Source organism: Stegodyphus dumicola, chromosome X2 (assembly GCF_044657685.1).
Source record: "Stegodyphus dumicola isolate Sdum_Otavi_A_Nest chromosome X2, ASM4465768v1".
NCBI lineage: Eukaryota > Metazoa > Arthropoda > Arachnida > Araneae > Eresidae > Stegodyphus > Stegodyphus dumicola.
The window spans coordinates 54300584-54422479 of NC_140781.1; the positions used below are offsets into that span (position 1 = coordinate 54300584).

Here is a 121896-nt window from a genome sequence, read left to right on the forward strand (position 1 = left end):
AAGGGGCAGTTAAATTAAGTTTTTAAAGACAATTATTTCTTTTCCAAAACTATTAACTATATTAATGTTTATTGCTTATTATTAATTCAAATATTTAAAGAAGTTTCCTACTATTTTAGGTGTATCCTATGCATGTACCGATTATTAATCTCTAGGCTTATTGACGCGCCCTTATTTTAAAACACATTGCCCTATGTGTAGCGTGAGTATAAGACCGTTTTCCTTAGAAATTCCTCCACGGAAATATCTCTTTCGTTAGGAAGCGCTATAACTCCAAACATCAATTTGCAGGATTTTATTATTTATTAATCACCTGAAATAATTCAGACTATGACATTATTCGTAACAGAGAAGTGCTAGCCAAGATACTATTCAGAGCAGAACTAAGAGCACCAGTAGTAGAATAATATAAAACCTAACTCACATGTTCGGAATTTCTTAGCTGCACTTCTACGATTTCAATTAATCTGAACACATGGCAATTCAGTAGCATCTAATCAACGCACTATAGACAATTTAATGATGATGAATTCAGTGAAAAGTGTTCCAATATAGTAGGAAATAAATAAATGTTTAGCTTGTCCGGATATCGATACTATTCCACAGACTGGTGTAGTGCATTTTCATTTTTAAAGATAACTATACGGAACTGAAAACCGAATTTATATGCAAATGGGTATTAACTTTATAAGTGCATTTCAAGTAGGTTAATGTTAATTCTTGTTAATTCTTGTTTATACATATATATGTGCACATTGTTAATTGAATTGTGTTAATGCGTTTTCTTTTTAAATTTCTCTTGCATTCCAAAATTTGTATTAGTATACTTCTATTTTCAAAATTTAGATTAACAAATATTTTTTGAATATAATGAAGTGCCGATTCATCTCTACTTAGAGTTTGGCAGTTAGTAGATATAACTGGAAGATAGCTGGAAATCATATGTGGTTCATACCCTTGATCAGAAGCTAGCTCCATGGCGCACTGCTTCTGCTACAACTGTAGAAATTGGAACACAACGTTAATTAGTGCTAAATTTAATTTATAATATTAAAATATTTAGTAATGCAGAAAAACTGATCTCTGGGAAATAAATAATATTTCATCTCTGTGTCTATATATTCATACTACTGTTTCCCTCAGATCTATGTTTATGACCTGAAGAAGGAAAAAGTGTTTTTATAAATATTTAGGAAAACTGAACAAAGTACTTCAATGTTTGACATTTACGAACGACTTTGCTATATTAAACTCTTAATTGCTACACAGACCAGCAGGCAGTTATCTTCACATTTTTGCTAGATTTCAAAGGGAAATGCAAAACGTAGGTCTTTTAAGCGAAAAAAAAAAGCATGGAGATATTTTCTCATTTGAATAGCATTTATGTAGTAATTTAAGAAACTAATTTGCTAAAACTTCTGAAACATTTCTCGAAATTAATTCCATTTGGATTTGTAAGCTATTTTACGCTAAAATTAGACTTCCCAGACCGTATTTTACTCAGTCGGGATAGAGGATTTTTGGAGCCTGTGGATTCTGTTCGTCCTTTGCCGGCACTGACCCCTAATCGTTCATTGAAAGGGCCAACCTGCGGGCGACAAAAACCCTCAATGTAAATGGTTAGTAATGGGCGATAGCTTTGAATGAGGGAGAGAGTAAGTTTCTTTTTTTCCCCCTTTTTATGGTGGAAACATCTTGTCATTCTGTTTTTGCGAAAATTCAAACGTTAAAAAGATACATTCACTGATATACTAAATTTTATTACTCTTATTTATACATGTCATAATAAAAGCAAAGGAAAAGACGGAACACTGTAGATGCGTGATTGGACCCATATTCAAGAAGATTTTGATTGCGTAGTATGCTAGTAACGCCAACTTGGTAATATCTAAAGAACTTCGCAGTTGAGGCAGTTTTAATTCCATTTTTATTTGCAACTGATATTTGTGGCCACAATCACTTGGCACTCTAGTCGTGCCTTTCCACAGAAGATTTACATTTTTGATATTGTTGAGATAGAAAGCAAGCCAGCGAAATTACATCTTAGCACGGTAGAGAGCAAAAGCTGAAGTGCGTAGTTATGAAGGATGGAAGCACGGCGAAGAGAAAAGTTTTGGTTTATAAAGGCAGTTTCAGTTCCCAATTATTACGTCATCAGAGCTGCGCGGGCCATAGAGTGATCTAGAAATGACGCAATGCAGAGAAGTTATTACGAATTTTAGAATATAAAGAGGAAGAATTAATGTTTATAGTTTAAACTATAATTTTGATTCATATATTTTTATCTTACATATTCCCCCCTTCAAAAAGGAAAAGGCGTAGCGACAGAGAAGCCTTTTTAAAGAGAAAGAGTTAAAACACTAGCAAATGTAAAAAAAAAAAAAAAAAAAAAAAAAAAAAAAAAATCATAAAATTTTGTCCTGTAAAGTATAATTTATAAATATCATTTTTTTAGAATAAATTTTTAATTTTTAGAGTTATATTGAATTTTTCAGCATTTCAGTCCAAAAGTCTTTTTGTTTGAGAGTTCACATAATCATAATTCTTCAGGGAAGGTTCTTATTATTACAGAATATCACAAAATAAACTTTACATAATCATTACTTATAATTAAATGTAATGCACATAAATATTTATGATGCTAATTTCCATACTGATAAATTATATTTTAACATCATAAATAATAGTATTAAGATTTTCAGAATTTATGGTTTCACAGTTATTATCTTTCATTTACGATTCCTGTATTATACCAACTGGAAGGCCTCGCAATACTTCTAAACAAACCATATCCATCAATAGGGCTGTCCTCTTGTTCTATGCACTGGTGGCCCAGGGTGCCTAGGCAGTTACTTGAAAAGGCCTCCGTTCCTTGCATTAAGGTAACTGGCCTTTGAGAACTGCACTAATACATTCCATAATAAAAAATATAATAATAATAATAATAATATAAAAAAATTACACACTCATAAAATGAGAACCTCCAACATTATCTTACTTGAAGAGGGTGAAGAGAACAACTGTACAGAGGTAATTATAGGCCTCTGCTTAGGAACCCAGTACTCCCTCGACATACACTATACTTAACAACCCATAAATTTAACATGCATTTACCATAATTTCATATTACGTATCTGTAATAATTTCACTTATTTTTTACACCTACTTCATTTTTAGAATAATTATAAAATTCGTATTCAAAATTCTCAACAAAATTTCAAAAACATAAAAATTTATCTTAATATCCTTCTCTATGAATAATTTAAATAGCTTAAAATTCGTTACTTAATTTGCTCACACATAATTATGAAAAATTAGAAAAATTAATGAACAAGAATTTCAGATTTTCTCAAAACGAATTGCAGAAATTTTAACCAAAGTTGAAATGAAAACGATAGAATCCGCAGCGCATTAAATAATTTAGTTCCTGACCTAGATTCACACGAATGTAATAATTTTTGAGCTGTTGAAAAAGCGGAAAGTGCAAATAATTTTCTGTCGCACATACTTGCAAACACTAACTCAGATCGACCTTGAACTCGCTGTAATGCTTAATTCCTAAACGGTAATTCACTGATGATTTCCTTTTCACTAGGCATTCGAACTTCTCATTTTATCGAGAGATTACTTTTAATCTGTAAACACAACGCGTGATTATTTTTTTGAAGTTCTTGCAAAACACCACAGCAGAAGAATGATCTGTTATTTTTTAAACACTAAAAAAACAAATTTGATGATTCACTTCTTTCACATTATCTTGAATTTATCACAAAACGATGACTTGAAGAGCTGAACTAAATTTTCCATTCAGGTTTCAGGCTGCAGGAAACAATCCTACCGGCTTAATTGTCATAATAAAAGCAAAGGAAAAGACGGAACACTGTAGATGCGTGATTAGACCCATACTGAAGAAGATTTTGATTGCGTATAATATTTAAAGGAGTTGGCAGTCGAGGCAGTTTTAATTCCATTTTTATTTGCAACCGATATTTGTGGCCACAATCACTTGGCACTCTAGTCGTGCCTTTCCACAGAAGATTTACATTTTTTTTTTTAGAAAATTAATTAAAGGTTGCTGGTTCGCAAAGAGCAAAGCCATCGTATTTTTTTTTTCTATTTTACATACATATGTAATAAGAGAGTAATTAAAACCTAGCAGCAAAAGGATGAAAGAATTCGAATTATAATGCAAATATCCCATTTATTTCGAAAAAACGAATTTCCTCTTTATCTCTTCTGTATTTGAAAGATTATTAGATTACAAGATAATAAGTATATAAATAAATGGAATAAAAACTATTTAAGAAAGTAAAAGAAAAGAATAGTAGTAAATAGATTAGAGAAAAGATCAGTATAAAAGCAAATTTTAAATGTGACATTACTTTTTCCTGCTAATTCCTAAGCTTAAGAAGGTAAACAGATATATGCATATTGTCACGAAATGTGCAGGAGCGGTAAGATAACTTCCCCGCAAAGCAGTTTTAGGGTTGCCATAAAATGGCAAGGAGAGATAAGGTTGCCATATTTGGCGAGAGATCGCCCATTTGGCGACAAAATAGGCGATATGCCATGAACAAATTCTTACCGGTTTAGCGCAGAATGTTCTCGAACACAAGCCGAAAGCTATATAAACCCCGCTGGTTCGCAGTCAGTGAGTGTGCTTCGTCCAGAGGGCGAGAGTGTGTGCCTCGCATAGAGTGCGAGATAGTTCGTATCGAGTTGGTGTCTCGTCTAACGAGTCAATCCCTGCGGAATCGATCGAGTTGACAGCCGGGTAGCGAGTGCCGAGTGGGTCGTTTAGTGCACCGAAAGAGTCTCGTAGTGCATCGCGGTTAGTGCATCGTCAAGAGAGAGAGTGTTGAGCTCCGGGAACGACTGAACCGAAAAGTCAGGAGCTGTGCTCTGTATATCGTCGAGTGCATCGCGATTGTAGCGTGGAGAGTCTCGAGAGTACGTGGAGTTCCGAGAACGACCAAGCAGAGACGGGAGCTGTACTCTAGTGCTTTGTAGTGAAGCTGTCTGCATCGTGATAGCCTGATAACCTGGAGGCTGTGTTGCTGATCGTGTCAGCGTGTTTAAAGTATTTCGTCGACGACTGTAAAGACTTGTTTTGGAGCTGTCCTGACAATACTGGCTAATAAAGTGTGTTTCGATACTTCATCAAGTAGTATTGTCATTATTCACTCCAAATCCTTACGAACCCCGTACGAACGTGAAGGACGAAAATAACGCAACAACTGGTATCAGAAAAGAAAAACGCAACAATATTATTTCATCTCTCATCATGCAGTAAGAAAAAAGTAATGCCAGAAAAAGTAAGATTTAAAAATTTGCGAGAATAGGAATAATTTTGAAAGCTGCATAAATAGGAAGATACCATGCAGAAACATTATTCCCCCCCCCGGAAGCATAAAATGCGAACATTCAGAGATACCCTCACTGTGATTCGAACCACTGGATCTTCCAAATGCTAGATGGATAGGCTTCCATTTATACCAATAGAACATAATGAGGGAGTATCATAATTCCTTTTATTTTCGTCCATTTTCAGGGCGATTGAGAAAAGGTGTGATACCCAGGTGGCCTAGTTCACGTGAATTATGGACTACCACGCTTTAGCTCGTGTTCACTGTAAACATTTAAGAATTTTTGGAGCAGGAAATATAAAAAATAAGTTCTTCATGGGACTCAAACTCCTGATTTCCGGTTGCAACCATTAGTGTTACTAGAGCACTCAAGTAGGAATTTGATAATTCGCTGCTATTAAAATGTATATTGAATGGATAATTCTAAACTTTCAATAGCTTAAAAGCGATGTATATACTGGGAAGACGGATCCGAGTTTCTCTCACCCCTCTTCCCCTACCACTATAACCTCTCGAGAGGACTTTCGGCTTGCTGCATATTAAGACGCACACTATAAATTTACAAACAGACAGATTCATCACATACCCCTCTAGGCAATGGCCCATCTTAACAGCGTTTTGTGAAAGCGAAACAGACCTTTTTGGAGGGAGTTATTAGACAAAAACACAACCGTTTTCAAAGCATTTTGTTCTGAAGAATCAACTAGTGAATGGGTTAAAATGCATTTACTTCTTGTTTACAATAGTTGCTTTTTATTCACAACGTTTATTAGCAGTTTCGAACTTTTTTTTTTGGGGGGGTTCAAAATTTATTTAAATCAGCGGAAGGGGAAATTACTCAGAGAAAGCATATTGTACTTCCTGCGGTGTTTCTGTTGCTAGTTAAAGAGTTGTTAATAAGTTAAAATGAGATACTTCTTAGATGCTTAAATGGTAAGACGCGTTGAAGCGCTTGAGGAGATTCCCCCCCCCCTCCTTAACATTATACTGTGAAGTTGTTCCTTTGAACATTAATTCTGACTTTGAGATGAAATTTAATTGTTAAATTTTATTAAAAAGTCTAAAAGACAATTTTTTCTTCCACCCAGGAAGTACGGCAACCTCACAGCTATTCAAAAAGTTGGCTTGAATTCAAAAACCATTTTTGATTGGCACTAATTAGATTAATCACCTCTTATATAAAATCACAGAGTAATTTTTGTGATATTGAGTGATTCAAAACTTGAGTTTCTAGAAATATGCTTGACTGAATTTTTCATAATTTATAGTTAGCATTAAATGTTTCCTGCCGTTCAGCAACATACGTATATTACTTATAGCTAGGTAATGACTTTTCAGCTTTAAAACTTATACAGTTGCTCCCAAAAGTGTTCGTACACTTATGGTTTTCATTGAAATAGGGCTCTATCCATTAATTAAAAGTAAACTTTCTGAATGAGATTTTAATAATAAGATCTATAATCTATTCGTAACAAAATTACATGAAATATTTTTTAAATATAGCGAAACTTTATTTTTAAGAAATTAATAATCAAAAATGATAAACATTTTATCTCACAAAAGTCTTCGTACACTGAAATATTTTTGGATAAAATCAAAATTAGAGTTATCGTTTGCCGCTTTTTTTAATTTTTGCATAGTGGTGGCATTTAAAAAATCATTGCTTTAATTTTTTATTGTTTACTTCATAATATTCTACTTCTTATTGAAAAATGGGTCGCAGTCCTAAAGAAATTACAAACAGCATTAGAAAATTGATAATTTTTTACCATAGTAGTGGTAAGTCAATTCGAAATATCGCTAAATTAGTTAATTTATCCCATTCTACAGTGCAGTATGTGATAAAACGCTTTAAAGAAGAAAATCGGATTGAAAACAAGGTAAGAAAAGGTCGACCGAGAAAGTTAACTAAACGTGATGAGAGACTTATTACTAGAAAATTTATGAAAAACCCACGTTTGAGTGCTGTAAAAGTTTCTGCAGAATTTAATGCAGAGTTTTCTACTTCAATTTCACCTTAAACTGTTCGACGAGTTTTCAGAGAAGCTGGATTACATGGGCGTTCTGCCCGTAAAAAATGTTTTCTTAATGAGAAAAACAGAAAGCTTAGGCTTTCATTCGCAAAAATCAATGATAAATACACCTGAAATGATGTCCTATTTGCTGACGAAAGCAAATTTAACATTTTGAGCTCCGATGGTCGTATAACTGTATGGAGAAAAAAATGAGGAACTTCATTCTAAGAACTTAGTTGCAACAGCTAAGCATAGCGGTGGAGGTGTTCTTGTGTGTGGGGGAGGGGCATGACAGCATCAGAACTAGGTAATTTGTTATTTATTGATGGCATAATGAATCATTCTCTTTATTTAAATATTTTAAGAGACAATTTAAAATCATCAGCCCAAAATTTGGGTATTGGAAACAACTTTATTTTTAATCATGATAATGATCCTAAGTATACAGCTCTCAACGTTCGCCTGTAGTGTCTGTATAATTGTCCACAGGTTTTGAAAACACCACATCAGTCGCCAGATTTAAACCCCATAGAACACATTTGGAAAGAGCTGGAGGTTAAAGTACGAAAACACGACATCAAAACGAAAAGCGAACTCAAAACAGCCATGATGGAAGAATGGATAAACATTGATACAGAAATTACTCGAAAAATGAAAATATTTACTAATATGTCAAGATTTTTTTGAAGTGTACGAAGACTTTTGTGAGATAAAATATTTGTCATTTTTTGATTATTAATTTCTTAAAAATAAAGTTTCGCTATATTTTAAAAATATTTTATGTAATTTTGTTACGAATAGATTATAGATCTTATTATTAAAATCTCATTCAGAAAGTTTATTTTTTTAATTAATGGATAGAGCCCTATTTCAATGAAAATAAGTGTACGAACACTTTTGGGAGCCACTGTATGCGTAGAGCGATGTCTAAAACGCAGAAACGTTAAATATTGCACCGAGATTTAATTTGTTATGCAACAAAAAATAAGCACACCCATATTAAAATAAGCACATTAAAACATGATTTCCTTTCGTTAAATTTTGTATACCTAAAACAAATTCCAAAACTATTGCTTTTCATAAAAGGATTTACTTATTTACGGGAAAATTTTGTTATATCTTTGTTTTATATTTAATACGTAGAGTAACGAAAAAATTTCGACGATAAATAGGGCCATGAAGGAAAAAGTTTAAGAAGCACTGGTGTATAGGATTATATGAGGAAAGTTTCAATTATTTCATGAAATACTTCCTTGAATTCTTTAGGAGCAAATCCTATTTATATTTTTTGTGCATTTTTAATGCGTGAACGTTGCTAATTAGAGATAGTTAGTTCATAATGTAATAATTAGACTAAGCGATGCAACTTTTTGTGACATACTGCTCTCTTCCAAAAAGATTTTGGATTATTTGGATACAATACCATGCAACATTTCTCTACACCTACAGCATACATTTTATGACTTATTTTCCTGAATATTATTGTACTGTAAGTATAAAAAATTGTTGGGTTTCCTACAGGCTAGAATGAAAAAATCTAGAGATTCTAGATTCTAAATGAATAATTCTAGAGATGGATTTTAGAAAAAATATGTGGATTTAAGAAAGCGTTTGTTTGCTTTACATAAAATGCATGTTTGGATTTAGAAGTTAAGAGCAAATCATTTGAAAAAAAAATGTTTTAAAATATAATTCAAAATTCAAGTAACTCAGATTTCTGAAATAAATAAATTTTATAGGATGTCCCAAAGCTGCCCGGAGCCATCTTATTCTGCGTTTCTTTGGAGAATTGTGTGTGTGTATGCTTTTTCCTCGCTTCAAGTGGAGAGAACCTTTTGATAAATGCGCTGCTCCTATTAACTGTTGACCAATCGCGAGTCAAGTCCGCGAAATGAAAGAAATCTCTGTTAGCGAATTTCAAAAAATGAGGGGAAGGTGAGGGGAGAGAAACCGCATCAAAACAAACTGAAACGGTTGCGCTATGCTACACTGAATGAAGGGGCCGTAACCCAATAATATTGAGATTTCGGAATGCATTCCATGCTTTTAATCTTTCAGTGTTCAGATGATATTTGAAAACGTTCCCACTTGGAAACCGTGGGTAGCTGACGATAAGCATATTTCATGTTCTTTTGATATAAATTTTCTCACTTTCCTGTTTCTTGTTATCTCTTCTTTTTCGAATAAAGAAGCGAAGTCTCAAGCAAACTGTAAAAAATATTCCGTCTTCGATGGGCACTGGTTCAAATTTGTGAAGAAATTTACGATACTGAAGACATTGCTATTGTTTACGGGTTAATGGTATTTAGTAAAAAGGCATCAACTCTGTGCCATTTCTGTTTTACTAATTTCAGGAATTAAAAATACTTATCAATATAATTATTGCTTTACATACGGAGAGAATAAAAGGGAAACTTAAAATTATTTTTTTAAAATTAAAGCAAGTTTTCATTAAAAAAAGAACTCTTAAAAACAATTTTGCCTTAGACTCGGAATTTGTAATGAAAAAGAAAGAAAACGAGTATTATTTTTATTGTTGTAGTGTTTTCTTTTATGTACCTGTTTTATTATTTTCTGCTTATGTTTGTCTCTGTCTCTCCCCCCCCCTCCAATAAAATTTTCCACTGAAGTGGCATTCAATTCCGCATGGCTCGACGTAGGACGGATGCTATCTTGGCGGTATACTGTTATATTGCTTATCCCGCATCAAAGAAACGAAATTTAACGATGTTAATAAAATATTCTCAACAGATGATTTAACAACCTGGTTCAGCAGACAATCCTTTTTTGAAGCAAAGACTGTTAATAAAAATTTGTTTTGGTACATTAGGTTTGTCTAATGTACCAAAACAAATATTTGGTTTTCAAAAAAAAAAAAAAAAAAAAATCGAAAATCAGTAAAACAAACAAACAAACAAACAAAAAACACTTAGAAAAACTATTGTAATTAAAATAAAAAAGTGTTAATATGCATTAATAACACAAATGGCAGAAACAGTGTTTAAATTGTGCCGGAACCCTAAATAAGAGGAGCTCCGGTACTTCTTTTTATAAAACTGAGCCATAATTTCAAGAAAAAAAATTAGAATTCCTAACGTTTTAGTTTAACAATAAGCAGATCTTGCAATACTCTATTTCCCTAGAAATACGTGCTCATGAGAACATGAGACGTTGAAGTAAAGTCCCCTCACTCACATGCGGGAACCTTTCACTTTAAGAAGGGCAATAAATTTGGGGGAGTTTGTCTAGGAACGCCGAAATTTTTCACCATGCCATCGTATGTAGTGTATTGTTATCTATGGTTACAATTAGTTATCCTCGCTGGAAGGAAAATTTGTGTGCTTAAATGTGCGCTAAGTGAGAGAGAGTACAATAAGAGTGAAATACTGAGATAAACTGCTCAAGCACGTCCTATATATACTCTTCCTACAGTATCCACTAATGTAACCAAATACGGGGGGGGGCGAAAAGCGCAACCAGCAACTTTACATTCATCCTTAGGAGTTAGATTCAGGACTCATTTTACCCCTGACACACATCCGCTTAATTGCTATAATTATGTCAGCAAAGAGCCGCGGTCAAAGAGAACATTCTCTCTCACCACGACTCCCCTCATTTTTTGTTTCCACCCACTCATACCCTCACGCCTCTATTTAGCATTATCTGAATTTTCATCAGTTATATTTTAAGTATATTTAATTTTTGTGATGATAAAAGAACTCCCCCCCCCTACGATCAGAGTTTAAATTGCGTCGGAGCTCACCAGATGCCTGCTCCGATGCTTCTTAGTTTTAGCAATAAATCATAATTCTAGCCGGAGCGCAATGGAGTCCTAAAATAAGAAGGTTACGGCACTTCTTTTATGTTACTGAATGACAATTTCAGTAGAAATTTTATCTCGAAAATTTTATTTTTAGCAATAAAATTATATTAAAAATCGCTTATTAAATTTTAATTTATCTCTTTACATTCAATTTAAATTTAATTATTTAATTATATAATAATTATTGATTAAATAACAATTTATAAACATTAATTAAATAGCTATTAATTAATTTAATAGTAATTAACTATTTAATTTAAAAATTATTAATGAGTTTAATAGTCATTTTATTTATTTATTTACTCTTGTTCCCCTTTGCTGACGGCCTTCCATAGGGCTCCGGCACTTCTAATTTTAGAAATTAAGCCCTGGGCAGAAATGAGTTTTTGAATTCGTATGATTTTACAGAAATCTGTAGTGATTTTCGGATCAGTATGTGTAAAACTTCGGTACAAAAAACATCATATTTGACTTTCTTGGGCATGCTTTTCAACTTAAAGTAGATAGAAAAAGCCAGTCAGCAGCTGAGCTAATCAGGGTTCAAATCTTGGTGAATGGTCTGGCTGTATCGAAGTTTCCGTGTTTTTTCCCATGGAAAACGTGAATACGAATCATTATATCTTAAACAGTCCTCCATTAAGGCATCTTTTCTATTAACAGGCTAACCATGATTCGCTTTAACATAATCTAAACAATGTAGCCTTGATAAGAAAATGAAAATTTCATCAGAATGTTCTTTGAATGCATGAAATCATTGTCTTAATAATGGTTTTGGATACATCTAAGTGCTTTTCAAATATATTGATTTTGATAAGATTTTGATTTTCAAATATATTGATAAGTTTTCTGCAATTCTGATATTTGCAAATATGTTTTGACTAATCCGGGGGAAAAGGTCCTGGGATATAATAATGGTTTTATGAATTATACAGCTATTCAAAAACACGAAAGAAAATTATTTTTCAGTGAGACAAAGAAATATTTATGAGAAGGAACTTGTGGATCTGTATTCGAACACATCGAAAAAGCTGGCTGCTGTCTTTGACAACACACCTGTCCACTCTCGGGAAGGTCTCCTTTTTGAACATTAATCGAAGGCAGACATTACATTAATTCTTCTTCTTATTATAGTTTTTACACACTATTATTATATTTATTTAACTCAGGATGTACATTAACTTGAGACTTTCCCTCATAACGTGAATTTTTTATTAGCTTGTAAGTACTGACTTTTTAATATTTGTTTAACTAAGCGTCATCATGTCAATCATTCGGAACAAAAATGAAAAAGGTAATTTTGTTGTTTTTGACAACACAAACCTTCAAAATTCTAGAAACTTCCCCAAAATTATTTCTTTATTCTTGAATTTATATAAGAAATAAATGGTATTACAATTTTCTTTTTACAAAAAAAAAAAAAAAAAAAAAAAATAAGAAAATAAATCAATATTTCAGTTACCTAATGATTTAAGTTTTCGTTTGAGTGAAGAGGTCTTGAATTTTATTTATGGCGAGATAAATTTCAAGTTATATTTCTGGAAAAGCCCTGAGCGATAACATTTTTTGGGTGCGCAGTCATTAAAACGCTTTAAAAGAGGATAGAAGACAAAGCCAGACTGATGATGTCTGGCTTGACATAAATATAAGATTTTAAGAGGAGGATGAAGGACTTTTAGTTTGATTGTTAATATTGCAGGAAAGATATTTATCACGGTATAAGAAATTTCGTAACATCATCCAAACTATGACTAACTTTTATGCCATTAATCTTACTAGTGAAATTGTTTTTGAGAGTGATATATATTTCTCATTCCATAACTCAACTAGCAAAGAATAATCACATCCCCTGAGTGCCCTTTTGCCTTCAAATGGTTAACAAGCGCTAGCGAATCCATGGATGGAATCCTAGCAAAGGCAATTTAGTTTTCACGTTTCCTGCTCCAAAAAGCCTAATCTTTCCAAAAAACTTTATAAAAAATGTTATTTGATATCTTGTTAATATATTTTCAGATATTTGAATTCGAAATAGATTTTTAAAAGTTTTATTTAGAGTATCAAAGCTAGGTTTTCAGGTGGAGCGCATTCTAGAATCTACATGTGCGTATGTATTTACCGGAATTCAAAAATAATTTCATGTGTAATGATTCGAATTGATTAGATATAGCTGAGAATCAAGCAAAATTACTTAATAAAAAACTATCCTACCTTCTTTCCCTGTTGAAAAGAATGCAAATTTCAGTGTTATTTTTATGAAATGTTACTATCCTGAATATTTTTACTAACTTGAAAGTTAATGCATTTCATGTTATTAAATAAAATGTCTGTTGTGTTCTTAATCTTAAATTCATTAATACAGAGCTAAAAAAATGTTACTCCTGTAACAGATAGGTGCTTATTGATTTGTGGAAGATGGTCGAAATCTACTAATTATTTTGTAGAGTTTTTACTAATTATTTCGTTTCACTCGGCTAGCACAGTGCCCATTATACTTCATATTAAGTTAGACTTCTTTTGCAGATGCAAAGAACGGGAAAAACAGCTGAAATATCAAAGCATATTATATAGAGATCGAGCCCTTATCTTTGTTATCGGTATACTGCTCGGTTAGCACCACAGTGTCCGAGAAATCTAACGTAGAATACTAAAAATGGTTTTTTTTAATAATTAAAAGTGGGAGGGGGCAGTAGGTGAAGAAATTTAGAGATATCTCTCGAGTTAAGGGGCTGATAACATTCTTCCTTGTTTAGATCTTCGGTTCATTTAACTGCCTTCGAAGAGCTTTTTAGCAATTTTTAATCAAAATGTGTTAAAAAGACCCACTGTGAAATCGTAAATTTTACCTTCCGTTAAGCAAGCGTTAATCTTTTTCTCCAGAATACAATGGTCCCTGTTTGATTACAGAAACCAAAAAACATATCAGCTCGTGCTGTAGAGGTAAAAGGCTTTTCCAATACACGGAAAATCACAAGACTCATGAAATATGTTTTATTTAGACACGAATGTGTCAACTCTGAAAGCAGTTTTGATGCGAATTAGAATGTAATTAAAATCTATATCCTATATGTATGTTTTTTCTTGCGCATTGTTATTTGAAAGTTCCCGAGGAGACATTTTCGATTTTTGTACTTTAAAATTTGCAGAGGTTTTATGCTATATTTCTTACATTTTCATAAAATCGTTTCACTTTATAATTTTTCATTTAATGTCGAAAATTATTATAAAACAATAAAGAAACAGCATACTCTTAATTTACCGAAATAACATCTCATGTACTGTAAGAACGTATACGTAATTAGTCTGGAAACAAGTTCATTACAGCACATTGCTGTAAAATCAAATAAAAGACAATTACAATGGGCAATTTCGCTGATTTGGACTTTAAAGCGAAATTGCAGCATTAGATTTTTTACGTAGCAATATTGTTTGTAAAAGAAGACCAAAGAGTATAAGCACAGAATGAAAGAATGTGCTTTTTCTTACACACGATTCTGAAATTTGAGGTAGAATTAATTTTTCTTAATCTAAAAAAAAACCATTAATAAATATAATGCCACTGTTTTAAAAAAGTGTAAAGTAAAAATTTATTTAATTATTATTAGTAGATTAAAAGGGATACTTTTATTTGAATAACTTACATTTACAAATGTAATAGTAAAAATTTTTTTGATTTGATTTTTTATTTTTGGTAGTCACATCTAAGTAAGGATTCTGTAGCAGTTGCTCAGACTCTTTGTTAGTAAATAGAAGATGCGATCTACAACTTTTAGCGTGTAAATTTTTCTCTCTCCATCTTGAAACCCGAGATGGGCACTCTTTGAATTCTTTATTTAGTCTTGAGACGTAACTTATCACGTGACGTCACTTGTGAGTGACCAACTACGAGATGTGATGATATGATCCGTTTTTCTCTCTTTACCAGGAACTTGCTTCTTCTTTCAATAACTGCTTTATCTAAAGACTATGAAGGAATGCGCTTCAATCGATGAAAAAGAACCTTACTGTTCAGGTTAAGGTAAGTGCTATTTCATATTTTAAAATTTCTTTTATACATACTAAATGTTAGTTAATGGCAAAACAAATATTACATGCATCATACAGCAAAACAGGATTTTTAGGAGGAAACAAAAGTTTCCGGTGAAAAATAGATCATTACTTTTTCTACACGATCTACGCGAAATTGGGAATTTTCTAAGTAATACTGTTAATTTAGCATATTTACCGTCACGCCTATTTTGAATGATTTTTATCTTCTCTCCAAATGAATAATTTTCTCTTTTAAAGAATTAATGAAATATGTTGCCGAATTGTTTTAAAATACTATGTCAGACGTTTTTATAGATCCTTGCTTGAAGGTGATAGCGGCGGAATGAAGATGAGAGACATGCACTGAAACTTACCTTCACGCCGCAACAATCACCAGTAGGTAATAGTGAAACAAATGGTGTCTCAGATGCGGTCAAGAAGGGAAGAATGACGTTAATTACGAGGAGGAAAAAAGGATGTGCTAGAGGTCTTAAAGGGAGATTTATTTTGAAAAGAAAGTTGTATTTAGGTCTCTCTGAATATCAATGCTTCAGGAAAGAAATGAAAAATATCTTTCTTAATTTCACAGGAGGTTTAACACCAGAAGTGCTTTCAATAAATACTAGAATAGAGCTACAGAGAGAGCTGTCATTTGCTCTTTAATGCTAGCCAGTGGTTACCAAAATATGAACACGGATGTACCAGAATGAAGACAAATTATATAGGACGCGAAAAATTTTGAAGAACTCTTTCTCTTTTATATATTATTAAATAGTTTAACAATATTAGTACGCATTTTTCATTATTGTTCTATTTAGATTTATGAGACGATTTTATAGATTATATCTGTTTGTTTATTAACATTTCATTATTACATGATTTTCGTTCAGGAATTTACTTTTTTTTTCATTGAGCAATATGTACATGTACATTACGAGGCTAAAAAGCTTGAGGAACACTGCTATAAAAAACCCAATTCGAATTGAGCACTAATAAGCACGTATTTGTTTATGAAATGTATCCTAATTTTTAAAAGGCTTCGTACCATCTAATGTGAAACTAATTACTAAATCATATTAAGAATAAGGAGGGTTTGTGTGTTTATTTAGTAGGAGATGGCAAAACATATGAGGAGAACTGATAAAGGCATGCTTTCGCGGAGAATTTTCTGAGCAAAATGCGCTCATATTTACATTACTTTGTTAAATTTGCTTCTAATTTCCAATGTTCTTTTGTTTACTAGTTAATTTATTCAAAACATATGTTACTCATTGAACTTCAGATGTTAGTCTGAAGGAGCTTTAAACTCAATGAACAATATTTATGTGGCAAGAGGAGCTTCTTGACTGTAGAACCTATTTTAGATTTAGCGACGCTATCCTTAAACGGAAAAGTGTTAAGAAAATTTAATCCTAAAACTTTTGTAAACATGTTTTTGAAAAATTATCGCTCGACCTCGCAGAAGATCAACTGATGTGAAAGAAAATGTAATGTGAGGCAACTTTCGCTCCATAAGTTTATTCTGTGTTTTATGTAATTTCTGAAATATTTTGTAATGCTTATATTTCTGTAAATTTAAATTTTATTAGTCTAAATGGGCTTTGTGCCTGAAGGACTATTGTTTTCGTTTCGCGATTTTGCGTTGAATCACTACACATGTCCGTTTCAGTTTTCAAACTGTTGCCACCAAATGTTAGAGCCCTGCATTATATTTGACGAAATTAAATAATGAAAAATCTGCATAAATGTATGTATATTTCTCGCATTGCGATAAAACTACGGTACATAGAGCCATCGAATTTTGAATGACGTAATCCTACGAATATGGGCATGTGGAAGACCAAATTTGAAATTTGGAATTTGTTTTATTATCGATTTCATATTTTGTAAAACTGTAGCGAATTTTTGATTAATAAACACAAGGATTTCAAAGCGAGCAATGGCAGCACTCTACGGGGAGGGGAAACCTTTTTATCTCTAGCCTGCGGAACTGTGTATCAGAAATTCTAAAGATATGCTCATTTTAAAATTATTTTGCGACATTGCTATTGAACTGAATTTTATGGTTTTAGTGCAAAGAACATGATATTATTTAATAAATAAAGGTAACGCACAAAGCGTTAAAAACGCCCTTTAGACGTAATTTAAAAATCTGAAACCTTTCAATTTTTTTTTAAATTTAATTTTTTTATAGATACTTGTTTATTCACAACTGTTTCTATTTCCCTGTCTTTCTAAGAAGTGAAATATGTAATTAGATGTTGATGCTTTGTTTCCATAATATAAAGTACGAGCCCTTTGTTAACATTTTCTTAGCTCACTACAGCTCACAGCCAGCCCATCACTTGGTCTGAAACTGGAAATGAATTATCAGGTCGATCATTCTATTTATTGGTTTTACCGACTTGAATAGAGTAAAAAGCTGGAGTAAAGTGGGAAATATCTTTTGTAAATAAAAAGGCTATGATAAGTGCATTTTTAAATCATAGGTGTAAAATATAGTTTTGATGCTTGTTTGAAGTTCACTTTAAAAGATTTATTAATTATAAATTTACATATATATTGCAAACCACAAAGGGAATAACATATATGTACTCTTGTATGTAATTACGAGGATATATGTTTCTTATGTATGCAACAGGGCTTGAAAAAATATTTAAATAAGATACTTAAATATTTTTCCTTCAAAAAAATACAAAAACAGAACTCATCAACTTCTCATCGGTGAGTGCAGTATTCCTCGGATGCCATGGTTAGTCATTAAGAAGGGTTGGGCTGTTTCTTTGTGAATAAGTGAATCTTCGCCTCGGTACTTAAAAGATCGAAGACGTATCTGAGTTTAGTCTGTTTATCGAAATCTTTAATTTCAATCTATATGTAATTTTGTTGCAATATTAGCTGTTATTTTCATTTCTTATCTTAATGAATATGTTTAATTTTAAAAATATCTGAGACTAAACGGGAAAAAAATCATTACCCTTTATAAAAGTTATCAGTATCGAATTCGGGATAGAAATAAGAAAAATGTAGTTTGTTGGAATTACATAAACGAAGGAACTAAAAACTTCAAGGGTGCACTTAAAACCACAGATGAAATCATTTCAGAAGAAACATTTCGTTCATGTCAACATGATGCAGTAAATTCTTTAGTAAAACAAGCAAATATTTGCGGAGCAAGAGAAGAAAATATTCCAGTCTCCCAAATTTACAATTAAGAAGTAGGAAAATTATACAATTAAAGCTTTGACGTATTAACTAACATTCTCCAAGAGAGACGAGAAACATACTAAAACTTAAAATTAAGCAAAAGGGGGGGACAACTTGTGCTTGGTTAAATTTAATTGAGACGCTATCGATTTCGTGGGCGATCAGATACAGGTTCCTCTTCGCCAGGAGCAAAAAAAAGCCTGCTGCTGAAAAGAAAAACTTACGAACATCCGAAAATGAAGGAATTCAGTAATAATGTGAAATGGCGATTTTTCCACCCCCTTCCAAAAAAAAAAAAAAAAAAAAAAAAAAAAAAAAAAATGGCTCAAGTGGGCAAACGAACGAATCTGGAAGAACTTTCTAGAAAATGCCGGTTACAGCAAAAGATCAAGAAAGAAGCGGGAATTTTCTTTGCTTCCGACGAAGAGGGACCTCTACCTATTCGACCTCGAAACAGACAGAGTTCCAGTTAAATCTCTGCCAAACACAAGGTTGCTTTTTTGTCTAATTTTCCTCATTTTCCAAAACTAAGCAAAGTATGGACAAATTCTAAGCAAAGTATGGACGAATACTCCCGAGAAGATACTTATTTAGAAATTTCAAATTAATTATTGTATATGGTAGATATATTATTAAATTCTTGATAGTTGATGATTTAAAAGATAGCCGAAGTTCAGCTTTTTCGAATAAGAAGGGAAGAAAAGCAATGAAAAGCGGCCAAACTAGCTTCATAGATGGATCTCTTAAAAGTTGTTCAAATCATTTTTTCAAATTTAATACTATCTGTTTTGATACTGAGAGCACCTCCAAAGAGATAAATGCTATTCCTGTGCTGTTTTGCTTAACATCCATAAACTAAGGCAAACTTATGAGACATTATTTTATTTAATTAAAAATTATATTATTGACTGGGATCGTAAAAGAATTCTGATGGACTTTGGAGTTGCACTTATAAAAAATTAAACTAAAAGAACTTTTTTCATTCGTGAAAAGAAAATGTTGCAATTTCCAGTTAAATCAATGTCGCTAGATAAAGAAACAAGACTTGGGATTTGTTAAAGAGTACAGGAATAAAGAAGAAATTAGAACTCGTTTCAGAATGTGAGCGTTCCTCGCATGCATACTCACAGAATATGGCGATAGTTGTTGCATTCCTATACAAGAAAATTCAGCATGTAATGAATACAGGAATTGTATGATTACTTTATTGACCAATGGCTTGAAAATGACGTCGTAACGATACATATGTGAATTACTGTGGAAAATATATTGTAGAATAATTGCATCATAAAATAATTTACCTTGCCAAAAAAATCCATCTTGTAACTCTAGAGCTGATAAAATTTGAAAACTGAAGTTACACAAAGCTATTTTTTTATTGTTCGTTGTTATGTATCTGTAGACAGGGAAAGAAATGTGCTTAAAATTATGAAAGAATCCAACATATTATGTAAAATTTAAGATAAAGTTTATTTCTCCCTTATCTACATTTTTTAAAAAATAACGTGAGAAAAAGAAAAGTAATTGACATCACACATTTTTTAAACACGTTAGTATATTTTACTTCCAGTCTAAAGTCTAGAAAAGTGTGAAGGATAGATTGGTTACTTTCTCTTTGTCTAGGTTAGTAATCAAATTTATTCAGTTGCATAATCGTTGCACAAATTTTGAGGAATTTTTCAGAGATTTCGCAAATATAGCAATTTTTTTTGTGAAAGTTGAATTTACTACTCTTTAAATTATCCATTATCACAGAAGAACAACATCACTTGGTAGTCGCCTTAGAGAATTTCACTGTCATTTCATTTGTTGAACCAGTATTTCCTTTTACTATCGAGAACGCAAGCATTAATTTCAATAAACTGCGACCGGCAATTATAATTCCAAGTGATCCGCAGCTCTTATACATACATACATATATATCAACTCTTATACGTGTATATATGTATATCTAATAAAAACAAATTTAGAAGTACTGATGTAGGAACACTGAGACGTAGAAACGCAGAAATCCTGATGACGCAACTTAATAATTTAATTCAAGCTTTATAATTAATACTGATAGCGCAGCATAACATTAGATAACATAGAACAGCAGCATAACATTAGATAACATAGAACGTAGATCCATATTCAACAGGATGAATTCTGATTGTGTAGAATACTAAAATGTTGAATTTTCGGAGGTATTAAAAACATTTATTTATTTATTTATTTGGTTAATTTAAAGTGTACAAAAGCAACAACAAAAAAGGTTCTGCAGGAAAAGAGGTGTTGTCACTCACTGGCCGACCTCCTCTTGACAAAGTTACAGAATGATAATACAGCTTTCTTCATGTGTATTTTTATTTCCACCTCCTTTATTCTTTATTGAAAGTTTGCTTTGCCATTTTATTCAATGTCATTAGGTCTTTATTTCAGAAGTTCCTCAAAGCATTGTAATGGTTTTGGAAATGTTCTTTGTTTGAACTGCTTCTCATTACATCGCATTTGTGATAAGACGACTCCACAATATGTTTATTCGATCTCATTGCTTAATATTCTACTTTTTAAAGCATATAGATTTGAATTAAAAATTCATTTTCTAATTTTCAACTTCTATTAAAAGAATAGCCTTCATTGTTAATATATGATGTGCTTGAATAAAGAAATGATCAGGTTTACTGATACGCAAAGAATATTAGTCGACCAGTAGCCGAGCTGTCAAACCACTGGTCTCGGCGAACGGTTTAACAGTGGGAATTTTCACTCCCTTATGTGTAATATGAGAACTATTCTCTATGAAGTAAGTAAAATATACTAACGTGTTTAAAAAATGTGTGATGTCAATTACTTTTCTTTTTCTCACGTTATTTTTTAAAAAATATTCTCTATGACGCCCATACATGGTTCCAGATGATATGGTTTTCTGCGAAGGTGGTCGCTTTAGAATATATAATATAACAGGGGTGGTCAAAGTGCGGCTCGCGAGCCTGATGCGGCTCTCACAGGCAATTTGTGCGGCTCATGCATATAAAAATATATGTATGAAATATGGTAAACTAAAACTATTCAAGGTCCAAAAGGAAGTAATTAATTAGTTTAGACTCATTTTACAAAGTCATCAGGGATTTCTTTCTATTTAAAACCTCCTCCACTACTTCTATAATGATGTAAATATGAAATTGTGGCTTTTAGAAAATCTAGATGCGGCTCTCGAGCATTCCTGAATTCAAGTGTGCGGCTCTTACTGACATGAAGTTTGGCCAACTCTGTAATATAATATCGGTGAGGTTCAAATTATTTAATTATTTAATTATATTTTCAAGAAACTGGTCATTTTCAGAATAGGTTGTCTTAAGGAGATAATCTTCATAAAAGGTTTCAATATATCTTCATTTCTAAGATTCAAAGAATATTTATACGTCATTAAATTAAACAACATTGAGTTAGACTCTAAACATCAAAACGATTTAATGATCTGTCTTTCCTTTAAGTATGGGTAAAACAAATGCCTGTGTGCCTCGGCCTATGGGATGGCTTAAGTCTGCCTAATCGTGAAATCGGTCCTGATATATTGAATAAACCAATGAAATGTTCGGTTAAGTGGAAGGAAATTTATTTCGTTACTTTTTAAAAACTCACCCAACTTTAAAAGATGAGTTTTTGTGGCTGAATGTGTGCGTGTTCATGGATTATAATTATCATGACAGCAGTTTTTTAAATATTTTTTAGTTAGTGCCAGCATTTACCCTACATTTCATAATCTTAAATGTCAGTTTTCTTTCTTTGATTTCGCCACTTCAAGTTATAACGTTGTGTATATTTAGCTAACATAAAGTTATTCTCACCGAATCTTTTAAAGTATACTACAAAGTCAGGAAAAGGGTGTAAAGAACCCTTTATTAACTCAAATAAAGTTTAAAAGATGGCACCAACTCGTGCTTACAGAAAACAACACTTTTGGCATATATCAAAAGGTAATGAATAACTTAAAAATTAACGAAGTTAAATACAGCCTAACGGCCTCTGACTAGAAAGTCGGCGTTAACAAGCCTAATAGCAAGAATAACTCAACGCCTCCGAATTCTAATAGCTAGAGAATCAAAGATAGCAAGGCGTCCTTCAGGCAGGCAGAACACGCTCTGATTTCACCCTCCAAAACTTTCCTTTCAGTACTTCATTCCTTTTACTTAATTTAACGTCGCATGTGCTGAAAATTTGGATTCTGGCTAGCAATTAATTGAGAATTGAACGGAAATATACTTTAAGTTAAAATAACGCTTTAGAAAATTAAACAATACTCTACAAATTTTGCAAGGCAACAGTTTGCTTCTTAATTATGATATAAAGTAACAATTTTTTTAAAAGCAGGATTTTCAAAGAAAACGTAATCGCTGATCACTTGAGTACCATCTGCAGACAGCTAATGTTACAAAGTATCACGTGATATTTTTACATGTTTTTTTTCCCTTCTTTCCCGCTGCATTCTGTTGATGGGAGGAGACGGTTTACGACCCAGGACGGGAAGTGACGCAGATTTTTTTTACAGGCAGCTTTCGACACTGCCGTGTAAATATGTTGAGCATTTAAAATATAATGATAGAAAGCGTTAAAAATTAACCTTGAAAATAGTTATATCGATTGCTATTTTGCCAATAAAACATTATTAGTCCAAATACAGTGAATTGTTATAAACTGTTAGAAATCAAGTTTTAACATTGTGGGATCTAGTTTAAACACTGTGGATCTATCGCTATCATAATCTGGCAACTAGATCACCTTAAGTGCAGTACAATGCGAATTCTCGCACAGGCGTTAAGATGAACACAACAAGGGAAAAGGTTGTAAAAGACCCTTTTATTCACCACACCCTCTGAGCGTTACGTGTTTAGCCCTGAAATTTCAAAATTCCTCAAAATGTCATGAATAAATGGTAGCTACTTGATTATAATTAAAAACGACTCTCTCACTTTGTACCTTGATTCCTTTTCTTTCAATATACATCCAGTCTGAAATCTAACGCATTTAAAGCTGGCAGAATTTTTTTTTGTGTAATCAATACGAAAGCCACCCTTCTATACGGAATTTTCTGTCCGTAACGCTGAGAACAGAAGGCACGAACTTACGTGCTTACAAAACAGCACCGACCACTTGCGGTGATAACTTAAAAGCTAATTTAACAATAAATTTAAAGGAAAAGATGTGGTGCTATATTACGCAATTCAATTTAAACTAGCAGGTAAAGCCTACACCGGCCGGATACTATCTCGGTGGCCAAATGGCGTAGCCGCTACTAAGATTTACAGCTGGAGAACAAACTAGTAAACGTGCGCTTTGACTAGCGAAATCACTCTCTGTCTAGTTTTAAATACTCTAAATCACCTACTTCATTTACATCCTGGCGAAGAAATGCTAGGAGAAACAACAGAAATTAAGAAAGGCTCACAAATTAAAATAACTATTAGTAAAATTAAATAGGACCCTACAACACATCCCTTTAATTTTTACAAGAAGTGCTTTAGAACTGCAAAAATCTAACAATAAACCGAAAATATACCGTGCAGACGCTAACACAGCTTCTGGCTGCCAGCTGAAGACTAAGAATTTTAGTTTCAAAGTAAAACAATGTGGATACTATTTATTTTTCAGAAGTCACATATATTGTATAGCGATGCTCATTTAATAATCAGAGCTACATAACAATACAAAATCCAATAACGAAGTAAAATAATAGTATAGCCATATGTTGTAATAGGCAAAAAGTGCCCATTTTCAAAGATTTCAGAATTTTGATAATTTTATTACGCCTTTTATTTGTAGGGATTTATATTTATTTTAACTAATAATTTAAATTTTAGTTCAGACTTTCCTATAAGCCTTCATTCCCCTAATTGTCAGTGCCAGAATAGTTAAATTTGGTAGCGCGCGTGGAAGTATGCAAATTCTGCCTTGAGGAGGAAATGTTTAAATGCCGAGGTTTTAGAAGGGAAGTTAGAGAGTTAGGCACTAGCTATCGTCTCTGCTGTAAGATACTTTTGATTATTGCTGGTTCAAGTGGCTTAATTGCATTTATATCTGCTGCCACTAGTTTTAGAAGGTGGTTGAAGTTCGGAATCTCGCTGAGCCTTGTAGTTTAGTTTAGCACTTGTTAAACATTTCAACTTTTAATTTCCAATTACTTGACTTTCAGTTTCCACCCAAGTACAGGCGAAGTTTGTTAACGTCGAGCTGACGCATTGTACATTTTAAACAGTTAATTAAAGGGTTTGAACCCTTTCTTCTGTGTAGTTTCCTGTTATTACACTTTCAGCTAGAAGTTAACCCATGTGAACTCTACAGATTTTCAAATATCAAGGCGTAGGAAATTAAGATCTAAATTTGTTTCGATGAGTGCATTTTATTTTAAAATGCAGATTTATTTAATTGCGTTCACTTATTTTCATAGCTTTTATCGGTCGTCGCTTGTGTTACACCCTGGCAACGTTTTCGGGAAACCTTCTCGAAAATGAAACGGTTAAATGGCTAATGAGTTCGGTTGTTTTGAATGATGTTTAAAGAGCGAAGTGACAGTTCATTAGGACGACATAAGAAGATTTGCAGTTTTTTTCAAATAAAGATTATGTTTGCATAGCGAATACGCTGAATTCTATCGCTGGAATGGACTGTTAGTATTTTTTCAGTGGAACGCTAAATGCAATAAAAAAATTCAGTTTAATTATCAGAGCCCCTGCTCTCATTTTAAGCAGGAAAACTGTCCCTTTCAAGTACAATCTGTGTTCCATTACATGTCAAGCTCTGTTTCTTTTCAACTGAATTTTAACTGTTAATCATAAAATGGCGACCTTCTTGATAAAAAGTTAAACTTATTATAACATTTTCAATTACAGCATAACTATCATTGACGCTTTGGCCTTTCACATATGGGAAACATGGGAAGATCTAGCTAAAAGTATAGAAAACTCTGAACTCCCCTCCACTCCTTTATAAAATTGACGACATTAACAACGAATGATAAAATGCTTTTATAAGACCATCTAGTTACGAAAGTCATTTTTTGTCTTTAAAATTAAAATGTTTCTCCAACGTTTCAACGTTTGTTTGCTTTTGTAGACAGCAAACTCTCATTTATAGCTACATATAGTGAACAATGATGTGAAATTTTTAATGAAATGTGCGAGGATAATATCTCATGTGCTCATTATTACATGCTTGCATGATATGCTTAATTATGCTGCAAGTAAAGAAGGTTTGAAATGGTGACGGTCGTATTTTTATTGAAAAAAAATCTTCTGAGCATCAACATAAATCCTGTAAGCATAATACTTTTTCGAAGGATGGGAAGGAACTTTTAAGTTAGGCAAAGTAATTTGAGTACACAGTCACAATGGTTGCACAATTACTATGACAATGAACAGTTTAAGAGAGTTATCTAAGTCACGGCGTAGGGTTTTGATGGTCACTGATGTATGCACTAGTTGGGGTTGGTACACGATGTAATACGAACTTATAAGCTATACGAACTAATAAGCAATTGAACTGTAATACGAACATATACAGGGAGTTTCGAAAAGACTTCACGACTACTGAGCAAGAGGTCGCAAACATTGATTCCAGTTTAGCGACAAAATAAAGTAAACTTTCAAATTACTGCAGTTTTCGTCGCATGATAACTTTTGGGGACTTACCCTCTTAAATTTGTTTATATATGTAACATTTTTGTTGGTACGAATGAACTTAGTAGAGAGTTGACTAGAGAATGTGAAACCGATCACTTTTGTAGTCATGACCGAGATCTGTCGACAAAATTATGATGATAATTTATATGCAGCTGATTTGATATTAGATGAGTGCTTGATTAGGGAAGAGACCTATTATTTTTCAAGCATGACCAGAAAGACGAGGGGAGAAAACAAGATGTAGCTCACGATAGAAGATTTCGTAGTAGAAGATGGTTTGATTTATGTGATTACGGCAAAGCCTCGAGGGCTATCTGTCTAAGGGAAAGGATGCCTTCGGGAAGGACTCTCCAAGAGAAACTGGTTCGTATACACGTTACACATGGGGAAAAACACGAAAACGCCCACGCAGCCAGCCCTTTCGCGGGATTCGAACCTCGACCAAACTTCCAGTGTTCAGTGACTTTACCGCTCCGTCAGTGGTGGGCCGTAGTAGAACATCATGGGAAATTTTGAAGAATTACAAATTCTCTTGATAATTCGAGCATATCTTTGTAACTTGTTGCTTACTCTGTTCAGACACATCGACCATCACCTTCCATGTCCAACCATGAACAGAGATGCATTCACCCACAAGCCAGCCATAATCAAAATCTACAAAGCTGCCACTCAAATCGGGCAACGGGCCAAGATATCTGCTCACCGCAATAGACCAAGACCCATCCAGCAACTCTTTCAACATGATCATCTTTCCGTCCCACCTACCGACTATCCAACCTTATCAAAAGCTTTTCACTCAGGAGCCACCCTCGCAAGTTTTTAAGCAAAAGCTCCCTACCACCAAGCCTTCAATTTATTGTGCACGCATCAATCTTTTTTAGTACTTACCTTACCGTGTGCTAGCAGAGTACCAACTGTGTCAACACAACGTGCCTTCGAATGCCTACATCACCTTCCAACCTACTGCAGTCACGGTACACCGCACGTATACATCGTGTACCAACCCCAACTAGTGCATACATCAGTGACCATCAAAACCCTACGCCGTGACTTAGATAACTCTCTTAAACTGTTCATTGTCATAGTAATTGTGCAACCATTGTGACTGTGTACTCAAATTACTGTGCCTAACATAGTGTCTGCGCTGTAGCGACTGTACCAACCTAGAGCAATTGTGTTAAAACATAGTGAGTGCCAAACTCCAAATTTAGTGCTATTAGTACCACAGTGTACAATAAACTTTAGTGTAGCCTGAACTATAGTGCAGACTGTACTTTCAGCGAACTCTAACACTAACTCCTGGCGCCATAACTCTACATCCGGTACTTTTATCTTTGTGTTTAAGTACTCACAGCAGACTTACAACCACAAGGATACCAGCAATACACATATGACTCCCTTTACCCCATTCTGTATTTTAGCATTTTTTAGTATCTTAGCATTTTACTTTTGTATTACTATCTTACATATGTGTCTCTCTTCATATTTTTCTTAATATCAATGCATCTTTATGTTCGTATCTGTTAGTATTTGTTTGTTTTTGTCTGTACATGTATCTAATCTTGTACTTGTTTTGTATATTTTCATGTATCTGTGTTATTCTAACGGCCATGCACACACACAAAGCTATTGTCACGTAACAATTGTCAAACAATAATCCTCAGCCCCTGTTTGGCCATGTATTGATCTTTAGTTCTCTATTATAAACACCCGAGGCAGCCTCACGGGGCCCAGGGAGTTATTGTTCCTAGATAGGAGAGGGCGTGGGACACACGCCTGTTTAACACCAGGCGTCCCCGTCCTCCGTCACCTGTCACCTGTTCAGACACATCTTATGGCATGGTATAACGCAATGGGGACAATCTTCTCTCCACAGTTTTAATTATGGCGTATTACATTTTTGATAATGAATAGAAGCTGACAAGCGAAGAGACCTTTTTTTTAAAAGGAAGCTGAGGCGGCAAAAGAGAGTGCGCATATCGTGCCTGGAGTATTTGTAATCTCAGAGCGTTTTGTTTTAATAGCGTTTTGTTTTTAATTAATCCTATTTCTGCACTTACGGAGTAGTGATGACGCAAAATAGTACAATACGTATCGTTGAAAAGGGAATGGATTTAAATGAAAGCAGAAATTTAAAGTGCTATTTCTAGTTAGGTTAGACATTTTGTTAGTGATTGTCTTTCATGTTTAATATTTCACATATTCCTCCCCTTCTAGGAGTAAAAAGCTTGGCGATAGAAAAGTCTTTTGAGAAAAAAGCATTAGTTTAGCAAAGGAAGGGAAATTTTATACAGTTCTTACAACGAAGAGAATACAAATAAAACTGAAAAAACAAATAATTGGCTTCAAGATGTAATTTAGAAATACCAGAAAAAAATAAATTTACAGACCAATTTGAAAGTCTCTGAAATGTAGTCCTATGGATGCTAACATTTACATGCACCATTTTGAGGTAAAATTATTTGAGAGAATATCTTTTCGTCTCTGGATTCGCTGTGTAGACGACACTATCGCGCTTTTTGATGTAGTAAAGAAGATTTATCTCAAATTTTATCTATCATAAGCTAAACTTCTCTAGCAGTCTAGCTCACTTTTGAAACTGAATGTGAAAATGCCTATGCTTTCCTTGATATTCTTATAATTAGCAATGAGCCGTACATCCTTTTACCATTATGTAATTCGCGCTCTCAAAGTTTGTTCCTCAGACCCTTTGCTTGCTCGGCTGAGATCAGTTGCTAATCACCTAGGATTTTCTTCCATGGTCATCGGTAAAGCCTTTAAAAAATTTTCAGCTTGCCATAAAAGAAGACATTCTGCTGTTAGAAATAACAATAATAATCTTGTCGAACTTCTTTTTCATCCTTCTGTCAGTTTTAACATTGAACGGATTCTCCAGAAGTTCAATTTCAAAGTCATTTGCTCGCCTATCAATAAAATTGCTGGGCAATTCTTAAAGATTCCATTTCTGATTTTAATTCTTGGGGAATTTAATAGCCAGTGTGGTTAAAGAGTGTTGAAGTATTGTATCAAGAAACGATAATCTTATGTCTGAAAAGGCGAAATTAAGAAATTTTCGATAGCTAACTATAGTTGGAATTTCAATCATAATTTTGACTTTGGGTCTGCAAAAATTATCCAAAAAGCTTCTTCCATTGATGAATTGGATTCTTTTGAAGCTTTTCACATTCACAAAAATTTATCTTGTTTAGTTAAGGACCCTAACTCCAATCTAGTCCTTTCAAACGCTTTTAAAATTCTATTAACTTAATTTTTCAAATTTCGTTACTACACTGGTTAAATAAATTAAGATAATTTGCATATTTAATCGAATTGCATGAAAAGAACTGAACTGATGGAAAAAACCACTGCTTCTAGATAAAAATGCAAATCTTGTACTGCAAATACGTAAGCGTACACGTGTGTGTAGGCGGAGCCAGCAGAAAAACGGGCTTTATAAGCGCGTGGAGGGTAAGACGAATTGCTTTCGCCAGCATACCTCGGCGAATTTCTTGGTGTTATTTTGCAGCAATTGGCTAAATTCACATCGGAACAGTAAAAATGAGTAACAACCAATGTTTAGATGATGGAATGAGGTGGCGACTTGTGGGAAGGCTAGAGGCAGGCCAATCGCAAGTCCAGATATGCAGAGAGTTTAATTTAACGCCCAGCGTCGTGTGTAACCTATGGAAGCAGTTCCAGGATACTGGATCCATCGACAGAAAGCCTGGGCAAGGTCTTCCAAGAGCCACGACAGCCAGAGAAGATCGTTATTTGTCCATTTTAGCGAGGCATAACAGAGGGGCTAAAACTTCTCAGCTCTCTCGGGACCTATATGCAGCCACAGGAACCCGTGTAACAAGGGTGACTGTTTTCAAAAGACTGAGTGAGAGAGGGTTGTTTGCCAGAAGACCGGCTATTTGCGTCCCGCTCACGTCTACGGACAGGAGAGTCCGATTAGCATGGTGGAGGCAGCATAGTGATTGGAATACGGAACAATGGGCGACCGTTCTGTTCACCGACGAGTCCCGTTTTAGCCTAAACACCGATTCTCGCCGTACTATCATACGGAGAGAGCCAGGGACCCGCTACCTACCCTTAAATGTCCGCGAAATCAACAATTATGGCGGTGGCGGTGTAATGGTCTGGGCAAGCATCATGTTGGATGGCCGCACACCTCTCCACGTCTTTAACAGGCTCTGTGACTGGTGTGAGGTATAGGGATGAGGTCTTGGAGCCCTATGTTCGCCTTTTCTAGGGTGCAGTGGGCCCCGAGTTCATCTTAGAGGACAATAACGCGAGGCCACATAGAGCTCTTATGTTCGACGAATTTCTCGAGAGTGAGGATATTCGCCGGATGGATTGGACAGCCAGGTCTCCAGACCTCAACCCTATAAAGCATGGCGGGGACGCTCTGGGGAGGGCAATTTCAACTCATAACCTCCTCCGAGAACCATCCAGGAACTGAAAACGGTGTTGCTGAATAAGTGGGACCAATTGCCGCAGGCACTAATAAACTGCCTTATTTCCAGTATGACATCACGCTGCGAGGCCTGTATGGCTGTAAGAGGGGACCATACTTCCTATTAACCCATTTCTTTTGTGTCTTCTGCAACCGCTGTTTCAGACCTCCGTACTCCCACGTGTGTCTATAATAACTGTTGAATGTTTATTTTCTTTGTATTATATCAACTTATGTTCACACCAAATTTTATTAAAATGTGTCCAGTAGTTCTGGAGATGGTAGATCAAATATGAAAATTCTCTTAATTTATTTCACCAGTGTATTTCTACCGAGAGATGACACTACATTCTCGTTCGCTGACTGCTGTAGGTTATAGATACGACGCTGCACCCGTTCTAAGGTTTCCAAGAAAATATTTCTGCTACTAAACAATTAGTAAGACTTGTTGAGTTTGCTGGTGCAGCTCTTCGTAATCGTCAAAATTTTGCCTTACTCATGTTGGACGTGGTGAAAGCATTCGATCGCGTCTAGTCTGAAGAGCTAATTTACAAAGGAATAAACTTGAATTTCCATCGAGAAATCATATTTCCAAGTCTGTCCTTCCTTATAAAGAAGACATTGATATTTATTGTTGGTAAAGCACATTCAGATTTACGAGAAATCAACGCTGGAGTTCCACAAAGATCTGTCTTAAGCCTTATTCTCTACCTCTTCTACGAGATGGACTTTCCCAAACCAGTAAATCATATAAATTATTTTATGGGCTGTTTTGCTGATGATACCGCCTCGGCAGTCAAATCAGCAAACGCAAACCCTGTGATCCGAAAGCTCCAAGAGTTGATGCCAATAATTCAAGACTGGTGCACAATATGGAGAATATTTATCAATACCCATAAATATCAGCTGTTAATTATTCGTAAAAAGCACACGAATATTTTTACCTAAGAAAAACTTGACTCTTTTTTTGAAATTGTTCCAAAAGTTTGGGAAGACAAATATCTAGGTATCACTTTCAGTCGCAAACTTATTTGGAAGGAACGCATCGAAAATGTTAAGAATAAAGCAGCAAAAGTCATCAACTGCCTTTTTCCAATTATTGTCAATTATTCCAAATTAGCCTTCAGGAAGAAACGTCTCATTTCTACCTCTGCGTCTAGTCCTTACCTATACTTCACCGGCTTGGACTACTCTTACAAAAAATAACCTGCTCGTACTCTAACAAGGGCAAAGTACACTGGTGTGCAAAACTTAAGCAACAATGTAAATTTTAACCAGATAGTCATTAAATTGTAGAAAAGGAGTTCTTGCGTTCAGTACAATGAGCACGCAATTCAGTAGAACGGTCATGTGTCATGTGTATGCAAATGTCAAGAATAAAACGTCACAGGCTACGTGAGCGTACGCAAAACGCGTACGGTCGGCGCGCTCAACTCGAGACTAAAAGGAAGGGTGACATAAAAGGAAGACATAAAAGGAAGGCTGGAGACGCAATTAAAGACATTCGATGCAAGTACAGGGAGTTCTTTCGTGAAATATTGGCTAGAAGAAATGATCTGGATGACTTCACACGTGGAAGAATGATCGAAAATCTGGAGTAGGGGCGAAGTGTTACCAGTATAGCTGAAGAGTTCGGAATCAACAAAAGTGTCATTTCGCGCGTTTGGAAAGCCTTACAAATCATAGGTACGGCTGTTAGAAAGGTTGGTTGCGGCCGCCCAAGGAACAAAAACTGCAGTGGATGACCGATATATTGTCCTGCCGGCGAAAAGAGCCCGAAACCAGTCACCACACTCCATTTTCCATATTTTGCAGCAATTAGTTCAACAAATACAACTTCAAAATATTATCCACAAGATCTCCATAGTTCTCCATAGTTCAACAACTGTGTACAGCAACGGGGCGACAAGTGTCGCGGTTTACTGTGTCCAAACACTTTCACAAGGTGGCTTATTCGACTGCCGTCCTGAACGCTGCATCCCTTTGAAAATTGGCTATCGGCGTCACCGTTTACAGTTGTTCAAGAAGCACAAAAACTGGGCATCTCATCAATGGAGTCGTATCCTCCTTACGGATGAGAGTCATTTTAGTGCCACAAGCGATTCTTAATACAAATTGATTTGGAGAGAGGTCGGGATACGGTTTAATCTCAGTAACATCACGGAAAGAGACCGTTACGGTGTCCTGAAGATCTCGTCTAGAGGGGACAGAGCTCCACGTTATCGACAGAAGTTCTGTAAGCGGAGATCGCTATTATCAGGAGGTGATCCTTCCCCATGTGCGTCTGTTCCGAGGTGCCATTGGAGCAGATTTCGTTTTTATGGATAACAGTGCACGGCCACACCAGACATCTGCTGTTCAGAAGCTACTGAAAAATGAGGATATTACTCGAATGGATTGGCCAGCGTGCTTCCCTGATTTAAACCCCGTAGAACATGTGTTGGATGCTTTGAGGAGATGCCTTGTGGGACGATTACATCCTCCGGGGAACACCCAGCAACTGAAACACATACTGATTGAGGAATGGGCACTCTTACCTCAAGATCTGTTGGACAATCTGGTGCTGAGTATGGAGAGACCGTTCGAAGCAACCATTGCAGTAAGGGGAGGGCATATCCCATAGTAAGGAACATCTGCTTATTGTTCTTCCTCTTGTACAGACAATCATGTATAACGATACTATGAGTTCAATAAAGCCTATTTTTGTTTGATTTCATGCTGTATGCATTGTATTCCTTTTTAGCGCAATTATGCTTTCGTCATCGTTTAGATACAAAATGCTGTCTCTTAAATCTGAATTTCATGTCTCTCAGATGATTTCTAATGGAGTTATGCAAAAAAGAACACCTGTTGCTTAAGTTTTGCACACTAGTGTAAATATCTACGCATCATTACTAACGCACACTTCTGCTTGCGCAACCAAAAATTGCACGAGGAACTCAATATGGAGACTGTTGAAAAGTTTCTTAACAAAATTGATAGAAATTTCAACAAAACAGTCACTACTTGTAAACATCTCACGAATGTTAACTTGTTTCAATATGAAATTTTACAAGAGGACAAAATAGAATTACGTCCTTATGCTGCACATTCCCTAAGAGATTTAAAATTTCCAACGTTAAGTCTATATATGTACTCCTGTATTTGTATATCTTGTAAATAGTTTTATTCTGTCTCTATCTGAATTTTTTGTTTGTATTTTGTGTACCCATTTCTATCTCTAATCTCATATTCCAGTCCATTAGGACTGTAGTTCGATATCTCAAACTTAGGAGAAAATATTCTCTTCTCCTTAACATTTGTTAAATTCTCTCTTCTGGGACTCTCACTTGTATTTTTTACTTGAAGTGCCTTTAGGGCAACAGTTTTATTACAGCGGACGCAATGCGAAATTCGTAAAATCGCAGTATAACGTTACCGATATATTTGAGGTGCTGGTATTAGCGTGAAAAAAGTCATGCTGATACCAACCTAAAGTCTAGTATCTGAGTATCATGCTTTCCAAGGCTTGCATATTTCTTTGCTCGTGACGAAGACGGACCTATACCTGTTTGCCCTCTAAATCAATGGTTACAGCCGAAAACATCGCGGCAAAAACATCGCGGACGAAAACGTCGCGGAGAAAACAACGCAAGGCGAAAACGTCGTGCTACAAAACATCGTGGGAGGAAACATCGCAAAGAGAAGACATCGCAGTTCTAAAACATCGTGGTACAAATCATCGTCGTCGAAAATAAAGCGGTTCAAAAACCTCGCAGTTTAAAAACATCGTCGTCGAAAATATCGTGGTACAAAATAAAGTATCTACAAATCATCGCATGACGATAACATCGCAGACATGCTTTATTCAGGCTTTAGCATGGCATTTTTACTTTCATATTTTTTTATTAACTAATAAATTTTTTTCTGAGAAAATAAGAAGGAAACTTAAGCATAGAAAATTAATGCAACTTATAGCACTTAATGGAATTTTAAACTGACATAGTTAACTAACTAAGACCATTAGCAAATCATTTTTTATAAAGTTTTTACTGGTAATGTTTCATGAGAAGTATAATCTATAAGTGCATTTAATTTTCTATGCTTAAGTTTCCTTCTTACTTTTTCAGCAAAAATTTATTAGTCAATAACAAAATGCGAAGGTAAAAATTATCCTTCTTTACATCTTGCGCTCCCAAATCATTATGGGAATACCCATTTATAATTATTAAAATTTGAGAAAAGCATGTCTGCGATGTTATCGTCATGCAATGATTTGTAGATACTTTATTTTTTACCACGATATTTTCGACGACGATGTTTTTAAACTGCGAAGTTTTTGAACCGCTTTATTTTCAACGACGATGTTTTGTGCCACGATGTTTTAGAACTGCGATGTTTTCTCTTTGCGATGTTTCCTCCCACGATGTTTTGTAGCACGACGTTTTCGCCTTGCATTGTTTTCTCCGCGACGTTTTCGTCCGCGATGTTTCGTCCGCGATGTTATCGGCGGACACCAAATCAATTGCGTTCTTGACTAAATATATTCCAAACATAAGGTTGTGGTCGCTTTTCTAATTTCAGAAGACTTATTTGTTTTCGTTATAAAACAAAATGAGATTTTTTTTATTGTAATTCAATGTAATAACTACTACATAGAAATGAACAAATAGAATACGATATAATAATAAAATAAAGTTTGATGAAAAATAGCCAGGTACTGGACAAGCAAATCAGCGTAACTACTTGCTGATGGCTGTAGGTAGCTTAACTACCATTACGCATTAAAACCTCCGTTCTACATACAGTGTAGCTCGCCTTTAAAATTGTATAAAAAATCAGCACACCAGGTGTCTGGTGTGGCCGTGCATTGTAAGTTTCGAGTTACGTTTTATGGCCATAAAAATTCTTTACATTAAATGTTTGAAATAAAAAATTAATATAAAAAATTAAACTTAAGACGAATAATTAAGACACAATAACACGCCGAATAAATACTAATTCAGAAGTCAAACAACAAAAATCAGCGTTACTCTGTTTGAAGGTAATAAAGATGATTTAAATAAAGTTCTTTCAACAATGAATTCTATTGATCCTGCTATTCAGTTCACTTTTGAACTTGAGACTTGCAATTCCCTTCCGTTTCTCGACATTCTGGTCACACGTAACACATCCAACTTCAGTACTACGGTTTACCGTAAACCTTCATCGGTTTGCCTTCCACCACACTTTAAAGCATGTCATCCGACTAAACAAAAGTTAGCTTCATTTTATTCCTATGTTTTCCGTGCTCTTCAAGTTTGCTCCTTTAAACTAGCCCTTGATGAAGAACTAAATTATTTAAAAGCAATAGCTATTGACAGGGGCTTTCCACCCAACATTACTAATCAAGCAGTTAAAAAATTCTCATCTCAACACACTAAAAGGCACACTCTTGTTTTAGGAGATTATAAAAATTCTGTTGTCATTCCCTTCTTTCCATCAATTAGCTATAATGTTGCACATATTTTGCAGAAATTTAACTTTCGGGTTGTTTATTCTCCCATCAATAAAATTCCGAGTTCCATACTCAAGGACCCCACTCCGGATATGAATTCCTGGGGTATTTATAGGATTCCTTGCCAGTGTGGTTTAATTTACATTGGCCAAACTAAGAGAGCCTTAAAATTTCGCGTCAAGGAACATGAGGCATATGTTAGAAAAAAGGAAACACAGAAGTCTTCTGTTGCTCAACATTGTTGGTCCGAAAACCACACTTTCAGTTTTTCTGCTGCCAAAATTATTCAAAAAACATCTTCCATTGGAGAACTGGATTTTCTAGAGGCATTTCAGATTCATAAAAATCTTTCTGTTCTAGTTAACGATCCTAATTCCAATCCAAATTTGCCTTCGGCTTTTAAAGAAATTATGTTTTAGTTCTGGTTTCACCAACAGATGGCGTCACTTGCTTATTCTTGTCCAGGCTTTCTTATCTAATCATTATTTCCTATCTTGTTCATTTGCGGTTTTGCAGCTGAATATGGTGGTTCGGTAAAACCATCGAAAGTAGTCCTGTGAAAATTTTGTAAATATAACGCTGATTTTTGTTGTTTGACTTCTGAATTAGTAAGACGAATAACTTATATACTCAAGTTATGTCTTAGAAATTTAGTAAATAGAATTTTAAATTATCCTACAATAAAAATTTAAAGAAAAACTTTTGAGATAAAAATAAGCCAGATTGAGAGGAAGAATCAAATTTGGAAGTAAGCTGTCATAATTAAATTTGGAATCTTCGTAATCATATCTGTTTAGGGAAGGCCTTTCAAAATTTTCACAGTATTGCCTTTTCCGCTGCTACTGCTGAAAAATCTACGTGTTTCGCTTAGGTGTACTTCTACTGCTCAAAATTGTAAATGCATTTTTTATAAATTCTGGGGTTTTTGGCAGTTACTTCTAAAATGCCTCCGTGCCTTAAGGGTTCCTGGACGTTTTTAACTGTGATGAAACAATCCATTACATATACAAAAAAAATTACACTCTTTATTATATAAAAAATAACAATAATTCTATTAAAAACTTTGCCTTATTTTATAAGTTGGGAGCTTTCAAAGTTCACATTCACTTTATTCTCGAAATAATTAGAAAATTTTTAGAATTCAAATTTTTAAATAAGTCGTAAATTAATTCAAAAATTCTTAAAAAAGTAATTCCGAATTTTTAAACAATAATTAGAAAATTTAATTATTAATACAATAAATTTTACTAACCTTTCCCAAATAAAATAATCATAAATCTTTATATTCATTACTTAGTTTTATCAAACATAATTATGAAAAGTTAAATGTTTCAGTACCATAAACTTTTAATCATTTTCATAAATAGTGCTAATTTTTTCAAAATTCAGTATAATAAGGAAACAGTCTTACATATTTAAATTTTCAATATGATATATAGTATGTTTAGCAATTTTTATATGATATTTACAGCTGCACTTGAAACATATTATCTTTCAATTTTTGGTGAAATCACTTTATGATAAAGAAATCGGGATATTTAATTTGCTTTCATGCCGTGATCAGATAGTCATAAACATTGTGGATATTTTCAACAATTTCACTATGTTGCGACACTGATAAAGTGACTTTCGCTTGATTCGAAACACTTTTGATGACGCACTAACTGTTTGTATTTTGTGTATTCATTTTTATCTCTATTCTGACTTAAATCTCATATTCCACTCCATTAGGACTGTAGTTTGATCTCTCAAACCTAGGAGAAAATATTCTCCTCTCTTTAACATTTATTAAATTGTCTCTTCTGGGGCTCTCACATGATGTATTTTTTACTTGAAGTCTTTTTAGGGCAACATTTTTATTGAGCCGGACACATTGTGAAATCCGCAGTATCCCAGAATAACGCTACCGATACCGATATAACAGAGATACTGGTAATAGCGTGATAAAATTAATGTTGAAACCAAACTAAAGGTCTAGTACAGGGGTTCTCAACCGGTGGTACGCAAGAAAAAATAGGTGGTACGCAAAGAAGCAAAGCATTTTTAATTATTAAATTCAAAAATTTAAACTCCAACATCCTGACTGAAATGTTTCTCTAACAATCGTAAATTTAGGCGATTTGAGCTTTTGGTCAAGAGTGGTGGTGGTAGTAGTACTTTGTAGTGGTGGTACTACAGGGTTTCATTTTTTGCTTAGAGGGTACGCGTTAGTCAAAGGTTGAAAATCGCTGGTCTAGTATCATAGTATCATGCTTTCCCGTCTCGTACGTGGGGGTATACCAATGGAAGATGCATCTATGGCATTACAATGTGCATTAACGGCAAGGATTGAATTTCGCTGTGACGTTAATTTTATTTTATTCTGCTTCCTTATGAAACATCGGTCTTGATTTTACCAGAAGTCAATTACCAGAAGTAAAAAAAGATTCTATTATCGTCCTATTGCGGTTTTTATCCTGCGTCAATTGACCTACTAGTGCTTCGAAAATTAATTCAACATAGTATTTATATTAAAAGTGATTTAATGAGTGTTTTCAAAGATTCAGGGTACTAACATTTCAAATTATTTCAACTACAGCATTGACTGCCCTTTGAAGGTCGTTAATCTTTGTTTAGAGAAAATGCTTCAAGTCTGTGCTTGATAAATTTATTAGCTTTAACAGATGTAACTTGTAAGAAATATAATCCACATGTTTTATAATTATCTAATTTATATAGGGGAGCACCGCTTATACGTTTTTTGTTTAATACGTCTATTTCCACGTCGCTTCATCTTGGTCTCGATTAAGTCCTCTTTATTTTGATCGTAAAATGTTTCTTTTATACGTCGCATAACTTCGGTTGCTCGTTGCTTTTGCCTGACCTACTGCACTGATTTTACATTTCGTTGTTCCATCTTTCAAGTATTTTTCCCAGAAGTGGGGATATGAGAAGGAAGTAAAGGCACGAGACATCAGAATCTGGTACGTGAGTTGAAAATCAGTTCATGAAAAGAGGGGATACTTAGAAGGAAAAACATATACGCAAAAACTTTTCTTCTGAACACGGCGCTGCGTTAAGTAAACTAGATGGAGTAGAATTAACTGATACAAAATGTCACGGAAACAAAAAGAATTTTCGTTAAAAGATAAAATTCAAATATACAAAGAATTTGATGATAATACTGATTTGATGAAATCTGAGTTAGCAAAGAAATTGGATATTCCTGTGACAACACTAAAAGTGGTTGTTTATGATAGGAAAAAAGTTAAAGAAAGCTCAGAAATTTGTGGATGGTCCGCTTCAAAGAAAACAAGTTTTAAAGATGGAAAGTTTCCTGAGGTCGAAGTCATTTTGCTAAATGTTTTCATTCAGTGTCGTGCATCCAATATTCCAGTGGATGGACCCGTGTTCATCGAGAAGTCAAAAGAAATAGCACTTGGATTGAACGTGAAGGAAGCTTGCTTTTCAACTGGATGGCAGCATAAATTTAAACTACGGCATGGAATCTTATGTTATATAATAAACAAAGAATTAAAAAAGCATTCCTTCAGGTGTCCGTCGACGAGTGGTTCAAGAATTTACCCATCAAAATAGATGGAGATGAATTAAAAGATATTTCTAACGTAGATGAAACTTCTCTTTTCTTTAAACTTATCTATACACGAACCCTAGCTTTCAAAGGTGACCAGTGTCATAGAGCTAAGCAAAGAACACCTCTCTATTTTGCTTTGTGCAAATGCTAATGGTACAACAACAACATACTCTTATAACCGCTTTTGCTACTGAAAGCAACTGCAGCATTTTGTAATGATTGCTGCGAGTAAGTTAGTTTGATTCCATGCTTCTATATACTCCGCTATCTCACTCCGTATTAGGCAGGAGGAGACATGTGCTAACTATCAAGGTGGGCAAAAGCCAATCGACTAAAACGAGGCAGCTCACGTCTGAGAAAGGGGGCCTCAAAGAAAAGCTAAACGGCTAAAAGATGGCAGCAAAGATGCTAATGGTACAGAAAAAATGACTCCTATAAACCAAGATGCTTCAAATATGTTAAAACTTTGCTATTATAATATGAAGCAAATCAGAAAGCTTCAAATGGACATTTTTACAGATTGACTCAAGAAAATAGAAAAGACTATAAGGAGACAAAATAGCAACATTTTACTTTTAATAGATCAGTGTACTTCCCATTCTCAAACGACAGATTTTTTGCAAAATGTGAAAGTGGTTTTCTTCCCAGCAATTTGCAATAGTATAGTACAACTTTCAGAATTGTGTGTCATTAAAAATTCGAAAATGTTCTACTAGCAAAAGTTAGTCCTTCAAAATATAACTACAGGAAATACACACAAAAAATTTAAGCATTATTGAGGCTATGAATTTGATTTCACTTGCTCGGACTCAAGTAAAACGATAAGCAATTAAAAATAACTTTTTTAAAGGAGAATTTTTGAACTCAAAGTCAAGTGAAAGTGTTGAAGATAAAAATGATGAGGAAGCTTTTGATTATGGGTGAAGAAGATTAGAAACTAGTGGGATTAGACATTACAATCGAGGAATACGTAAACTGTAATTCCAATGTAATGACGTCAGACTTGCGTGCAGTTGAAGAACTGATTGAAAACATTTTACCAGATGAGCATTTAAATAGCGCGGGCGAAGAAGAAAATGGAGAAATAATCCTACCTTCTTTTCAAAATGTTATCTACTGCACTGACATCTTCAGAAATTTCTTTGTACGTAGTAATACCAGCGAGAAAACATTTCAAGAAATGAATTTGATTCATAACGCTCTGCTTCAGATTCCGAATCGAAAGACACGTCAGAAGACAATCAAAGGCTTTTTTTTTTTTTTTTAAATTTTGCCTTAAAATGTTCTTGGGAGAAAAAAAATGACTTATTCAAGGTAGTAATTCAAATAAAGGAATGATCATTCTTTTTTAATTTAACGTAACTACGCACAAAAATTAGTATTCTTTTGATTTAAAAATATTATGTTTGTATTAGTTATTTTAGAAATATTAATTATAAAGCCTTTTTAAATTGTTTAAAATATTAAATCAAATACTTATTTAAAATATTAATTAAAAATTTGTTTGAACATAGTTAATATTTTGAAAAAAACTGAAAGTACGATACTAAAATTGTGAAATATCAGTGCTAGGTTAGTTGTATCAAAATTAAGCAGTTAATATGTATATGTTTCATATCAGAAATTAAACTTGCACTTATACATCTTTTTCATTTATACGTCCTTTGTGAATGGTCCCTTGAAAAACGCACAAACGGTACTCCACTGAAATACTATTATAATACTGTTTGCTCTAGTACTGAAACTAGTGGGTATTTCTATACCAATATGTGCGTTTACTAATACCGTTTATGTTTTAGCAAAAAATTTTGATACATGTTTTAGCAAAATACAATACAGTGGCTTCATCCGTAAGCCAGCCAGTTGGATTCTCAAGCTTCGCGTTATCTAACGACTGAACAATTTCAAAAACCATAAAGAAACGATTTATGAACTTAACGGGTAATATTTTTATTTTGTATATTGTAAATCATGTTTAAATTATGATATTTATATAGTACCAAATACAGTATTTAGGAAAAAACGATAAATAACGCATTGTTCAACAGGACACTCTGGTACATGTAAATTTTGAATTAATTTATTCCAACCGGAGCATTGGCGATCTAAAAGACAAGCTCTGATATTTTATCGACAAATTTAATCGCAAATATTAGTAGAAAACTATTATGAATGTAATATTTTATTTAACAATTATTTAGTAGTGGCATTTTAAATGTAGGCTTCAGTTTTCACAGGAAAAGTAATTCACCTAGGAACTTTTTAGAAGCTGTAGAAAAAAACCTGTATGTCGAAATGTGATCCTTTTAGAAAGAGAAATTTTTAAGGGCGAGTCAAGAAGACGAGTCAAGAAGATTTAATCAAAAAGGCTTTAAATCGATTAGAAACCAAAATAAAGATGCAATTTTATTTGACCACGAATAATACTGTTCAAAATATTCACATTTTTTTCCAAGGTATTATGCCTTGTTAACACTAATTTATTCACTTTTTATTTATTTTATGATTTTACTTTATTTTTAAGATACTTAATTTTAATTTATTATTAATATACTCCCTTTTCACTTTTCCTGTTATTTCATTTAACATTTATGATATTTTAATATATTATTTATTTTCCTTATTTATCATAAATTTTAATTAATAACTATTTAGTGTATTACCGTTTTATTTATTTTTGCTCTCCTCTTTGGATGGTTTTCCATAAGTAATTCCATAAGTAAGTTCTTGTAATATATTTGCATTTATATCAAGTATACTATCAAAGCACATTACTATACGCTGAAATATAAAACTTTCCCTGCTCTCCTGATCAGGTGCTGCTGATTATATCACTAACTACAAGAGATTTCAAGAAATGTAATAAATATAATGGGCAAGTCTGCTATGTTTCTATTAGGAGTTCCCAGGTTTTCGAAATAATTTGTTGAAAACACAGTACTTCTCTTTCAGTTTTTACTGACTGCTCACGTAATGCTGTTTAGGATGAAAATCTCGCGAGAAAATAAATATAAAAAGATTAAGCACAGGCTCATTAAACTTTTGGATGAATTCCACGTAAGATCGCAAACTAGTCATATATATGTTTCTGCTATGTCTGGTGTCTGTGTTAATATGTGTCTGTCGGATGAATAAATGTTTTAAAGACGACTGCACCACATGAAAAGTATATACCACGAAGGTATATCGAATGAAACTTTGCACCTGTCTGCATGGTTAATGGTTTTAAACAGTGCATGTACAGAATTAAATTATATGTTTAAAGTCACATAGGATGCATGACCATAGTATGATTCAAATAATAACTTAACATATGCAAACAGTAAACAAATACGGATACATAGATATTGTTAGGTGCTAGATGTCGGGTTTTGATCTCAGGATATGACAAATGCTTCAGAGCTATTAAACTTCATATTTTAGATAAAGGAAAGTAAAATATAACTCTATTATCACTGTAGTAACAGTCAAAAAACTGTCTTCAAGCTAGCATAAATAAAATAAACTAAGTTCCGAAATATGGGAAAGAGGAGGATCCATAATTTACCTAAATATATTCGAATGTAATAGACAAGGAACATGATTTTTCCTCTGTTCCCCGTGCAAGCATTCAAAAGTACACCTTCAAAAAAAAAAAAAATTAAATAAAATAATTTTTTTTAAAAAGGAGAGTAGTTCTGTATCACCTGTTCTACTGGACCGATTGACGAAATTTAGCTTGCGTTTTTCATGTCTCGAAAGCGAAACTTAGGATATATATTAGATTTATATATAGTACTGTTCTAACGTAGGTATTCTGACACAAAATTGGACTTTTTAAAAAAAATCTACCTATTTTTTTCCCATATTTCGATTATAAGACTCAAATTATGCCGAAGTGCCAAGTTTTGTAAAAATCGCACGAGTAGTTTTTAAAAAAATTATCTCTCAAAAGTTTAGCTCTTCATTGTTAACTTAATTTGATACATATTTATTAATATCTTTTTTTCCAAACTTACTTGATTCCTTCTTTCACAATTCAAAATTTAGGTTCATTCAAATGAAATTCACATATGTTTTTTAAAGATTTGTATTTTTTAATAATTTTTATAAATTTTTCGAAAACATTTTTGAATTATAACCTATAAAAGTTTTACCATCATCTTAAATAGATATATTTCTAAGTATACCTGCAAAAAATTAGAGTTTTTTACCTTAAATTTCAAATATATGTGTGAATTTATATATTGGCGCGTTTTGAAATTCAGCAGAATTGTTATAAGCGGTAATAACGCCAAATGTACTTTACGGACTTTGTTAAAATTATTTGAAAGAATGAAAGATGCACATTTTTTTCCACTCGTGCACAATCAAAAAAGGAAAAGAAAATAAGTTACTATAAATTAAGAATTTCGCAAAGTGAATTATTCTTTGCGCAAAATGAAAAATGCGACAAAATAAATTTTTAAATTTCTCTGTAAGATTCTTCACCAAATTTTACAAAATTTGATATTTGAGCGTTATTTGAGTCTAGAATCGAAATATGGGAAAAACATCAGTATGTACTTTCAGAAAAAATACGATTTTAAGTCAAAATGCCTATGTTAGAGCAATGTTATATATAAATCTAATATATATCATATGTCGCGCTTTTGTGAAATGAAAAAACGCAAGCTAAATTTCGTCAGTCGGCCCAGTTGAAGAGGAGATATAGTACTGTCCCCCCCTTTTTTTTGGTGCAGAATGTTCGTATTTAAACTAAATGATATTGGGCATTGGAGGTCCCTGTCAAACTTCTGATGTTCCACACACTCCTTCATTAAGAACTGAAAACTCAGACTTATCTTATTTTTGATTTAAACTCAGACTAATTTTCTATTCATATATTCATATTTCTCTTTAGGACGGAACATGGACTTCGAGAATGTTTCAATATACTCGCTCGCATTTGTCTCAGAGCTTCAAACCAACAATTAGAAAAATTTCAAAAACCACCAAGTTTTGCAAAATGTCTCGAAATGTAATAAATTTGTCCTCGTGAAAGGTTTTTAATTTTAAAAGTGCATGAAATGTTTTTATGCATAGGTGTAGAACAATTATACTTAAATCTTAAACAAAGCAAAGCACACGAATTTACCATAACATAATATTCCAAAGAAATACTTGTTTTTTAATTGTTTATGAAAAAACACTAAATGGCCATCAGCCTTAAAGAAAGAACAACTTCGTGGAGGATTTTCTAATGAAAACTGGCTCATATTTATATTACACATGAAAAAAAAAAAAAAAAAAAAAAAAAAAAAAAAAAAAAAAAAAAACCCTATAAAACCTCCATGCGGTCAGCTCATTTACTGTGATTAATGCCAAAGAAGTAGACACGAATTGAAAGAAGTAGACACGAATTAAAGTGTTTAAGAAATGTACATATATTTACAGAAACACAGAAATAGATCTAAACAAATATTTGCATTGTTAAAACAAGGCCCTTTGTTTATAAATGGATGTCCTAGAGTTTTCAACCTTCTGAATCGAGAAGAATCAGGCTTTCTTACCAAGAATGAAGAGATAAGGAATGCACGATAAGAAGTTAATCTATCGTACTGCGCTACTTTAGCTCTGAAAGAAGGAAATCTTTTGATACGAATGACGATGCCATTTAATGTCTTGATAAGACGCAAATTTGTTCCCACGATGTCTGTTGTTTGAACAAAATTCTTCAGGAGCGCTTGTCATAGGCTTTCATTTATGTTAGCTATCTTAAGAAGTGCTATAGATTTTAAGAGATTTATACGAGCTTAATAATGTTGTAATTCTAACGTTCTTTGAAGTCTTTGTAAAAGGCGGGAGTATAAGTAAGAACAACTCACTTGTAATTATACTGTATCATTATAGCGGTTCATTCGCTTCAAGAAGGAACTGTAGTACATTCAACAACTACGAATCGTTGAGAGAGCACTTTTTTGTCATGATCTCGAATACTGGTGTATTTTCAGTAGAGGTCTTGAGTTCATTATTCTTCCCATGAAACCAAATTTTGTCGGACGTTTATTACAGACAATATTATCATATATGGCATGAAGATTACATGCTAGTATGCAATGCAAGACTGATGTATACATACATTTTGCCATGCACAAATGCTTTCTCTTTTTTAACATGTAACGTAAGGAATAGGGCAACATATAAAAGTGCCATTGTAGCATGAATCTTTATTAGCTCTGACAGTAGTCGCATTACTTCCAAATCACAGTAAAAAGAAAATATTAGTTTCTTATTCTGTGAATATCTATTATTTTCACCGTGAAATGAAAATGTATGGAAAACGTAGAAGGTGCTACCAAATGCAGGATGTAGCACATCCTGCATTTGGAAATGGCCAACTTTTAGTTTCACTATTTGACCTTCCGAATAATTTTTATTCTTCTATACTTTGACTGTGGAATACTTACTGTCTCTTAAGACCTTCTCTAAACATCTTAATATACTATTATTGTTACCCCTGCCCCCCCCCCGCAGTTTCAAAGGAAAGAAAGTCTTATGTGTTTTTGAAAGATCTGCAATTCTTTTGTAACATTCAATCTTCAGAACTGCCAGGAAGAGTACACTTCACATATCATTAGTGTATTCCGTTGATATTTTGAGGGTGAGATGCACTTTTAAAGCTTGAACTATAGCAGATTTAAGATTTTGATTATCGGATATTGCGTGTTTATTGGATTTAAGGGCATTTCTCGGCGTTTTCAAAATTCAGCAAACTCAAAAAATATTTTTCCTATTCTAGGGAAGGAAGCTAGGAGGGCAAGCTGTGATAATCTTTTCATGCGAATGTTTCGATGCCTGTTAATTTCGCATTTTAAGTTGCAGCTTATGGTAAAAATTTAAGAATTTCTCCTAGAACTCCAACTGCAGAACGTTCATTAAATCACTAGCGTAGGCTATTTTTTTTGCCTGAGGCGTTTATAAAACCTCTACAGGTTCTTTGCGAAATGGCAAGGCCATATGAAATGATTTGTTCACAAGGATTATCTGATTTGCACATACTATTATTTAAAACTACGATTGGCACATTTTCCAAGATTTTGTTTTCGTACGCGGAAGCTTAATAGTGGAATGGGAAAGCTGAGAAGAGACTTCAGTTACTATAAAATCAGTAGCACCAGACTGCAAAATTTTCTTTTGCATATTTTGTTTTTATTTATCTAAATTATCGTTAATATCAACAGTCTCTTCATTAAAAAGACACTTTTTTTAATTAACATAAATAATGCTGATAGTCATTTTCTTATGTTAATTAAAAAAGTTAAAAGTTATGTTAATTAATTGACATTTTCTTAAATTTCTGATTCAGAATTTTCTCGTCCATTGCGTTCGATATAGCACCCTATTATCAGTTCATTAACCTCCTCTGCTTTACTTCCTTCTTCATGTTAGAAAGAAAATTAGTGATGAAACCAGCATTCATTTCAACTGGCAGTAAATGTTTTCAGCTCCGCCATCGCACTGATCACCAAGGCTGTTTTAATCGTGACTTTAGCTTCCAGCAGTCTTAAATATAATTCATTTTTTTTGTATCAGTAATACTTGCGGCCATCTTATATTTCATCTCAGATGTGTTTGCGTTTCTTCTTTCCTCCTACCTGCAATGACAGCTGTAGCCTCTTCTCTGGCAACCATCATATCTTTAATTGTTAAAGATGAGTTCCCTTAACTCAAAGAGATCATACTTGACACTGTGTTTGTTACCGTTTTGATCTCTTGAATAAACAGGACAGTCATAAAGATGACGTGACCTTTATTATAGTATCAAAGAAAAGCAATTAATATAATAGAGAAAAATGAAATACCACTTTAGTCAGTATGACTGAAATTTCTGCTAAAATATTCTCTGGAACAAGAACGTAAGTTAGCTGCAAAATAAAGGAAATCGAAGGAAAAAAGCACCTAGAAATATGTATTCGAAATAAGCATAATCGAAAATTGCTTTAAAATAGGGAGTTAGAAAGTTGTTAACTGTTCATAGAACCAAAAGCTCTGACTTCACGCAGGTCTGACTTTATTAATGAACCTTGCAGGCATAGAACTTTCATAGTGTAAAGAAACAATCTTTCCTGTTACTGCTTGCAAATCAGGAGTCCAAACAAACGTCCGAAAGCAGTCACTGTTTCTTTAAACACAGCCAAATGTTTCGCGAAGTTCCGCATATTTTGAAAGGCGTTCTCTTCAAAATTTCACAAATTTAATTCATTATAGATGAAGAATTTCATAAATTCCATAAGATAATTACTCTTATGAATCGAATCCACGGCAATGATATTCAAATTTTAAATAGCAAAAAATACAAAAGAAACATATACGTACTTACAATATTACAAATTACTAAATAAGAAAAATCAAATATTTGCAGTTCATATAAACACGCTTAGCTCTTTAGCTATTGTTCAGCACTAATCCATGAGAAAAAATTAATTGAGGAAAGGAAATAAAGAATACAAATTAAGATGCAAACAGCGAGTACAAAGGGAAGTTTATACAAATTTTCCCTTACAATACTTTCATTTTTAATTATTCTATGTTAGAAATAAGGCCGATTTTATAATAACCCTTATATAGCTTTTCATACAAGTCGTAAATAGTTGTACACATGCCTTTGACAAACATATATTGTTCAACTGCTTTGAATGGAAATTTTTGTATTTACTATAGAAAGAAAGGAATATCTGTTTAACAAGGTTCATTATTCACGAATATGCGCCTGTAAAAGGGTTGCTTTCATCATGTAAGGCTGCTTTATAAAGTTTGTATAATTTTAATATCAGTTTCGTTTATGCGTTTAATAAAAGAGAAATTGCAAAAACTCAGAAGTTTGGACAAAAAAGTAAATTGTAACTATTTTAATAAATTTATTATGTGCGTAATTTATAAGACAAAACACGAAAGAGTTAACTAGTTGTTGAGATAGCCGTCGTAGAAGTTAAAAAAAATTGCTTTATGTAAGAAGTAAATACAAAAAAGTGTACAAACTTATCACGTAACATCATGGTTATGCAAGGTATGTAAAAAAATCATGGAAATACATACGCATTAGTTTCCCTGAAAATGTAAATGAAAACGAAACTGTTAGTTTTCAGTATCTTTATTATCTTTATGTATTGCCAAGCTCTTAATGTCTAACGTATAATTGGGAAATTTCCTAACGTCAAGAAGCAACCTTGCGTATAAGATTTTTTTACGCGCATCTATAGACGTATGGAGAATGAAGCCGCTCACAGCATCACAGCCTACAGCGAATGACATTATTATCATTGCAATGCAACTGCAAAGTTTACGAATGGAAAAGAAGCTACGTAAGCTAATTGTAGACATATAGCAAGAAATCTGACAGCGCGGTGTGGAAAAATTGTAAAGAAAGTTTTGCAGCATACCATACCTCATGCAATACAACCATAGTCTGTGCACTGAATAAACCCACGGTTTCAGCTCAAGGAGGACTGTTTTGAATGGATCAGCGGTCTGGACCACTATGTTTTCGATTGCATCCATATCCACATCAAAAAGGAAGCAATGGGAAAACAAAAGCCTCTAGAGGAATATACTATCAAAAATACAAATTTTCTAAACCTTAAAGAAAAAATGGCGCAAACAATGACCTTGATAGGAAGATAAACGCTACAATGTTTTCTTTTACTTGCTAACTTATATACATACATACATACACACATATATATATATATGTAAAATATAAGAAATACGATGGCTTTTCTCTTCGCGAACGCACAACCTTTAATTAATTTTCTGCAATTTAGGATCTTCCCCCTAGACCAGTACCTTCTAGAATTTGCTAGTCTATTACGTAACCGCTACTATAAATACTGAGTACGCACCATTTTTCAGTCAGATTGCTTCCTAATCTCGCTGCTCCAAGACTCTGCGCTACCCTGTCCATCTTTTCTTCCTTTGTTAGAATTAGCTATGACACATAAAGTTTAAATTCAATCATACTTAGTTAAAAGCGCTATGAATATGTAATTTAAGGACTGTCTAAAAGGAAAATGATCTACTAATTGGAGTAAATAAAAATGGGCAATTAAAAGCTAAATCAATTTGTGTCGTCTTTGGATACCTCCTTACTACTCTGCAAAAAGCCATGCCTGAACTTTGATGCCGAGGCTCACGACTGCCAAAATATCGCATATATATATATGAATTCTCATTACGTTACGCACTTGTATAACTATGTAGCTGTTATGTTTCTAATATACCTTTGTTTATATTCAATGTTTTGGTATGCAGCACAACTAACAGTGCAGCATCATAATATGTATAATGCTGCAAAATGTCAGTTTTAAAATAATAATCGCATAGAGTTTGTATATGACCTGTATAGTGATTGTTTATATAACTCATTAAGTTATTTATGTTATATGGAAAAATGTACGACACTCTCTGCCTTATTTGTATAAGGATATTTGTTAAATACGAGAACAAATGTTTCATCACTTCGTTTTCTCCTACACAGACTAGAAATTTTGAACTGTATATACTTTGAGCGCTTGGTTTGGTTTGATAGATTATGGCAAAGCACACTAGGGCTATCTGCCTAAGGGAAGGGATGCCTTCTTGGAAGTCTTTTTGAGGGAAATTGGGTCGTATACACGCTCCACATGGGGAAAACTACTAACGCACTATGGAGCCAGTCCGTTTGCCTGGTATCGAATCCAAGTCGGAATTACCAGTGTTCAGTAATTTTACCTCTACATCGCTGGTGGGCGAATTATTGTCCATTTCATTTTAGTTCAGACACAGGTTTTAAAACATTAAGCATGAAAAATTAGCGTGACCCTCGCCGTGATTCGAACTCCGGACCACTTGATATAAACCGGACATATTTCCAAATGCACCACAAAATCACACGATAAGCAGGAAAAAAACTGGATGATAGATAATTCTTTTTGTTGCTCAGGCATTTATGCTTATCTACGTTTCAGGTGTTGCAGTAATTTTATTAACGACAAATGCGAATACGCTTTCATAGAATCAAAATTTAATATAAGATTGCAGCTAAGAAATTAATTTCTTCCTCTAAGAATGCAAACTTAATTAAGAAAAATTTATTTATAAGGTAAGAAATGAATAAGTGACATGATTTCAATATTTATTTAATTATTTTTCATATTTAAAAATATTTTTTCAGGTAGCAGCTTGGATTTTTCACTATCCGCCATGGAGCTCCTTTACTGCTTCTTAATATTGTCGTTTATTCAAATGTGAGTTGATGAAATAATTACAATGCATTTTATTGGTTATTACTGATGTCTGATTTGCGAAAATGTAGAATTTATTTTACATTTCACAGGACTGTAGGAAGCATTGTTAACCTCCGTAAAACTCATCTTAACAAGATACTTCAGAATTATGACTCGAGTTTGCGTCCACATAGACTGGGAACTGCAGGTAACTTTCAGTTAAAAGTAAAAATTTTCTTAAATATATCCTCTGATAACTTTATTTATACTAAACTTACCTTAATGTCTGATATGTATGAAAATGGAAATTTATTTTAATGTCTAGATTCTCCTACCCAGATCAACGTTAATCTGTTTATATCTGATATTTTCGATGTCAATGATAAGAGTATGGTAAGATAGTTTTCTAGTTTTCCTTATGTTACTATATTTGTAGTTTGTTTATTTATTACCGATTTTTTTCTCATAGAATAATGCAATTTGTATGTTCTTTTGCATTCTTTCATATTACAAAAGATCTGCTTCACGATATCCGTGGGAAATATTGATAGGAGATTCATTTCTCTTAATGGTGAATTCAGAAAATTAGAGAACATAACGAAATTAATGTTTTAAAATTAAGATATAAACGTTTTTTAAATGCACTATTTTAATAAACTATACGCTGTGGGTCACTATCCGAAGCAGAAAAAAAGAAGGTCTACTGCAATGTTTTAAAACATAGCTCGGTCTTAAATTTACGTGTGAAAGATGGTTTTCATTAAATTAAAGCAATTTTGCTCTCATGCATGGAAATTTCTATTAACATAGCAATTCCGTGAAACATAGCAATATGACTGATGTCAATCTGGTTTCAACAAGATGGTATTGCAGTTAAATATTACATAGAAAAAGGCAAGCAAGAATGTTATTCAGTGATGTTCTCTTATCAAATAATCACGCAGACTGGATTTTTCGATTTAAAGATCCCAAACTTCATTTTGTGTGCATGCGTCAAATCCATATCTGACCCCGCTGGAGCTAGAAGATTCAGCGATACATACTCAAGCAGCACGTTAACTTCGTAATGACGTAGCTACTTCTTCGTGCATGATGTTGCAAAGACGTCACATTATGCCGTCTTTAGCATGCTCTTATGTCCGTGAAAGTCTACGCTTTTTGCGACCATCGCAAAGACATTATATTTACAAATTATAGCTTTTGTTTATGATAATTCTTAACTTTTTTTTATTAAGTATGTAAATAAACACTATCCTTTTATTTCCCAGTAATTAATGCTGCTCTCTTTAAAAAAACATTTTCTGCCGAAATATTCCCATCTATCAACCACCAAATGCAAGGGTTTAATATCCAAACAGAACACCTAAATAAACGTGAAAGATACCATATTTTAATTACTTTGATTTATAAATATTATAGCATATGTTAAAATAATAATATAACTGTATAATTTATTATAATATTAGGAATATTACATTCGGAAGGGTCGCTAGTGCTGAGTGATGTGCTTTCACACTTTTCTTTAAAATAACCAAAAGATGAGGATTTAAGCTTCTAGGTGGCCAATTCATGATAGAAAAGTCAGAGGAATGCTCATAAAACCAGACTGTAGTCAACCGGCATTTGTGAGAGGTAGAGTTATTTTTCTGGAATATTCCATTTCCGTATAAATGACAACATAAATGGAGGAAGAGGATCTCCCTGCAGCTCTACGTAGTGCATCGCATTGAGGGAGGTTGGCACAGGTACCAAAGATCCCAAACACTGCCGAGAGAAAACTCCCCAGACCATGAATGAGCTACCATGGCCTTGTATAGTTCCAACCTGGAATACAGGATCGACGGCTTCATTAGCCTTGACGCCATATCTTCAGCTTTCCGTTGGCGTTAAGTAGTCGGAATTGAGACTTATCAGTCTATTCTACTCGTTTCCAGTTTCCTATAGTCTGTTGTCTGTGTTCTCCTGTCCATAGCAGAACGTGTAGCCCGATGGTTTGTATTGAACACTGGTACTCTCGTGGGTCTACGGCTCTCGAAGCATGCGGTGGTAAAGTGAGCGTTTCACGGTCCGTTTACTAACTGTACGACAGGTGCCCTGAATAAGCTGGGTAGTAATTTGAGCTAATGTTTGGCTTCAGTGGCTACGTACAGTACGGCTGAGCCGTCTGACAACAAGCTCGTTCAAGGCTAATTATCCTTTGCAAGTTTGCTCGGTCACTAGTTTTTTCCCCCACCATCCGTGTATTCTCGGTATACTTTTGACACTGTCGACCTTCGAAATCATAGCTCTGTGACGACTTCGGAAACTGAATGTCCCATGCGTTGAACACTTTCTATTTGACCGCAATCGAAGGCGTCTAAATCAGAGGTTATACCCATATTGGTAACTGAAACGACTGATTAACAATAACTGAAGCAATAGCTATATCTACAGTCACTACACCGCCCACACGTGAGCATAAATGCAGCGCAGCGCTACACAGTTTTCATAGCCTTTTCTAGCCCTAATTCAGTGACACTTCAGTTTAGAATTCTTTTGAGTGCTTTGAACACTTATGAACTATGTAGCAAATAATCGCTGAGTTCTTGTACGTAAGTAACAACTCCAGAGAAGGGTTAAAATACCCTTTTATTCTAACTGAAAAATAGATTAAAAGTTAGCTCCTCTCGGGCGTACCAGAAGCCTCCACTTGGACTTTAACTCAAAATATAAAATATAAAATTAACTAACACTAGATTAAAAAAAATCAGCCGAAGCCGCAAAGAATCTATCTCGCATAGCTGGCCTTTAACTAAGAATCACCGGCGTAAGCTAACGAGCACGTAATAGTACGGCCGTAGAATATCAAGCTTAAGCTAATAACAAGAACGTAGCCGAAAGGCAGAACACGTTGTCCTACTGACGTAACTCAGACCTCAGCTTAAATACTAATTTCTACCTTATTTACATAAAGCGTAATACTGAAAACTCTTTCTGGTACGAAAACGAGAGTTTACAGGAAAGGATTGTCTTAAAAACCCTGCAGTATATCCAAGTACACATTTATTATAAAGGGAAAAGGATCAGAAATCTTGTCGCCAGGGAAAAAAAAAAAAAAAAAAAAAAAAAAAAAAAAAAAAAGATCAGAAAGCAGAAATTGTTACCAGATCAGAAATCTTTTCATCATTAGATTACAAAACATACTGACTTTAGAAGAATATCGATTATGTTCATGTCTCACTCAAATAGTTTCAGAGACCAAATTTAGCAACTGTAACTATTTACGCATTTACATGGACTGTGGCCTCATAATATATGCAAATAATCGTCTTAAGTGTCAGAATTAAATAATAGCACTTTAAGTCCACTTCATATAATATATACTTCACAAAATATTTGTGAAATCCCCCATATTCGTTAACAAAAGTCACGCATATATTATCCAACAAATGGAATATCAAAAGCTAGAGGAAACATTATCTCTTGAAATGATATAAATGCTATGCATTATATGAAAGATCTGCAACTATCTTTTAAAAACATTTATTCTCACTCTGTAATAAATTTAATATTCTATATTTGCCCATACTTTTCACAGGGAAGAAGCAGCAATGAAAAAATCACAGAAATGATGGTTTAGAAATTTAGGTTTAAAATTATGGTCAAAGGAGGTGAAAGATGATTAAACGGAAAATTAATTCATTTCTTAACTATTCACAACTTATTTTTACCATCAGTGCTATATTTGAAGAAAACTTTACAATGAAAATTTGCTGTAATTTTAAACATTCATTTTTCCTGACAGTGAATAAGTTGTTTTAGAAATGCTTCAGGAAAAATCTTATAAATTTAAACTAATAAATTTATTTAAAGTTCAGCATTCAGAAAGTTTGAAATGCAGGTAAGGTTTAAATATTTTGCACCATAATGCAATTAAAAACATAATTGAGAACAGGTTATAAAAAATTTGTTCACCAAAGATAATTCCAATTCATAAATCTGAACATAAGTAGAAACTATACAGCATTAAGCACCGATGTAATGGTGTAAGTAGCAAAATTCCGGAAAGCTGCAGAAAGACTAGCATCAGTCCTGAAGATAATTGCTGTTTTAGCTCTAGGTAGATTAACTATTCATTAGATATAAAAATTAGGAATCCCTTAAGCCTAAATACACAAAACATATTTCATGTCAAATTTTACTTTTTTCCTTGAAATTAAATACCGCTGCTTTAAAATGAAAACAAAGTTATTGAAGAAAAGACTCCGCCTTTTTTAAGATGAAAAATAAGATATTGAAGAAAGATTTAATTATCATTTTTATTTAACACAGCTGTATAATTTAATTATCATTTATAAATAATGTGTTTATAACTGTGTTAAATAAAAATGATTTAATTATCATTTTTATTTAACACAATATTTCAAAAAAAAAAAATTGATGTAGCTCTAAAAGATATCAATGATATCTCAAAGATATCAATCAAAGATATCAATGATATCTTTTAGAGTCATTTTCTGAATTTTTCTTTGATGACTTAATTTTCCAGGACTCTCTGCAATCTTTTATTTTATTTGAAATATGTCTTTGTGTCTCATTTCGTTTTATTCTATGAATGTAATGTTTTCTAAACATTCTATGCTTTTATGGTTAGGAATTAGAAAATTACAATAGCACATACATAACGAATAAGAAATTTTTAAAATATAGAGAACTCTCATGTCGAACATTTCTGAAGGTGAAAGGTATTTAAGAGAACAAAAATAAACACATCACTTCTCTAAAATGACCGCTTTCCCAGAAGACAAATGTCATATGGAACCATAGGTGATTGTTGGAGAAGTCAAACAGCAAGAATCCGCGTAATATTTGTATATTTTGCAGAACAAGTTTCGATAGTTTAAAAGAACCGTCTTCCTTAGGTGCCTAAGTGCAAACTGAATTACTAATTCTTGTTGTTAAACTTCTTCAATAATCATTGTTCGGCGTACTATTTTAACATAAATCATGGGTGATCATGCTGGAGAGTGTTTAATGTAAACAAAATATAAATATTCAGAGAATTTGAAGAAGAAATGACTGAAGATACTGTACTGGGCATAAAAACATTACACTGAAACACCTTTTATTAATTATAAAATCAATTTTCGCAATATAATTTATACCATATAGCTATATTAACAAAAACCACATTATTTTGTTTAATTTGTAACTTGTTTTTCCTTGAATGGCAATATGTCACCCATAAAAAATGAACAATGCCATTTAACTCTAGAGTGCTGTTTCTAATGAAAAAGGGCATGTATTTTTAAGTAGAAACAGTTATAAACAACTATAATTTATAGCAAAAGGGTAAACATTTCAGAATGTTATTGCATTTTAGTAGTATTACCGAAATTCGCATAGATATAAAATAACAAAAACAGTTTATCACAATTTTCTGAATCATTTAAATCTTTTTAGAAAATGCAATGATGATTGCAAATAAAATATATAGGACAATTTCTGATGAGTTTTAGCCATTTAACACCATCAGGCTAAACCGGAAGATTTAAACTGCTTAAAACTGTTTAAAAAGGATTCATTTAAAAAATGAAACAATAAAATTATGTCTATGTAAAAATAAATTTATATTTTATGAAATAATAATTTGACTGTGTTTCGGATAATTAATTAATTTTTCTATAACGTAGTAAGAACATGCTGATTTGAAAAAATGTATTTTGCAATTTAAAGCTTATTAATCATGTACCGCATTTTATTGAAATATAAAAAAAACTTCATAAGTGTTTTAAGCGTTTGTTAAGTTAATTATTCAGGCAGAAATTATTCTATGGGAACATTTCCTTATGTTGAAGTAAAAAAATTCACGTGATTCGAAATTGCCTGAGAGAGAGCTTATATAACTGAGATCAATAGTTACTTATTTACAAGTAAAAAAAAAAGCTTTCTTGTATCAATACACACAACTGTACTTTGAAAGGATTACAAAATCTACTTCAAACAGAACAACTAGCTGAGTCTTTCATTTAAATAATTTTTCATGCAACGATGTATTGAATTATGTAAGCGCATTTTTATACATAACTACGTCGAATATTAAGGCTCGTTAGTAACATTTTACCATTAGCAATGCATTTATCAATATTTACGAACAAAATAAGTCGTGAATATAAAACATCAAAAGATTACATATAAGAATACATAAAATTGAATGAAACAAATTACAGGTTAAAAAAATTGGTAATAAATAAAGTGATTTTACGCAATATTTAAAGAATTCACTTACTTTTTATTAATAAGAATAGTTAATCACGTCTTCCTTTGAATATCCTCCGTCTCCCTGATTGTCTATTGAAGCACATGCTCATTGCACTTGTGATACGCACATTGTCCGCTATTTCAGAATTTCGCTCGCTTTAATGTAAACATTGCAAGTTAAACATTCAACTATTAATATTGTTTTCGGCAGATCAGTATTTTTGAATACTACGTATAAAAGTATGATAATGATAAGTTTAAACCTGAGGGACAATTATTCTGTGAAATATACGCATAACGAATTTATTTAACAATTGAAAATAAATTACTTTTTTTTAAAAGAAAAGAAAAAGTAGTATTTTTACAATAGAAATATATTTGCGCACAATAATATCAGATTACTGTAGCAAATGAAGTAAAAAATCTAAAATTATTTAAAGGTATTCATCAGGACGATGATATAATTAGAGCTAATATTTTCATTGCATGGAGTTTTTTCAAAAACGTGTTAAATTAAAATTTTACCTTTTCTTTAAAAAGTGTACATTGTTCGGCATTTTAAAGTAAAGTATGAATCGCATTCTTCTGATTCTTGATTTTGTAAGCCTAATTAATTTAGTCCGCCTTTTTTTTTACTCTTGCAGTGAAACTGGGTGGTTATTTTCTGCATTTATCTTTGAATAAGAGAAAAGTAGACCTTTTTTTTATATGAATAATTTATTGCTAAGGGCTTCAGTATACCTAAAATTTTAAACTATAACTGGGAATTCAATGACTTAGTAAATAAACTAATTATTTTTTTTATTATTGTTAATACTCCTACTCAAGACCAGGTTCACGAATTTATTGTGGCCAAGAAGAAAAATTTGTTCCAATCGTTGATCGAGGCCTTGAGCACTTTATAAGCGACAGTATGAATTTTCCCAGCTGCTTTCCAATTTTGATTTTCAACATTTTGGAGAACGAATCCAATAGAGATGGATGGTCCGCTCCGGAACCGATTCACTTTATTGAACCAATGATCAGCAAGTGGGTGAAAACGGCACGACAGTTCTTTAAGAGTTTACCGAGAGCTGTTGTTGGGAAGCGTGCCAAAAATTTGAATCCTTAATGTAAGCATAATAGTCTTTCCTGAAACGTCTCTGATCTATTTTTTATGTGTGTGTGTTTTGTTTGTATATATGTATGCTTTTGGCTTGCTTGTATTCCATCTAGCTTTTAAAAAACAAAACATTAAATAAACCGACGCATCTCAGGGAAACTGATCATCCCTATTTGCAAATGAATGGCATTTTTTCCCATCTGGCAGTTCGGGGACCTGTTTAAAATCTGTAGATTATAGGAACTGGGATTGCCAGCTGTCAGCGCTCCGTCACTAGTCGCAGATCTGGGTCTTTCGGAGCCGTGATTATTCGCACGTTTCTGCTCTAGTTGCGGATCTGACTCCGACGGAGTCTTCATTATTCACAAATATGGTTCCTGTGAAGTCTTGATTATTTGCTCTTTTCGCTTCCTCGGAGCTGTTCCTTTGACTTTCATTTCGATTCTTTGAATACTAAGTCATAGTATAGCTATGTGTATAGGTATTACCGAACAGGAATTGTCAGCAGACAATTTTCTGTTCTTTGCAAGCTGCCTCCAATTAAAAAAATTATTTTTACACTGTGTTTTGTAGTAGCGACAAAATATCAATTATAGTAATTAAATATTGTAATATTTAACAAAAGTGAATTTAGTTTTCATTATTTTTTAACTTTTAGCCGTTTTTTGTTCCAGAGTTTATTCTTGTTCCATGTAGAATTTTTTTAGGGAAACTCAAAAGTACAGCTGAAAGAAATCAGTCCAGGAATTGAGCGGTTTGGGTGAGTTGATTCTAGGAAATCCACTCAATTCTTTCAGCTTTTCCCTATCTTTGCACACCACTCTTGATCCATGCCTGTTCCGAACGCATTCATCAAGGTCATTGCTAGTGAGCTGTGAATCGTTAAAAAGAACTGATTCACTTCAGTGAGCGAACGGTTCCGATCTGATCCCTTAGAGGAGCGGTTTTGCCCATCTCTAGAATCCAATGATATACTATGCCTACCATCATCCTTTCGAAAGAACTTTCAGTTCGATCATATTTTAAACACTACTATGCTGCAAAGACACTGTAACGTTACAGCCTTCTGTGGGATTCCATGCCTAATCCAGTCATATGACATTTGGCAGGGCTAATCAGCATGCCGAATAGAGCGATGATTAACGTTCAATATATTTAATCATTCCACAGTTTAACCCAAAAATACTCTCAGAAACGAATTCTTATGCGAAGACAACGGTTTTTTTATAAATATTCCGTGGAAGAATAGAGAAATACGAGTTTTTTCCTAATGGATCTATTTACTACCCACCTTCTTCACGGATTAGATCCAAAGAAGTTTCTTGGATCATACTCCATAACTCCTCTTTCTTGCAGCACTACGTACTATACTCGCCGTCAGTTTTTATACCGTTAGATTGTAATACAAAATATTGTTTAGAATATAAATTATGTATGTTACGTGCAAATTATCACGCTAATCGTATCTACTCAGAAATTAGAAAATTCTGAATGAAAAGTATACGGGAGAACAGAAAGTTTTCTCAAAAATTTCATAGTATCACTTGTCAAAAGTGGTTTGAACAATCATTTGGTTTCTTTATACTTAAGTAGAGTGTATCTGAGATAATATGCTCTAGAACTAAATAGTAACAGTTGCTTCTCAGAAATGTCACAATAAATTAAACACAACAAATCATTTTGCTCTTTTCAGGATTTTACAATTCAGATGTACTTAAGAGAAATCTGGGAAGATCCTCGACTGCGATATCCTGATCCAGAGGGCATCGTGCAAAGTATTCCACTCAACCCTATTTCTAAGATATGGACGCCCGACTTGTTCTTCAATGAAAGAGAAGGATCATTTCATCATGTTCAGCGGCCCAATCGTTTTGCAAGAATATTCTCGAATGGAAAAGTGTCCTTTAATTCCAGGTCATTGCTTCAGTTTTATTCACGTATGGCAATTTTAGTTCAAAATACCCACAAGTAGAATTTCTGCATTAATGAAATACTTATGAAAATGAACTTTAGTGACAGCTGTCAAAGGTATTTTATTATGCGCTTTGCTTGTAGCCGCAATTAAGTTCATAATAGCCAATAATCAAACAAAACTAAGAATTAATAAAATCATAATTTAAAAAGTAATGAACATTTCACAATTAATTTATCTCTCGCTTCATTAGTTATTTGCATTTGCAAATTTGCTATTGTTTGCCAATAAAAATGCAACGATGATGCTCAATCAACAATAAGCAAATACACAACCTATTTAGACAGAATACAGGGCATTCATTAATCAGGCTACCCTAGGTTCAAAAATGAACTGTAATACATATAGGAAACGAATTATTTTCATAATTAAATGGATAGCTTAGAATTTTTAATCGTCAATCTCAGCTGCAATCCTGCGCTTCATTTCGAAAGAACAGTGATTGCTGAGATCTTTTTTTTTTTTATCTTATTATACCTGAATTACTTTTTTTCTGCCTGTTGACCCACTTAAAGAAAAGAGCTGTGCAGGGCTAATCAAATAACTAGAGAAGATTAAGCAGTCAACATAAAACTTGCAGTTGCGAAATAACGCAAATTTAGGAAATTCTGCTTGAAATGCTATGATCGTTGGCTTTCAAGATTGATGCGAAGTTCTTCGAATCCTGCAGTGTGGGCAACACTTGGAGCATTTGCTGTCTGATTGTGATACCAGCAAAGAACATCTTAAAACACTGTGATAACACTCTGCGTAAACCTTACTACTCAATATATATAAGATGTATAGAATACAAAATACATATAGTTAGCAGGTTAATATAACAATTATTAAGTTAATGTTGGAAGATATCCATCGCAGGATCGCATGCACAGTATCCTGAAATGCTTCTAATTTTCTACATTGTAGGTTTATGTTGGTTTCTAGGCCTTCTACAATTTATAGGTTATACTTATACACTCTCTATTCCAGGTGTTTCATAAGCACAAGTCTTGGCATAGAAAGAATGCTACGATTGCTGTTTTTATTGTCTAGTTAACATTCTAAGCTAGTTACCAAGAATGAAAATTATTCTTTTTATGTACTGCGTAATTCATTCAATTTTAGAGTTAAAGGGGCATTAGAACACACTACGTAATAAGGATTTTGCTTCAGCTTGTTTTAGAATTTCATAATATATAAAATTCTAAATGTAAAATATATAAAATTATATATCAAAGAAAAATAACTTAATATTGTGTCTCGAACATAGGGTATATGATTAGCAAATTTAAAAAGAGATCTTCTTCTCTCTTTTCTATATAGTTTGTTTTGTTTTTCTTATTTGATTGAGGAAAAGAACTCAAGGGCTATCTGCCTTAGGGAAGGGGTGCCTTCGGGGAGAACTTTCTAAGGGGAACTGGCTCCTATACTTCTTACATGAGGAAAGCCACGAAAACGTCCATGCAGCCGGAGTGTTCGCCGGAATTCGAGCTCCGGACCGAACTACCGGTGCTCAGGGACTTTACCGCTTGGCCACTGGTAGGAGTTATATTGTATAGTAATAATATTTAATTAAAATATGCGTTTCTATATAAAAATTACTTTAACATTCTTAGCAGTCAGCAGGTTTCGGATATAAGCTACTGCTCGCGACTGCTCTTTCCCAGATTAATTTTGAACATCAGAGCAAATAGTATTTATAGTGAGCTCTACTCGATTAACATTTTATGCTATTTTGTGCTTAGGATAAGAACAACCATATAGTACTTTTAGTTTCGCCGAATATTAGGAGCACGAAAGAGACTCTAAAACAAATAATAAAAATTGAAATATTGAATCAAGTAAAGAAATACAATTTTTGTTGTGACCGAAGCGTGTTAGTTCCTTTATTTGACTCTAGTATCGTTTTAATAAAGTTGGATTTTTGAATCAAAATTTTCAAAAATAATTAATGCAAAGAAATATTTTTTTCTTTGGACTAATTATTCAACGAAACGAATTTTATTTATACTTAAGAATTTATTGTCCGTAAATATGTGCATTTTTATACGAAGAAGGATGGACAAAAATATTTATGGATGTTATTTAAAATACTGCTACACACTATGCTTACCTTTTGAAAAAAATGCAGTTTTAAATCGATTTTAAGAAGATACTATTAATTAGCTTCATGAAGTAATTTAGGTGGAACGCAAAAATAAATTAGTAGATGATGGGAAAATTTGAAAATTCCTTCTGAAATACTTACTGAGTTTCGTCAATAACATTCCGAGTTAAAAATTGTGAACTGAAACATTTTTTTTTTTTTACCTAAGCCCCCATTTCTGTTATGGAACAAAGCTAGTTATAAGTTAAATAATATGCGACAGATCTAGTAATACTATAAAATTACCCATTCTATTATCAACGCTTAAAGCATGTAAATACATGCTCTTATTCAGCAAGTGAAGACGGAGGGATAGTGAGAGTTCGTGTCTCACAACAGTTTTCGTTTTTCTCATAGAAAAGCTAATCGTCATATAAATCATATTTACTCCTTCGATAGCTACAAATCTTAACGAGTTTTCTTATTCGCTAACGAGTTCGAGGTTTCTTATGCATTCCAACAACTTTTTGATGCATATTTTTTGCATCATTGAAAAATGAAATGCGTGTACATGTGTAATAAAAAGGTTGTAAGAACTATGTTAATTTTATTAAATTCAATTACCTAAAATTAATTAGTATAAAGATAGATATACTAATAAGTTGTAAGAATTATGTTAATTTTATTAACAGTTAAATTTTAAGTTCCTTTCCTATCGATTCTTAACTTCAACTTACTATTTCCGGCCAGAACGTAGTTTTAGATTCACGCCTGAATATATAATGAGGAGGAGAGGAGGAGCGGTATTTAAACCGCGAAGTTCTTCGGTTTTAGCGAGAGAGTTACCAGGTATTCTGTCTACACGCGTCCGCCTTTTTAGTCTTCTCTCTCGTAAGCTATTATTACGCTCGGCCGTACTTAGGCCCTTGATAGCTTCGCAGTCAATTAGCGTTAAGGGGCCAACTTGGTTAGAATCTTGATAGCTTCGGCTATATCTCTTTAGTTTAGGTTAGTTTTAGTTTAATTCTTAGCCTCTTAAGCCTAAGTGTCGGCTTTTATTGTATACTCCAAGACGGAGTTCTGTTAAATCTTATCTGAATAATAAAGGGTTATATACCTCATCTTGTTGCAAGATCTCAAGCGATTATTCGCTTATCAGTTCTTAAGATTCTTTACGTTTAGCTGTAACTTAGCATTTACAAAGTGAGGAATTCTACAAGGTTTATATAATTTAAAGAATTATCACCTCCCCTATAGACCATATTAATAAGGCATTCCCAACTTGGTATTAACTATTAAAAACTAAGAAATTTTATTCATTGAAAAGCATATCGTATACTCTTTTAAACGAGCGAAAGGAGAAAGCGTGCCAGGGAAAAAGGATACTTATAGGTGAAGCGTATATGAGTAAGAAAAAGTATCATTAAATCAGAAATCAGATAAAACAACTATACAAATAGAGCTTATTATTATATAGTACTGCAATCTGTGATGTGGATAAAAGTGGTTATCTGGTGCCTTATAGACGTATATGATTCGCGGTTCTTTCATGAGGTATAGCATGCCAGATTTGAATGAGCTGGTCGACTATTCTGACACCATTTTGGGATGGGCAAAGGGTGTAAAGAGGCTATCGTAAAAATGATAATAAAGGTGTTCACAGATTGTGATTGACATACTGTGCTGCTATGAAGATGGTACGGTGGGCTACCAAGGATATATAGATATCGTAGGACATAGTTTTGAATGCTTTTTCTTAGGTCTTCTGATAACTGTTTCGATCGTTGCAGCGTATAGTCATAGATTAGGGATGTAACTAGACTATGCCTTCCACCAACTACTAGAATTAACAACATTGCATTGTGCATTGTTTCGTAGCTTCTATCCTTGGGTTGATAAATAGAGCAACTGGACCCAATGGTCTCTTTCAAACCAACAGTACAACTTTTCTAAGACTTGCTTATTTGCTCAGGTAACTTTAAATTTTGTATCAAGACATCCTTGTTCGTACTGTTTCGCACAGCTGTACTTTGTTGTCACTATTAGCCTCAGGTCTTGATATACGATGTGTGCTTTCCGTACTTTCTGGTATGTCGCTATTTACCCATTGGCCTTGGTTTTCTAATCCTTTGTAAATTCAGTTCTAGAGTAACTGTGGGCATAATTTCATATAGATAAAAAATGTCTTTCTTTGCTCTTTAATGCGTATAGTTATTGTGCTATTGCACAATGCGCAGGAACGCATGAGTTTTCTTTAATAATGAAATATTTTATGCCATTATAAAGTATTTCTCCCGTCTTCTTAGAATACCTTTGTGGTGTAGTGGTCAGCACACTCGGTGCGTATTTGAGAGGTCCGAAGTTCGAGTCCTGGCGAGGGCACTGCTCATTTTTCATATCTCTCAGCAACAAAAATCCTAATGTCTATACCATAATAGTTACATATTCAAAGACGGCGTTGTAGTGCTCTTAGTAATTTGGTATTTCATCCGGAATTGAGACACGCACTTAGGATCATATTCAAGATGTAGTCTTACAAAAGCCAACATATACAGTAAATGATACCAAGCGATCTCGAAAGACGTCATGAATGAGCAAAGTGGGCTTTTTAACGCATGAAAAACCATGCGTACTGGCTGCCATATATCCCGCGGATTGACGAGGCTCACGTTTTACTTAATTGAAGTGTCCGTGCACACAACTGCAACGTTTGGGCGTAGGAGAACCAACATGCGATTCTGGAAATCCGTTTCCATCAGCCAATGATGATAGCATGGTGTGGGCTCACCGCATCACTCGCTACAGGTTCCTTTTCCTTTCAAGAAGTCCAAAACAGTACATGTCGAACCGTTTTCATCACAGGTGAGATTTATGCAACAATTTTAAGAGATAGTATCATTCCCTCTTTCAAAAGAAGCAAATATTTTGTAGAGTAACATTCCTGCAGTATAGAGCGTCTCCGCACAGATCTCGTCCAGCACCTGCTTCGATCAACGTTTGGCACAGGCGTGTCCTCAGTCGCTCCTTCCATCACTAATGATCATCAAGATTATGATTATGGTCACATTAAAGTTATTATCACATTATGATTGTCGGTATGGAGGTTCTTGAAGTCACAGGTGTAACAGAGGTTGGCTGACGTTATTGGCCATATTAAGAATAAGTTATTCGCTATCATGTGACACTATTTACAGCTGAATTCTGTCCGATGATGTGCATTGTGCCATGTTACGTCTGACGGTCATTATCATAATTGATAGCCATCACATTAAACAGTTTAAATCCTATTTACGTTACTGTGCTACTGTATAAAATCTTGGGCATCTTGATGGGTAGTTATCGATACTGGCTGCTCTATTGTTTGGCCCGGGTTCGAAACCCGGAGAAGACAAAGATGTCTGTACATTGTTTGTGTGGCATGAGGGCATGGTGAACTGAAAGTCCTCTTAAGTGGGGTGGGTGAAGAAGGGTTGGAGACCCTTGAATATGCCCAATTCTCCCTCAAAATTGTTGTGGAGCTGCACTGTTACGGGCGTTGTACTATATCTACCTAGCTGTACTGCCAATGGTGAAATTAAGTTGTTCCGCCCACTTCTAACTATACATGTATGAAAGTTTCATAGAACTCAAGCACAACCTGTTAATGAAAAACTGAACTATTCTGGCAATAAAATATTTCATTATTAAAGGAAGTTCTATGCCTGTCTCTGCATTTCTGTAAAAACCGCGCGTTGCTTCTGTCTATAATTTTCGATTTAATGAAATTACTTGTTTTCTTGTTTTCTGTTACCTTTGGACCATTCGGTATTCGCATCGTTACATTACAAAACATCTTTTTTTTAACCAGGAACTTGTGTAAATAGCAGAAGATCACTCTCGGGAAATACGGCTGGAAAATGAAGAAGTTTTTTTTTTTTTTTTTTTTTTTTTTTTTTTTTTTTTTTGTCAAGTTTATAAATAGTTCAGTAATGGGGTTTGATGGCCGATATGCTAATTTAACCCGATCGACGGCTGCCCCTTCATTAACATAAAATAAAAAAGTATAAAGAGTCCTTTGTGAAAGGGGAGAGTGCAGGGTTTTGCATAAAAGAGTCATATAGTATCTTAAACATTTCAACTGAAATGTATTACTAGTAATACATATTCTATAATTCTGAGCAGTGTCTTGCTACATCGATAATGTAACCTTTTTTGATAAATAATTTTTTACTTAATTAAAAATGTAAAACCCATGTGGACTTAAAAGGAAGGATACCTTCATTGATGACTAGTAATTAGCTAGTCTTTAAAATACTAATTACTATATACTTGATATTACTTTATATTTTCATTGCTTTTTGTAAAACATATATATTGTTTTGCACATTTGTAAAACTTCAAAGTTGTAAATAATATAAAGAAGAATTTTTCTGTAATTAATTTAAGTTTAAGTTGTCAGTATATTTTCAAGTCTTCATTTAAGATAATTGTGACGCATTATAGTATTTTCTTCCTTTAAATTATGTAATTAAAATTTATACTGTTTCTCGTTTGTAATAATTTTATAGCGTTTGAGAAACTCCTGGCTTGAATCTTATTGCATAATTATTATGTTCCAAATTTTGTTGACAATTTCAAACGAATGCCATATAATTCATGCCTTGGTGTTATCCTTAAGGACGCCTTTCTATGTTCTTGAAAGAAGTATTCGATATCCATTTAACAAGGGATGTTATATGAAGACTAAGAATTTAGAAGATTGTGTTAAATTATGGGTTATGGATTATTCAATTATGGCAAAGCTCACGAGGGCTATCTGCCTAAAGGGAGGGATGTCTTCGTGCAGGACTTTCTAAGGGAAACTGGCTCGTATACACGTTACACATGGGGAAAACCACGAAAACGCCATTACAGCCAGCCCCTTCGCGGGATTCGAACCTCGAACCGAACTATCAGTGTTCAGCGTCTTTACCGCTCGGCCGCTGGTGGGCTGTCTTAAATTAATAAATCTCTAAGAGTTGCTACTTGCAGGCTTTGGTTTATCTGTAGTTGAAATCATGGATTTGGATATACAGATAACAATTATAAATGCTTTATTCATATACCGTATTTACGCGAATCTAATGCGCATCGTTTTTGGCCAAATGTAGTATTCAAAATTGGGGTGCGCATTAGATTCGATGGCGCATTAGATTCGAGTGCAAAGTTCGCCGATGACGTCAACCAAATTTCTTGACTACGTTTACCGTTACATTTATCGTTGACACATTATTGCATAGAGGATACAAACTGCAGAGTACGTAGTCACGAAATGGAGGGCAAACAGAGAAGAATGTCACATGACGCTACTTTCAAACGTAAAGTAATTCTTTATGCTGAAAAAAAAAATGGCAATAGAAAGACAGGGAGAGAGTTCAACGTAGCTGAGAGCAATGTTCGCTTGTGGCGGCAACAGAAATTGGCACTGTTTGCAACTAAAGCTAGTAGAAAGAAATTCACTGGCCCTCGCAAAGGAAGACACCCTAAAATTGAAGAAAAGGTTTTGGAATTTGTACGTGAAAGGAGGAAGAATGGTCAACCTGTGACTAGTGACACCATATGAAATAAAGCAAAAGAGGAGGCTGAAGTTCTTGGAATACCGAAACAAGACTTTAAGGCTAGCCGTGGATGGGTGGATCGGTTTATGAAGCGGATGGGTTTATCTCTAAGACGCCGTACAACAATATGCCAAAAGCTTCCTGCAGATTTTGAGGGAAAACTACTAACATTTCAGCGGTATGTCATCACACTTCGGAAGGAAAAGAATTTTTCAATGGGGTAAATTGGCAACGCTGACGAGACGGCAATTTGGTTTGATATGCCTCGTAACTACACCATTACGGATAAGGGGACTAAGGAAGTTATCATCAAAACTTCGGGATGTGAAAAACAACGCGTAACAGTGATGCTGGCAATAACAGCAGACGGGTGCAAACTTCCCCCTTTCTTAATCTTCAAACGGAAAACATGCCCTAAAACCCCTAAGAAGGAAAAGCTGTTCCCAGATGATGTCCTGATTCGAAACCAAGAGAAGGGGGTGGATGACGGAATCATTAATGCTTGATTGGCTCCGAAATGTATGGAAACGCCGTCCCGGTGGGCTCTCTAATCCACCATCAATGCTTTGTCTGGACGCATTTCGTGGTCCTCTCACCGACGACGTTAAAAAGAAGATGCACAGCCTAGGCAGTGATCTTGTTATCATTCCTGGAGGGATTACATCTGTGTTACAACCCCTGGACGTTAGTATAAATAAACCTTTGAAGGGGTACGTTCAGGCGGAGTACGAAAAATGGTTTTGTGAACCAAACCGTGTATTGACTCCGACAGAAAAAATTAAGCGTGCTGCATCGCACATTGTTGCACACTGGGTTTCTGCTGCCTGGAAAAGCATCGAAGCACCAATGATTGTGAAATCTTTCAAGAAATGCTGCATTTCAAATTCATTGAATGGCAGTGACGATGACGTGCTCTGGAACGCCGAGGATGACGATGACGATGATGAGGAAAGAAGAAATGAATCTGCTTCTGACGAAAAGAGCTGCGAGGATTCTAGTGATGAAAACATTAGTGAATAAAGACGTTTACTATTAATCACTGATTGTAGAAACTGTTAGCTAGATAGAAATGTTACGATTTATTTCATGTTCATATTTTACGATAGGTACCGTATATACGGTAGTGCTAATTAACAATGATTGTTTCACATGACAATAGCCCACTTGAATAAGGTTAATTCTATGTTCTGCTACTTTATGTATAAATCCATTGTTGTATAAAATATGGTATCTAAATTTAAATAAAATTATCATACCATTAATTGATAGTTTATATACAAATCCATTGTTGTATAAAATAAGATTCAATAAATTCCTAATATCATTGATGCGCATTACATTCGCCGACAAACAATTTTTTTATTATTTAAAGTTTTAAAATGGGGATGAGCATTAGATTCGATGGCGCATTAGATTCGCATAAATACGGTATATATGTGCATCGCAATGTATCTACTAACAAAGTATTCTATACCTCAAAAAGTATTTAGAAACCATTATTTATGCAGCTTATAAAATATTCTTTAATTTGTTTAAAATTTCATTATTAGTTCGGTTTTACTAAATTCATTGATACTGCTAATGTCAATATATTTTTTTTCAAAAATTTATTGTTTACGAAAATGTGCATGCAGTTAATAATTTCATTTTTACATTAATCTTATGGTCAACGTAATAGTTATTTCACGTTTAACTTACTCAGATTTATACATCTGATAGGTAAATGAAATATTATATATCATTTTATACCACAAAAATATGCCGTAGGCTAATGAAAATTGAATCTTCATAAGACTAGTTGTATAATAAAAAATTCCTCTTTAGATTTTTGTTATGGAAAATCAAGCTAAAATCGTTTTTTCGTTATAGTATTAAAATAAGAAAGTTTCTGAGGGAAACTGACTCGTATTTTAGTTACATATGAAAAAAACCACGATAACACTCAAGAAATAACACTTTTATGAGATTCAAAACCCGGATGATAAATTATCATTGTTTAGTGGTCTTATTTACTCAGCCATTGGCATGCTTTATTTTGAGAAATGTGTCAAGGATTCAATGTCAAATTCACCGCACTTGAAGAAGTAACAATTTCAGAGTTAAAAGATTACCCTCTTAGCTGCCCGATCATTACCCAAATCAGTCTACAGTTTTCGTACAACCAATTATTTTTATCAAAGGGGAGAGTGATATGCAGAAAAATTTCCATTTGTTATAGGCAAGAAGGAATCTGAAGATTTCAAACCAGTTTGCTTGTGGCATTTGTTTTCTTGCGTGTGCCCAGTTTCTTCATCTTTTCCTGAGTTGCTATCTGCAGAATAACGGTGGAATGGCAAACATCGACATTAATACTATCCAGATGGAAGACCAGCATGAAGTATACAGAAAACCTGGTATTTATCAAGATTTATTTGGTGTAATCCTAGAAGACACTTTGTGTAGTACCAACGACGTTTTTACGAAATTCATCTGCAGATATCGACGGTCATTTAATCCATTCCAATCAAAATTCGATACCAGATTTACTCTAATTCCAAAACATAAAGAGTAATTAGATAGGTTTTTCACTTTGAAACAAGTATTGTAAACTTAATTTCACACTGGGGAATGAAGAATCTGTGATAGTTACATAGACATATTTTTGATGCACATAGAATATGACGCTTTTGGACGATTAGATTATGTACTGTGGATATACGTAGTCGCTGTTAGAAAGTGGGCATTTCTTTTACATAGAGTTGAAAGGTGTAGCTTTCAAATTAATTAATTTTTATAAATTTAATTAATAAAAAAAGAGTTTGCATCCGTTGTGATTACACTTTATTTGAATGGAAAATGTAAAGTTGTGTTTGTATATATTTAGTGCACATTAAATGTAATTTTCAAAGATGAAATCGAAACAAAAAATATATAAATAAAAGCCCGAGGAGAAAGGTGATATCTATAATTTGATATTTTCCCGAATTTTTAGAACAATTTCGCTTTTTTAAGCAAATTAGAGCAATCTTTAGAGTATTTTTTAGAAATTCTTGATTAATGCCATTACTATTAAAAACAATTGTTTTTTCACTGCGGAATTGTTATGCTCTTTCTACATGTAGCTTTCTTATTATTTCTAAAAGATTGTTTTAAAATATTCTGCTGTTTTGCTCATTTCTTGATTTTCTGAAGTTAAAACTTTTATTTTTCCTTAGCATTTTCAAAACAACATCAATTCAATTTCTTTAAAGAGTTTATTTTTAAAATAAAATAAAATTTTCCTGACCTGGATCGATGGAGTTTATTACATTAGCCATCAAATGTTAAACTTTTACTTTGAAAACTGTCTGCGAAATTTCACAAAAACGAGATTATTTTGTATTAATGTTGCTTCTTTTTTTTTTTTTTACAGCATGTTTTCTGCGAATAATTTGAAGTTCTTCTCGTCAAACTGTTTATACTTATTTTATGGTAAATGGCCACAATGTTTCGAAGCATTTCTAAAATTAAGACAAATATTCGTGTTTGGGATGCATTGTATTTGCAAATACGGTGAATTCTGAGATAATCGCCAGAGACGTTCTTGGTCTTATTGGTGGTCGTGTTAGAGAAGATGACTATTAGTGATGGTAAATGCCGATTTGCATAATGAATTTACCCCTTTTCAGACTTCTTTGAGTTTTACAAAAACATCAGCTTAGAATAGCATGTTACAAGAGCCTACATTGTAAATTTTTCTTAATAATTTTATAAATATTAATTGCTTATTAAAACAATCATCAATGATCTCCGCTTATTTTTCTCTTTTAGTTTATAATGTATTTCTCCCGTCTTCTTAGCATGCCTTCGTAGTGTAGTAGAAGGCATGCTCGATGCGTATTCGAGAAGTCCGTGGTTCGATTCCCGGAGAAGGCGTTGCTCATTTTTCATCTTTCCTGCTTTCAAAAAATACCTATCTCTGCAGTGGCGCCCAAACTAAAAGGGTGGTGGATGATGGTTTTCCACTCCCCAGGATTTGGCGATTGGGTCCCCTATAAAAGGGGTGACTGGGGTTTATAGGTTCTATAAGGTATGTCTCCTGTCTTCTTAGCATCCTTATTAGTGTAGTGGTCAGCACCCTGGGCGTGTATTCCAGAGGTCCATGGTTCGATTCCCGGCGAAGGCGTCATTTTTCAATTTTGCCTGTTTCAAAAACAACCTAATGACTCTACAAGTTATTTCCTTTCCTTTGCTTATTTCTTTTGCTTTGAAATTTGATGCCTGAAAAGGCAATTGCAATAATTTCAGGCAAACTACAATAATGTCAAAAATATACGTGAATTTTTTGGCGTCGCTTATTCATTGATGTCTTATGCTGTCTTAACTGCCCAGGTGGAAGGTGGAAAAAATAGTATAAAGAATTTTAAGACTGTGATGAATCCTTTAGAGGGTTGTGTAGCGTAGCAATATGATAAATTACATTACTCTGAGGAAGGATAAAATTAATGAATCAGATACAATTAACAAGTGTTTTCCAGCAGTTATACTGTCATAGCAAGAATTAAAACCTGATAAAGTCTCCTTCTGAAACCTGCGTAGAATATTTTAGTTTGAGAGCAAAACTGACTTTCACTGATCGCCTTGATCATATTTCATGGTATATTTAGGGAGTGATCCCCTTAATTATGTTTATCTCTTAATTATGATTATTCTAACCATTTAAATGTTTTTGTTTTCTTTTCAAATTGCTTATATCTAATGTTTAAAAGCTAATAAATTAGGCAGCAGGAAATGAGTACACGATTGCAAAGTACAGTTATGTGCAAAATTAAGAGAACTTGCAAATCATGTCTATTTTTACAAGAAGTATTGAACCATAGGTGCTAATTATGCCGACGAAGAATTATTGAAATATTCAAAATCAAATACGTAAGATTACACGAGCATGTCTGTGGAGCTGTGATTCTGGAGGGGATATTAACAGCGTGAGGAGTTTTCGGCGATTTGTGTGCTCATGCTCTTTTGTGTGTGCTCATGTTTCTTTCAGAATCTTTAAAAATTTCATTTAAATTTTATAAGGTATCAAGCAAAACGAGTAGCCAGGAAAATATGGATGACGGAATAATATGGAGAATTGTCGGTAGATTGGAGACAGTCCAGTCACTAGCTCAGGTGGCTACAAGCCTCAGTGTAAGGCCTAGTTTCGTCTACAATTTGTGGAAAGTGGATTTCAGGACTCAACGCAAGGTGAAACGGGACAACTTCTGTGCTAAAGCTGCCACCAGGCGCCAATCAGAATTAAGTGCCGTCCCGCCACATGATCAGTCTACCATATTGCGACCCCACAGAGCAAGGGCAGACAAGGCAGTACAAGTACGGTCCCTACCGAGCCTTACTCTGACCCGAGGACCCTCATGCCTTCTATGAAGTCCGCTGTTTGCCCCCGTGATTGAGACTGCCTAGGTACAGATCCTAACCAGTACTTCCAAGGGATTTCCCTGAGTCAACCCCGGGGGGTAATTTCTGGATACAGGATCCATATCGAGAAGACCTGGATAAGGTCGAAGAAGATTTACAACGACGATTGAGGATCATTATTTGGTACTTTCAGCGCGGCGCCACAGGATTAATACTGCTTCACAGCTCTTCCAATATCAACAACTTATTTATTAAGTACGCTACCACTGGAACCCGAGTTTCACGGTCTACAGTTTCCCGAAGGTTTACATGAGATAGGGCTATGTTCCAGAAGACCCGCTGTTTCCATCCCGTTCTCTGCAGCATACAAGAGCGAGAGAGTTTAGCATGGTGCATACAACAGGCACCTTGGACCAAACTTCAATGCAGCATCGTTTTACAGATGAGTCAGAAATCAGCCGGGACACTGATTCTCGGCCTAGCTGTATTTGGAGAGAGTCTAGAACACGATACCATCCCTCTGACAACCATCAGGGAAAAAGATCATTATGGTCGTGGATTTTTAATGGTTTGGGCAGGCATTATGTTGAACGGCCGCAGGCTTGTTACAAGGTACACAGAGGAGATGTTAAAATCCGTATGTCCGACATTTCAGGGGCATATTTGGTCCTGTGTTTCTTTTTAATGGTCGACAACACTCGTCCACACAGGGCTCAGTTGGTCGACGATTTATCTGAAAATGAGGACATACACCGCATAGATTGGCCAGCCGGATATTCTGACCTTGTATAATATATCTGGAACTCTCTTGATAATTTAGGTAATTTCATCTCATCCCCCCAATCCCCTTACGAGACCCTTCGAGGGCATTGCTAATTTTTCATGTCTCCTGCTTCGAAATAATCTAATAGCTCTAGAGTGGCGCCCGAACTAAAAGGTGGTGAATGATGGTTCTTCACCATCAGGATTTAGTGAATGGGTCCCCTAATCCCGAGTCGCCCTTTAAAAGGGCAGTATATAAGATATTTCTCCCACTTTCTTAGCATTTCTTTGGTGTAGTGGTCAGTACGCTCGACGCAAATTCGAGAGGTTCGTGGTTCGAGTCTTGGCGAGGGCATTGTTCATTTTTCATTTTTCCCTCTTCGAAAAAAAAAACCTAATGTCTCTACACATTTACAGGAACAGAAGCTGCAAATTAATTCCCTGTTATCTTGAATTCGATTTAAATAGGGACGTAATATATTTTTTTTAAAGTTATTCAGTTTCTTTGAATAAGTTATGTAACAATTGTTGTACCAATTTTGCTAGACTGAAAATTTTTGTTTGATTTTGGCATTGATTTCAGTAAAATAGGAGGCTAGACGCATTTCAAGGAAATGCTTTCTGCCACTTTATTACCAAAATTAACGCCAAAATAAGAATAACCAAATTACTCTTAACCAAATTACTGTGTTACCAAATCAACATCAAAACAAAAACGATTTTCGTAGTTTACAAAAGCTAAATATGGCCTTCAGTCTTGTATGTGTCGGAAGTTTTACTTATAATTACTATTCTTTCAAATTCGAGTGACAGAGATATAATTACAAAGCGACAAGATACCTGTGCACAAAGATATAATTACAGAAATACCTTTACAGGTAATAAAATGTCCAAACCTAAGGTAACAAACGCTTTTTTTGAAATACTAATATGAATTACCTACTAATAAAAATATCCTAAAATCTAGATGTTATAAAGTTTTGATTATGAATATAGTTCGGGTATTTCCTTTGATAAGAAAACAGTGAAACCTTGAAATTTACGAAATAAATTCCAAAGGGATATTTTTACGAGTAAGCTTTTTTTTGTGTATAAGGATAAGAGCTCTGATTAGATAAATCATAGTTCGACATAATTATTTCGATGATGGACTAAGGGAATGATTGTCGGAAAGACTCAGAAAAGCCACTATCAAGCGGAGATAGCCTGATGGCTACTGGTCTCCATAAAACTGATACGCTTAGTGCAAAGACAGCTTCAAGAGCTTGGTAATATGTAACATCACTAGATAACGTGGTTAAAATGGACCAATCTGATGCAACTTTTTTAAGTGACGAGTGGTGGGCTTTCTCCTTAATTCTCAGAGAAAAACCCTCTTTTGTAATGCTATGATTATCATTTCCGCATGCAAATCGAAATACATTCGCAAAGGATGATATTTGCTGAGTCGAAAGATTAGTTAGATAAACCTCAGCCCTAGAGAATGGGAGGAAAATGAGGTAACGGAGACAGAGACAGTGATATGTAAGAACACCATGAATTTAAAATACTATGTAATGGACGACTGAGACTTATCAACACCATTTATTTTCATTTCTGATCAATACTTATTAGTCCAAAGGGGCTTTGTCCCTGAAGGACTATTGCTTTCGTTTTGCGACTTTTCCTTGAAAACTTTAAAAGGCTGTACCACTTTTCATATCGTTGCTACCAAATACTATCGCCCTGCATTATATTTGAAGAAATTAAATAATGAAGAATCTTCATAAATGTATGTATGTTTCTCGCATTGTGATAAAATAGCAGTACCTACAGCGTCCCAATTTTGAATAACGTAATCATCCTGCGAATATGGGTATCTGGAAGCCCAAATTTGAAATTTGGAATTTGTTTTGTTATCGATTTCATATTCTGTAAAACCTTAACGAATTTCTGATTAACAAACTTAAGGGGACATGTGACATGTCGACTGGCAAAATGCAACTATTTCGAGACGAAAGTTATTAAGATATAACTTTTCTCAAAATAAACTTATACACATGATTCTTTTTTTCATTTAAAATGCATAGATTACAGATTACAGAAAACACATAAAATATATATTAAATGCCTAATATTTTTAAAAACCAGTTGTTTAATTTCACTTACCTTTGACGAATCTCATCGGACAATGTGCTAGTTCGGTACACTTTTCTTAAAAAGTACTGCACCAATCGTCCTCAAATCGTGCATGGTAGTTAAAAATATATCATTTAAGAATAATAAGCAGTATTTTACATTTTACTTAAAAAGAAAAAATATTAAAAATAGATTAGTAAAATGCTTTGAAAAATCACAAAAAAATTAGTATTAAATTATTAATATATCCAATACTAATGCTCGTAAATTTTATATCCTGCATAGTTTCAAAGAAATAGTAATGATAAACAACTATGGAAAATTGGCACCTTCCAGGTCGAATAGTTTTCAAGAAAAATGTACCGAAAGTTAAGAAAAACACATTTTGAGAAAAACGAAAAAAAATATTTAAAAACTAATAATTTATAAAAAAATATCATTTTAATATTTTCCTGCACCATAATCATCTTGAATTGACATTTCTACATCAAACTGTTTTTGTTTTATAAATTTATTTTTCTTTCTGGCCATTTTAGAAAGCTTTTGGTAAGCGAGCTGGCCCTCACGAATTCTAAGACAATCTATTTTTCTCAGACTCTTTACCATATAAAACCTTGGTTGCATTCCTAATAATTCCATTACTTTACTCCGGCTTTGTACACCATCATTAAAACATATTATGGCATCGAACAAACCCAATTTTAAGGTGATAATACTCACAAAAACAGTTTTTGGTATGCGTATCCAGATGCAATTATTAAAACTTTCATTTGGGGTTTTGAGTTCGTCCGTGTAAGCACTTTGACAGCAGCTTTTTGTCAGACAGACTTCTAAACACAGCATTTCCACTTTTATGTCAGCATTTCCACTGTTATCTGCAACTGTTTCTTTTACAGCTTTCAACATGGATTCTTCAGCAATTTCTGATAATACAGGTAACAAAATTTTGTTATACTTCTGAAAGTCACTTGGCGGAGGGGGTAAGTTCATAACAGCGCAGAATGTCTCTGCAGCTTTCTTCCCTTTACCAATGCAACGCATTGCATAAGTAAGGCGTAAATTAACATCGCAGCATCTTTTAGATTTTTTAGATGTCATACTACTCGTAGAATAACCACATGCAGTACACAAATACAGTAAACTTACTGCAAGTCCTCTGCGGGAATTACTTTGGTCTATCACATCAAAAGAATCATATTTCCCACACTTCTTACATTTTGCAAATGCCTTCAATAAATGCAATAATGTTTCTGTTTCAATTATAAAGTTTCTACTCTTCTGAGACTCTAAGAACTCATCTTCGCCATTAACTATGCCGATTTTGTACTCAGATGCACTCATATTTAGGGGAGACTTACTTACATTATGGGTAACATCTTTCACATATGTATGTTGATTTCCGATACATTTTCTCTTCCCGAATGATTTTTTTCTCGGCATTTCCTTATTTAAAACTTTTATTCACTAACATAACACAATAAAACAATCAAAAATAAACACAGAAAGCACGAATTTAAATGAAAAAGAACGAAAAGAATAGCGAAACACAAATTAAACAAAGCCAAGTTGTAAATACGAAATTCGACAATTATCCACTACACAGCTTAGTGAATAAGCCAATTTAAAAACGTGTTGCCAAATGTCTTTCATAGAATCATATTCTGACCAAGGAAGTAATAAAAACTGCTAAAACATCTGTATGTGCAAGTGATAATAAACAACGATAAAACATCTGTCCCTTTAAACTTGTGGGCGTGCCAGTGCTTGTTTACATTTTAAACGAGAGATTTCGCCCTTTTAAAATTTCGAAACATGCATAAATTATATATTTTTGGAATCGTCTGAGTCTACTTTATTTTTCTAGCGCAAAATTGAAAATTCGAAAATTTTTATGTCGTTTGTCCCCTTAAGGATTTCAAAGCGAGCAATGGCAACGTTGTACAGGAAAAACATTTTTATCTCCAGCGCGTCAGTTTAAAATTGTTTTGCGTTATTGCTGTTGAACTGAATTTTATGGTTTAAGGGCAAAGAACATGATATTTAATAAATAAAGGTAACACACAACACGTTAAGAAAACGCCCCTTCGGACGTAATTTTAAATCTGAAACCTTTCAGATTTTTTTTTAAATTTTTATTTCTTAACAATCTAGTCAGTGGCATGACAGCTTATTGTTAAGACCTGTATGGTTGTCGAGAGTGGACACATTCGCAATTATCTTACTCTTTCTTGGAGATTTGTTATATCTTGAATTCAAATGGATATAATAGGTTTTTGAGACACTATGTAGTTTGCGTTTATTTTATTAACTTTTGACATCAATGCACTCGTAAACATATTTCATCAGTTGTCCTTCTTGCACGTACTGCTTTCGAAATTATATTACTATGTCGTGAATGGTTGTATACTCTTGTCTGATTATTTCTAACATCCATGAAATGCCATCTTAAAGCAAGCAAACAACCTATCGCACAAAACTAAACAGAGATCCTCATTAGTACTAATTAGAAAGCTAATGTTGCGTATTATTATTCAATATTAAAATTTAATTATATTTAGTTTATTCCTTTTTCTTGATATTAATTTTACTTCTTTTTCAGACTAAAGTTAAAAATGTACTGCCCGATGGATTTCAAGTACTTTCCATTTGATCGCCAAATTTGTTCTTTTGAACTGGAAAGCTGTAAGTATTTTAGTAACACTCACAAAATCTGTAATGCTTGCAAAATGTATTTTTAAAAATCTTTCTCTTGATTAAAATTTGTTAGCTTTGTTCATTAAAAACTGTTTGTTTTACTAAAATTTCATTTTAAAAGAATGGAATTGTGCTCCGCCTTCTGTTCTGATGTTAGGAACATAATGTTCTGGGTGGATCTCGGCCTCACAAAGGGCCGCCAAATCCATTTTCGGATTAAAAGAAACTGCGGGGATTTATTTAATTAACTTAAGAGTTATTTTATGTTGAAGAAGCTGTCCTATGGCTCTTGCTTTCAACTAACACATTCTTGAAAGAATGCAAACCGATTAGCGCGCGTATATTCAAATGAGGTAGGAAAAAGTTAGTATTAAGAGAAGTTTTCAGAAGATGAAATCAGAGCATGTTCTGCCTGTCTGTAGGCCGTGTTTCTATCTTTGATTTTCTAGCGGTTAGACTCTATGGCGTTGAGCTATTCTTGCCATCAGGTTTGTTTACATCGAATTTTTGAGTCAGAGCCGCTTGCGCAGTAATTAACGAAGCCGTTAGGCTAAACTTAATTTGAATTATTATAATTTAAATTGTTATTCATTACTTTTTGAGTTAAGCCAAAAGTGTTGGTTTTTGTTAGCTCGAGTTGGTGCCGTCTGCGAACCTGATTTGTGTTAAAGGGTCCTTTACACTTTCTCCTGACTTTAGAGTACTTTAAGACTTATTCACTAAACAGCTTTCTAAATTCGAGCTCAGTTTATAACAGCGAAACATACAAGACATTATAAAAGAGTGTACGTATACTATGTCTTAAGATGAGAAACCTCCAAATTTCAGCAGAGCTAATTTTAGAATTCGCCGCTACTTCAGAAACTCTCTACTGGGTATAATGGATTTTTTAAGACAGAACATTGGCGGACTTTATTAGAACTTTCAGCAAACTAGTGGTACCAATGTATCACTTAAAAACCTGTCTACTGTCTTGTAAAAAGTTAAAGAATTTGAGTAGTTATTTTAATGCCTGCGCATTTCAAAAGTAAGCCAAGCTGCACATGCTTTCGCAAACTAATAAATATATTTTTATAAATAATTTTGTCTTTTTGATTCGGATAACTTCCTTGTTTTGATGATTAAAAATAAATATGACCTTAGTGTAAGTAAAGGTATAAGGTCATAAAATATTCATAAAAATTTCCTTAATGTAAGCATATATAAAACTGTTCAAAAGTTTTCCTTTATTTGATAAAGACTGTAGAGTCTCGTTCGTCTCTTGGTAACATAAACAACGAGAACTCTTAAGACTTAAGTGACTTACACTATGTTTTTAAAATTACAACAGAAACATGGGAAGAATGTAAAAAATTATTTTTAACTCATATAAGAGATTAACAGAAGGCCCAGTTCAGGCTTACTAGCCAGCATTTATGGCGTAACTCAAAAATTAAGAGAACTGAAACTAAAACTAAGCTACTCGGAAGTTAGCCAAAAGGCTACACAGACAAAATGCTCGCAGGTTGGCTCAAAAACCTAATATCAGCATGTCAAGCGTAATGACGAGAATAGCTCAATGCGACAAGTAAACTGCTCACAAGAGAATCAAGTAGCAAACGTGGCCTTCAGCAGTCGAAACAAGCTCTGATTCTATCATCTAAAACATTCCTTTAAATATTATATCTTTCTACCTCATCTGAATACGCGCGAACTAGAAATTAGCATTCTGGCAAGGAAATGGAAAATGAGAAAGACAGCAAAGCTAATTAACATAAAGTAACTGGTTAATAAAACTATATGGATAGCTTACCAGATGCTATTTTAAAAAATTGCGTTTATACTAATCCACAATAATCTTGCTCAGCAGTTACCGTCAGTAGTTGCAGTCAATACTAAAACGATAGTTTGGAAAAAATTGCTTCTTAATACAATTTTTTTTATCTAACACTTGATTTCAGATTTGGAGAAAAATAAAATTTCGCGCCAGTTTCATGCTGTGCAATTCCTTACTTAACACCAAAAAAATGTACACCAATGAAATTCTTATTGTTAATACGTGGCTCAGTTAAAGAATTTCTGGTTAACTCGATTATTTTATCACTAGTTTTCCCATAGCAGTCCCTTTTTTTTGTTACTATGTTAGTCTTTTACTCTGTTATTATAGGATAATTGTATAATTAATGCGAATTTTTAAAGCATATTTTAAAAGAACGCAAAAACACATCGAGATTTAAGCTACAGATAACAGTGTATTTGTCAGTGTTAACTGCAATTTGATATTAATTTTAAACTATCCGTGCCCCGAGTTTTAAAACTCTTGCATCTTTGTCCAACAAATGAATAAAATTCTCTTTAGATATCATATTCTGGGAATAAAAAACTATTAAAATGTCCCAAAGGCTATCAGGTTCAATGTTCCGTCTAACCTTCTTCGGGAACATGCAAGGACCTGACTCGGAACAGAGAGCTTACTAAAGCTATGTTCAACAATTGTGGGAAGTAGACAGGATACACAAGAAGGGTATACAAAACCCTTTATTTTTCTCTATTTACAATAACTTCCGTACTTCGGAAATACACAGACCTGCTACTTGAGGTCAAAACGTAAAAGTATAAAAATAAAACTAAACTCTAATTTAACTTTAAAATAATAAACGTGGAAGATTGGCCTTATATTAACAGGAAGCCGTATGTAGTACAGAGAACTGTGAACACTACAATACGTTTAAAAATTATCAAGAGGATTAAAACCTCTAGCCTGGAAGGCAACCAGCAACTGAGTAAACTTCTAAGGTAAGCGGCCTGCTTCGACTAACTGCTTCCTCTCTCTCGCTTGGCAAAAAGCCACAACTTAAAATACTTGGCGTTAGCCAGACAAACTTTGCATAAATACTTTAATGCTTATAATTCTGGCCGGAAGTAGAAAATAAGAAGTGATAGTAAAGATTTAAAATAAAATAAACGTTAGTAAAACTTAAGATCCTTACATAGTTCCCGCCAGAGTTAATTAGTTTGAAACTGAGGTCTAAAACGACCTTGTTGAAAACTTTTAGCTCTAGAATCTAACGCGAGGCCAATCTTTTACAAACATTTTTCGCTAGAAACTAGAAATTTAAAAGAAAGAAATTTGTTTTTACAATAGCAGCTCCCAGGATACACAATTTTTTCATCTGTACTGCATCTAAACAGGAGCTTTTATTCAAATCTGGTTCCTTCCAGAGATCTGGAAGGAAAACTAGTTTAATGAAATGTTACACAATGAAATGGCAAGTAACATGTATAATTATATTTCTATTAACATTCTTATTTCATTCATAACTATTTTAGTTATCTCTCCCCGTGCTCTCTGACATGTGTTGTAAAAAAACACCAAACACGAATGTGTTTATGTCTATGTGTTCAACACTTCCTCCTACAATCAAAACACTAACGTGTTAAAAATTCAACATACCAAGACCTCGTAACACACCCTAATTTCAACTCTAAACCCTGAGGTACTATTCTGAAAGTGGCTAACTCTGAAGTGTAGCTTCAGAGAGCCTAACTACATCATTCAACCTTTAACACATATTCACCATGATTTAGTCTTTTTACAGTCACACGAATAAAAAAAATTTTAACATTACTTTCACTTTTACCATATCACGATATTTCTTAACATTTAAAATAACAGTTCACATTGTATATAAGAACATATTAACATGCCGTTAATTTTATACATTTGAAAACATACATTAGTAATACATTGTTAACTTCTATTCTTTTCAAAGCAAGTGCCAATTCTTTCTACATTGAAATAATACATTTCAAAAAGTCTTTCAGACTAAAACTTCTTTCTTGCCAGAATGTTTTAAATAATATTTATACAATAACGTTTTACTATATTTAAGTCTTTACACAACGTTATTATACATCAACTTTAGTTTTACGCGCGAGTAATTGAAAAACATAATAACTCATTTCTCGCCCTTTTGGCGATAAAGGTAGACCTCGCATGAGGTAAAACTTCTTGAAATCTGCCACTTACAGTAAGAATGAAAGATTAACTTAAGTTTGCAAAGTAACATAAAATTTTACTTATCTTTGTGATATTCGGCCATTCTTTTCTGGGCCCAGTCCTTAAAGGTAGTGCAGATAGTTGTTTGATTTATCCTCCTTCTTGTACGGGCTCGCCCTTCAGTGCCTTCCTCTAGAAGCTTCCTTTTTTCACCAGTTCGGTCACCCTTGAATACCTTCTTTTTCGCTTCTGCCTGTGGTCTTGGTCGTTTGATGGCAGCTGGTCTTGGCGGAACCGGGAAACTTCTTTCGTGTTCCTGCTTGGACCTCGTTGCTGGCCGTTCAAATTTTCCTTGTAACTTTTCCTCCGCTGCTGATGGCCCTTCCGCAGTTCGGCGACATTTGCTGCGGAGAGTCCTGTCGGATGAGTAGATCTTCCGTTTTAGAGCCGGGTTATAGTTGCCGTCATTTCTCCTGGTTCTCTTTGCATACGTCGTCCTTCTCCCTTCTTCATTCTGGGGGTGTTCGTGAATTCTCTTTTCTGGACGGTGGAACGGCTTCTTTTTCTTGCTACCTTCAATTTTTCCGCGGGGAAACTTTCTTTTCACTTGCTCCTGCCTCTTAATGGCTTGCCCTTGTACTTGTCGTTTTTCCACCTCTGGAGCCTGTGCCTGCGGTGTCTGCCGTGCCGGATCCTGCAAAAGATCTTGGAAAATTTTCATTTTATTACGATCATAGTAGGGTTTGATTTGATCAATGTTTGCGGAGCAGGTTTCACCATTTCTAGCTTTTAACACTACTACAGCGTGAGTTATTTTTTCTATGACATATGGTCCTTCAAATCGTGGAAAAAATTTGCCAGTTTTATCTTCTGGTGCTGAAGAAAGTGAATGCTTAATTTTTAAAACTTCATCCCCTACTTTATAAGTTACTCCCCGTCGTTTCAAGTCATAATAGAGTTTCTGTTTTCTCTGTGTTACTTCAGTATTCTTCTTTGCTTCCTTAATTAGTTTTTCTATATCACCCATTTTAAATTCTTGGGCTCTTTGTTGCACATAAAATAATTTATCTAACGGCGTTATAATCTTTCTGCCTAAAAATAACTCAGCAGGAGTTTTGCCCGTTGTATCATATTTTGCGGTCCTAAGGGCGAAAGCAAATTCATTGACATAGTTATCCCAGCTTTTATGAAAATTGTTAACATAACTACGGATAATTTTCACTATATTTCTATTGACCCGTTCCGCTATATTTGATTGCGGCCGATACGGGAGCATTTTTAAATGACGTATGCCCAGTTTTTGGCACATGTCTTCAAATACATTACTTACAAATTGAGGACCATTATCCGATATAACTTTTAGGGGCGCCCAGTATTTTAAAATATATTTATTTAAAATAGAATCAGTAGCTAATTTCGCGGAGGCTCGTTTTAAGGGAACAATTTCGGTCCACTTACTATAATAATCAACCATAACAAGGAGATAGCGACTTTTATTTAACTGACGTTTTGGGAAAGGGCCCAAGAAATCTATGCCAATTATTTCATTTGGAAATTCGGATTTAATACTATTTAGAAACCCGGCCGGGCGGAAATTAATATAATTAACTGCTTGACATGTTGGGCAGGACTGGACATAGGCCTTGTTAACTTTTGCAGTTCAGGAAAATAGACTGCCTCGCGTACGCGTTGGATAGTTTTTCGAATACCAGCATGAGAAGCTAAAGGGCTGTCATGGAGCTCCTGCAGGATATTTAATCTAAGACTAGCTGGGATAACAGGTCGAAATTCGTTGTTGGAATTCGTAGTTTTTGTATAGAATAATAGACCATCTATTAGTTCGTAATGGGCCGCCCTATTTCTTATCGCCACAATATATTGGTGGCTAAAATTTTCAGGATCCTTTAAATACTCATAAATGCTTCCAAACTCAGGATCCTTACCCAGTTCGGTTATTACAGTTTCTCGGGAATTTATTGTACATGCTGTGAGCATTGCCACCTTTACTGTATTACCTTGTTCATCTATTTTAATTCTTGATAGGGCATCTGCTACGATATTTTCCTTTCCGGGGGTATGTTTGATTACCAGATTATATTCTTGTAGCTTGAGTGCCCATCTTATTAACCTTGGGGATAAGTTTTTCCCTGAGTACAATCTAGTTACCGCCGCATGATCAGAGTACACTGTTATTGGCGCCTTTCCAAAATAGACTCGGAACTTTTGCACTGCTAACAGAACTGCAAGTGCCTCTCTCTCGGTCGCGGAATAGTTTCTTTGTGTTTGATTTAAAGTTCGGCTAAAAAATGCCACGGGCTGCTGATTTTGCGAAAGTACCGCTCCTACCGCATAATCCGAAGCATCCGCTGAAATTCCTAAATTCTCATCCTTTTCAGGAAATTTCAACACAGGGGCTTGCGTTAATGCTTGTTTTAATTTTTCGAAAGAACTATTGGCTTCGGCCGTCCACGAGAATCTTGCCTTTTTCCTTTTTAATTTTAACAATGGCTCAGTGATAGCTGCAAAATCTTTTATAAAGTACCTATAATATGAACAAAGTCCTAGAAAAGAAGAGAACTTCTTCGCCGTGTTTGGAGTCGGATACTTTTGTACAGCAATTATTTTTGATTCGTCTGTCTCTATTCCTTTCTGAGATATTTTGTAACCTAAATATTTTAATTCAGTGGCTTCAAATTTGCACTTTTCGACATTAACTTTTAGACCGGCCTCATTTAATAAAGAAAACACCTGTCTTAAATCCTGTACATGTTGGTCGAGATTATCACTAGTAATAATGATATCGTCTAAATAGATAAATGGGGACTTTCCAAGAACAGGTCTTAACACAATGTCCATACATCACTGAAATATTGCCGGCGCCCCTGAAAGGCCAAACGGCATACGCAAAAATGCATAAGTGACAGACTTGGTTATAAAAGCAGTCTTAGGCACGTCCTCAGGCCTAACTCCTATTTGAAAATAACCAGTCGTCAAGTCTAAAGTCGTCATATATTTGGTGGATGTTATGTTCCTTAGAATTTCTTCAATTATAGGTAACGGATATACCGGATATTTAGTTATGGAGTTTAATTTACGGTAATCGATTGCGAATCTCCACCTTTTTGGATGTGTCAAAGGATAGTCATTATTTTTCTTACATAAAACCACCGGGCTAGCATAACTACTTGAGATGGGCGTTATGATCTTTTTACGTAGCATATCGGTGATATGCCATTCTATAATTTTTTCTTTATTCTTATCATACCGGTATGCTTTGTGGCGAACTGGCATTGAATCTCCGGTATCAATACTATGGTTAGTAACCTGAGTAAATCCTGGAATATCACTAAATAGCGAAGCAAATTCACTTACCACTTGTCGGATTCTTCCTTGCTCGTCATTAGGCAAGTGGTCAAGATTTAACATCGGCGGTTCAGCCTTTTCTGCACGAACTGGTTTCATCGTCAGCTTAAGGGACGCTTCATTAAAATCCAGCGTTGCTTGTGCTTCTGAAGGAAAATCTATTCCTAAAATTATATGTGCTTGCAGATTCTTTACTATAAAAAACATCACCTGTACTTGTTCGTCCTTGATACGGACATACAGCGGTACTTTACCTATACACTTACATTTTTCTCCTTGCGCCGCTAACACTGTCGTATTATCCGAATTATATATGCGGTATTTGCGAAAATACTTCCTAAAAAATTCTTCTGCCACACAGGAACACTGCGCGCCTGTATCCAGGAGTGCGGTGGCTGGGATATTATTCACCAACACTTCAATCTTCGGAAGAGTCAAATTTTTCACCATTACTGTATTTAACTTGAAGGAAGAGGGGTTTTCTTGGCCTTCGGATTTCCGCACCCTCTCGTCAGCAGAAATCCGTTTTAGTTTAAATTATTTTTCATTTCCGTGCTTTCCTTCTTTTTCCACTGGACTTGAGACTTTTTTCCTGGATTGCTATTGAACTGTCGACGTTCGCCGGCTGTTTTTGAATGCTCGGGTTTCCTTGCCCACTGATTCGCTTTGCTTCCGTAGCCGTGTGCTTGAGTTTGCTGTAGTCTTGGCGCACCAAATTGGTTTCGCTGTTGATATTGGCGTCTTCTTTCAACGTCCGCCGTTCTTCTACTTTCAAACTGGATTGCCAGCTCAAATAACTTTTCCAGTGTAGTCGGATTTCTTAATTCAATAAAGTCTTGCACTTGGGGCAGTAACCTCGGCAGAATCACTTGAATTATTTCAGGATCCGGACGGTTTCCATACAAGAGTTTGAAGACGTGAATTTTTCTTAAAATAAAGCTTGAGAGATTTTCGATTTTTTGCTGATATATACTGAAAAGTTCCGTTTCTAATTTCGCACGATCCCTTACCACAGGGAAAGCTTTTAGCAGGGCAGTCTTGGAATTCTCGTAAGTATAGGTGGGACTTCCTGCTTGACCCAAGAGACTTCTGCCTATACATTTGAACCAGTTAAGCGCTTGGCCCCTCAAAGCGCTGGTAGCTAAGGTAACGTTTTGAAATTCATGCACGGGGTAGAGCATGAAGTGGTCATCCAATTTTTCCAAAAAACTGGTTACCGGTGAATTTCCATTAAATGTTGCTTCTGGTTTCATCGAAGCGCGCATGGTCTGGACGATGTAACCAAATCCTTCCAGGGCGGCAGCTGGCATTTCTGGATTCTGAGCCGCTTCTGCAGGCAGCACAGGTTCTTCTTGAAACTCGGCCATGGTTATTCTTCTTCGTTGGGCGCCACTATCAGGTTCAATGTTCCGTCTAACCTTCTTCGGGAACATGCAAGGACCTGACTCGGAACAGAGAGCTTACTAAAGCTATGTTCAACAATTGTGGGAAGTAGACAGGATACACAAGAAGGGTATACAAAACCCTTTATTTTTCTCTATTTACAATAACTTCCGTACTTCGGAAATACACAGACCTGCTACTTGGGGTCAAAACGTAAAAGTATAAAAATAAAACTAAACTCTAATTTAACTTTAAAATAATAAACGTGGAAGATTGGCCTTATATTAACAGGAAGCCGTATGTAGTACAGAGAACTGTGAACACTACAATACGTTTAAAAATTATCAAGAGGATTAAAACCTCTAGCCTGGAAGGCAACCAGCAACTGAGTAAACTTCTAAGGTAAGCGGCCTGCTTCGACTAACTGCTTCCTCTCTCTCGCTTGGCAAAAAGCCACAACTTAAAATACTTGGCGTTAGCCAGACAAATTTTGCATAAATACTTTAATGCTTATAATTCTGGCCGGAAGTAGAAAATAAGAAGTGATAGTAAAGATTTAAAATAAAATAAACGTTAGTAAAACTTAAGATCCTTACAAGACTTCAAAAGGATAGAAATTTAATAATACAGGTCCAAGAGCGTATGTTCGATAAGTCATTTTTTGTACCATTTTCATATTTAGTAGCATTTTCATGGGAGTTCATGTAAAAGCACGAGGATTATTTTAATTAATGCAGGTCTTTTTTCATAAAAAATTAATTTAGCCTGGCCAGTTGTTCAGTATACAGCTTATTCGGGATGGTTTGAATTTTCTGGAAGCAACCCAGGCAGTATTCGTAATTAAGTCTACAACTCGAAAAATACACAGAATTATCTTTTTTAGTTGAGTTGAAAGCAAACTTTCTTGTGTTACACATGATGCCTTTTTTTATGAATCATTTTATTTTCACCACTTATAGGCTTTAATATTCCTGTTAAAAAATAATTCCTTGTCAGTGACTTCCTAACACTGAGGGCCTAAGAAATAGTGACTGTGCTTTCTCATAAATTTTGTTTCTTCGTAATTTGGATATACTAAAATAAGAATGAATTTATTTCTAGAGATTCGAGAATAAAAAGATTGTGTAGTTAAAAAAAGACCTGTCTTAATAAGAAAAAAAATGAAGTTCCAAGTATGGTGTAGGTCATCGTAAATTCTCGAGTTTATTCGAAAATCGGGAATAAAAATTCTAAAGAACTGCATTTAAAATGTTTCTGTAAATCTCGAGATTTTTTTGCGATAAGATTCTCGCTCACAGTCGCTGTTGAGAAACGCAAATTTCCATTCATATCCGAGAATTTGCGCAGAGTCCACCTGACCCAGTTATAAACTTTTCTTTTTGTAGATTTTAAATGCCGATGAGTTTTTCATGTTGAATGGGATGCCCGGATAGAATTTTCGTTAAATTGGGAGTTTGCTGCAGCTGTGCACTTGAGAAAAAACCTCATAGATTTTGGGCTGAGCCAATATATAATTTCATTCATCAAAATATGCCTTTAACTCTAACTGTAAAGAACTCAGAGAAGGCTGTGGATTTAATAATGTGGGTAATAATTTGCGAGTAATAATGTCAGATTTTTTAAAACTAACAGTTATTAATTAAAGCAGTATTGACTGGTGTTATACATGAAGATAACTTCAATATAATTTCTACTCTTGGCAGTCAGAATAAAAATAAATTCTATCTGACAAAAATGACAAAACAGTAACACACAACTTAAAAGTCTCAAATTATATTGCTGGACATCTGTACTATCAGCAATACGTTTACAAAACCTCACTTTCATGAAATTTCTATATCTAGGACACATACTTTACTACTTATTATTACTTTATTATTTCCATTACTTTATTATTTCCATTACTTTATTATTACTGTATTATAATTACTTTATTATTACTGTATTATAATTACTTTATTATTTCAAATTGTGTATACTGCGGTACACGAATTAAAATATAGTGGACAATAATTTTTAGCCTACTAAGTTTCATCTTTTCCTCCCAATCGCTCTTTAAGTGTGCATCTGGGTAGAATGTAAAGAATAAAATGCGTTCCATATGACGTCGTAGTGTAATTTAACGGATCAGCATATTCAGCTAGCAGTTGGAAGGTCTTGGATTGGAATCTCGGCAGTAACATGGTTGAGTTTTAAAAATTCCTTGTTATAAAAGCCCTAATGATTTTACACTGCTTTTCAATAACTGAGGGAGTTGGTTCGGTACAGGAAACGGAAGTTTTAATTGTAATTAAAAATTACAGCATTGCAAACTTAGCAAAATTTTTTAAAAATATTTACATAAAATGTTTGCAGTTCATAATATTATTGTTCATTGATTATTATTTGAACCATGTAATGAGAAGGGTTTTCCTAATTCAAAGATCTTCATAAATGCAAGCTATTTTCCTTTTGGAATTCCTTCACGAAAGCCTCCCCGTTCTTAAACACATAGCCCTTGCGTGCTTTCTCTTAATAAATCAACAAACCGTAAAACATCGTCTTAATTGAATGGGAATTCTTATACAGCAGAAAAAATTCTCACTTTCAATCGAATAGCAGATCTTAACGGCTTAAAACAATGCCTTTCAATAAAGAAATTAAGTATGCTTTTGCTCCCAGACATTACGAAATAAATATAAATTATTGTAGTGATAATGTTTTGTAAAGTTCTGAATAAAGTCTTGTATATACTAATACAAAATATAAATCAATATATCGTATGCAAAGAACCGTAACTTCTGTTGTCATACGTATATCATCAGCAACGTAGAAGCTTTCTTCCTAAACAATTCTTAGAATTTCTCACCACTTAATATCCGTATTGTACAAGATTTGATGGAATACATTTAATGGATATGGTTGCGTGACATCATTTAACTAATAAACGTAGACAGAGAGAAAGTTAGTGCCAATTTGTCATAGACCTATGTTTGAATGTGTTTAGATCTGTGAATCTCAGGTAGTGGAACTAACTAAGTGCTCTCAAGCTGCACAATATAGCTAAATGAAAACAAATTTGTAGTTAAAAGAGCAGTATGTACGAGGGTCATTCTGCTAATAAATTAATGTAACCAGTCACTTGCAGGTTTCCTACTCTTCGTTATTGTTCGTACCATCGAGCCATTTCCTCCGTCAAGCAACCATCAGTTCGCATTGCACTTCGTAGACAGGAACACTCAACCGGATTCTTGACCATCATCAGCTGGAAGCCGTGTGACTCCGAATTATCCTTAATTTATGGACATGAGTGTACTATGTCATTAACCCGTCGGGAACAGTCTCTTTATAATACTTCGTAATTATAAAAGAACACTTGAATAATCACACGTTATCAGTCGCTGGCAGAAGCCAATATTCTAAACCGTTAAATATGGAATTTGATTACTAACGCACCTTTTTACTTTCTCCATTCATTAAAGAACAATCCCGAAGACAAAGTTTTGGTTGATTATCAATTTTCGAGTCATAAATTCGACATAATTTTGTGATACACACATCGTGACACACCGCACACATCATCGCATTTCTTAATCAGCGGATGTTTCGTTCTCGTCCTCCTCCTTTGCAAACTGTAAATCATTCAGTGCAACTGATTGTTTTTCGCGAGTCTTCTGTAATATCTTCTTTATCTTGCACATGCTCGGGCGTCAGTACCGCATTACTCTCATCTCTCTCCTCCATTTTCAGACTCTTCTACTTGTCATCATCTGCAAATTTTATCGTTTTTTCTTTTCTTCTAACTCAGAGCAAAAGAATGAAAACCCAAAACATAAAAATATCCTTTTTTCGATAAAACTTTCCTATTTAACTCCAGATCTAATTATGAATCAAATGAAATCTTCTGACGCAACTACAGATCAGTTAATTTAATTGGTCAATCACAGCCCGCCACAACCTTTTCCGACCCAATTGTAACCATGTAGCAGTAAGAATTAGGCGATGCACATATTTTTCACAACGCCCAAAGAAAGGTGACTAGGGTATTTTTCTCATTACAATGACAATTATGGAATTTTTTAATGCAGTGCTAATATTTCACAATCCAATTAATGTAATACGGAAATTAACATATGCAGCAAATTTAAGATCTTGTTTACCGGTCCCATTTCAGCAATTAATTAACATTTGTAGACCTAACGTTATTAATTGTTTATACGAGTGTGCAAAAACTGAATGTATAGTTATCACTCATATTTTGAAATAGTGTTAAAGTTTATAAATGAAAGTCTTTTCTTTATTACTATCGTTTCTCCATTAATCCCAAACTTTCCAAAGAACATTTGGTATATTTTTATTGTCCGCATTTTCTATTTAATTTTACTCCCTCTGATTTTAGTCTACTTTTATCATTTTTATTAGTCGTTTTTCAGAGATAAAATATTATATTTCTTTTCTTTCCAAAATAGATCTACGCAGAATTTAAATGTGAATTATTCATCAAATGAATATTTATTCAGTTGATTTTACACAATTTTATAGAGATTAAAGATAAAGCTGCAGTAAATGCGGTTATTTATTATTGACTTTCAATACGAATTCTTCGGCATTTATTACTTGCTGGCACTATTTGCCAGGTCTTCGATTATCAAGAAGGTGCACTGAGAGAAGCTTACCTTGCATTTGGACTGCGTAATATTCAGTCATAAGTCTAACAGAAAATTTCCTGTTTTAGTATATTATATTTAAAGAGTATAACACGAAGATCCGAAACGTCCAACAACATAATCAACTTATGTAATCGTTGTTATTACTAAGTCTATTATATGTATATGTTCATTTTGGTTCATTTTCCAAAAATATGTTCATTTTGGTTTGGTTTGTTTGGTTATATGGCGAAGCACGCGCAGGCTATCTGCCTAAGAGGAGGAATGCATTCGTGGAAGACTTTCTAAGGGAAACTGGCTCGTGTCCACGCTGCACATGGGAAAAACCATGAAAACGCCCATGTAACCAACCGTTAATCTGGAATCGAGCCCAGGTAAAATTAATAGTATCTAACTAACAGAGTTCAGCACCGCTGGACCCGTAGTGGTCATCATATGTTCGATAAGGTGTATTTGTTTAGACTTTAAAAATAGTACTTCACTCAGAAGTAGTTTGAGTCTGTATGATAATCTTGTGTTTGTACAAAGTTTAAATGTAAATTTGCTATTAAATACATATTTTGCTATTAAATATATATTGTATAATTCTACAGGGTTGATTAACAGGGCATTACTAAGATACTTTATTCAATAAAAATTTATTTTTTTACGATTACGAACGTATTCTTTATTGTGTTATAGTAGAATATATATTAATAGTAGTTTTTAAGAGCTGAAAATGAGTATTTTTCGCTATATCTTCGCTTTGGTTTTTGAATAACTGAATAGATTTTACATATTTCGCAATATATTTTTTATTCTTCAACAAAAATATACTGTAAATATGAAAATGCCGTAATATGATCGATATATGATTTCTAATAGTTTATAAAAGACTGAATTTGAACGTAGAGAATAAGTAATAAGAACTTTGAGAATAAGTGATATAGCTGACTGTCTGTAAGATTACGTTTTCATTAAAAATCCCTTAAAATACTTTTTCTAGTAAAGTGAAGTTAATTAATGCTTTTATGCACAAAACAAAACAATAAAAAAATTGAAACTATTTTGATAATACATATCTTGAAAAAGGCATAAAAGTTTATTTTAAAATTTTGTGTGTTAAATTGACCCAAAATAGTTTTGCATAAAATTTTACTTTTAAGAAATTTACAAATTTCAGGTTTGGGGCATGCATACTAATAAATTTAACTTTTCTGTAAATTTATACAAAGCATATATTCTCGATAACTTTTAATTAGTGTATGATATCCTAATTAAAATCTACTAGAGCCTTATTCACGGTAGTATTTACTATATTTTTCAAAATCCAGAAGGTTTGGGACAATACTTCAGAATTTTGAACTGAAAGAATTTTTAATGTCTGAGTTCTTATTATCTGAGTTTTATAGTATCAAGTTATGAGTAAAGTACATGATAATAGTAAAAATTTCAAGCAGTCATTATAGACTAGACACTACGATATTATCATACTTGAAATTATTAGAAGCTAAGTTATGTACTACAGCATACCAGGCAGTTAGTGGGCACTTGTTGGGCATATTATTACTCTAAATGTTTTCTTTCTTCAACCTATGAGCATTAAGATTGACATTCGGAGACTTAAAAAAATAATTCAAAGCTCTTTTAAAAATGAATACTATTTTTTTTTTTTTTTTTTTTAAAGAAAGTAGATTATGAAGAGAACGCAAGAAATCATAATGAAACCAAAAAAATTTTCTGAAAATAAACATTCGCAAAATCTTAAGGAGTTGAGGGAAAATTGATCTTTTTTCTAACAGGTGGTTCTTTTCCTTTCAAACATCAGACTCTTTCTTGAACAGCTGTAAACCAGAATGTAAAGGAATGATACACTGTACACTAGACAAAACAAACATTGTTTACATTATTGGAAACAAAACGGGACGCATACGAAAATGTTTTTGGAGGGGAGGGAACTGCAAGTTGAATTTTATTCCGATTTGGGTACGGTATGCATATTAAATTCTAAAAAGCATAATAAATTATTTAAAACAAATCTGAAAATTGATTTTTCGAATGTTGAAAACTGCTAGCTTCCACTAATAATTTTGCTTATGAAACTGAAAGTCCTTTTTTTCAAGGCTTTTGAATTACTTTGTGTAAGTTTATATATATATATATATATACTTTAATATACATATACAGGGTATCCCATAAGTCTGTAAATATTTTAAAAATTCATAAAAAATGAAGGAATTGATAGAATTGAACGCGGTTTGCGAAAAAGTTATTCTCGTGAAGAGGGATTTTGTTTGGTCATGAAAAGAAACAGTTAAAATATTCGTTGATAGAAGGCGCCGTACAAACAGAGTAATAAGAATAATGTAAATAAAAGGCCTATAAATTGCAGTTTTATGATTAACAACTCATTTCTGATTTTTACTCCTGCTTACTCGTACATTAAGTATTAATTGTAATGCTGAAATGTGTAGATGAATTTTCGTGTAGATGTGAAAAAATTTCGGGTATCATATTTCAACAGGAATATCCATTTTGATCGTTCCTGAATCCATTTGGAGGTTTTTTTGCATGGTGTCTGAAAGTATGGACAGAATGAAGGACTGTTTTTCTCAGAAAGGATTGTATAATGCATTTAAAGTGGATTCAAAAGCGACTTGTAAGATATTTAGAACCAATTTCTTAAAGACCCAAAAGAAGTGAAATTCAGTACTATTAAATTTCAAAATTCCTTGGGTGAGTTATTATAGTTAATTAATTTAGAATGGTTCATCAGCTAACTTTGGATAACAGAAATGCAGTGGTTTTCAGGAAAAAGGGATTCCATTGAATCTGATATGTACCTCCTCTTGATGACATAATATCAGATTTCATTGCATTCCTCTTCCTATGTATTTACTTTTAGTGTTATGGTGTGTGTGGAGGGCATTTTTCATTTCTTTAATTCTTCTGACTTTTGGTTAATTTTACATATTTCTAGGTTTTTGTGAAATTGGCTCTAAATTCCAAATAATCAATAAGTAATCAATAAGTAATTATTGATTAATTATTAATTTACACATTAATTTTCAGCAGCATATTGCGAGGAAATACTTGGGATAATTTTGTTTTTAAGTAACAATTTCTGACACTGTAATATATATATATATATATATATATAACTAACTTTCAGTTACAGAAGTATTTAAATAAGAAAGTGTTCGTATATTGACAATGTCTGATTTAAAAAAAAATTCGGCAAATAACGAAATCTAACTTTTAATACGGTGCCGGCTCCTGTACTCATATTTGCGAAAGTCTTATACTAGTTATGAAAAAAATAATGTTAGAAGAAATTTGATTTCCATACAACAAAAACTGCCCGACATATTTAATTTCAAAATTTGCAATTTTTGATGTCATTTTCAATTTGAGAGTTCGGTTAATTATGTCGGTTAATTAAAAATGAAAGAAAATCGGTTAATTAATTTAGAATGAAGAAATAAGTTTAAAGGAACTGCAGCAAAAAATGTGTATAATTTAATTAGCCGTACGAGGAAGTCATATGGAATTCGTATCAAAAGTTTTAGTTTAGAGTCCAAAATGACATTAAGAATGGCTGGAATTTTTCATCCCAGAACTGTCTAAATAGTTTAATATACTATTTAATTTGTTATAACTGAATATGTAACCTAAAGAGAGCGCAAAGAAATTTGAACGCATAAAACTCAACGCATTCGTTGGAAATGGGCACTACCGATTGGCCACAGCCGTCACAACACCAAGAATGTCGCCTGAAGTACAACCCATGAGGCAATTGCTTTTGCATTTGGAGAATAGAAAAGTTCTGTTTTAATTTTAAGAGAATACTCTGACAGATGGATCCGAGGGTCTCCATTCCTATTTGTCTACCATCAAACCTCTCGAGAGTACATTCAGCTCGCCAGTATTTTGAATGCTCCAATGCCGGAAATACACTATATGCTTACAAACATTCAAGCCTTCTTCAGGATTCGGAACCATGCCCAACAATACGGCAACCAGCAGCACTAACTACTGTACCATCAAGGGGGCTGCTTTTTAATCATTAGATTAATTATAATTTTTGTTATATAAATGGCTACGCTTAATCTAATGCTTGCACGACATTTCATTTATTATTCTAATAAATCATGCCAGGAAAGAAATATGTATTATAAGCTCAGTTTGTTTTCAGTGAAAAATCATATTTGTAAATTTCTCATTCATTCTGTGCAGATGGTTTTGAAACAAAGGACGTTACTCTTAAATGGATTGAAGGCAACCCTATTCAAGTCAATTCCAGACTTCATGTATCTAACTACGTGCTAGAGGACTTTGTTGCAGGATATTGTGACAAACCAACAAAGCGTAAGTTTGCAATTTACTAACCTTTGTTACAAGGTCCTATATATTTATGAAACACCTACACATAAATTAATATTGATACAGTTTATGAAAATTCTGCACATAAAATAATGATTATTTTGAAAATAATAATTTACTTTGTAATGTTGCTTGCTATCATCATGTAAAATTCGTGATATTTCACCGTAATGAGTAGGTATATAACATTAGTTTTGTTCAAAAAACTAAGAATCTACCGTTAGGAATTTGTCAGTTAATAAAAATAGATTTTTTCAATTCTTTGACATCAGTTTTTTTTTAAATCTTTGACAGGAGTTTTATTGCTGATTCTATTTTTCAGTTTTATATTTGAAATTTCTGTTGCAATGAAAAATTATTATTTTTGTTTTCCTTTTTTTCTTTAAGAATTCAAACTATCTATGATAGAATATTATAGTTAATTAAGAAAACGTTCAAGTATTCATGTGCTTTCATAATCCTATATGAACACTTTAAAAAATTTAATGTATTTTTATCAAACTCATTCTTTGTAAATCTTCATTTAGCATTACAAATTCATAACTTCTTTTCTTTACAACTTTCTCTTTCATCTTCTTTATTAGTTCCTTAATATTTGCATTTTTAGGTTCAAAATATCATGGACTGCATGTTATTTGAAGTCTATTGTAACTTAAGAGGGGCTTATAGTTAGTTTAACATTTGGTAAAACTTTTTATATAAATTAAAATCCACTTGAAACTAGACAGTTAAAGTAGTAAACTAAGTCTGCTATTTTTACACAAGGGGCTAGTGAGCTTTTATCCTGTGTGCTTTATGTTTATTGCACAGTAACACTTAAAAATATTCCATTAGAAATGTATTGGTGAATTTTTAAATTAAAATGTATTTTTTATCTGTAATTCAGAATAAATTTTCTGCCTGAGGAAGTTTCACACCCTATTCGCTGTATTTTCTAATTGATGTATAAACTTAAGGGCTAAACTTGGATACTGCGAGATAAAATTTAATAAATTCTTTGACTTTAATTTATATTAAACAAAGAGATCTTTAATTTATATTATTTAATTTAAATCTCCTGCTAATAAATACTAGCATTATTAGTTTTAAAATTTTGCTATAGATTCCCCTAATAAGTTATGAAAAAGTAGTTAGAATTTTAAATAAGCCAGAGTCATCACTAATTAGAATTTCATGTTTTTCATAAAGCTAGGAATATCAGTTAATTAATAAATAAAATATCCATAATGGGGAAAACTATGAAAACAATTAACTTATATAATATGACTGAAGAATAGGAGGATCTCTTAGAATATAGCCAGATAGACATTAAATTTAAGTTTAGCAGCACGGATGAAAATAAGTGCCATGTCATCATATTTTATCTCAAATTTTAGTTTGTTCTGTAAAAGTTGAAATACCTTAGGGAGATTGTGATGTATGGGTGACACCAACCATTAAGATGTGTAGAGGGGGCTAACTCTTAATCTGAAGACGCCAAAATTTTAGTTTCCAAGAGGGAGACCGACAGAGAGGTCATAGGGAAGGCTCGTGGGAGCCATTAATGAAACCGAAATTACTTTTCAGTAATTGTATTACTTTTCAGTTATTAGTATTGCAGTTTAGTATTAGTTTTTTGTTTGTGCAATAAATGTTAAAAATACCAGAATTTGGAGTTATTTCTCTATGAGGCGGAGAATGAAGAAAGGGGTGATATTACAGAGATCAACTAAAAAATATCACACATTCGAACAAAGAGTTTAGTGACCATTCATTTCTGACTGTGGAACAATGCGTCTACCATGTTATTCAAGAGGGATCCCCCCAAAAGGACCGGTTGTAAGGATCTCTCACAATAATGTGCTCAGATCCTTGAAAAGTTTGCTTCAACCTGCAATAAAATTTCTATCATAAATAGTTGAAAATATTATTATAAATATTTTGCTTTATATGCTAATATAAGAAAGAAATTACTGAATATTAGTTTAAATATATAAGTTTTACATTTAACATGCTTGTATAGGTAAAAGAATTATTGAATGGTAGTTTAATAAAATATGTTTTATTTAATTTAAATTAAATAAACTCCGAATTTTTGTAAAATTTTCATAATTAATTTTAGTTTCATACTGTCTTGTAATAACTGGCTAATTTCTTTTACAGATGGTCATGGGTGTTTGTCAATTAAACTACTCCTGAAAAGACAGTATGGATACTATCTTACGCAGATTTTCGTTCCGTTTGTTACAATAGTGGCTGTCTCGTGGCTTTCTCTGTGGTTAGATGCACGTGCAGTGATTCTGCGTTTATCTTTAATTGTAATCCTTCTGTTTATGATGATTATGATTAATTTTGGAATGCAGCCACTGCTTCCAGCATCATCTTACACCAAGGCCATTGACATCTGGATTGCTGTCTGCATAGCATTGGTTTTTGCTACTTTTCTCCAGTTTATATTGGTCAACCAACTGGCTCGTAGAGAAAGGCGAGCACGAATATCTGAAAATCACCTTACGAAAAATGGTGTAGCTGCCTCTGGAGATATTAAGGTGAGAAGCAATGCTTAAAATATTTTCTTGAACTCTTCGTGCACACATAGATTGTTCTTTCTTTTCCTTATGAAAACATTTGCACATAATGAGCTGCTTGATTGATACTAAGTTGCAAATACACAGTGCATCTATAAAATTCTGAATTCATAAAAAATCTATGCCTGAAATGATTTGTGTGATGAATATTCTGCCCTGATCGCTACAGGCAAGAGGTTAGGGATGATGATTGTCATATCGTTGGGCCTGGGCTCGAATATGGGAAAATGCATATATGTTTATAAATGTATAACGTCTTTGCGGTATGAGCAGACTTAAAATACTGGTGAGCCGAAAGCCTATCGAGTGGTTTGGTGATACGAGAAGAGGAATGGAATACCCTCGAATCCATTTTTGGAGTGTTCTTCTTCAAAACTGGGACGGGGATGTACAGTAACTGCCTGTACAGGCAATGGTGAACTTCTGAATTTCTACTTCTTTCTGTCTGTCTTCACCTTCACAAAAAACTTACACATGAATTTATTCTTTGTCAATCAAAAACTTCATACTGTAACGTCTAGTATTCTTGGCTAGCTTAAACTGCTACTAGACCTACTTGAAAATATCTTAGCGACTGCTAAGACTAAAAGAGAAATGCAAGGGAGAAAGTGTGTAAAAAACCCTTTAATTGAATTCAAATTATTTACAGGCGGCATAGTCTTTGTGCTTACAAATCCAGCATCCACTATTGGCGATAAAACTAAAGATAATGGTAAACGAAACTAAATTTAAAGATAAGCTAGTAGTTCAAGCCTACACAAATTGGTTTAATAGTATAATAGGTTGAATCAGAAACCCACACCGTCATGTAATTAAGCTTCGGCGAGAATGGGAAACTGAAATTCAGAATTCCAACAGCTGGTAGAAACAACAACGTGCGCACTCAGTAGCGAAGTACGCTGTGACTAACCTTCTCGCTGCTTCAGTTAAATACATTTTCGTTCACTTTAATTCATTAATAGCCTAGCGAGGAAACACGAGAGAAATCAGAAATGATAGGAAAGGTTGACAAATTAAAATAACTATGAGTAAAAATAATGTTAACCTCACAGTGGTTTTACTCGAAACTTCTAAAAGCCAAATTCTCTCTCTGAGACGAATTTTTTCTTATGCATACTCAGATGGTTTGCCGATTCACTTTCGTTTATAAATAAACCACCCATTTTCGTCACTAGAAAGGATTTGTTTAAAAATATGGGATAACTATCAAAGATTGCAATCAAACCTTTATTGCTTTTAATTTTTCACTCTTTTGATCGGCACCATGTATCTGAGGTGAATTGTCTTTTGCGCTTACAGAGGTGGTTTGTCGATTTGCTTTGCATTATGAACAAAACACCCCTTTTCGCCACCCGCAACGATATTTTAAAAAATCCGAGATTACTGCCAAACACATCAACCAAATCTTTGTTGCTTTACATTCTTGTTCACTTGTTCTTCACATTTGCTAGTTCGATTTTTGAATCAATATCAGATATAATGTATCAAATAGATAGAACAGCAGATTTAAATATGTTTCCCCAAAGGGGTCATATTTCAAGAGAAAGAAAGAGAGAGAGAGATGTTATGCAATATAAACTTTATATTTGAAGTTTCTTTGAACCGACTGAAACACTTCATCCTGAGACTTTGTAGACGCGCAAAGTTATATTGTTTTCTAGTATATGAAAATGATCATTTAAATCGATTAACATATGCTATCACACCTGAAACTTAAGAATGGTAGAATCTTAATTAAATGCGTTCCTTGTTTACTGATACTTATGGGAAGTATTAACCAAAAACTTAGAAACGTTTCATAATTTACATAGGTATTTGGATTTCACTTTATACCTCGTTACGAATCAGGAGAAGAATTATACGCAATTTCAAAGTGAATGTTCTGTCAGAAATGTACGCTGCGTTGCTGAACTCTAAAAGATTTTATGATCTGCCATGGTAGAAAACTGACAGCGATTAATTTTGATATATGCTATGAGTTAGTAAAAGAAACTGTCAATAAGTTTTAACATGGTGTTTTTTTTTTTAGATTAATGCTTTTAAAAATAATAAGAGTTTTGGAAAAATGAGAAATCTTTCGTCTTTTCATTTCACTTGCAACTTAAAATTTCCGTTCACTTTTAAATAGGCAAGATAAGTACCTGAAGAATTATCGGTGACAAGTAGGATATATATATTTAAATGATTTCTCATCGTAATAGGATGGTGAGATGAGCTACAATTTATACATATCGAGGTACTCATTACATAGCAAATAGAAAGCTCTATTATGTTTGGTTAAATAAAGGATTTGGCTCTGAATATTGAATCTGTTTGTCTATATTCTGTAATTGATATTATAATTCGAAGTACAGGAAAACTGAGAACTGAATGAACCATAACTGATTTATTAAGCCCTAAGTTTACTGTGGAATGCAATTAGATAAGCTAAGTTTAATGTTTTACATGCGTATATAAATATATAATCACAAACTGTTTTACTGATGTACCATTCAGGATTTTATGTAATTCAAACCTAGGAGGGATTTTACACTGTCTTAGGACAGGGTTCCATCTGCTGTTTTAATTCAATTTCTCGACTCGTGATTATTATGCACTAATACCCTACCATTATTTGGAAAACATTTCGGATAGCAATGCATCAAATTTAGTATTAATGACTAAAGATGGAATCTGAATGGTGTCAGAGAGGAACATTATGCTAACATACGCAGGCGGGGACGTTTACTATTTAGGGGTACGTTTCTATTTTCCTCTTAGCGGGTTCTGTTAATAACTGAAAAATATTTTTGTAATTTGTAAAATCAAACTCAGCTTCTTGGCAATTATTTTCTTCGAGCTACTTTTGCTGCTTAAGAAAGCTGGAAGTATTGAAATATAAGGTCCAGTTTTTCCCGTATAACATACAATTATTTTCATTTAACATTTGCTTATTTTGATAAATTCAAAATGATCCTAATGCAAAATAATAATCCAGTAAAAAGGTGAAATATGCTGGCGATTTAATGTTTTGAATTGAATAAATTGTGATATTTAAGTTTTGCTAACAGTTAACTTTATACTGATTCTTTCCTTTACGGCTCGTTTTGTCACTTACTCGTTTAGTCCAGAGGTGTTTGCTGATTTTAAGGCAAGTGCTGTGGGTTAGAATGAGGAAGAGCGTTTTAACCGGTCTGATTTTTTGCAAAAGCTTGGCTATTGCCATCCCTCCTGCTTGCCAAGAGAAAGGGAGTCGTTGTTCAGAGCAGACGTGAGTAGAAAGTTATGTATTGAAAGTTCTGTGCGCTTTGTATGTCCGACCCGGATAGTGTTGCATTTTCGCATAGAATTACTGGTGTTGAAACGCAACTTCTTGTAAAGTTCCAGCAAGCCGGAAGAGGGGGTGGGAGACCCTCTAATCGAACTCCGGAGTATTCCTTCTTAAAACTGGGGAGGAGATGTACAATAACTACGGTAAGACTGCACTTGTACAACTAATGGTGAAATTCTGGTGCTCGTCCACTTCTTCCTGTCCTGTTTTCTTTTCATGTACAACTAATTTGAGTATTATTCTCTGCCAATCAAAAATTACCATCACAATTTTCACTCGAAGCTTCTGAAAGCAAAATTCTTAGTATAAGGCGAAATTTTTCTAATGCATACAGAGATGGTTTGTCGATTTTCTTTGTGTTATGAAGCACTAATTTTCTTACTAATAAATATTTAATAAAAAGTTCGCTATTACTGACGAACATTTCAATCAAATATTTATTACTTCCATTTTTCATGCTTTGAATCAACATCAGAAACAAACAGACATAACAACAGATTTAAAAATTTTTTCATAAAGAGATGATATTTCAAGAAAAAAGCGACAGACACGTGTAATGTAAACTTTTTATTTGGCAGTTTCTTGTATCACCAGAGCTTCATAGTGCTTGATTGATATTATTTTAAATTTAAATCTTACTAGCAAGTTTTATGTTGAATTTTACCTTTTGCTTTGTATCTTGTGTCCTAAGTAAAATTTAAGGCAAGACTCGCCAATACATAGAGGTAACTTTTAAAGATCGAGCAGTTAGTCACACGTAGTTAATTAAGTGGTTAGCCAGCGCTTACTTGTAATAAACTGATGAGATCCTTAAGCAACTGTAACGATATCAGAGTATTCTATCAAAGCGTCCAATATGTTACAAATTTAGGAATAATGTCATCACAAATTTTAATTAAAACGTTATCATTTATAATGATAATTTGTTTTTTTAAATTTCCTATTTTGATTTTGACACTCAATGTCAAAATAAATGCAAACATTTTTAGTGCAGGATAGGCTAGGTTTAAAATCTCGTACTGTTTATAGAAATTTAAACTCGATAGTTTGCGAGAGGGAATACTCGAAATGTTAATGGAATATTTCGGGCAGTCGAGTGAATGGATAATATGATATTGATTTAAATAACTCCAGTTAGGAAACAGACTTTTAGAACGTTCTTTGAGGCCTGTCCTGAGAGGAGATCACTTAACAATGAATTAAATTAAAGCTGGGAAATATTTAAAGCAATGGAAAATACGATACCGTTTTAAATAAACTTTCAGTTGCAGGGAAAATGAAGAAACTATATAATTAAGTCCTTCCTGAGTGCCTGGACCTTTATGAAGCGTGTGTTTCCTGGAGTATGCAGTTCACCTTTTGTATGGTACGAAATAAACCAGTTTCTTAAAAAGTATTTTTGAGACCAAATTTGGATATCGCAGGATAATGGCTTGATACTGAAAGGCAAAATATGTTCTTCAATTAAGTTTAGAAGATCGATTTGATAACTAAATGCTGATTAATCAGTAATAATTTTTAAAGTGAAAAAATGCAAAGAATCATGATGAATTTAAGATAACGTAAAAGACGTTATCTACTTAATAAGATATCAATAAGAGAGGAATCTTCATTATCAGTTTAAAACGCTTCCATGTGCTGCGTAAACGGATTATGATTTGCAACTCATTATGCCACACTGGCTTCTCATAAATTGATTTCAAGTTACTACGCATCTGGACTATTTTGCTCAGTTATAGATTCAGTAATAATGTAATAGTAAAAAACCTTTTTGAAGTCTGTATTGTTTACAGGTCTTTTTTTATCGCAGGCAAAAATAATTTTATTTTTATATGAATCATATTGTCTAATTATTGAATATGAAGATGAATGAGTTGATTGAATAAGTTAATGTTGATTAATAATAACATTATTGAATGTTTGATATCGATTAATAACAATCATGCATTTTAGAAAGTTGTAGATTTCTATTTCATTCAAAACAATCTGATACAAAAGTTTTAATATTTTCTTCCTCAGAAGAAAAAGCAGATTGAAAGTAACACTCCTCCTCAAAAAGTAAGCAACAAAGACAAAATACGGAAGTAAAAAAAAACCTATTTAATGGATACGCATGAAATTGATCCATGAGGTTAGTGTGGCATTACTAGACCACATATTAAATAATAAAGCAAATACATTAAAAAAACACATGTATTACGACCATCACCAAATTGATCTGAAGAATGTGCAATGGAAACATCGCGCTAATAACGGGTATTATACTCTCTAGCTGAAATGCATGCATGAAAACGGCGAGGCAAGCTGGTAATAGTTTTATTGATCGCTTATTGTAGCAGTGACGCATATTCCTGTAGTACTGCATGTCGGAGATCGCGGAGGGTGCCTGGCGGCACACTGCGATTTGTTATTTGTCATCCCAACATGTATCACATATCAAAATCGTAAAAACAACCTTGTATTTAGCGTAAGTATATTGAAACACTCAATCGATTTCGAGGGCAGCTAAAGGTCCCTCGTCATCAGGAGAAAGAAATACCTAGAAAGAAGAAAAATAAAATAAAGGGGAATCTCAGAAACACGTGGTCCTTATCAGCATTGCACGTGGTTATAACCGGATTTTTGATCAGAGTTACACTATCCGCCTACTTTTACTGAGCCAGGCTATCTGATCAAACATGTAACCCAAAGGACAAGAAAATTAGCGAAGTTAAAAATAGGGAGCGAGGGGCAACTGCACCTTCACTGCACTTCGAAGTTCAGATTTTGAGCTCTGACCTACGATGGGGACAAAGGAACACAAACCACAGGTCGGGCGTATAGTGCATGCAGTCGACTCGACACAGTTTGGCGGGGTATGGGCCATCCTGCAGCAGCACAGAGGTGCGACGCCAACTGTCTTGCTCTTAGAGATCTATGGCGTCTTGCACACAGCCACAGGAAGCGATCATCTACCGCTGTGGTAATCCTCCGTCTTCCAAACCCACCTCTTCCACAGGGGTTTTCAGCCATTTGGTAACGATTACAGAGCCTATTGATGACACTAAGATGGACATTCAGCTCTCTCGCAACAGAGAATTGTCTTGCACCAGCTTGGAATATCCCGACAGCCCTCCAATGGATTTCATCGTGCAAATGGTGTCTTCGGCTCATACTTTCCGCTTTGAGTACCTCGGATTACACGGAACAATTGCTGCGTGCGAACTGACGCATTGGTCCGGCATGCTTCTTTTTAAGGCGTTGTGGTGAGATTGCGGGATTACGTTTTATGCTAATTTTCATTGACTGTTTGCATTCGGCGATGCAACCTCTACCTCCTATGTAAACTGTATATTTTAATTCCCCTTTTTTACATTCGTAACTTTTCTTTTAGCGTTTGATGCTTAATTTTGAGCACGAATGTGTATTAACTAATAATCATTTCTTGGTAACCTTAGTCTTAGAAACCAGTCTTCGACAATGCTTTTTTATTGATATAAATTATATGTTTTAATAAATGGCTCTTTTCTGTTTCAGAATATATTCAAGGTGAAAAACATTTTGGAGAAATGTGCAAATCACTGCATTCCGTTGTCGAAGAAAATAGATTTCTTAAGCCGTGTTTTATTTCCTGTCGCTTTTGTGATATTTAATTGCATATTCTGGTTTACATACATAAAAGGAAGGGACAGCAAATTTATTATCAACTGAAGTTATTTGGGAATTTTGTGATGCATTATGTTTTCAATATCTTATGCATTTCGTCATCTACTGCATGTATTGTATTTAGCACTTATTATTATTATTATTAACTTATTATAAATATGATATGAAAATATAATAAATATATTTTTAATTTTTTAAAATACATATTTTTATCACATGTAATAATTTTTATTATGCTACTGGTATGTAAAAATGTTAAAGCTATTATTTTCAGCCATGTTTTTCTTACCGTACGTACTTAAAATTTTTCATATTGTTCCAATTATATGTTTTATGATGGCAGCTGTAAAATACATAGATTTAAGTAATAATTTATTAAGTTACTTAAGAATCGCATGTACAAATTAATTTTAAAACTCTTATTACGGTTAAATGTTATTTAACTGTAATTAATAAAAAATTATTTCTATAGAGCTTCTTTGAATTTTGGCACATAAGACCAAATGGCCTAGTGAGATCCTTTGTATTTCATTTATATGAAGTCATTAGATAAAAAGTATTTTAAAATGAAAGTAGTATTTTTATCCTTCTTTCAGGTACGTTTTTAAATTTTGGTAAAAATTCAAATATTACAAATTTTTTCCTCGTATCTTCAAAATACAATTAGTTTCTAAAATAACGAGCAAATTTTATCTGCTTTCAAAATTTTATTGCTTATAATACAAAATTATGTCGTGCGTAGTTGGATAGCGAGACAGTGAAAGTTTCCATTTATATTGTGTATCTTCCATAAATCGGCGTAAGTCTTCAGTTTCATACTAAACGCACTTTACCTTCACCGCAGTTTTGGAATACATTGCTGGGATAATTGTTTGTCAGACTTTTTGTAATCTGGTAGGGAGCATCTACATGATTTCTTTTACAAAACCCTCGAGAAGAAAATTACAAAGGGTCGGGTTTGGATCCTGGGAGTCCATGAGCGCAGTAAGACACCTTTTCATAATCCTTTCATCATCCTGACATAATCCTTTTCCTTATCAGGTGATATATGATCCAGTTTTGAAACTAAGTAAAATCTGCTGCTTTTTTTTTGAAACACTCTTTAATTAACTCTAATTGAAGACAGTTAAATTACATGATTACAAATTGTAACAAGTGCTTTAGAAAAAAAACCGTAAATTGGTATTTTCTTATCAAGATTATCATAAAAGTTTAAAATTTATTTGGTCTTAGAGGCATAACAATGATTTGCCTTTGAGTTGAAAGTATTTTAGTCTAAATTATAGGGAAGCTATAGAATTTGCTAACAATAAATAATAGGATCTCATCTCAAGCTTGTCAGGTCCTAGGTACATACTGCACCTGCCGCTTATAAAAATCACTTCCGTTTTCAAAGTACTTGAATTTACGAAGCGGCTGAGTTTAACAGAGGTTGATTTCAATATTACAAACTAACCTCTCAGTTTTACGCTTTTCAAGTAAAATAATAGCTAACAAATACTTCTGTCCGAAAATAATAATTAAAAATTAAAACTAAAATAAAAATGTTTTCTCAATTTCTTATAAAATATTTTTATAATTATATTCTTGATGAAATTTATCTCTTCCTGACTGACTATATTATGCATGTCCTCTAGCAGAGATATCGACTTACTCATCTCCTTTGAAGTGCTTGCATTTTCACAAAATTCAACTTTATTCAGTTTACTGAAAATCTTTCTGTATTGACATTTGAAAGCTTTTATAATACCCTAAAATAGCAGACTGAATGTTAAAAGTTTTATGTGCAAGAAGAGAAACTTATGATTTTCAGAAAAAGGTCAAAGGTATGTGTGTTGCACAGTTTTCTGATGAGTAAATCATCTTTTTCATTTTTCTGTTCACTAAAAATCAATAAAAATACTATATGTCATCCTTGAGTTCTCGTTGTTATGATAAGTTAGAAGTAAATTCTTGACTCCTCGCAAACATCGGGCCCACCAGCGACCGAATGGTGAAGTCGCTGAACACTGGTACTTTGTCCCGGTTTTTGAACGGGCAGGCTGCATGGGCGTTTTCATAGTTTTCTCTATGTGAACGTGCATGCGAGTCTGTTTCCCTTAGAAAGTCCCCCATGAAAGCATCTCTCTATTTAGGCAAATAGCTGTCGAGTGCTTTGCCAGAACCAAACCAAACCAAACCTTTCAAATATCGATATTTTCTGCTTTTTCAATAACCAGAGCTGTCTTCTTAATTACTGGATTCATATTGCACATTAATATTACCAATTTATTACTTCAGATTCTTAAACTAACCGCTGTTTCACTTTTAAATATTAATGTATGTTCTAGTAATATTCTGTGACGCAGTCCAGCTTTGGCTGTATTGTACGTTTTATATGGCTTGTATCCATTTAGCATCCTTAGTAAAACGTCTTGTATTCAATTTGAGTTAAAAATAACACACCGAATAACGATTATTATAACGATAGTTAAAGCAAGAAACGATAGTTAACTAAGAAACGATAGTTTATAACGATAGTTAAAGTAAGAAAATTCAGCGTAAGGTTCATGTATTTGAAAACTAGTTTCGAAGGTTTAAATAAAGGCACGTTCTTCAGCTTCAGAAATGCAAATGAATGAAGAATGGGAAGAACGAAGTCAAGATACTGGCGCCCTCTATTAATGAAAAATGAAAACAGCTTTGAAATAATTTCCTGAAAAGTTGAGATTAAAGATAAATTGAAACTGGGTCGTTAACTAGAACTGGAAGATTTTAACAACCGATCTCCCTCACGGAGCAAAATGGCACCAACATTGATAGGGAGACTCTAGTAAAATGTAGTCCCTTCTCACCAGAAAAAAGGCTGATTCTCTTTGTTCACCCTTCCCGAGAGTGAAAGATATCGCTCGATATTCGCACACACAATAAAAGGAGTTTACAGTAGTCACAGCAGAGCCACCAAATATGAAACTACTGAATATTTATTGAGTAATAATTAAGCTGTTTAATGAATGATCAATATTAAAATGTATCTCATAAATTTCCAAAATTTCATTATCTTTGCACAAAATTTGATTTGAGAAATAAAAAATGTTTAGTTTCATAAAAAGCAATTAAAAAAATTACTTTCAATGAGTACATAAATATGATAAATTTTATATACATATTTTAGTTAAAAAATAAATTATCTTCATGCGTACATGTAAATTGCAAGCAAAAATTCCCATTACATAACTACGTTTTCAAAAGAAATTTATTAATAACATTAAAAACAAAATTACGGTCATGAAAATTTTAATGTGTGTTAAAACACTTGATCATATATATATGTCTTAGGAAACCTGCATCATAACTTGCTGGATTTAATTTCTTAAAAATGCTGTTTAGGCATGAATACTGCAATTTTCAAATTACTGTTAAATTACGCCACGTATATTTGATTGCTGTTTCCAACTAAAAATAACGAGGAAATAATTATTCTCCTTAGGATATTTTCTCTCGGAATTTCAGCAGTATTCTGTTTTACTTTCAAAATTTTTTAAACCTTAAAATACATACTTAAGCCATTGGCATTGCAGATAAGAAGGTCTTATGTAATCTTCAAAAGTATATATTCAAATATTATAGCGTTGCATGATTTACACTATGCCAATTTGCACTGTGAGGTTTTGTCCTTTTTATAGAATCAATGAAATTTCTATCCTGAGTTATCAGTTTGCAGTTCTAATGCATGTGTGTATTCATTATGTTATATGACATTTATAACCTTAAGAATTAATGCTTCTTACAAATTCAAAAGCTGTTTGATGATAATGTAATTGAAGAAATGCAGTAATACTTTCTCAGTATGCTTAAAACAATGTTATGTTCGCTAATAGAACAGATGGCACTTGGAAAACAGGATAATTTTCACTCAAAAGTTCAGCAGTATTCAGTTTCATTTAAAATTAATTAAAAAAAACCCTTAAAAATATAATAATACCTTAATCTTTTCTTACTGAAGATACGAAAGCATTATGTAATGCGTTCCAATGTATATGTGGTAACCGGCAGTAGGTTACGCTGATGACTCCATATAAGGATTAGTAACCGACTAAGTTGCTATTTTGTTTAGTACATTTGTTAAAGTTTCGTAATACCTACTGTATTTTTGAACCAAAATATGTTTATTACAAATTTATGAGAATCTCCATTACAAACAAAATATAATAACATGTAAAGCATAGAACAATTATTGTAGGTAAAGTTGTCCTCGTTATGTGAGGATCTTTCTAAGGGCTAGTCTCTTTAGTCGAGAGTTCCAGAGTATTCTGGTATGTTGTTCCGCTGGAAACAATCTGTAGACTAAATTAGTCACACCTCCATATTTTTTAGTTATATTTTACATCCTCTGATTCGTTATATCAGAGGAAAAACAAGATCATTGGTTCGTCAGCCTTTCTGAAATCGAGAGACACGGTGCAGACAGACGCTTTGAAGACAGACGCAGTGCAGAACGCTAAAATTGCTTGACACTGGGCATGAATTTATGTCTCTTGCACTGTCAACCGAAACGAATTATTGCGTCTGCGACGTCAGACCAAAAACTTGAAAACAGTGACTTATGGGGGACTGCACATACAATTTTCTCATCTCTATGTGGTTCACCGCATATGTATCTATATATTACAAACTATATATGTTCAAATATGATAGCATTCCATGATTTATACCGTGCAAATTCACATTTTTACCGCCCTTCAGGTTAGAATCAATACAATTATTTTCAGTTTCCAGTTTGAATACATTTACAAGGTGATTTGCTTAAGTACGTAAAACATCAGAGAAGGGTAGGTTACCCAAAGACAGTTTGGAATAAATAGCAATGTAGGGGTTTAAATGCGAACCTCATGTACTTTTGTGCAGAGAAGAAAACACAAGAAATGAAAAAGACATTGATGTGAATAATAATATTTTTAATCAACAAATCGTTACGGTTGCAAAAGTCAGAGGTCACAGTAAGTATTCGAAGTTACAAGGCCACCAGCTACAAGCGTTAAACAGGCACAGCAAAGAATCACGGACTTCTTGAAATTTAACGGAAGTCTCACGGATGACCGCGCTAGTTAATCTAATGTACTCACAAGATCCTTCTGACAGGCTATGGGTATTTCATACTTGGTTTTTCATGCACCATCAGATAAAGAAGTTTAGACAGGATAGGTTTGAGGAACATGCAGGCGAATGTACAGGACCATCATGACCAATTCAAGTTTGACCAAATGTTGAATTCAAGTGTTGCCGAATGGAAGGAATAAAATGGGCTGGGGTGCCATCATGCTGGAACCACATACCCTTGCACCACAGTTGTTGGATGCTTTGGTCATCTACCAATCCGGGCAAGACTTCCTCCAAGAAATTTTATAAGACCGTCCGTCGAGATGAATAGGCATGAGATATGAGCCTATTAGGTGGTCGTAACGATGCCCGTCCAAATACTGATGGAAAATTGGTGTTTTGCTGAACGTGATCGGGTACCCCAGGGTTGCTCATACATGTGTATTATGTGCATAGTAGCAGGTTTCTATGTTAAAATATGTCTCATTGTTAAACATGATAGTAGCCGCAAAATGGGGTTCCACTGCATAGTAAGTTTTCTATCCTCTGAAAGATACAGGGCTGCCAAAGCCAGGACCCTCGTCCTGGAACAACCTTACGAAGTTGGATATCCGGGCCTTGGATGACCCCTCAATGGCGACGCAGACCCCACAGTCCCTGCCCGTCTTTATACGTAGCCTCAATAAGTACGAAAACGTTGAAACTTAATACAAAAAACGTCGCTCATTCATCTTTTCCTCGGGGCACCACTCCCTCAGCCGCAGATAAATTCGTTTCGGTGCCTTACTGTTCGGTGCCTCTGTCAGTCTCCGTCACTGGGACTATGAGGACTAACCCCATCGAGAAGGTCACGTATATCTAACTATATCGCTCCACTACAGCCAGAGGAACAGACATGATAGTACCAGTACGGTCCCTGCCAAGCCTGAACCAACCTAAATACAATACTCGGGTTCTAGTCCTGTGAAGACTGTTTGTATACCTCGTGGTTGAGACTGCCTAGGTACAGATCCTAACCAGTACTTCCCAGGAATTCTCCTGAGTCAACCCCCGGGGAGGTCGTCTAAAAGATACACGTAGTTTTGAGAACGTAAATACGTACTGGTATTGAAAAGGATTTCTACGGCGAACACCCTCAAAGAAAAAGTTCTGGATCTGTGGCTGGTCCCCTCAAGATACCTCACTATGCGTGAGTTAATTGTAACATAATTATATATGTAACTGGAAGCACACTCGGCGCGTATTCGAGAGATCCAGGGCTCCAGTCCCGATGAGGGCATTGCACTTATTTCACGTCTCCTGCTTCAAAATAACCTAATGACTCTACAGTGGTGCCAGAACTAAAAGGTGGGGGACAATAATTTGTCATCAGGACGATTCAGGATTTGGCGATTCCCAGTCTAATCCTCAATAGCTCTTTAGAAAGAGAGTATATGAGGTATGAGATAAACTGAAAGACTGGTTTCATCAAGAGGTTTGGGTTTATTTAATTATGACAAAGCACACAAGGGCTATCTGCCTAAGGAGGGAACGCCCTCGTATAAGACCGTCCAAGGAAAACCGGCCCTCACACACGCTACACATGGGGAAAACCATGAAACCCCCATGCAGCCAGCCCTCTCGCGGGATTCGAACATCGGACCGAACCACCAGTATTCAGCTACTTTACCGCTCGGCCGCTGTTTCATCAGGAGGGAAAAAAATACGTCTTTAGGTGACATCCACATATATCACTGGATAAACTTCTGAATCTTCAAATAATTCGACTCAGAAATCATGGGATTCTCCGTTTATGATACGATATGATGTTTTATAACGTAATTTAAATTTATACAACCATATAGTCTAAAACCAGTCGCTCTTAACTTTAATCTGCGATGATATCGTTTTTGTCTTTTCTGTTAACACAAGCTCAATTGATGGTATTTGCTGGTGTACACGTCCAAGTGTTTTCTCTTTGAACACCTAAATTCTTTGAAGTACCTTGAAAGTATCTTCAAAGAGTCCAACTTTTTGAAACATCTTGGTATGTCTGACAGCCAAATTTCCCTGCAAATTTTTGCTTACTTTTCTCCCTAATTTTCTTCTTTCCTTCTAAAGTTATTTTCAGTGCTCACACAAGAAAATTAAGAATTTTCGATTGCTAGATAATTTTGCATTCTTGTTAATTTTTTTAAAATGTCAATTACATGAATTACGTTTCAGCTGAAGACAGCTTTTCATTTTCTAGTCATTTTAACTATAACTAATGTTTAAAGCGAAGTCCAAAGAATAAATATTTTAATTAAAAGATTTTTTGCTAAATGACAAAGAAATAAAACAGTCCAACAGTGTTTATTCTGTACCACCGAGTGACCCGATTCTTATATCGGCTGAAACAATTTAAATCATATTAAAGATCATGTTTTTTATACAATCTATAACGTGAGAGAAAAATTAGCTTCTTAAAACATTCTTTCTAAGAGGATTAATACAAAAATTTATATTTAAATATATATTTTTAAAACTGGGACTTGAACCAAACTGTCAGACTAGAGTATATGAGGTATTTTACCCCTCCTTCTAGCATGCCTTTCTGGTGTAACGGTAGCACATTTGACGCATATTTCGAAAGGTCCAAGTTCGAGTCCCGGCGAGGGCATTGCATATTTTTCATGTCTTCTGCTTCAATATAACCTAATGACACTACAGTGTAAGCATCGATTATTGTTTATCGTTTTCAACAAAAGTTTATAAAAAATAAACAAGGAAACGATAGATAGTGAACCTTTTGTAAGACGGCCATATGCGTTTTCAGGTTACTCTGATCATCTAAAATATATCATACTTGTTTATGTTTATTTATACTCTTAGAAATACTGATTGAATTCAAAAATGGTCGTCTTAGTGAAGTGATCAGGATGAAAGCGTTCATTGTATGTTCTTTAATTTACAATTTCCTGTTGGTTACAAAACTGAAATAACCTTAATCTCAACAATAGTAAATAAATACATAAAACAAAATAAAAATAAACAAATAAATAATTTAAAATAATCAGTACGTTAACAGCATGAATACCATTGATATCAGTATTAGTTTCCTTATCTTTTATTGTTTAAAAGAGGTCTGTGGGTGACAGATAGAAAATTCGTATAAACCCATATAAACTGAAAGAAGGTATATCCATTTAGATTGTAATGGAAACCAGTAAAAGTCAATATAAACCAGTAGAAGGTTTTGTTGACAGTGTTTCTAATGTTAATTGTATGGATATTTAATATCAGTAAGACAAATTCACACAGATTAGCAGAAACCAGTAGAATTCGATGGGAACCTGTAGAAAATTTTACAGGTTTCTGTGGGACATTTTGATACCAGTAAAAGAAACCAAGAGAGATCCGCAGAAACCAGAAAAAGTCAGTAGAAACCCATAGGACCCTATGGGTACACCAAAAACGTTTTACTGTTTTCTATGGGACATTTTTAGCAGGGTGAATAACTCCTAGATAAGCGGTTGTCAACCTTTTGACTAACGCGTACAATCTAAACCAAAATTGAAAACCTGTAGTACCACCACCACCACTCTTCAACAAAGTAAGTAAGATCGCATAAATTTACGATTGTTAGAGAAAAAACTCAATCAGGATGCTGAGGTTTTAATTTTTGAGTTTGATAGTTAAAAATACTTTGCTTCTTTGCGTACCATCTATTTTTCTCTTGCGTACCACCTGTTGAAAACCCCTGTCCTAAACTACCTACATTATTTGTATTTCCACTTTCAATAATCATAACTCTTGTCCTAGACTACCTACATTATTTGTATTTCCACTTCCAATAATAATAACTCTTCAAAAGAAAAATACATCAACATATACTAACAGTTCTTAGAATGCCGAAATGCGCGCGTTTGCATATTAAACGAAAGCCTCGACACCAGAGGGAGCGTTCTTTCGTAAAACAACGTTTCGTCCGAGGTTATCTTCCCCAGCCCCTCAAAGCTAAAGCTGAGCAAAGGCTAGCAAATTTCCAAACTTTGAGGATTCATAGACTTTTTTTTTTTTTTTTTTTATTTTTTTTATTCGAAAATGAGCGAGAAAGGTGATTTTGCTTCTAAGATGTTAAATTCTCACTCGAAGGAATTAAGCATGTAAGAAATTTGAGTTGACTCAAAATGAAAATTATTTAAAGGTGTAGTCAAAGAAGATTTAATGCTTTTAGCCTCGGAAATAGGATTGAGCTAACAGATAAGATGATGGTTTTAGACTTCAGAAACAGTGATATTTATAAATATATAGATTCTGTAAACGAAATCGCAAACATGATAACTGAGAGTAGAAAGTACGAGAAATTAAAACAGTTAGAACTTGCAAAAATTAAATTAGAACATTCTAAAGCAGAGTTAATTAAAATATCTACGAAAATGGAATCAAACATTCCTAAAAACGAAAATAATGGCAAACTGTTAGACACTCTTATGAAAAGTGATCGTACGGCTAACCACCAAAACACCTACTAAACCAGATAACTTTTTTTTTTTTTTTTTTTTTTTTTTTTTTACTCGTTGAAGAGCAGAAATTTTTCTAAGTTTGTTAGGTGACAAGGCAACTGAGTCACTTGCGTACAGGAGATATACGTAAATGTGAAAGAATTGATACTGAAATAATTCTAATCAACCCATTATTCATGTTTGGAGCAATTTAGAAAAATCATTCCGACTGCAAAATGAAACACACGTTCAGTTTTCTTCGTGTTTAGCAAGTTGTTGGAAATATTTAAAATTTAGAGAAGTAACGTATTTTGAACCATTAAATCAATTTATTATACCTGGCAAAATTTATCAAACTCTAGAAAAAGAAACAGAAAGTCATATGAGAGGAGAGAGCGTGTTTAAACTCAATGAGCTTGGTAAAGAGGTTGATTTATTTTCACATCTAAAGGTAAATCATTCGCTGTAAATTCTAATGTTTATATAAGTTCTTCAAGAAATGTTTGGAAAGTAATATTTCTTTGAGATATATATCATTCCAACTGTATATTCGTGAAGATGAATATCATCATTTTTCTATATGACCAAGTTATCTAAAATTATCAGTGAATGATAAAATAGAAGTAGTTAAAAATAATAATCCTTGCTTTAGCAGACATTCTATATTAAATTGTTCTTAAAAATGTGTTTTTGTAAAAAAGAGGCATCGTAAAACATTGCATTTCCCAAATCAAAGCTCAAATTCAAGTCGGAACATATACAGAGTAAATGAGCTTTCAATTCCAAGTGAGTCAGCAAATACTCTTCAAAGTTCAAGGCTATCGGAAATCCAGAAAGTCGTTAATTTCCTGATAAACAAGCGCCAGAATTTGCGCAAAGCTTAATATCTATGAGAAATCATTTAAACTGTAAAAAAACTAGTACGAGTACTATTACTTACTGAGTACTGCGATTCGTATTTTGACAAAAAAGGAAACAAATTTAAATTACGATGCCTAGATGGGGAAGGGAATCTTGCTTTTTAACTAAGCATACAATAAAAATTAAGCAGATAATAAATAAGCGTAACATCTTGTTTTTAGGTAAGCATACAATGCAATGCAATTTGTAGGGTTTATATTTATTTTAACTAACATTTATTTTAAGTTTAAACTATCTTTCCTGTCAAGCCTTACTTTCCCCTGGAACTGCCAATGCCAGAATATGTAAATTTTAGTAGAACGCGCAAGCATTCAAATTATCAGCGGAAGTATTCTGATTTAAATAGAAGGAAACGAGTTCGGTGTGATATTCCTACTTAGCGAGCGCGGAGGTAGTTAGCGAGAATTGAAGAACCCCGCGTTGCGGCCTATGTGCTTGGCGGGAAGTAGTGGTAATCGTTCCAGTGAGCTTCAAGTCTGCTGAATTAGCAGCGGTATTGTAAAACACGGTGAGTTAGTTATTTTAGAGAGCCTCGTAGTTAGAATCTTGTCTTTACTTTCTTTTCAGGTTATTATTTTTATTTGACTGCCAAGTTGGCACAGTCTGTAAGCGTCAAGAGGACGCAATTGTAATTTATTACGTTGAATAAAAAGGGACTTAAACCCTTCACAAGGCTCTATCTTTTATACAAGCTTTCACAGTCACCTCTTGGTTGCGTGCAAGTTGGAGGCGCGCAACGTTATATTGGCGCCCGAACACTTATCGAACTGAAATGGCCGAAAACTGGATGGAAGCCGCTGGACAACACCAAGAAATGACAACTCAGTTAGAAGGATTTGGATACCTGGTCCAGACTTTGAGAGCATCAATCAAGCCAAACGTCCATTTCGACGGAAAAAATTCGGTGGCGGTATTTTTAGAAGGTCTAGAAAACCACTTTCAGCTCTACCCTGTGCCTGAAAGACAAAAAGTTGCCATCGCCACATCAGCACTAAGAGGACAGGCCGCGCTATGGTGGAAAAAATTTAGGCAAATTTCTTCTAGGTGAATTTGGAAGCCCGACGTATACATTTGAAAATTTCAAAAAATCGTTAGTAAAGGCCTTCCCCATAGTGAAAGATCGCGCACGGCTGGAAGCCGAACTATATAGTTTCTATCAACGGGATACAGCAGAATTGACGGACTTTATTTTACGAAAAATCAAACTAACGGATATGCTGTATGGAAAAAAACCCGATGCGGAGATAATTGAAATTATATTACCAAGATTGTTACCCGCTGTTCAAGACTACTTTGAAATTAGAAACCCAAGAACATTGCAGGAACTCTTCGAATTGGCGGTGAAGTTTCAAAATCGCAGAATAGCGGAAAGAGCGAGAGGGGAAACATATTCTCAAAGTACCCGAAGGAAGGAGGAAACCAGAAATGGAAATCGCTCATATGGGGGAAAGAACTATCAAGCTAACGCATCGAAACTCGAAGGTCAAGGCGCAAAAAGAAAATTTGAAAATAAGCATCTGCGTACCCAGAAGACACAGATTGAAAGGAAAGCTTTAAACGACTAGAGGGTCCTGTGAAAGGGAGGGTCCAGACCCCGGAAGTTTAAAAAAAACCCTGAAATAGACATTTAAACACGGTCATCGTAAAAAACTCACAGCTACCAATTATACAAGTCCTGGTTGGCGATGTACCAGTAGAAGCCCTCATCGATACAGGAGCAGAAGGAAATTTTATGAGTGAAAAGTTCTTCAAAAAGAATTTTTATAGGATACGACTATTTAAAAACAGAAATACGGAAATTATAGCAGCGCAAGGAAAAACATGTCACTGCATCGGGAAATTATCATTAAACTTACAGGTAAAAGAGGAAAATCTCAAAGTATTAATTTTTGTGGTGAAAGACCTACAACACTCTCTTATTTTAGGTATGGACTTTCTAAGGGCCGCGAGGGCCAAATTAAATTTTCAAGATAGTTCCGTGGTGTTGGAGATGGACCAGAGGGTGGTGGAACCTGTGGAGACACCTGAATTGGACCTTAGCCATCTGAATGACCAGGAAAGTAAAGCAATACAGCAAGTGGTGAGTAATTTTTCTCATTTGTTTTCAGAAAAACCCGGAAACTGCCAGATCGTGACTCACAAGATTCAATTAAATGCCGAAAAACCTTGTAGGACTAAACCGTATCGTTATGATAAACAAAAAGACCTAATCATCGAAGAACATATTCAGGAGATGTTAAAGAATAAAATGATAACGCCCATAAATAGTGAGTACGCGAGTCCAGTCGTACTATGTAGGAAAAAGAACGAGTTTCCTCCTTCGGATAAAAGGGCTTGGAGGTTTGCTATCGATTACAGAAAACTAAATAGCATTACCAAATTTCCAGTTTACCCTTTGCCGGTTATAGACGAGATCATTAGACAGATCAAATCGACAAGATATATGTCTACTTTGGACTTAACGTCTGGCTACTATCAAATAGCTATGAGACCCGAAGATATACACAAAACCGCGTTTATAACAAAATCGGGCACTTATGCATTTTTACGCATGCCCTTTGGGTCGTGTGGGGCCCTATCAACATTCCAGAGAACTATGGACATTGTTCTAAAGCCTGTCCTAGGAAAATCAACTTTAATTTATCTAGATGATATAATTATAACGAGTAGTACGTTGGAACAACACATTAATGACCTCGAACAAGTTTTTAAATTATTAAAAGAGGCCGGTCTTACAATTAACGCCTCAAAATGCAAGTTCGCAACTAAAGAACTTAAATATCTCGGTTATAAAATTTCGCAAAAGGGCATAGAAACGCAAGATTCAAAAATAAAAGCTATTAAGAATTTTCCACCGCCCAACACCGCCAAGAAACTTTCATCTTTCCTTGGATTATGTTCTTACTATCGATCTTTCATAAAAGATTTCGCTAATATTGTTGAACCACTCTTAGTAATCAAAAGAAAAAAGAGTAAATTTACGTGGACAGCGGAAGCTAACACAGCTTTTGAAAGATTAAAAGAAGCGCTTATTAATGCCCCTGTTTTAAAATTCCCTGAGGGGGACGAAAACCTGGAAATTGCAGCAGATGCGTCAGACTATGCGGTGGGTGCGGTTCTTATGCAAAATAACCATCCGCTGGCATTTTTTAGTAAAACATTGAATCAGACACAAAGGAATTATACAGCTACAGAAAGAGAAACATTAGCCGTATTAATGGCTGTAAACAAATTTCGAGTTTATTTCGGCAAATCGCCAGTAACTGTCTTTTCGGATCATGCGGCTGTTGGTAGACTTTACTCGGGAAAAAACCTAACGCCCAGGTTAATAAGATGGGCTTTAAAACTCCAAGAATATAATATCACAATAAAATATAAACCGGGTAAGGAAAACAATGTAGCTGACGCACTTTCTCGTATAAAACTGGACGACGAAGGAAATGAACTTAAATGCGCTGTGTTGACTTCAAAAATTTTAGATTCTAGAGATACGGTTATTACTGAACTGAAAGCTGATCCTGAATTTGGAAATATCTATGCTTATTTGAAAGACCCCGAAAGCTTTGAGCATGCAGATATCGATGCGATAAGAAATAGAGCAAAAAACTATGAAATAATAGATAATTTATTATTCTATACGAAAACAACAAACGAAAATCTTGAGTATAAGCCAGTCATCCCAGCCTCGCTTCGATTAAGCATTTTGAAGGAGTTGCACGAAAAAAAAAACAGCGGGCCACCTAGGGGTCAGAAAGACTATAAAAAGGGTACGCGAGGCGGTATATTTCCCGCAATTATACAAAATAGTAACGGCGTATGTCAGGTCCTGCAATCAATGTCAGTTAATAAATGATATTAATTATAGCCCGGCCGGGTACTTAAATAGCATTCGCGCTACATTTCCGAAGGAAATTTTAGGCATAGATCTCCTTGGTCCCTTCCCCCAGAGCGAGTTAAATAAAAATCGTTTTCTTTTAGTAATAGTAGATCATTTTTCAAAATGGATAGAAATTGTTCCACTTAAACGCGCGTCAGCCAAAACAGTCGCAGATGCATTCTTACACAGATACATTTTAAAATACGGTGCACCGATAAAAGTCATTAGCGATAACGGAAAACAATTCATTAGTCAAATATTTGAAAACATATGCAATGGACTTGGCATACGCCATATCAAAATGGTTCCGTATAGACCACAGGCTAACATAGCAGAAAGAGTTAATAAAAACATTGTAAAAATAATTCGCAGTTACGTTAGCACACATCACAAGCGCTGGGATGGCTACATAAATGAATTAGCTTATGCTTTAAGAACGGCACATCATGATACTACGGGAAAAACTCCAGCAGAATTATTTTTAGGCAGAAAGTTAATTACGCCTTTAGATAAATTATTCTTTGTGCAACAAAGAGAGCAGGAGTTTAAACAACAAGATGTGCAAAAGTTGATTGATCAGGCGCTTAAAACCTCGGATACGGCAAGAAATAGACAGAAACTTTATTATGATAGAAAACGCCGTGAAGCAGATTTTAAAGTTGGGGATAAAGTATTGAACAGGAAATTTTCTTTATCAAGTGCCCCAGACAATTTTATGGCAAAGCTAGCTCCAAAGTTTGAAGGCCCCTATGTAATTCAGGAAATCAAAGGGGTAGTATTATATCTTAAGAACGACAGAGGGGAAATCTGTAAAGCAAGTCCCGACCAGGTGAAAAAATACTATAATCCAAATGATTTTGAAATCCTTAAACGTTTCTTGCAGGACTCAAGTCTAAACGAAGTAGAAGGTTCAAACACTACAACAACTATTCCACCACCCAAGAAACAGAGAACTGAAGAGAGACCTAGCACTTCTACAACCCGGACGTCGGTATCAAAAAGAAAAAATGATTTTCAAACTCCGGCGTTTAAGAAAAACAAAAATACAGATGAACCGAGTAAAGAAACCGTGGTAAAGAGAAAAACACCACCTACAAAGGATAGCAGGAGAAATTACACATCAAGGAGAACGCGCACACGGCCACAGAGTCAGGTGCCAGCAAGGCCGCCGTTCCGGAAACTGAAACGCCAGCAGGAGGCACAAAAATACGAGGAACAGAAGAAATTCAAGAAGGACTCCAGACCGGAGGACGTCAAGACCAGCCGTCCCAGGCAGAAACGCAAAGGCCAACAACCAGACGATTACTCCGTCAAGAGGCCAGCATGTAGAGGACGCAAAAGAAAGAGCAACGTGGACGACACTCGGAGATCAATAAGGAGACGATTGACATCCATGAAACCTCTAACTTGGGATCAATTTTGCCAAAAACGGATGACGGAGTTTCAAGCATCGAAAACTCAAAGATAAGTTAAAACCTTCTATAAATATTTTTCTCTTTTGTTCCGAAATGTTATGCATAAGTACGAAGTTCTATGTTTTGACGAAAGTCAATATGTCTCGGTTGAGACT

The 121896-nt window shown here is 34.0% G+C and overlaps 1 protein-coding gene across 2 annotated transcripts; it reads left to right on the forward strand.

The window, feature by feature from the left end:
- Window positions 1-15073: 15073 nt before the first annotated feature.
- Window positions 15074-106555, forward strand: LOC118186905 (glutamate-gated chloride channel-like). Of its 2 annotated transcripts, XM_085810188.1 has the most exons (9): window positions 15074-15216; window positions 50772-50844; window positions 50934-51031; window positions 51149-51216; window positions 59859-60079; window positions 78634-78716; window positions 96315-96446; window positions 98604-98989; window positions 105855-106555. In XM_085810188.1, the coding sequence occupies exons 2-9, from the start codon at window positions 50801-50803 to the stop codon at window positions 106026-106028; spliced, it is 1206 nt and encodes a 401-aa protein (XP_085666314.1). In that variant the 5' UTR covers window positions 15074-15216; window positions 50772-50800; the 3' UTR covers window positions 106029-106555. The 2 variants fall into 2 exon arrangements, with proteins under 2 accessions (XP_085666314.1, XP_035212972.1); XM_035357081.2 differs by lacking the exons at window positions 15074-15216; window positions 51149-51216 and having other exon boundaries at window positions 50766-50844.
- The last annotated feature ends 15341 nt before the right edge of the window (window positions 106556-121896 follow it).

Excerpts from the sequence above, each read along its gene's own strand:
- LOC118186905 (XM_085810188.1), top strand. The coding sequence starts at position 50,801 with ATGGAGCTCCTTTACTGCTTCTTAATATTGTCGTTTATTCAAAT. Across the intron at positions 50,845-50,933 it reads ATATTGTCGTTTATTCAAAT|GACTGTAGGAAGCATTGTTA; the intron begins GTGAGTTGATGA and ends TACATTTCACAG. Across the intron at positions 51,032-51,148 it reads ACATAGACTGGGAACTGCAG|ATTCTCCTACCCAGATCAAC; the intron begins GTAACTTTCAGT and ends TTTAATGTCTAG.